Below are 124,036 nucleotides of genomic sequence, written 5' to 3'. Positions count from 1 at the left end.
CTTTACTGAAAGAGTCAGTGTGAAACTGATACATACAAGCTTACGTATGTTGATGTCTGGTAGAACGCATGGAGTGTCTTTTATTAGCTTGAAATGTCTGTATTTAATCTATTGTGGCGTTTAGCTTAGCGACAACACACCACAGGAATCCCAAATCTAGTAGTCGCGGTTCACCACTGGTTTATATATAGATCCATGTACACTTTCTTTAAAGAACCTTTTTTTTAAGGTACTAGGTATCATACCATCTGACTAAGCAGCTACAGACACGACAGCATCGGACTGTAATCTTTATGTTTAAGCTTAATTACACGTTTGTGGCCAAATTGAAGACGACAGTATATGACAACCATAACATTTACTGAATTAGATAGATAAAACTTTATTGATCCTGAAGGGAAATAGCATAGCATGTTATAGTAGCAAGACATATAATTGCAACTAACATAAATTAGACAGAAATAAAAATAGGAATAAAAATAGACATAGAATTATTTAATTATTTAATTATCATTGTGCTAGTATGTTCTTTTATTTCACAAAACTAAGAGAGTCCTCTTCAGTGTTAGGGACAGTCTCAAAATTTCTGGAAGAAAAGTTATTGAAAGTCTTATTAGTATAAAAAGTAGTAATAGTGCAAGTATCTTTGTAGGTACATCTGCTGATGCTTTTGAATACATCCTCAGTGATGTTGAGTGGAAGCATCAGCAGATGTACTTGCAGAGATATTAATGATGGCAACACTTGTTTTCTTCAGGTCATTTTGAGACGGTGCCTAACTCTGAAGCAACTACAGGAGCAAACATTGATAGCATATGATTTGAAACTTGACCTTTGTTGAATAAAAAGTAAAGCAAAGGGAAAGAACACTCTCTCACACACACACACACACACACACACACACACACACACACACACACACACACACACACACACTCAGAACCTGGTTTACCATGGTTATTTTTTCACACGGTTATCCATATAAGAGGATCCTGTAACTGGTACAGGCCCATTTCAGATGCAGGATTACACACGTCTGCATTTCTCAACAATGACTGGAATGACTATCGTTCATTTATGCTTTAAGCTCAAGTGAAAGATGCACAAAAGTACATTTGTAAGGTTTTACTCTGGCCTGAAACATCTTAAGTATTTATCTTCAGCACTTAAAGGATTTAGATCTTAATTTAAAGCTGTAATTTTAAGTGTCAGAAATGCTGACGCTCACTTAAGCTAGAGAGAAACATTAAGGCCCAAATTCACTTATGGTGTTTCATGCAGGTGATCATAGCCTTATTTTTCATCCAAGAACATCTGTATTCTGTCCATTTTCTCTGTATTAAGGCTTGAACACTGAATGTAGTGAGCTCACGCGGTTTGCATGAGTGCTGTGTTATAGGGCTAAATTTCCTCTAATAAAAGAGAACTCCACCGATTTTTTTAAAATTTCTGTACAATTAAATGCATAAGATGTAAACAGAGTGGTTCAGAGTGGTTTGGTGTGAAACGCTCCATTCCAGAGAAACTTACCGAGTCAGAATTGTTCACAGTTGTGGTGATAGGAACCAGACGTCCACCTCTAAAAGCTCCCTCACAGAAAGTTACTACATGAAATGGTTATGAATTCACTGCCTGATGACTTAAAACAAGCTTTATAAATACCTTCCTGGTGGAGGGATACATGCAGAATGTTATGAGGCAAAATAGTGCCTTATTTTTTCAGATTGTCCACTATTTTTCCATCATTAATATTCCATATACACTCAGAAGACTCGTGTAGGTTCACTGGTGGTTTTGGACAGTAAATAAAATGTCTATATTTATCTTGTAGTCATGGCGACCCCTGGTTCCTATCACCACCACTATAAGGAAATCTGAACCACTTCACACCAAACCACTGTGAATCCCAGGAACGTGCGCTTGGTGGTTTGCCTACATAGAAGAAATAGCTGAGATTAGTAATTTGCTCTTGGTGAGATCACATGGCGGAGCCCGCATTGTTTTTAAAAGCATCATTTCCTTCAGTGACTGTGTTTGTAACTTCAGAGCGGGTTTGTAATTGTGTGTGTTGTGATTATGGGTTAGTTCAGGCCGTCCTGTGTTGAAGTGTGACTTGGCTGCCTGCCAGGCTGTTATCCTGAAGAAGGAAACACCTGTTACACACACAGGTACACATCTCTGTGTGTGTGTGTGTGTGTGGTAAATGATCTGCTGTGGGAGAGGTGTGGACGTGTGGGAAAATAGAAAGAGGAAAAAAAAAAGCTGAGAAATAAAACCCGAGCTCATGGCCTCTGGCCTCTTCTGCTGCTCCTCAGTGGAGAATAAAGCTGAGAACATCTGAGAGAACTCAGACTGTGTTCTCAGATAAACGGGAGCACTGAAACACAAACCTGACACCACTTATTCGCAGCGCATGTTTTCAGCCACGTGAATGAATGAATGTAAATTCAGGAATATAAATGAATGATGCAGAGATTTTAACCTTATCAGGTTTTTGGATAACGACATAGATGTTACAGTGTGGAAAAACACAGACAGATATCAGATATGTCTTTATATGGCCACTAATTTTTCAAAATTTCTGCATAATTAAGTGCTTAAGATGTAAACAGAGTCATTCAGAGCGGTTTGGTGTGAAACTCTCTGTTCTACATAAACTTACCGAGTCAGAACTGTTCACAGTGGTGGTGATAGGAACCAGACGTCCACCTCTAAAAGCTCCCTCACAGAAAGTTACTACATGAAATGGTTATGAATTCACTGCCTGATGACTGAGACACTGTTTCATGATAGTTTTGTAATAATTTAACATATTTTAACACACATGCTGGCGGAGGGATACATGAAGGGCGTTGTGAGGCAAAAATAGTCCGCAAAGAAACTTATCACTTCAGATTTTCCACTATTTTCCATCATCAACATTCCATATAAACTCAGAAGACTTGTGTAGGTTCACTGGTGGTTTTGGATAGTAAATAAAATGTCTATATTTGTGTTGTAGCCATGGCGACCCCTGGTTCCTATCACCACCACTGTAAAGACATCTAAACCATTTCACACCAAACCACTCTGAATCACTCTGCTTACATCTCACTCACTGAATTATGGGGGGAATTTGAAAAATTGGTGGAGTTTCCCTTTAAAGCTGGAATGAGTCAGATGTTTTCTGATACCTTTTATTCCTAAAGAAGAAACATAATCTTGTCAAATCACTGCGAAGTCAGAGATTTATGCCACTAATATTGACGTATGGCTGTGTGTAGTTTGTTTATTTGTTTATTATTTAATTAATTGTTTATTGATTGTGTTTATGCCTGCACTGTTGTGTTTTATCAGGATGTTTAAAGCTCTGTTCTTCTACCTCCTCTTCCAGGTGCTGAAGGCTGATTGGTCGGTTGGTCGGCATGGCGTCCTCAGTGAAGGTGGCGGTGCGTGTGAGGCCTTTTAACAACCGCGAGACGAACCGCGGAGCGAAGTGTGTGATTCAGATGCAGGACAAGTCCACCTGTGAGTTTAAGACACAAGCATGAACATGTCTTGTTGTGGCTGTTAAAAATGATTGAAATCTCCAAATTAGTAACTTTATAAAATGAATAAACTTCTTTCTTAAGAACTTTAATGTGCATTAATGTAGCAAGATGTAATTTTGTAGCGTTTCTGTTGGTCCGTTCATCACAGCTGGTATTTAAAAATGTGTAAAAACGGTACAGTGACCAAAAATAATGGAGGTACATGGTTTCTGTATGACTGCAATGGTGTGTGTGTGCGTGTGTGTATATATATATATATATATATATATATATATATATATATATATCCTTTTTGGCATTCTTTGTGTGTTTTAGCGATGCTCCCTGAAAGGTCTGTAGAGTAACAGGTCTGTAGAGGCTCTGAGGTGACGCTGCCTTTGTAGCGGGACTCACTAATCCTCGCGAACACCGCAGTGCATTATGGGTATCCCCTATCTCCTAGGGTGCATCGGTTTTACACTACTTATAGGCCCTTTTCACAATAAACAGAAGTGCGTAAACGCTGAGTAAAACAAGTTCCGCTCTTGCCTTACGGACAGTTACTAACCTCAGACATACAGGCGTTCATATCACTTCAGCCACCGTAGGTGTGTCACTGTATCTTTGTCGTAGTTGCCAAGATTGATATTCGAGGATGAGCCCAGAACTGTCGGAGAACCAAACACACAGCAATAAAGGGCTAAATACAGGACTTAATGAAGGATATAAATGATTTGTGGAAAACTCCTTTAGAGCTATCGGAGCACAGCAACATCACCTAACGTCTATAGAGTGATGAGTCAGTGGAGATGAAAATAACTATATCTGAAATGTTAGATTAGCCATGTTAGCTGGAGATGCTGAAACAGCTCGCTAACAATAAACTAGTTAAAGCAGCAAAAAGCTAAACGCACACACATCCCTGCAGGGGGGCCCGCCAGGTCGTCAGGGTCTGCAGCGCCACTGGAGACGGTTTATTATTTGCATTTATATTCACTCCAGCTGGTTTCCTGATATGTTTAATCTGTAAAAAGAAACTGTCAAACACTAAAAAGTCTCAAGGCTGAGTTCGGCTTCGTGTCCAAATTTTTCCGTTCGACCTTAAATGGTGCAGCAGTTACATTCTGGTGGCTCAGGCACCATTTAAGGTGGAACCACCGGCACCAGTGAACGAACATCTGCTCCCTGCTGAGTGGTCACTCTCTCAGATACTGTCAGCTTTAGAGGGAGAAAATGAAAACCGTTCCTCTGAAAGCGGCTGAAGCAGTGAGTTGTATGTGCTCTACTTTTTAAATACATTCCTGGTGGAGGGATACATGCAGGATGTTGTGAGGCAAAATAGTGCCTTATTTTTTCAGATTTTCCACTATTTTCCATCATCAACATTCCATATAAACTCAGAAGACTCGTGTAGGTTCACTGGTGGTTTTGATAGTAAATAAAATGTCTATATTTGTGTTGTAGTCGTGGCGACCCCTGGTTCCTATCACCACCACTGTAAAGAAATCTGAACCACTTCACACCAAACCACTATGAATCCCAGGAACGTGCGCTTGGTGGTTTGCCTACATAGAAGAAATAGCTGAGATTAGTCATTTGCTCTTGGTGAGATCACATGGCGGAGCACGCATTGTTTTTAAAAGCATCATTTCCTTCAGTGACTGTGTTTGTACTCATCATTATTGCTATTGTAATTGCTTTAGCTGAAGCAGCGTCACCCTATAATGACTACTTCCTGCAGAAAAAATGCGGGAATGTGAAAAGGGCCTGTTGCAGTGCATTGTAGGATGTAGTGCACTGGATCTTGCGCACTGTTTTCATACACCACTAAAAAACAGTGGAACCCCAAAATAGTGCACTATGTAGTGAATAGGGTGCACGTTCTGACATAGCGTGGGAGTGCTCCTGCACCCTCAGCACCCCCACTTCCCGCATCCCTGCTGTGCAGCATGCTGTTTTGTTTTTTTTGCTCTTTAATGGCAAAATAGTGGGCCAGTGCAGTAAAGCAGAAACATAAGCCAGGCCTGCTTCTCTGATCAGACCCAGTTAAACGCTGTTGGCAGCTGTACTGATTTCACAGCGCTGTACCAGCTGTGCTCTGTTGCTGATGAAGTGCTACGTTAGCTGCTCTATGCTAGCTGCTCTCCATTAGCTTTGGTAAAGAATCCCAGCTATCGTCTGTGTTAGCTTTGTGTGCGGAGTTAGCTTTGTGTGCTGAGTTGCTGTATTAGCCTCTGCACTGTGCTGGTAATGGAAATGCTACGCTAGCTGGTTTGTGTTAGCGTTGACCACACGTTCTCCTACATTCTCCTCCTCTTACACAACATTTCCACCGTTCTTCCAGAGGTGTGGAACCGTTATACTCCTCACTTCTCAACCCGTCCCCCCCTCCTTCTGTGTTTAAACATTAAAGCAGAATTCCTACTCCTCTTTTCCTCTCACTCTTCATTCCTTCCTCTTTTCCCCTCTCCCACCCTTCCTCCCCTCCCTCTCTCTCTCTCTCTCTCTCTCTCTCTCTCTCTCTCTCTCTCTCTCTCTCTCTCTCTCTCTCTCTGTTTCTATGTAAAGAATCTGAGGGGCTGGCCGTGTGTTTGGTTTGACCTCTCTCCAGTACAAACAGAACACAGACGTGTGTGTGTGTGTGTGTGTGTGTGTGTGGTTCTCCTCCGCCCTGACTTTCCTTCAAACACTTCACCTTTCACACTGATCCAGGACCAGCTTTCTAATGTAAAACCCAGACTGTTTGCTGTGTGGAGGAATCATCAGAAACTAAAACGGTTCAGTGTTGAAATGATTCAGCCTGATGATGATTCTTTTTTGAATGGATTCAGTCTTGTGACTCTTCAGACTCAATACGATGCCAGTCTCAAACCAAATTCAGTTTGAAACAGTTCAATCTCAAAATGATTCAGTTGCTGGATGGTTCAGTCTCACAACAAATAATCTCAAAAATTTGGTCTCAGAAGTGTTCAGTCACAGAATGATTTGATCTCAAAAGTGTTCGATCTCAGAACGATTTGATCTGGAAAAAGTTTTCAGTCTCAAAATGATTCAGTCTCGAGATGATTGTCTCATATATGTTCAGTCTCAGAATGATTCAGTCTGAAATGTTCAGTCTCAGAACAATTCAGTCTGAAAAATGTTCAGTCTCAGAACGATTCAGTCTGAAAAATGTTCAGTCTCAGAACGATTCAGTTTCAAAAGTGTTCAGTCTCAGAATGATTCAGTCTCAAAATGTTTGTTTAAAAATGAATCAGTCTCAAAATGATTCAGTCTTAGAATGATTGTCTCAAAAGGGTTCAGTCTCAGAACGATTCAGCCTCAAAAGTGTTCAGTCTTAAAACGATTCAGTCTCAAAAGTGTTCAGTCTTAAAACGATTCATTCTCAAAATTGTTCACTCTCAGTGATTCAGTCTTAGAACAGTTCAGTCTCGAAGTAGTTCAGTCTCACAACAATTAAATATCAAAACAGTTTATTCTCAATATGGTTCGGTCTTGAAACATGCAAGTCTCAGACACGATTCAGAAATCTCAGATTTCAACACAGTTTGATTAGATTTGATTCATTTTGTTTGCTTTGGATTTTTTTTTTAAATAAAAATATACACAGCTGAATACACAACTATACCTAACGATGGAGCTATTTATACACTAGTGAAGTATAAACTATAAAAAAAATACAGCAAGATTTATGTATTTATTTTATTGGAAAATAGTCTTTTTTGTAAGTTGTGGCCAAAAAAAAATGAGCTCACACTTGAGTCGAATATTGACTATTACGATCAGTTCTCTAACATTCCACAATCAATGCTTTTTCACAGCCTTACAAAGAGGCCACTGTCTCTAAAGCCTCAATACCACAGACAGACAGAGAGAGAGAGAGAGAGAGAGAGAAAGGCCCACTCAGAGGTTCTATAGGCTGTGAATGGAGTCTCTATGGAGAGGAAATCTTGCTCTGCTGGAGTGTGTGCAGTGTTAAGATCGTTGGCCTGTGTGTGTGTGTGTGTGTGTGTGTGTGTGTGTGTGTGTGTGTGTGTGTGTGTGTGTGTGTGGATGGGTATTGACTCTGTCAACACTGCAAGGTGTGTTTGCAGCCATGCTATTGTTAAACTGACAGATGAGAGCATATTTTAAAAAGAAGCACAAAAATAAGAAGGAAATGGTGGTTAATTAAGGCTTACAGCATCATTAATTAATTTACAATGACTTGTTGCTCTTATCACTGTGCCTTTAAGACACATATATATGTAAATGAGCTCTGTTCTGATTGGCTGTCCTGTATTGAGCCTTGTTCAGAAAGCAGTCCGGGCTGAAACACTCCTTATAACTTCAGTGTAAATGGACAGAGCTAAACTGCAGATATGTAAATATGATGTGTGTGTGTGACCTCACAAAAACAGTGATTTCAAAATAGATTTACGAGGTTTACAAATGACAGAGATGAAAGGAAAATGTGTCTAAAGTTTGCATTGTCAGTTTTGTTATAAAAAATACAGGGAAGAAACTCTTGATTGCAGTTTTTGTCTGATATTTAATGTTTGATTTGTTTGTGTTTCAGGCATCATCAATCCTAAACAGCCCAAAGATGCACCAAAAAGCTTCACCTTCGATTATTCCTATTGGTCACACAGCACGGTAAGCTGCTTCCATTGGTTAACGAACTTCGCCACTGATGGATAAAACTTGAAAAACGTTCAGTTTGAAACACTTCAGTCTCAAAAGTGTTCAGTCACAAAACGATTCAGTCTCAGATGTGTTCAGTCACAAAACAATTCAGTCTCAAAAGTGTCAATCACAAAAAACAATTCAGTCTCAAAACTGTTCAATCACAAAAAAGATTCAGTCTCAAAACCGTTTAATCACAAAACGGTTCAGTCTGAAACTGTTCAGTCACAAAATGATTCAATCTCTGAGTGGTTAAGTCTCAAAGCAGATCACCCACACAACTCAGATCAGTCTTAAAAGTGTTCCAGCTCAAAGACTTGTTGAAGTGTTGATTCTCGGACACGATTCAGTCTCAGAGCAATTTAATGAAAAATGAAATCTCAGATTTCACCACAGTTTGATTACAATAGATTTTCCTAAACAGCCCAAAGATGCACCTAAAAGCTTCACCTTTGATTATTCCTATTGGTCACACAGCACGGCAAATCGCTCTCATTGGCTAACGAACTTCACCACTGATGGATAAAACTTGAAAAACAGCTTGTGGTTTGCTGTCGTGTCATTTACTGAAACATTTCATACGTGAGGATTCGTTGTTCACAGCGAACGATACGCTGCCTGTCGCAGTTTTGGAGATACCAAGCGTTTTAAAATGTTTTTAAGTGATCAGGTTTTCTTCGTTGATCTCCAATAACTTATCGTATTAACCCTCAGAACCCGAAGTCTGCACTTTGCAGGCAGAAATACAGGTCACTTCTAGCCTTCATAACTTCAGAACGGCTTCAGACATGATCCACATATCAGCCAGACCAGCAGACCCGTCTCAAACTGGCTAGCATGATGTTGTCGAGCCAGAAAATCACCCAAAAGCCTGACATTATTGCTCTGCTTTTAGCCCTCAAATTCCAACAAAGGGTTAAAACAGCGATGTGATTCACATCAGATCATCATCAGACTCTGCCTCACCATCCAGAGTGATTTCACCCCCCTGTGACCATCTATCAGCCAGCAATCCAGCTCACCCAGAACCCACTCACTACTATATTACATCTCTGCTTTTACTTTTCATATTGTAAACAAAGACTTAAAAATAGCGACATGATTCACAAATCTGAAGTCAGCAGAGTGACGTCACTAGCCAGAGTGAGAGAAACCAGCTTTAACATCCCACAACCCAGACATACAGCACAAACACACAGCTGGATCACTGTAAAACCTGCTATTAGCTCTCTGATTTAGCTTTCATACGGCAGCAAAAGGGTTCAACGGGAAGCCTTTTAGATCTTAACATTTCTTTTCATGTAAAGCTGACAAAACTGCAGGAACAGCTGCTAAAAGACCCCTATTTTGGAAATAAAGCCTAAGGTTTTGCATTTTCTCCCCTTATTGTGATGTCAGCACTCATCAGCACTCAGACCTTTCAGGTGTATTAAGTACTTTTGGGCCAGAAGAGTTTTAATATTAATTTTTAAAGTAGTCTAGAAAAGAAAACTGTCAGATCATCACTTTCTCTTCATACCAAGAAGAGGCTGTGATGAACACGAAGCTGAGATAAATGTACACAAAGCACAGAGCTGCTTATGATGAACTAAACCTTCACATTTTGTTCTTATTTAAAGGGGAACTCCACCAATTTTTCAAAATGTCTGCATAATTCAGTGTGTGAGATGTAAACAGAGAGATTCAGAGTGGTTTGGTGTGAAATGGTTCAGATGTCTTTACAGTGGTGGTGATAGGAACCAGGGGTCGCCATGACTACAACACAAAAGTTATGACACAGTTTATACTGAAATATTTTATATGTAAGCAAATAAATATAAATTGTGCAGTGAAACGTGCAGAAAAATGCCCATATTTAAATGCGTTCAATGTAGAGGACGTGTTAACTTATTTATATCTATAAAATCAACAAAACATGTAATATGTAAGTTTAAACTTTTGTGTACGACTCTGTAGCACAACGATAAGTTATAGGTCTATTAAAGTGAGCTCCCTCGCTGTGCCGCAGGACGAGGACCCGGCGTTCGCGTCTCAGAGGCAGGTGTATCTGGACATTGGAGAGGAAATGCTGCTGCACGCCTTCGAGGGATACAACGTGTGCATCTTCGCTTACGGCCAGACCGGAGCCGGGAAGTCCTACACCATGATGGGCAAACAGGAGCCCGACCAGCAGGGCATCATACCACAGGTAACCATGACGACCAGAGAGAGAGTTAAAGTGATAGTTTGGTGAAAAGTGAATAGAAATATTTCCTAATAATATGATTAACAGTGAATTTAAGCTAATAGTGAAGGTGAGAGGAATAAATGCTAAATAGCCTGGATTAGCTTTCGTTTATTGTTAGCCATCTTAAGGATTTTGGCTCTACTTACTCTTATTATTATTATTATTATTAGTAGTAGTAGTAGTAGTAGTAGTATTAATCCCCCATTGAGCTTGTTGGGTGGTTGTAGTTCTTGCCTAATGATCCAGTAATCAGTTTAGCAGGTTTTCATATTTTCAGCAGTATTTTTTATTTTTTGTGTTGTGCTCTCTTTTAGCTCTGTGAGGACTTGTTCAAGCGGACGGTGGAGAACACTGACCCTGACCTCTCCTTCTCTGTGGAGGTAAGTGCGTGTGCCCTCAGTCTGACCTCACACTGTCATCGTTGTCATAACACGCGTACAGTTTGTACCGGGTCATCTTGTGCTGCTGCGTCACGTGATATTTTCAGACCATAACAGTGGAGCACGGCTCAGACAGACAGCTTTTAAAGTGTTCTTACAGACACGGGCCACAGTCTGTTCCTCTTTACTGGTCCCTCAGGGGTCCAGATATTTCATTCTATTTTTGTTATACATTTTTAAGAGTACTTAATTTTTAAAAGGGTGACTCCATGATTCAGGTGCCGATGAGCCCTCTTTAGCTCTCCCTCTCTCTCTCTCTCTCTCTCTCTCTCTCTCGCCCTCTCTCGCCTGCAGGTGTCCTATATGGAGATTTACTGTGAGCGTGTGAGGGACTTGCTGAACCCGAAGAGCAGGGGGCCGCTGCGGGTCCGAGAGCACCCCATCATGGGCCCGTACGTAGAGGACCTGTCCAAGATGGCTGTCACCAACTACAGCGACATCGCTGACCTGATGGACTGTGGCAACAAGGCCAGGTATGACCAGTTAAACCCATATCCTACAGTTTTCTGTTCTTTTTTTTGTATTTTGATTTGTCACCAAGTTTACGCTGTTGGCCCCGTCCTAATAGGATGATTGACAGGTTGGAAAGTCTATGACAATGAAAATGCGGTCAGGTCAAATGAATTTCCGAAGGAATTTTGCCACTGAATGAGCGCAGAAGGAGAGAGTGTATAACTGCACACAGGAGAGGCTCTGTTTCCTTCACCGCGTCTGAATTTTTCCCTCTTTCTAGCTTGTTCTCGTCAATAATGCAAACTCAAATGCATTATTAAGGAGTACAAGTGCATAAAAGGTGAATTACATTTTAATGATCATTTTTACACCATTACAGCATAATAACATGATGCATATAAATGCGGTTCTGGAAATACATTTTAATCTAAATAAAGTTACTCATAACGCTTTTAAACCGTTCTGTAAATAAAATGTCAACACTAGTGTACCAAATAAAATTGTGCAATTGAATTTGAATTTTCATTTTTGAGTCCAAAATTGCGTCTATGAGTGGAAAATATGAATGCAGACATAAAAACATGCCTTTTTACATATTACATTTTTTTTTTTATTTTCCTACTGATATGCTTCAATATCTGAGGTCCACTTATAACCTTTGTGTGGTTTTATTGACCAAAAACAGTTATAATTCATTTCTATATATTTCTTTGAGTGCTTGTTTGACAGCCTAAGGCAGATCCTTATTTACTGAACCTGTTGATAAAGTTGATAACTTTACATAACAAACACACAGAGAGAGACACTGTTTATTCTGTCTGTATTTCAGAATGTTTATTTTCACCTAAAGCAGTATTCATATCCTCTCTCTCTCTTTCTCTCTCTTTCTCTCTCTCTCTCTCTCTCTCTCTCTCTCTCTCTCTCTCTCTCTCTCTCTAGAACGGTAGCCGCCACCAATATGAATGAGACAAGCAGTCGTTCTCACGCCGTTTTCACCATCCTGTTCACGCAGCGTCGCCACGACCAGATGACCAACCTCGACACCGAGAAGGTGTGTGAGTCTGTACACAAACACGTCCAGGCTCGTGTGTGTATATCGACACTGTCCATATAAAAACAAGCGACTCCTCAGTGGTAGCTTTACAGGACGGGCAGAAACATTCTAAACATTTTAATGTAAAACATCAAAAACATTTTGATCTGAGTCAATTAATTTTGCTCATGATTTTATGAATTATGATGATGAGTTTATGGTTTTATTCCAAGCCATTTTGAAGCAGCTCTGTTGGTCCATTCATCAATAATGTTTCCCACATTATAAAGTGCAGCTGCTGAGCTCACGATATGCAAATACAAAAAAAAAGGTTTTAAATTATTAATCCTGTTTAATTATTAGAGTTGCCCGATTCTATGTATGCTTATTGCACGTGTGTATATAAAATTCTCAAAGGTCTCCTTAGATCAATAACCAATAATCAATTCCCTTAAATCAGCAAACTGTGTGTGTATTTTGTTTTGCGTCAGGCTACCCAGCTAATATGTCTGTCTACCTCATTTACGTATCAAGCTAACTGGTAATGGGATCTGATTGGTTAGCATTACTGCTACTGAGCGCTGATTGGTTAGCGTCACTGCTACTGAGTGCTGATTGGTTAGCATTACTACTTCTGAGTGCTGATTGGTTAGCATCACTGCTTCTGAGTGCTGCTTGGTTAGCATTACTGCTACTGAGAGCTGATTGGTTGGCATTACTGCTACTGAGAGCTGATTGGTTGGCATTACTGCTACTGAGAGCTGATTGGTTGGCATTACTGCGACTGAGCGCTGATTGGTTAGTATTACTGCTTCTGAGTGCTGATTGGTTGGCATCACTGCTTCTGAGTGCCGCTTGGTTAGCATTACTGCTACTGAGAGCTGATTGGTTGGCATTACTGCTACTGAGCGCTGATTGGTTGGCATTACTGCTACTGAGTGCTGATTGGTTGGCATTACTGCTACTGAGCGCTGATTGGTTGGCATTACTGCTGCTGAGCGCTGATTGGTTAACATTACTGGTACTGAGTGCTGATTGGTTGGTGAGGTTTGTGATATATAAGACACTGTTATAAAACCCTATATATCCTGTAAAATCGTTGATGCACAGTGAAGAAAGCCAGGATGTTATTTTGGCTCCGGGGCCCCATAAACAAGGTAAAAATAATTCAGATTATTGTAACTAACGATCATATATGTTAGGCACAGTGTATGATTGAAGACCCTGGGTTTATAACTGTGTTTATTAGCTTGTATAATGTTTTGCTCTCTGTGTTTCTCAGGTGAGCAAGATCAGCCTGGTGGATCTGGCTGGAAGCGAAAGAGCAGATTCCTCTGGAGCGAAGGGCATGAGGTTAAAGGTGAGAACCGGTGATGAAACCTTCCTTTGTGATACTGAAATTTTCTGTGAAGCCCTGTTGGTCTGTGATTTAGACAGATGTTACAGTGAGTGAAGAATGTAGAGATGATTCTCTGTGGTCTCAGTTCAGAATATACACAGTTTCTAAATAAATTAATCGGCCTTTTTAAATTAAGACTGAGCTCGATACGTTCTTTCCACACAGTAACCGTTTCCTCTCCAGACTGTCTAAATCAAACGTGTCTGCTCTGCTGTACAGGCCGGCGTCGACTTTCATGCAAACTTAGTCATGTGTACGTTAAGCTGAATGCGTTTTGGCGTTCACAGCTGTTTTCATTACGTTAGTTGTAATCTGAGTTTAGGGTGGGTGATTTTGGTGCAAAATATAAGATCACAATACTTCAAGACGTTTTCTTGATACACAGTATGAGCCATGAGGTTCCATTTCCATAAATAATAAAATTATTATAATAAACTGTCAACATTTTTTATTATTATTATTATTGTTGTTGTTGTTGTTGTTGTTGTTGTTGTTGTTGTTGTTGTTATCATTAGTAGTAGTAGTTTATTTATTTATTTATAACAAAATAAGTGATGTGATGCTCAATTTTCGGAGGTTTGGTGTAGACACTGATGTAGACATTATTCTGTGATAACAGCTGAAAAATTGATGTTTTATAAGCCATTGGTCAGTAACAATAATAATAATAATAATAATAATAATAATAGTGGTAGTAGTAATGGTAATATTTTTATTTATAGAGCACTTTTCATACCAGTGGCAGTTCAAAGTGCTTTACAGACAGCTGATAAAGCGTAACAGTAATAAAAACTATGAATATTAATCATATAGACAGTATCACAGATAACATTAAACAGATAAACAGAGACTTAGAGTTTTACTGAAGCTCTGAGTTAAAGAGCTGCGTTTTCAGATGTTTATTAAAAGTGAACTCTGAGCTTGACTGTCTAATAAAAGCTGAACTGAGCTCCACAGTTTAGAAGCAGAATAACTGAAAGAGTCTCTCCACGTTTTCTGTGTTTTACTGAAGGTGTTTGTAGAAGGTCAGTATCTGCAGATCTAAACAGACAGACATTCAGGATCTTTATGGTCATTTAGAGCTTTAAAAACCAGCAGCAGAGCTTTAAACTCTCTCTAAAAGATCCAGGCGGTTGGTGCAGTGTGTACACGGGGGCGGGGTGTTATGAGCTCTCTGTTGGTGCTGTGAGGATCCGTGCTGCTGTGTTCTGTACAAGCTGTAGAGGATGGACTGTTTTCTCCAGTACGAAGATCATTACAGTGATCAACTCTGCTGAAAAAAGGCAGCAACAAGTCTCTCTGCGTCGCTCTGAGAGAGAAAAGGCCGAACTGCAGTGATTTTCTCACATCATGAAAAGCTACTTTAGTGACCGTGTTTACATGCAGATAAAACAGAGCTCAGAGTCAGAGATCACACCCAGGTTTCTACTGCAGGTCTGGTATATGAAGCTAAAGAGACGAGCTGTTGTGTTAGCTGTTTTAGTGATTTAGTTGTAGGAAATTTTGTGACGTCCCCTGAGAAATATCTGACACAGAGCTGGTCAGCCTGTCCAGAGTCTTGATCATCAGAAGGAATGGAAATGTAGAATTGTGTTCTAGGAAAATTTATATTGTTTCCTAGTGACATCACTGAGAGGCAACATGTCCAAGAGAAAAGCAAAGGCCCTAAAACTGACTGACCTACATTCACTGATATTCTGCGGTTTTGTTATTAGAGTGTTTTGTTTTGATTTGCAGGAAGGTGCGAATATAAACAAGTCTCTAACTACACTGGGCAAAGTCATCTCGGCACTGGCAGACATGGTGAGAAAAACACACACTTTTTGTGGCTGACAGTGAATGACAGGCCATTTAGCCGAACAGCAGTGGAATAATAATGTTGGCATTGATAAGTAGCAGAATTTTTATTTTTCCCATAATTATTTTTGTTATTATTGTTCTTGTCCTGAGAGATTGACTGACCGTTTGTCCTCTGTTCTCTTGTTTGTTTTGACTCCAGCAAAACACCAAAAAGAGGAAGTCTGACTTCATCCCTTACAGGGACTCAGTACTGACCTGGCTACTGAGAGAGAACCTGGGTGAGAGAGAGAACGAGAGGGGCAATTAAATTAAAATGCTTTTTTTTTTTTTATTTTAAACCTATAATTGCCGTTTCCATCCACGTTTCACTACATAAAATATTGTGTAGTTAACCTTTTCCAGATCTCTGTGCTGGTATCGGCAGACTTCTGTCAAAGCGTTCACATCTGTTTTTTTAAAACGTAATTTTTATGCATCAAATCGTCCAGCAGTGCAGTGATGCAACACACTGTTAGAAAGCTTGAAATCTCACGATTCAGTTTCCCTAAACTGTTTACAGCATCAGCACCGAATGAGCAAACGCTAACAGATCTGTGTGCCCTCACCTTCAGAGCCTCGCCTCCTCCACAGAGGCACCATAATCCAAAACATGAGGTCTGATAACACGGCAAGAGTCAGAGATCAGTTTAGAGATCTGTGAGTCAGGAGGAAATAAACTCCTCCGTTCCAGACTCTGTTACTCTGTGTCACTAATTCATACAGTTATTCATAATAAAACACGAGTGTTTCCTTTCAAATGAGATGGAGATCATGTCTGTAGCCCAGAGTATCTGTGAACAGCGCCCCCTTTACTCTGGGTATGACGTTTCTGGCTAAAATAGGGCCACAGTTAACAGGTTAAAATCCTTTGGGTCTACTTTAGCGTTAAAGTCTGGAATCACAGTTTAAAAGTTTGGGATCACTGTTTTGAATAAAATAAAAACAAAATTGCTGCTGATGCATCTATTAAATTATTCGATTATGATGCTAATACAACTTTTACAGATTTCATAGTTAGCATTATGGGTAAGAGAATTAATAGTCAGAAAGTGGTGAACAAATCTCAGGCGAATATCTTATCAAGAAATTTCTAGAGATTAGCAATTACAGTATGATATTTAGCATTTAATACATTTTAGTGTTCCCAAAAATGCACATCGCTACATCGTCACGTCCAAGTTAGTAACTTTAAAGGAGACGGCTGAAGGTTCTTAACTTTTAATGTAAGTGTAAATGTAAAAAGATTTCATTCCAAGTGATTTTGGAGCATTTTTTTTATTCTTCTATCAGGAGTGAAAAGCCTAAAAGTCAGTTGCTGGGATCAGATGAGGGAGAAAAAAGAAAAAGATGAAGATGCATGTTTACACAGTGATGATAAAGAATGAAAAACCTTAAAACACCTTCTGGTGTCGATCTCATGTTCAAGTTTTTGGATAAAATGACAGCAGTTATTAATGACAAGTGATTTCAAACTTTTAAACACTAGTCTAAGTAAATGTTTACGTATTTAACATAAAGATTTTGTCTATATTTATAGAACCTGCCACATAATTGCCTGTAATGGTATTGTATTGTAATTTGAAAGTGTTTAAAATAAAATAGGTTGGATGTGAGTGGGTGTAGAGAGAGAGAGAGAGAGAGAGAGGGTGTGTGGGTGTGTGTGTGTGTGTGTGTGTTTTTGCATTTGGCTTCATCTGATTTGTATATTTGTTGTTTTTTTTAAAGGGGGTAACTCTCGCACGGCCATGATCGCTGCCCTGAGTCCAGCAGACATCAACTATGAGGAAACCCTCAGTACACTCAGGTATACATACAGACTACATACTCTACTGAGCTACTGGATTAGTTTGCTGATATTGATCCAGTATGAATCTGCACTGTGTAGAATTTAGTCTCAACATAATCATTACAGAGTGCTTTGATCCAGTATGAATCTGCAACATATGTAGATTTTATAGTCTTAACAGTAATAAATGTGGAGTGAGTTTAATCCAGTATGAATCTGCAGGGTGTGTAGTTTTTACAGTCTGACAGTAATAATTGTGGAGTGATTTTAATCCAGTATGAATCAGTCTGACAGTAATAATTGCAGAGTGGTTTTAATCCAGTATGAATCAGTCTGGCAGCAATAATTGCAGAGTGGTTTTAATCCAGTATAAATCAGCCTGGCAGTAATAATTGCAGAGTGGTTTTAATCCAGTATGAATCAGCTCTAACAGCTCCCTGTTCCCTAAATAGTGCACTATGTAAATGATTCATCAATTCATACTGGATTAAAGCACTCTGAAATTATTACTGTCGTATTATAAAAACTATGCACATTTGTTTTTAAAAGATTTGCACACTGGCAGTAATAATTGCGGAGTGATTTTAATCCAGTATGTATCAATCTGACAGTAATAATTTCAGAGTGCTTTAATCCAGAATGAATTGATGAATCATTTATATAGTGCACTATTTAGGGAACAGAGAGCCGTTAGAGCTTCATCCTAAATCCTTCACTCGTTTTCTCCGGGCAGGTATGCGGATCGTGCGAAACAGATCCGCTGTAACGCAGTCATTAACGAAGACCCGAACGCCCGGCTGGTCCGAGAGCTTAAAGAGGAAGTGAACCGCCTCAAGGAGCTGCTATTGGCCCAGGGCCTCAGTGACCTCATCACCGCTACAGGTAACACACACGCACAGAATACACATACTTCAAACATTAAGGGAGTGCACTCTTTACATCTCACAAATGATTCGATTGCAGTTCTTTATGAAATGATTCAGTGATTCAGTTATGATTCTTTAGGAATGAAATCAGTGGTTTGTTAATTGTTTAGGAAATGTTTCAGATTTTAAAATTTCATCTTGTTCAATTTATTACGGTATGATTTTGAAAATTATTTTGCATACACAAACCTGACTAGATGAAAACGTTTATGCAGTAGTGGCCCTGTAACGCTAGTGGTGAACGTGCAAAACGAAGGGGTAGGGCTGAGTGGTAGGGGCGAGGGGTGAAATGGGATTGGGCCGGTTTCTTCTAGTCAGATTTGTGCATGCAAAATAATTTTCAGTCATACCGTCATAAATTGAACGAGATGAAATTTTAAAATCTGATCCATTTCCTAAAGAATCGTTATCAAAACTCATAGAATCATAATTGAATCACTGAATCATTTCATAAAGGTTTGTGATGTCACACCGCATGGGTGTTTGGTTGCTTCTAATTGGTTTAACTCGTCTTCAGGCAGTTTCCGGCTCGGTGTTATGAGGTTAAACTTGCCTGATTAAAGCGTATTGATAATGTATGCTATAATAAAGTTAAAAAGATTTGAAAACTGCACTCTTTAATTTGCAGTTTCGATTTTAAAACGATTCTTTCAGCACCCCCCACCCCCCAGTAGCTTGATTTGTTATTTTTATGTCTGAAATGTTTATTTTAAGCAAGAAATGAGCTCATTGTATACAAATTATTCATTTGAATTGATTATAATTGATTATAACAGAGCTTGAAATTCACCTATAGATACAGTTCAATCAGAAATAGTTCGATGTTATTGGCTTAAGTGATTTCAGTTGTGAGAATATTTACGGTTAAGAGGTTTTAATTACATACGTCGTGTTCAGCATTAATGATGATATTGTTAATGTTGTCTCCGTGCCTCTCCCAGGACCTGCTATGGCTGGGGGTCCAGGCGTGTCCCAGCAGGCCCCTCTCCCTGGAGTCCAGACTACCAGTGATGCACCAGTGGAGGACATGAGCCCCATCAGTAAAGAGGAGGCTGCGGAGAGGCTGAAGGTAAAACTGTGCGGCTGGTGGCCTTCAGAGTGTCTCTCATTTACCGTCTGATATGGAAACCATGGTCAGTGGTCAGAACTACCCATGTGGGTGGGGCCTATCAGACTAAAGTGGGCGGGGCTTGGAGTATGGACATGCCTGCAACCAAATAAGTGGGCTTTTTTCTGAAGAGCTTCTGAATTGTAGCTGTTGTGATGTTTGGGGTTTATTGTGCGAGAGTGCTGCGCTGCAGGAGCCGAAAACGTTCTAACGTTCTGTTGGAGAACCTTTATTAATCAAACTAATCTGTGTAGAAGAGAGTTACAGCACTGTAGAGTCGCTTTAACACACAATCATATTAAACCTGAAAATATGTGCATCTCTCTTTCTCTCCATCTCTTTTTTTTTTGTTCTTTCATTCTTTCTCTCCTTCTCTCTTTCTCCTCCTTTCTTTCTTTCTCTTTTTCCTCTTCCTCTCTCACACTTTCTTTTTGTTTTTATCTGTTTCCTTCTCTCTCGCCCTTTCTCTCATCTATCTTTCTCTTTCTCTTCCCCTTTTTTCTCTCTGCCTCTTTCTCACTTTCTCTCTTTCTCTCCATCTCGCTCTTTCTCTGCATCTCTTTTTTGTTTTTTATTTCTCCTCCTCTCTCCTTTTTTGTCCTACTTCCTTTCTTTCTCTCTTTCTCTTTTCTTGTTCTTTCTTTCTTTCTTTCTTTCTCTCTCTTTCTCTCTTCCACTTCATTTTTCTTGCTTTCTCTTTTCCTTTTTCTTCCTGCTTCCTTTCTTTCGTTCTTTGTTACCTTCTCTCTCGCTCTCTCTCCTCTGTCTCTCTCTATTTCTCTCTTCCTTTCTTTTTCTCTCTGCCTCTTTCTCAATCTCTTTCTCTCCATCTCGCTCTTTCTCTGCCTCACTTTTTTGTTCTTTATTTCTCCTCCTCTCTCCTTTTTCTTCCTTCTTTCTTTCTTGCTTTCTTTCTTTCTCTCTCGCTCTCTCTCTTTTCCTACTTCCTTTCTTTCTCTTTCTTTTTTCTCTTTCTCTCTCTCACTTTCTTTTTGTTTCTTTCTTTGTTTCGTTCTCTCTCGCCCTCTCTCTACTCTATCTTTCTCTATTTCTCTCTCTTCCTTTCCTTTTTCACTGCCTCTTCCTCACTCCATCTCTCTTGCTCTCCATCTCTTTTTTGTTCTTTTTTTCTCCTCTTCTCTTGTTCTTCCTACTTCCTTTCTTTCTCTCTCTCTCTTTTCTTGTTCTTTCTTTCTTCCTTTCTGTCTCTCTTTCTGTCTCTCTCTCAGGAAACTGAGAAGATCATTGCGGAGCTAAATGAGACGTGGGAGGACAAACTGCGTAAAACAGAAGCCATCCGGCACGAGAGGTGAGAGAATCTCTAATTTCTAAAATCGTACTGAACACACTGATATAACTGTTATGGCAGATAATGTAACCAAAAGTCTGAAGGAAATAGATATTTACAGCATATGATTTGTTATTTAATGAATACACTGAATTCTTGAAATATTGAATAAAACACCTAAAAACAACTTTTGATGACTAGTTTGTAATATTTAATAGTTAATATTATATATTAAAATAACAAAATAGTGTTATTTATTTGAGACGACAAACAGCAGTAAAAGTGCTCATGGCAGAATCTGTAACGGCAGGTTTTGGTGTTAATAATGCGGCAACGGAGCTGCTAACCTGAACAACTGAGCTGCTTCTCTTAGTAATCACTCGTCTGCCGCTGTGTGGTCACTCACAGTCTGAGTTAATGTTACTGAGGAAGCCGAAGGAACCGCCGGACTCTCGGCGTAGTGATGCCTTTAACTTATAAATGAGTTAGGTTAGAGTTAGTGTCGGTATCTGTACTCAGTATCGGCTGATACTAAAGGAAGGTATCGGTTTCAAAAGGGAAAAAGTGATATCGGTGCATCTCTAGTTAATATGCAAACTTTTGAACGTGAGCGTAATTCTGAAATTGATCGGTCGACACCTTCAGAGTGACGTGTGACAGAACTCTGGATCATTTGTCCGCCCCTTAAATACATTCAGTAACATACAACACATCATAAACACTGTCATAATTTTGTGTAAATGTGTCTGTGATCAGGGAGGCTCTGCTGGCGGAGATGGGTGTGGCTATCAGAGAGGACGGCGGAACCGTCGGCGTTTTCTCTCCAAAGAAAGTCAGTCTTCACTTTTGTCTTATTACATAAATAACTCAGTACATAATGCCTTGTAATATATTTTATAGCTATTTTTATAAAACGGTTTATTTTACTGCGTTGTGTGTTTCAGACGCCTCACCTGGTCAACTTGAATGAGGATCCTCTGATGTCTGAGTGCCTGCTGTACTACATTAAAGACGGAGTGACCAGGTACTCAGATTTTCCAGCATTTGTGAATAATCCCACAGTTCAAACCTGCAGTGAGAACGGCAGCAGCAGTAAATTAGTGAGAATTATGGTGGTAAGGAGTTTCTAAAGCAGTATTGGAGCTGGATTAGTTTTGTCTGGGGAGGTGCTCTAATTGTGATTACTGCCGAGATCTGTACGTTTAATCCAGTGTGAATCTGCAGTGTCTGTAGTTTTTAGTCTGCTAAGCAATTATTCCAGAGTGAATTACCTTCTAATAAGGATGTTCTAAGGCAAAATAGTCATTTTTATTTCAGATTTTCCACTATTTTCCATCATCAACATTCCATATAAACTCAGAAGACTCGTGTAGGTTCACTGGTGGTTCTGGATAGTAAATAAAATGTCTATATTTGTGTTGTAGCCATGGCGACCCCTGGTTCCTATCACCACCACTGTAAAGACATCTGAATCACTCTGATTACGTCTCACACACTGACAGGTTTTGAAAAATAATAAAATAAACCAGTGAAATGTCTGTGTTGCAGGGTTGGACAGGAGGACGTGGACATCCGTCTCAGCGGTCAGTTCATAAAGGAGCTGCACTGTGTGTTCTGCAGTGACGTGGAAGACAACGGAGAAGGTGAGAACACAAAGTCGGTAATCAAGCAGCGCATTAACACAGTTATTGGTGATTTTATACAGAGAGTATTTCCTCTGTTTCTCCACTGAATTAGCCTAAAAACCTCCATCAGCCACGATGAGTTCGATTCTGTAGGTTTAGCTCTGGAGCTGCGAGGCTGATGTAGCTAATAAAGTAATGGAAACTTACACCCCACCTGTTAGCATGATGCTAACTGCACACCGAGCATCACTCACTCTCCTCACACAGTGGAGATACTCAGTAACTTAACAGACTGGATTATGTGCTTACTGACCATCTCTCTCTCTCTCTCGCTCTCTCTCTCTCTGTTTTTCTTTTTTCTCTTTTTCTCTCTATTTATTTAATTCTTTCTTTTTGTTTCTCTTTTTCTCTTTCCGTCTCTCCTTTTCTTTCTTTCTTTCTTTCTTTCTTTCTTTCTTTCCCTTCTTCTTGTTCTCTTTTCTTCTTTTTTTCTTTTTTCATTCTCTCTCTCACTTTCCCTCATCTCTCTGTTTCTGTCCCCCCCCTCTGTTTTTCTTTTTCTTCTTTTTCTTCTTTTAATTTCTTTAATCCTGTGTTTCTCATTCTGTTTCTTTCTTCTCTTTCCATCTTTCTTCTTTTTTCCTTCCTACTTTTTCAAATTTTTCATCTCTCTCCTTTTTCTTTCATTCTTTTTTTTCTTTTTTGTTCTAATTTCACTAATTCTTTTCTTTTTGTTCCTCTTTTTCTCTGTTCATCTCTCAATTTCGATTTTTATTCTTTTATTCTCTTTCTTGCTTTCTTTTCTTTCTGTTCTCTAATTCTTTAATTCTGCCTTTCTTTGCTTCTCTTTTTCGTCTATCTTTTTCTTCTCGTTCTTTATTCTTTTTCATTCTTTCTTTTTCTCTTCATCTTTCTGTCTTTCTTTTTCCTCTTTCTTCCTCTTTTTACCCTTTATATTCTGTTTCCTTAATTCTGTCTTTCTTTGTTTCTCTTTTTCGTCTTTCTTCTTGTTTTTTTTCTTATCATCCTTCTGTCTTTTTTCTTTCTTACCCCTTCTTCTTGTTCTCTTTTCCCCTTTTTTTCGTTCTCTCTCTCTCTCTCTCTCTCTCTCTCTCTCTCTGCAGTGGTTGTAACTCTGGAGCCTCTGGTTGGAGCTGAGACGTATGTAAATGGGAAGCAGATCACGGAGGGCGTGGTCCTGAAGCAGGGTACAGTCCAGCACTCTGTTTATGGAGATGCTCCGTCTGACTCCGCCTACTGTTCGTTTACGCGTAGAAACCATGACAAATACGTCTCTTTATTCAGGAAAATATCCTCAAAACTGTTGAGCTCTTGTGTACGTGGGTGTGAAGGAGTTATGAGGATGTTTGTGTTGAAGGAGTTATGAGGATGTTTGCATGAAGTATATATGTTTATGAACAGCAGTGTTTGCTGGTTTAGTCTCCTCCCTCCACTCAGACACCCTGTACTGAGGTCACAGACGTGTTTTCTCCTGTAATGTAGAGCCTGACTGAACAGTGTTCTCACTGATATCAAGATGATAAAAATAACCAGTAATTTTATGTAGTTTTAAGGTATTAAATAGACTCTAGAAATTTTATTCAGTTCACAATTGTCAGATTTCTTAAATTTGAACAGCAGAAATTATGCGAATATTGTGGCGCCAGGAGGCAGAGCTTCCCAGAATTCCTTGTGTATGAGTAAATGTGTATTTGTTAGTTTTTTTTTTTGTTGGTTTTTTTTTTATTTTGTTTTTTATCAACACTCTGTGGTGTGTGTGTGTCTGTGTGTCTCTGTGTCTGTGTGTCTCTGTGTCTGTGTGTCTGTGTGTCTGTGTGTCTGTGTGTCTCTGTGTCTGTGTGTCTATGTGTGTGTGTGTGTGTGTGTGTGTGTGTGTGTGTTTCGTGGTCTCCTAGGTGACCGTATCGTGATGGGGAAGAACCATGTGTTCCGCTTTAACCACCCCGAGCAGGCTCGGCTGGAGAGAGAGCGCAGCGCCACTCAGGAACAGCAGGGGGAGCCAGTGGACTGGAGCTACGCCCAGAAAGAACTACTGGAGAAACAGGGCATAGACATCAAACAGGAGATGGAGAGGAGGTGAGAGAGATAGAGAAATGGGTGGAGAGAGAATGATGAAAAAGAAGGAAAGAGTGAGAGAGAGGGGTGGAGAGAGAACGATGAAAAAAAGGAAAGAGTGAGTGAGAGAGAGAGAGAGAGAGAGAATGACGAAAAAGAAGGAAACAGCCGGGTGGAGAGAGAACGATGACATAGAAGGAAAGAGTGAGACAGAAGAGAGAGAGTGAGTGAGAGAGAGAGAGATGAAAAAGAGAGGAAGAGAGAGATGAAAAAGAAGGAAAGTGTGAGAGAGAGAGAGAGAGAGAGAGAGAGAGAGAGAGAGAGAGAGAGGAAAAAGAAGGAGAGAGGAAAAAGAAGGAAAGAGTGAGAGAGAGAGAGAGATGAAAAAGAGAGAGAGGGAGGGAATGATGAAAAAGAAGGAAGGAGAGAGAGAGGGAATGATGAAAAAGAAGGAAAGAGAGAGGGAATGATGAAAAAGAAGGAAAGAGTGAGGGAGCGAAATGGGAGAGATATTGAGAAAGTATACTCTTAAAAATGGTACTTCAAGGGTTCTTTAGCAAAGGGAATGGTTGTTCTTAGAACCATGAGTTATATATAGAATCGTTTGCTTATGTGGTTCTTGGCATGGTAAAATGGTTCTTCAGGATGATGGAGAATGTGTTGTATATGGTTCTAAATAGCACCAAAAAGGGTTCTTTTATTGTGACAATGTCAAGCTTGTGTACAATAGAAGAACCCTTTTGGTCCTATATAGAACCATTTTCAGAAAGGCTCTATATAGAACCATATACAGCACATTCTCAATCAGTCTGAAGAACCATTTTACCATGCAAAGAACGCTGTAGTCATGTCAAGGGTTCTTTGAATGTACCTGGAACCATTTTCTTTACTAAGGAACCCTTAAGTGTGTGTATATCTATTGTATATCTGTATCAGAGTGAGGTTATCATGGCATGTGTGCAATATGGCTCAAATCCAGTTTCCGGTCCTGGTTCTCCTAATTACCTCCTCCTAATGAACTGAACTGTTCATATAAACTGGTGTCATACCTACTGGTAATTACAAAATCCAGGACTGGACTCTGGATTCAGGGTGTGGATGCGAGTCCTCTGGTTTACAGTCTATTCTTCAGGTCTTTAGAGCAGATTTACAGTAGAATAAACAGGACTGATGATTCTGAACACTCTGTGTCTGTTCAGGCTGCAGGATTTAGAGAATCAGTACCGAAAGGAGAAGGAGGAGGCTGACCAGCTCCTGGAACAGCAGAGACTGGTGAGACACACACACACACACACACACACACACACACACACACACACACACACACTGTCGACTGCTCACTCGTCTCTCAGTGTCCTCCAGAGCAGAGTGACTCACTCCATCTGAAAACTCAAGACTGTGGGAATGAACTTAACCTTTATCTTACATGCAGTATCTCTCTCTCTCTCTCTCTCTCTCTCTCTCTCTCTCTCTCTCTCAGTATGCAGACTCTGATAGTGGTGATGATTCAGATAAGCGTTCCTGTGAGGAGAGCTGGAGGCTCATCTCCTCACTCAGAGAGAAGCTACCAGCCAACAAGGTCACTCAGGCACACATTTCACACACACCACATACACAATATAGATGTATTATATATATATCTCGGGTGCTGTCTGACCAAAACCTTGTATCTCCATTTTTTGTCAGATTCCAGTTTTTGACATAATCTAAAAATGCCTGTTGTCCTTTTCATTACGTATAACTTTCATGATGAAGGAAACAAAACAAACAGTCCAAAATGACTTGTAAGAAATTCTGGTTCCATTGACTTGCATTAAGAGTAAAGTATGTTTTTTCCTTCTCCTGTAAAGTTGCCGTTTTAGAGATACAGGGTTTTGTTTTGTTATATATGGTTTTGTCCTATTTTATATTGTTTGTATTTTTATAATATTTTGTTAAATTTTATATTGTTAATATATTTTATATTGTTGTATTTAATGCTTCTACGTCTCCTGCTAAATGAGGAGTCAGTAGTGAAGGTGTGGACCTAAAACGGTGCACTTTAAAATATACCGGATGAACACATACATGTTGAGCTCCAGTCTGATGGTTCGTCTGAATATCTCTTCTGGTTGTTTGCTCTGTTGCAGTATATCTACCTCTGTTCGTGTCTAAATATGCTGTAAAATTCATTTTGGCCGCGTTGTCCGCGTGCTAGCGCGAGCACGCTAACTCTCTGTCTGTTCCCCTTGAGCATTGTGCCCTGCACTCACTGATGCAGAGTCTGACTCAGGCTGTGGGTGCGTGTCTTTGTCCTGCTTGAAGGGCAGACGGTCAGCAACCAGCTTTTATAATAACTTCATAATAACTGCAGCTTCACACTGATATGTGGCTTTTGAGCCGATGCTGATATCCAGTATTTTTCGTGTTGCCAGTACATATTATAGGATGTAAAAATTTAAATTAGCATTACAGAGAAATATGACACATATGTAGAGGGTCACAAGTGCAATACAGTGAATAAAACCAGCAGTAATGCCAGCCAATCAGCACTCAGTATTAGTAATGCTAACCTATGAGCACTCAGTATTAGTAATGCTAACCTATCAGCACTCAGTAGCAGTAACATTAACCAGTCAGCACTCAGTAGCAGTGATGTAAGCGTCCCACTGCACAAAACCTGTTTTCTGTGAAAACACACACCCTGTTTACACCTGCTCATTTAACGTATCTGGTATCTGGATTGTGTCCTGATTAGATTTTAGCCACATGCATTTACACTTGGTAGTCTAATGTGTCTCCGGTTAGTCGGACTGAAATCCGATTGCTCTGTGGGACGGAATATGCAAATCAGCTCGTTATGTGGCAACCAATTACCAACTGTTTGTCTGTCCAGCCTCTTCGTCTGCAGTGCGTTCTGTACAGTCGTGTTTGTTCATGTTGCTGTTAAACGTTTAGTTTCGTCCCAAAACATGTGAGTCCTGCATGATTATCTACCTCACTGACACGGGTCACGAACCCAGTGACGCACTGCATGGGGAGGGGTTTCGGTTGTACTGGAGGGGTTTCGGTTGTACTGGAGGGGTTTTTGTTGTTCTTGGAGGGGTTTTAGTCGTACTTGGAGGGGTTGTAGTTGTACTGGGAGGAGTTTAGGTTGTACTAGGAAGGGTTTCGGTTGTACTGGGAGGGGTTTCGGTTGTACTGGGAGGGGTTTTTGTTGTTCTTGGAGGGGTTTTAGTCGTACTTGGAGGGGTTGTAGTTGTACTGGGAGGAGTTTAGGTTGTACTAGGAAGGGTTTCGGTTGTACTGGGAGGGGTTTCGGTTGTACTGGGAGGGGTTTTAGTCGTACTTGGAGGGGTTTTAGTCGTACTTGGAGGGGTTGTAGTTGTACTGGGAGGAGTTTAGGTTGTACTAGGAAGGGTTTCGGTTGTACTGGGAGGGGTTTCGGTTGTACTGGGAGGGGTTTTTGTTGTCGAACGTATCTTGGAGAGACAGATGTGTTTACACTGCTATAATGTGGCTCAAATGCGTCCACCTCAGTCCACCTCCTGAAGTGGTTTGATTGATCAGATTTGTATCTGTTTAAATGCGTCTTGGCTGCGTTTATACTTGCGTCTGTGTGGTTTGGCCTCATCCAGACATAATCCTGATACTCAAGATGCACCAAGCGACTGTGTGTAAACAGGATCAGAGATACTCCTGGGTACAAAGCTTTTGCTGCTTTCCAACATTAAAAGAAGTTCCTTTAGCTGTTTAGCAACATTCTCCCCATTCATGAGGACTTGCTCTCAGGCGCCCTCTGGTGATTTGGAGTCAGTTTTTTGGTATAATGGAGATATATATGGATCATTTGCAGTATAAATGAATGGGTTTGTCTTTTCTGCTGTGAGTTCTGTGAGGGATAAATAGCTCCTCAGGCCTGTAACTGTATTACACTCACTGAGCTGAATATAAACACTGCTCACTGAAGGGTCTCAGAGCTGGATGACTAATCACATCTCTCATTGACTGACTCACTGTCTCTCTCTCTCTCTCTCTCTCTCTCTCTCTGGCACTCTCTTCCCCTCTCCTTCTCTCTCTCTGGCACTCTGAACAATTCAGTTTGTCAGTTTGTTTCTGATCCTTTAGGAAACAGTTCATGAAATCTCAGATTTTACCACAGTTGAATGAAATTATTTTAGAACGATGCAGAATTATGTTTAAAATTACGCTGAACACACAAATGCAGCTGGACAAACTCTTTCCACAGAGATGTAACACAGACAATAAAAACAGTACAACTGTATTTATTTGTACATTTACTTTTGAAAAATAGCCCATTTTTAATTTACTTAATGCAAAAAATAACTATTTATAATGAATCATAATTAAACGAAAAAAATTCAGTTGAACCATCATGATTACCACACCTAATATGTGATGATGATCTGTGCTGATGTGTCTGTCTGTCTGTCCAGGTGCAGTCTATAGTGAAGAAGTGTGGTCTGCCGAGCAGCGGGAAGCGTCGGGAGCCTCGGCGCGTGTATCAGATTCCTCAGCGGCGCCGTTTACCCGCCAGTGCAGAGTCCAAAACTCACCCCAGCCTGGACGAGCTCCGCACTCAGGCTGTAAAAGAGATCTGCTACGAGGTGTGTATCAGTACAGTCAGTGTAAAATTTGACATATGAATATTTGCTGGATTTGAATAAAAAAGTGTCTATTTGAATGTTTAAAGCTTCTGCTGCTGGGGCGTGTGTGTGTGTGTGTGTGTGTGTGTGTGTGTGTGTGTGTGTGTGTGTGTGTGTGTATATATATCACACACACACACACTCACACACACACAAACACATATATATATATATATATATATATATGTATGTTTGAACTGTTGAATTGGCCTCATAGAAAGAAAGCACTAAATTTGACCAATCACTTTAAATATTTCTAGTAACAGAAAATAATCGTTGAGAGCTGTGATAGCAAGTCTTCCTTTTTGTCTCCTTGCCCTTCTTTTCCCTTCTTCTTCTCTATTTCCTCCTGCAGGTGGCTTTGGGAGATTTCCGGCACTCGAGGCAGGAGATCGAGGCTTTGGCCATCGTGCGGATGAAGGAACTTTGCCGGACGTACGGTCAGAGGGACCCTCAAGAGAAAGAGAGCTGGAGGATGGTAGCCAGAGAAGTGTGCAACACTGTGGGCATTGGAGAGGAGGAGGGAGAGAGGGGAGGAGGAGGAGGAGGAGGAGGAGTGACGGAGGAGAGAGCAACCTCGGCCGCTGGAGCAGGGAGAGAGCAAAGCATGCAGAGAGGAAAGACTGATATGGGCGAGTTAAAGGCTCATATAGACAAACTGACCGATATCCTGCAGGAGGTGAAGCTCCAGAACAACATGAAGGATGAAGAGATCAGAGCACTCAGGGACCGCATGGTGAAGATGGAGAGCATATTTCCAGTAGGACTGCAGGTAAACACACTCACATACAGTACGGTACAGAAGTCAGAGACCACCTTTCGTTCATTTATTTACTTAATTTCTGGTTCAGAGTGCTGGTTCATCAGGAGATATTTCTGAGATCAAATGCAAGAAAAAACACTTGCATGAGGAAGTTTCTAAAAACCTTACAAAAAGATTAAAAGCTCCAGAGAAAATGTGGCTCCTAACAACCACCTGGAAGAGCTGGTCGACCCCAAAACTGCCCCCATCAGATAAACAGCACTTAAAGCTTTCATCTCTGAGAGAGAGGAGAAAATCAAGCTGCTTCAGATCTGAAAACATCCACAGGTGTTTCTGTCCATCCTTCCACTGTGAGAAGACGACTCAGCGCGGTCTGAAAGGATGTGTAGCTGATCAAGAAGAACCTCACTGAGAAAAGGAGACGGACACATCAAACAAAGAAGCTGAACGATGGACTGACCACCTCAGAGTCCAGACCTCAACACCACTGAATGTGTTTGATTACTTCAGAAAAGTTTATTTTACACTGCAAAACATTCTATCTTAAACATTATCATTATCTAAAACATTATATGTGAAATTACTATATTTCATATGTTTTTTCTGAGATTGTTATAAGAGTGTAAAAAGATTATTCAGCGTATTTCTGGACATTTTTACTGAAAACGTATTTCATGTAGTGATAATATCTGCCAATGAAATAATTTCTTATTTTAAGCATTATTTCTTCACAGATTGCACTAGATAAAATGACTTTACACAAGTAAAAATACCTAGACAAGGGCTTAATAATCACGTTTTTACAATCTCATAATGAGAAATATTAGATATATAGTAAATATATTTAAATATCGCTTGCCAAGGTGTCATTTTTTGTCATGTACAATTAATTGAGTTTGCCAACAACCAACACAGTAGAGGTCTGCACTCTCACGGTGCACAATTCCTGCTTTGTGTTTACTGGGAATAAATGCTGTTTGGTGAAGTTACTCTGAACTGCACGGGCGGGTGCGGGTCAACTGATTCCAATTTTCTGCGGGAGTGGGATGAAATCTTGCAGGAGTGGGCGGGAGCGGGACTGAAAAAACAGTCCCAAGCAAATCTCTGCAACACAGTATGTTTACTGCTGTCTAATTTAGTGTCAGAAAGACAAAAACCCACATTTCTGATGTAACACACCTCATTGAGTGATGCTGTTGTTCACATCTAGGAACAAACCCACTTGTTCTGGGTTGTAAACGCATTAAAAATATATATTTTTTCATGTTTGGAAATAACCAGTAACATTTTAGATATTACATTATGAGCTGTATTGTAAGTGTAATACGTTTTCATGGTGATATTGCCTCTTTCAGGAAGATGATGACTCCATGATCGATGAGGGCGGCGCTAGAGGTGAAGGTGGGTCGGGGCAAGGGGGCCGGCACGGAGACGAGGATTCCGGGTATCGTCGGGGTCGTCACAGGTGGCAGTATCCGGACAAATACCACGACCCCAAGCGTCGCAGGGGCATGAACTCCCAGTCCAACAGCATGGGCCCCCAGACCTACAGCCCTCCACAAGGACGCCCCCAAAACAACCCGTTCAGCACTGGATCAGGGCGCTTCTCGAACTCTTCAGCCCAACAAACCCCTCGCAGCCCCAACGGGCCATTCTTACCCGGCACTGGCCGCTTTCTGCCGCCTCTGGAGAGGAAGTTGCAGTTCCCCTTTAAAGGAAACCCCCAACACAGGGGCTTCCACTGGGGTCCATCGGCCAGCCAGAACCAAAGCCAGGGAGGTGCGGACGGCCAGGACGAACAGGATTCCACTACCTCTGTGCACACTTTCCAGTCCCCGCCTTCTCCGGATAAGAACCAGTGGCCGAACAGCCACCACCAGCAAAGGCGCAACCATGGAAACCGAGGAAACCGCGGAAACCGACAGAGGTCAAGGAACCGTGGCCGAAACCCATTCGACGGGTTTGTGCAGCGCGAGCACTTCGCGAACGCTGACCATACAGACGGCCAAGCGCAGCAGGGCCACGCGAGGGCGCGGTACACTTGGTACAATCCAAACTCAAGCTCAGGGCAAGCGGAGGACGGATCGCAACAGAACCAGAACCAGCAGGCCAGGCAAGCCTTCAACAAACACCAGAACCAACAGTCAGGCTACTATCTGCCCCCTCATCGTCAGACTAGCCCACCTGAGAAGAACCAAAATAATTCTGGAGAAGGCGCTAACGCCCGGCAAACCCAAGAACACACCACACCTATGGAGACCTGACTGGCTCGTTTGGCGAGGAAAGTAGAACGTAGGGATCAGTGATGTCATGGTAGACTGGGTGAACGGATAGCATTGAGTTACATGAAATGTTTAGTGATGTCGCGATGGACATGAACAGCTGGAGCACACTGGCCGAACAAACACCAGCACACAAACAGAAACGCTTTACCTTTGTGTGTTTGTTGGGAGAATCTAGAACGTTCTCGCTCTAGTTCCTTTGGATCGTTGGTTCTTTTTCTTGACATTCTTAAGACAACTGCAAATATTAGAACGTTGGTGTTTGTTGCAGAATGTTGTTCGGTGGACTCTGGCTTTTACGGAGTTCAGTGGAGCGTTCCTGATGAACGCTTCCTTAGCGTAGAGGTAAATGGAATGTTCTGTGATGTCATAGGGCTGGGCAATATGACAATATATATCGTTATCATGATAAACTAAGGCTTTTCTGAACATATCGTGTATATCGTCAGTACTTGTAGAAACACTGACCAACTGCATGATTCATTATAACGCGACCAGTATTAGTCAGTTTAACTGGATTTAGTGCAACAAAGTCTGCAAAATAGTGAATAAAAATCATTAGTTTTTAGTTAAAATTTAGCACAACTGGTTCTTTTTTTTCCTCTCTGTTTCAGCTGATCAGATGTCGCAAAAAATCAATGACATTGTGTATCATGAAAATGTCTCGAAGTATCGCGATATTATATTTTTGCCATATCGCCCACCTCTATGATGTCATAAAGGACAAGACGAGTGGATTTTTGCATAGGTTTCCGTGGTGTCCTAATGAACATGACGTATTCATTTTAGCATTAAATGTTCCATGATGTCATAGAGCTGGGCAATATGACAATTTATATCATTATCATGATAAATTGTCACAATATAATATGCTTGTCTGAACATATCTTGAATATCGTATGTAGAACACTGACCAACTGCATGTTTCATTATGAAGAGAGCAAAATTAGACCTGTTTAACTGGATTTAGTGCAACACAATTTGCAAAATATTGAATAAAATAAAAAAATTGAATAAAATTGAGTTTTTTGATAGTATTTTTAAAAATTTAACACAACTGGTTCTTTTTGCTCTGTTCCAACTGATCAGATGTCTGAAAAAATAGATAGTACGACAGTTCGTTTATCATGAAAATTTCCTGAAGTATCGCGATATTATATTTTTGCCATATCGCCCACCTCTATGATGTCATAAAGGACAAGATGAGTGGATTTTAGCATTGAGTTCTGTGATGTCATAATGGACAGGACAGATGGTTCCTTTGCGTTGAGTCAAGTGAAATGTTTCGTGATGTCATAGGGCTGGGCAATACGACAATATATATATCATTATCGTGATAAATTGTCTCAATACAATCTGCTTTTCTGAATCTTGAATATCGTATGTAGAACAATGATCATTTGCATGTTTATTATAAAGAGAGCAAAATTAGTCCCGTTTAACTGGATTTAGTGCAACACAATATGCTGAATATTGATTAAAAATCATTGTGTTCACAGATTTTGATAGTACTTTTTAAAATGTGGCCCTGCTGGCTCTTATTTCTCTGTTCCCACTGATCAGATGTCTGAAAAAATACATATCATGACATATGGTGTATCGTGAAAATTTCCTGAAGTATCGCGATATTATATTTTTGCCATATCGCCCACCTCTATGATGTCATAATGGACAAGATGAGTGGATTTTAGCACAGATTTCCGGGATGTGAAAATGGACAAGACGAATTAATTTTAGCATTGAGGTAAATGAGATGTTTTGTGATGTCATAACGCTGTCTTATCCGCAGGGGGCTGGCTTGTCTGCAGCTTTTCACTCCTGTTTAAGACTAAGACCACCTGATTAAACGAGAGGAATCAGGTGAGCTCCTCCTTGTTTTGACTGAAAACCTGCAGCCATGCTGGCTCCGTGTGCACAAGACTGGACAGCCCTATCATCACGGACTGGTTGAATGGCCGGGTCCTTCTATAGGATTAAATGAAATGTTCCCTTTTAGTTATTATTATTATTATTATTGTTTTGTGCAGTGAATTAAATAAGGAAACTGGGAGGTTCTCCTGTCTTGGGTTGGTCAAAGAAGGCCAGTGGGAGCTACTTTCTCCATCCTATGCATTCGAGGATCTTTCCAAAAAGTATGCTGGAAGCTATTATTGATCATTTTAATGTGCCTCATATTACTCTGGGGGAAGGAAACACACATAAATATACACACGCTCACACGGTATGTGTGCTTTTCACACCATTGCACTCTCTTAGCAGCACCAAGGTGCTAAGGATGCAGTGAGCTTGAAGCTGTTTGCACTCTGCGTCTCTCCAGAGGACTATTTACACAGAAACTCTTTTAGTGCAATGACTCGGCCTGTGGGTTTCCTTTACGAGCCGAGGGCTCTGCTGCGTCGTCTGGCTGTTTTAGAAACACTTAAGAATCACGCTTCGGGCTGCAGACTCGGGAGTTTTGCTGCGGACCCGGCTGCACGCTCTTCAGTGCCTTAGCACGACCTACACAACTACAATCCTAATGAACTTTTTATACACTTTCTAATCTTTGTGTCCTGTTGTATATTGATTGTGTACAGATGCTAAGGTTACTGTGTATAATTGGGGGCGTTTGTACATGGGAGAAAGGATGGGATCGGAATTGGGATGCGGACCTGTGTGCCTTGTAAGTGCAGTTGTTTTAGAATATTGTGGGTTTTCTTTGATTTTTGTATATTTGGAAACATCTGCTGCATATCGTCGAGAAATCTACCTTGTGCCTGCTGAGAAAAACCAGAAACAAACAAAAAAAAAAACACCAAAGAGTTTTGAGGTCAAAAGCCCCTCGTCTCCCCAGGGTGCTGCCTTCTCCACAAGGATGCGAGACCCAAAGGAGGACACTTTAAATGTTTTTTCCCCTCATTTTGCTTAGTTACTTTTCTGTCCATGCAGTTCTACTCTAATACTCTCTAATCCGTTTTGCATGGAGTTTATACTGTATGTGTCCACTGAGCAGGTGGATCTAATGTTTGATTAGATTTATAACTGAAGTCTGACAGACAGACCCCATTATTTACAATGTTTATTTTAAACCTATTTTAAAGTTTTTGTCACCTGTGGTTGTTTCAGCCACATGCACAAGTCCTCTCATGCTAATAATATGCAAATGAAAAAACGTGGCTATTAAAAGACTATTACCTCAAAGTTGTTCATGTTGTCTGTTGTATTTGGTGCTTGCCTGAATATAAAACATAACTTATATTTACAGTTTCCCATATATATATATATATATATATATATCGCTGTTGTCAGAAGAAAACCTCGCATCTCCCAATTGACAACTTTTCAGGAGAAGGAAAAACTTGCTTTACTTACAATGTAAGTCAATGGAACCAGAGTTTTTTCCAAGTAATTCTGGGCCGTTTCTTTTGGTCTATTTATCATGAAATTTATGTACAACATAAAGGGTAACAGGTATTTTTAAAATTGTCAAAAACTGAAAAATGTCAAAAATGGAGATACAAGGTTTTCTTCCGACAACATCCATTTTATATATATATACCAGGCATAACATTCTGACCACCTCCTTGTTTCTACGCTCATTGTCCATTTTATCAGCTCCACTTACTATATAGGTGCACTTTGTAGTTCTACAGTTACAGACTGTAGTCCATCTGTTTCTCTGATACTTTGTTAGCCCCTTTTACCCTGTTCTTCAGTGGTCAGGACCCCCATGGACCCTCACAGAGCAGGTACTATTTGGGTGGTGGATCATTCTCAGCACTGCAGTAACACTGACATGGTGGTGGTGTGTTAGTGTGTGTTGTGCTGATGCGAGTGGATCAGACACAGCAGTGCTGCTGGAGGTGGTCATAATGTCATGCCTGATCGGTGTGTGTGTGTATATATATATATATATATATATATATATATATATATAAATGTGTGTGTGTGTGTGTAAATGTATATAGTCTATCAAGACTTGTTTGGTGTCTGAATTTTGCTTTAGTTTTGCTCTGAGCTACAAGGCCATTGTAACTACAAATTAATGGAAATGTGCACCAATTTTTACTGAAGTGTCAGAAAACACGTAATCGGGTCTATTAAAGACAACCGAACAACTCTACACGGTTTAAGACAAGCATGGTGATTCAGGTATGCTTTTAGCGCTGTGCTAATCGGTGATGTGAGCTTCTATTACTTTTTCTTTAAAGTGATGGGTTGAACCAAGTATATGTAGGGAAAACATTAAAGTGCAGCATGTAAGATTCAGTGGCATCTAGTGGTGATTTTACAGATTGCAACTAACAGTCCTCCTTCCTCACCCCTCCCTCTCCAAGTGTGTAGCAGAACCTATGGTGGCCGACAGGTTTTCTGCCGTCGTCTGTCCCAGTTTCGTTTTGCTTCGTTTTTCTCCTCTTTGATGGCGAAAATTCACACCTCTCTCACTTTTTCTTGTGCTAAATAATAAGTTTGATCCTTCGTTTGACAAAATTTGGGTTCTCAAAATTCTCACAACACAAAATGGTCAGCAGCACCAGCAGTAAGCACTGTTTCTTTTTCTACGTCTTCCAATCAGAGCTACAGCACCACTGCATTCAAGCTGCTGCTTCAGCGTAAAAATGTGAAAAAAGCGCCCTCTAGAGGCAGTGTTTGGTTTGTCCATTCTGGGCTGCAGTAGAATCATAGTGGTGCAAACGGCGGCCTCTGGTTGAAGAGGTGCCGCTCCCTATATAGATATGAAGGGCTCATTTTAAGCTAACGGGAAGACAACGATGCATAATTCCAGGTGATTATACATGTTCCAGTTCTGATAATAGATCCCCCTACATTTTACACACTGCACCTTTAAGACCTCTATCTTTTGTTTTCAGAGTGAAAAACGAAGAATACTGCACATTGGTCCAAGACAATTCTTTTATTCAATGACAAAAAGAAACAACTGTTTATTTAATGCAATGGTTCCCAGCCCCGCCCAGTGCCTGCTCACACACAAACTCAACCTGTAAGCCATTTTCCAGACTCAATCAGGGAAACATGCGAAAATGAGCAGAGCCTGAAGTCCTCAGGACTGGAAACCAGCAATTTAGTGTGAGACGGTAACGGACACGTGCTTTTCTGTTTCGGTGGAATACTGATCTAACAAAAGAGGTATGTATTACAAGTCAAAAATGAATGTTGCCAAAGATCTAAGCACTAAAAAATGTGGGCAGCTGGTTCCCCAGAATTACACTGCGCTCAAGCCCCGCCTCCGTGATAGCTGCCAGTCTGACCACGCCCCCTGAAGAGCCATCTCGTTCCATAGCCAGGGCCAAAGCTGAAGAGATGGAGAGAAGTAAGAAGAACAGGTGAGTATTTATGGAATTCAGGGTGGGGTGGAAAAATGCACCAGTGAGTGTTGCATGCATTAATCTGATTCAACTGCACTGATCTGGGAAAGTCAGAAAGGACAATACTAGTACACCACTTTTACCCAAAATAAAAATCAATTTTAAATAAAATCATTTTAAATAAGAAAAGTTAAAAATATGCTATGCAAGTTTTGGGGATTTGGAGACCCCTCTGGTGGAAATGTGTAATTGCAATTGCATGCAACGTGTGAAAAAAAACATTGTGCAACATGGGTTGTCCTTCAGATCCCTCCCACCAGGCGGATGAATCTGATTATTGAAAGAGAATTCAAACAGAAATCAGTGAAAACCTGGTGAAAGACACGTATCCGAGGATGCGAGGGAATCATCTAGTACTGTCATAATCGTCAGTTTAATGTTGATTTTGAGATCATTTTAGGACTGAACATTGAGCCGGACCTTCTTTTTGAGTCTGTGTGTGACGCTAATACATAAAAAACGTAAGTCGTGGTGTGAAAAACTCCCGACCCGACGCCTCTGACTTTTAAATTACTATTTCAGGCTTTACAGGCCGACTCACAGCAGCGCACACTCACCATGTTTTAGCCTGTTTTTATCCTCCTTACTCAGTAATGACACTTCTTACACATTAAACTGAATCAGCTTACACAGTATATATCTTTAATATTGCTTTCAATTACTTCTCACTATTTTATAAATAGTTCCTCCAGTCACATTTGTGTATGGAGTGCATTTTAAATAATAATTCTGGGGGCTAAAATCTGAGATTTGAAGAAGTACCAAAGTGTTTCCTACCTGAACTGTGGAGATTTACACCCTGATTCTCTATGATAGTAACAGTTGCTGTATACATCATATTAGGAGGGGGGTACATTAATTAAAGGTAAACTTCACCAAAGCCGCTTTTCCACTGCATTGTACCAGCTCGACTCGCTTTTGGTACCAGCTATTTTGTTTTCCACTGCAGATATAGCGCCCCCTCAGTGTAGCTGGTAGTCATAGCAGCGTCAAATGAAACTGCCGAGACGTGAAGGAGATAAATTTTGCTTAGAAGAGGCTGATGTAAGCAAGAGAAAATAGAGTTTGGGAAAAACTACATCAGAGTTCAGACGACAAGATGATTCTGGTTGTTCAAAAAAGGCGACGCAAGAGGCTACGCTAACCTGGCAGCTAACATTAGCATATGTGTTTAGCGATTCTCTCCAACCAATCAGTAGCCTGCAGCATTTTTACACCACCTTATGGTGTCAGCTCAGCTCGCTTGGAACCTCGACGGACGTGCTACCAAAAAGGTACCAGATTTACCTAGCGGAAAACCAAAAAAGTGTAGAGGTAAGTAGAGGCGAGCCGAGACGAGCCGGTATCATGCAGCAGAAAAGCGGCTTAATTAGGAATGCTAAAATTAATTTAATCTCCATCAGTTGATGTTTAGTTGACATTTCGAGGTGATGTCACTGAGCCGTGCCTCGCCCCATTCCCAAACTCCTTACTCACCATCAGCAGTGAAGCGCAGACACTCCTCCTTGGTCATCCCCGACTTGTATTTGGAGTCGATGAAGCCGTAGATGTAGGAGCTTCCAGATCCTCCCACTGAGACGGGCTGCCTCACCAACATCCCGCCCATAGGCACAGTGTACACCTGCAAACAAGGAAGAGTGTGAAGAACCAAAGCAGGTGGAGATGATAGACAAGAAGATATTCTGGTTTAAAAGAACAAAACCGAGAGGTGGCCGATATGGCAGAAATGTAAAATCACAATCATTAAACACGTTTTGACAATACATGATACGTCCTGATATGATACAATGATTTATACTGAACATTTCACACACTGTGCTGCACTAAACCTAATTAAACACCTCTAATTTTACACAAACATGCAGTTGGGAAGTACTGATTATATCCACAGTACACTCAGAGAAGAGTATTTTGACATACTGTGACGTAATTTAATCACAATAACGATAAATACCATCTTACTGCCCAGCCTTAGTTTGTATTGCCTTGACTGACAGCGGTGTGGGCAACATGGCAGAAATATATCACCACAAAAATTTTAAGACAACATGTATTACAATATTCTGCTTTTCTGAAATTTGATAAGTGGGAACAGACAAAAAAAAATGTGGCACCACATTTAAAAAATAAATATGGTCAAAAACTATGAACATAATGGTTTTGTGAAACTGGAGATCTGTGGCATCCCTACCAGAAATTCATATTAATTCCCTAATTAATAAGCACTGGTTTGGGGAGATAATTAGTAAAACAACAGTTTTATGGTTTTAACACACCTGTCCGCCCCTCCGTTTATCCCACCCTGCTACGATGATCCCAGCCATCAGCTCCTCTCGGTATCTGTAGCACATCTGCTTAAACAGATTAGCGGCTGTCTGCACCAGCGGAGGCTCGTCCAGCTCAATACTAGAGGAGAGAGAGAAGGAGCTGTTCAAACACAAGCACTGCAAATAGAAACCACACATTTTCAGCTCTATCCACACTGATTTTTGATAGTCTGGACAGCAAAACACCCATGAAATCCGATTTCTGGAAATCGGATCCAAGTCACATTTGGAGGTGGTCTGAAATCGGATTCCAATCAGATTTTTACTGCTGTGCCTCAGTCTGAACACTCTGGCCGCTCAAATCGGATTTTCAAACCGCGACGATATCAAATCCAGAGCGACAGAAGTGCTGGGATTCAGGAAGAGCTGAAAGTAGTGATGCAGTATGGGAGATGTAGTCTCACCTGTGAAAGCCAAGCTGGTAGCTGACCGCGTCAGCGATGGCCTGAGTGTCGGCTGCAGATCCGGAGCGACAACAGAAGATGCGCTCGTGAATAGGAGTGAGCTTATCCGTTACTCTGTTGGCGATGTAAGCTCTGGAGGAAACACATCAATAAAGAGAAACAGTATGAACTACACTGTGTAGTGCTTTTAAACAGTTTACAGCAACAACGCCTATTTCTGAAGAACCCTTCATAAACACAGCCTGTGCTGTGAAATACTTAAATCACACAGTGTGAATAATAACGAACCGTCAAAAAATATTTATAATAATTATTTATATTTATAAAAATAAACAAATATATAACCTTTAAACATAAGAACAGATACAGTAGTACTTAAGAAACTATATGATTTATGTTTGGCTGTGTAGTGCTTCTATAGTAATGCATGAAACTTTACTATCACATCCAGATAACTGTCCTGTAGTATCCTGTAGTAAACTACAGTATTTGTCCAAATGTACCATAAGTCTCTTATAGGAGTCGCTGTAGTAATAAGAAAAAATACAGAAAATGTAATCAATTAAAAATTAGAAAATTAAAATTATTATTATTTTTTTTACTTTTGTGTTCGGTATCCTGCCTGTTTGTCATTAACATTTTATGCTGGCTTGTCTTGCTTTTCACTTTATTTGTTTGCTTTATGTACTGTTTGTCTGTTGTCATGATTTCTGTCTGGCTTGTCCTGCTTTATATCATATTTGTGTGCCTTGTGTACTACAACTCTGTTGTCATAAATAAAAAAATAAATAAAATTTAAAAATAGAAAATAAAAGTACATAATTTTATTTGCCTTACTGTTTTTTAAATAAAAAGGTTGGAAAAAAAAGAAAAATAGTAACGAGGAAAAAAGGAATAATAATGAAAATTAAAATGATTTTATCTGCACTATAGCTGTTAAAATTAAAGCTAACTGAAAACAAATTAATCATCATCCAAGTGAACAGACTGTTCTTCATACCCTGTTGTTGTACGTGAGTCTGCACCGATCACCACGCCTCCTTCAAACTCCACCGCCATGATGGTCGTCTGCAAGGACAGTTTAATTCATCACTGTTGGTTAATGTTCAGTTTGTGTGAGGAAAAGAACTCAAAAGGGCCCATTTTATATATTTTTATATTTTTTTTCCCTCTGAAGATCCACTTATGTACAAAAAATAAAATAAATAATATAAATAATAATAATAATAATAATAATAATAACTTACTGTTACATTACACTTTTCCAACCTCTCTTTTTGCCTGATAATTAAACAGGCTGTTTTCATTACTGTCTCTTTAAAAGACTGATATATTTAAATAGCCCCTGTTCTCACTGGCTGCTCATTTAAAGAAAAAGAGCTGCAACACTCCTCATAACTTCAGCATGAGTGGGTGGGGCTAAACTGCTGTCACCTGACTAGGTGGATATATTTCAATGAGCTGGTTTTCGTGACATCACAAAAAGAATAAACTCAAAACGAGCTGTTTTTGCAGCTCAGATTCCTGTATGGACACCTAAATATACATCCATCCTATTCTGCCTACAGCAGTTTAGCCCCGCCCCCTCGTACTGAAGTTATAAGGAGTGTTTCAGCCTTTTTTTTTTTTAATGAGACAGCCAATCAGAATGGAGCTCATTTACATAAATCACAAGGCATAAGTATCAAAAACAGCCTGTTTAATTCTAAGGGGATAAAGAGAGCTTAGAAAACTGTCATGTGAAAATGAATTTTGATGGTATTGGTATTTAAACATGCACACATGATGTAAGTGGAAAAATAAAATAAGAAAAATGCAGAATACTGGCCCTTTAACGGTGTGATACCCACTATATCAAATGTGTTGGGCACAGAGTAAAATCACTATAATGTACGGCCGCTAGTAGATTACTGCTTTTATAAAATATGAAAAAACATACGACAAAGTTTAATCTCTCATTTCTCCCACCAAGCAATGTAGTTTGCCGTTTGAAGGTTATGGTTGCCAAGCAACACACCTGTCAAATATGATTTCATTAAATGGTAAACACTAACCTCCTCATATACAGCCACGTGAACAGACAAAAGCTTATTTCTTGAGCTTTTTCTCAATTATTTCACTTTATTATTATTTATATCACAGTATTTCTGGTTTGAACAGAGAAGCAGGCAAGCAAACATGCTTGAGCAGAGGATCAAACTGAGGGTCAAACAATTTGAGACAACACTGCAAACATATCCCAGATCTTTAGCCTATTACTAGGGTTACTATTACTGGTGTTATTACTAATTAAAATGTTTTTATTACTATTTTTATTATTTATTTATTATCCGTTTTCCTTTCCTCTGCATATCCCCCTTTTGATCCATTAGTTATTCCTACTCTTCATCTTGTATACTAGTTTTTCATCATCATTTTACAGCCTTATTTGTTCTGTTAAACAGCACAAATAAGCAACATAGCAAACGTGTTAGAACTCAATTTTTCAAAATTCCTGCATAATTAGATGGTTAAGATGTAAACAGAGCGGTTCAGAGTGGTTTGGCGTGAAACTCTCTGTTCTAGAGAAACTTACCGAGTCAGAACTGTTCACAGTGGTGGTGATAGGAACCAGACGTCCACCTCTAAAAGCTCCCTCACAGAAAGTTACTACATGAAACGGTTATGAATTCACTGCCTGATGACTGAGACACTGTTTTACGATAGTTTTGTGAGATTTTTTTGGTCTAAAATATGTATTTTAATACATGTAACACAGACACAAACACACAGGACGTTGTAAGAGTGTTTTTTTTTTATTTTAACACTATTTTACTCATCAACATCACATATAAAGCTCGTGTAGGTTCAGCGGTCGTTTTGTACAGTAAATAAAAAGTTTACATTCACACTGTAAACACTGCAACTCCTGGTTCCCATCACCACCGCCGCCTCTGTGAGAAAGCCAAGTCTCTATAAGGCACCATTTCACACCGAAAACACTCTGAATGACTTCGTTTACATCGTAAAGATGAACTTTTGCGTGAAATTTGGGAAGTCGGTGGAATTGCCCTTCATGTTCTACACACTACTTCAATACAAAACTATAGAAGAGACCGGGTTAGCATGACTAGCGTTAGCTAATGACTAAGTAATCTGAGCGGCCTTCCCATCACATTTTCTCATATAATTATAATAATAAGAAACAAATAATGACCCTAAATGAAGATAAAACACCCCAAACATCTGATAAAGAGCGTTTATCGGCTCCCTCGCGCTGTAAAAGTGAAGTTATTCTTTTATTCCCGCTCTGGCTAGCATCGAAGGCTAACGTCGCTAGCACGACACCGCTCTCTCCTTCATTAACCCGGAGCGGCCGGGCCGACCCGACTCTCCTTCATGCTGCAGACAGACTCCGCTGTCCGGACTCACCCCGGTGCTGACTTCTTGCCTCTCCCAGCTCGGTACCGCATCGCTGGGGCGAGAAAACTGCTCGACCCGGGTCTCCAGCATGTACGCCGCCATCCTGCTTCACTAACAGCGGCTTCAGTGTGGAGCTGTGGGTGAAAATCCGCAGAGCCCTCTTTACCGCCCCCTACGGATCCGGCGAGAAGTAACAGTTCTGTTTTTCTATCTAAAGGGCAACTCCACCGATTTTTCAAAATGTCTGCACAATTCAATAACGGATCAGAAATCATAGCGACCGGCATCAGAAACTCGGACCTGAACATTTTTTGGGACCTTAAATCTATACCTGCATATATAGATTGACACCTTGTATATCTTCTATCTATATCTTGTACATTATATGATATGTAACCCCTGTGTACCCTGAGATACCTCAGACTCACTAATTGCATGTATGGAAATGTGTACTCAGTTTCGCACCAGTGTAAATGAGGTGTGACAATAAATGTGATTTGTATGGAGCCCCGCTGGTGACATCCTGTATAAATAAAAATAATGCGTGGCCACAACTTGGTAAGGCATGGGAATGAGATGATTAAGTCGTGGTCATGACTTAGTAAAGCTTGGGAACAAGATCCTAATGCGTGGCCACAACTTAGTAAGCCGTGATCTCGTTCCCACGCCTTACTGAGTCATGGCCACGCATTAGGATCTCGTTCCCATGCGTTAATAAGGAGTGGCCACGCATTTTTTTTTTATTTATACAGGATGTCGTCATCAGGGCTCCGTAGATCAGAGATCATAGCGACCGGCATCAGAAACTGGGACCTGAACATTTTGGGACCTTAAATCTATACCTGCACATATAGATTGACATCTTGTAAATCTTCTATGTATATATCTTGTATATTATATGATATATAACCCCTGTGTACCCTGCATCTCATTTGTCTACCTCAGACTCACTAATTGCATATATGGAAATGTGTACAACTGTACATATCATAGCTATTATTTCATAAACTATATTACTGTTACAAAACTATACATTGGAAATGGTGCATTACTGGTGTATATTATTGTGTATATGTAGAGTCTAATGTGTACATATTTGTATATACTTTTTATTTATTTTTGTATTTAAGTACTACAAGGGGTCTATGCACCTAAGATTTCACTCAGTTTCGCACCAGTGTAAATGAGATGTGACAATAAATGTGATTTGTGTGGAGCCCCGCTGGTGACATCCTGTATAAATAAAAATAATGCGTAGCCACGACTTAGTAAGGCGTGGGAATGAGATGATTAAGTCATGGCCACGCATTAGGATCTCGTTCCCACACGTTAATAAAAGCCACATATTATTTTTATTTATGCAGGACGTCACCAGCGGGGCTCCGTAGATTTGATTTGATTTGAAGTTAAATTATTTTATCCGCTGATTTTAGTTAAAGGGGAATGAGATGTTGAGATGTAAACAGAACGATTAAGAGCGGTTTGGGTCAGGATTCTTTACAGTGGACTAAGAAATCAGACTGCTGTTTACACGACCATTTGAATAAACAGATAGCTGCAGAAATCCGATTTTAATCAGATTGTTGGGTGCAGTTTTGTAGTTTTTCCAGATGCCAATGTCATTTAACCTCAGTCCCGTTTCAGGAAAGCATGCAAAAAAATAAATTCATCTCTGCCTCTATGACTAGTATATGTAAATAAGCTCCGTTGCGATTGGCTGCCGTGTACTGCGCCTCATTCAAAAAGCAGTCCAGGCTGTAACACTTCTTATAACTTCAGTGTGTGTGGGCGGAGCTAAGCTGCTGTAGGCTGACATACACTCTAAACACCTCAGTGCCTCAGCTGCTGGACTGAGAACCACAAACATCCAGCCAGCAGCGTCCTGTGGGCAGCGTCCTGTGACCACTGATGAAGGACTAGAGGATGACCAACACAAACTGTGCAGCAGCAGATGAGCTATCGTCTCTGACTTTACATCTACAAGGTGGACCGACAAGGTAGGAGTGTCTAATAGAGTGGACAGTGAGTGGACACAGTGTTTAAAAACTCCAGCAGCACTGCTGTGTCTGATCCACTCGCACCAGCGTAACACACACTAACACACCACCACCACATCAGTGTCACCGCAGTGCTGAGAATGACCCACCATCCAAATAGTACCTGCTCTGTGAGGGTCCATGGGGGTCCTGACCATTGAAGAACAGGGTAACAAAGTATGCAGAGAAACAGATGGACTACAGTCTGTAACTGTAGAAGCTGTGGAGCTGATAAAATGGACAGAGAGTGTAGATACAAGCGGGTGGAGCTGATAAAGTGTCAGTTTTTGTGACGTCACAAACATGAATAAATTCAGAATGGGCTATTTTGGTAGCTTAATTTCCATCTATGGACTGTATGGAGTGTTTTTGAACTCAGTATATCCCACTCTTACTTCCAAAAGTCCCAGTTTTCCATGACATGGGCCCTTTAATGTTAAAAGTGAGTAATGTAACTTCAGTCCCAGCAGAGAGAACCTTTGATAAACTGAAGGAGAGTTCTGTGTAGCCCACTCTCCGCTCTGTGGTTGGGGATGCAATTACACGAGCAGAAACAAAGTGGTGCCGTCTTACAGGACTGGGCTGTATTGATTGTGAAATGTTTCAAACACAGAGCGGCTGTGATTCGCAGGGGGTTTGCTAAGAAAGAGCCGGAAACTGCACACTTTGGTGGCGATGCCGCTGTATTGATCCGCCTACAGGCCGAGGATGGATCACCTTTCGCAGTGGGCCTCGGGGACGGCGCTATAAAGGCTTGGACTGTCAGTCCGGACTGTAAGTCTTCGCCCATTAGTGAGTTTTAGTCTGTTGTCTCTGAAATATTTCAAATTCCTGTCCAGACCAATCAGCTGCAGCAGCAGGTCCCTTGTGTGTCGTTGATTTAATAGCAGATCTGAACTGAAGTGCTGCATTAAGTTTACTTTGAGCGCCTGTGTTACTTCCACTTAAATAAAATCTAACACATAAAAGCAATTATTGCCAAAAGATGCAATTTAACAAATTCAAAGTAAACTAATGTTAAAGCTGCACCGTTTCGAGAGATGTTACAATGATTTAAATGTTTCAAACATAAAACTATGCTAAACTACTTCATGTTTACCTTTTTTAATAGTTCACCTAATCTGCATATATGATTGGACGGTCGTGCCACTTGACATTTTTAGACTTTTGGATGCATAAATGCCAGAAATTTGTTGTATTTTGTTGCACTGAAAATGTGTTCACATAAAGAAAGTGTTGTAGAATATCATGATATTTGTCATGTATTTATTAGATTATTGTAAATGAAAATAATGAGCTTTGAAACAAAAAATGCACTCATTCTTTCAGAAAGACAAAAATTTTTTTAAAGTAAAATAAATGTAAAGATGCATTCATGAATGTCCAAGAATCTTTTTAATGTGTCGAAGTTTGTCTCATAGCTTTTATAATCATATCCGTTCCTTTATAAAACAGGATCATCAGTTTTACCACCCAGAGACTGTCGCTGTCGTGCAACCACAGATTCTTTAAAAAATATATTGTAAAGTCATTTACCGCTATTGAAAATTGGTACAAACTAGCCTTTGTACTTGAACCTTTGTACATATTTTCTTTTAAATAAATGATCATTATAATAAAAATTATAATTACATGTTTTGATAGCTTTCTTTGGGTCACACCACATGACCGAACCAGCCTAATCATGATGCAAAAGTGACCATTTTTTCAATATTTGTGAAAGGGCTGCTGACCTCGGCATTGCGCCAAGGCTGTCACTTGGGATGTCCTTTATGATGCAATAACCTGCCCACTCATTGTTAAAAGCATGTCAGAATAAAAGTACTTTGTTGTAATAATATACATTTATAGACAAAAATGTTGCAATGCGTCAAATATATTTAAAGCTGCCCTATTTTGCAAAATGTTATGATGATTTAAAGGACACATAAAACGATGCCAAACTACTTTATATTTTATACTTTTACCTTTATTTTTAGTTTACCTAATCTGAATATATGACTGGACGGTTGCACCACTTGACATTTTTAGACTTTTGGATGCATAAATGCCTAAAATGAACTATTTTGTTGCACAGAAATGTGTTCACATAAAGGAGGTGTTGTGGAATATTGTCATATATGTTGTGTATTTATTAAATTATTTTATATGAAAATAATGAATTTGTAAATAAAAAATGCACGTCATGTCAGTTATTTGAATGAAGTATATTTATTGTATCACTGTTTTCAGTATAGAGTTTTTTTTTTACATTAGTGTCCATAGGTGTAAAGTTGCTATAGAGCTATAAAACACTGCATGGCCACATTATTAGAAACCCCTACTCCTCAAAAAAAAAACCTGGTCAATGGTGGCCCTGTGGTGGTCTTTTTTCTATTGCTGAAAGGGATAAAGAGGGGCTGATGAACAGTGCAGTAACAGATGGGCTTCAGTCTGTACCTGCACACTTATAGAGCAGGTGTTTCTGATAAAGTGGCCAGTGAAGCTTCACTGTGTGGGGGGCCGCTTCTACACTCTTTAATGAAACACAGCTGTAGATGGTGTGTAAGCTGTTGTAAGCCTCAGAGCTGAAGCGTGTAACTCCTCAGGATCGGGTCTCCTGCTGATCCCTGAGGAGGTGGGCTTTAGACGGGCTGATGGATAACGAGCCCCGGCCTAATGAGCTTTAATTAATAGCATGCTTCTGATGTGCTTTGAGTGGTTCAATACATGCCTACATCAGCAACATCTTTTGCATAGCCAACAGCTACGACAGCAATAACAAAAGAACACAAGCATCACTGAAAGCATTAAAGCTTAACAAATGATAGAAATTAATTTATTTGATTTAAAAGGCCCATAAAATACAAAACTGAATATTTCTCTTCTCCTATGCAATAAAAGTGAGTTTGATGTACAACGTACTGTTTGCTCCCCAGTTCATACAGTCCACATATGGAAACTAAGCTGTGAAACAGCCTGATTTGAATTCACTGTTTTTATGATGTTTTATGATGAAAACCTCACACTGCTTTTTGAATGAGGCACAATGTAGGATAGTCAATCAGAAAAGAGGTAATTTGCATATATCAGTCTTGAAGGTGCAGCTTGTATTCTGAGGGATAAAGAGAGGCTGGAAAATTGTCACGTAAAAATTAATTATGATCATCTTTGGAGTAGTGGATGTGTGCCCTTTAAAACAATAGATTAGTACAAAAAAATTTCCCTCATATGAAGTCACTTCATGCCTACAAAGCAGGGGAAGCCTATGAAATAATATCAAAGCGCTTCCAGTTTGCAGTTGCCACTGTCAGAAAAGTCAATAAGAAATGATGGTTTCTGGAGGACCAAGAAAACTCTCAGATAGAACTGCTTGTTTGGCATCTAGAAAGGCAAAGCAAAACCCCCACATGACAGCAAAAGACATGCAGGAAGGTTTAGCTGACACAGGAGTGGTGGTGCACATGGAAAAGTTATCACAAGCAAATGTTACCTGCCACCTCAACACAAACGTGAACATCTAAAGTATGCAAAACAACATTTAGAGGCACTTTGGAAACAAGTGCTGTGGACTGATGAAAAAAGAAGCAGCATTTGATGAAAGGAACACCGTGCAAAGTGTTAAGCACAGTGGTGGATCTATTAAACTTTTCGGTTGTGTGGCAGCCAGTGGCACAGAAAACACTGCACAGGTAGCTGTAAATGGGTTCCACTAAATATCAGCAGATTCTGGAAACAAATGTGACTCAGTCACAAGAGACTGAAGCTGAAAAGAGTCTGGCGTCTACAACAGGACAGTGATCCAAAATCCACCATGAACTTCAAGAAACTCAAGCTAAAGCTTTTGGAACGGCCCTCACAGTCTCTGTTATTGGAATGAAAATGGTTGTTATTGTTACTGAAAATCTGTGGGTAGATATTAAACATGACATGCATGCAAGGTGGCCAAGAATGATCCAGAAGCTGAGCGTTCTTTAAGGAAGAGCAAGTGGAAATTACTAAAATAAGTACTGAAATCTTCATAGCTGGATACATGAAGCATTTGCAGACAGCGATATCTGCCAACTAATTTATCCCCGTAAATGGTCAGGGTCCACCGGCAGGTCCAAAGCTTTATTACACACTTCTATAATCTTAGAATAGCTCAGTTAGTTTGCACTGAAGTTCCTGTTGTTACTGAATAATAAGCCTTAGTATGTATTAAGCATGAGAAGGGGTTAATAGGTTGTCCAGACTTTTGCACATGGCAAAATACTATTGTATTTTTTCTATTTTTATAATTCAATCAAATATAAACTAGCCGTGCATCAACATTTGCAGGAATAATCATATTAGTCAAAATAATTTGCTGCCCCAGTTATGTTTAAAAAAACCAACGAAATATGCAATTTGGCCAGGGGTGCCCAAAATTTTGCATACAACTGTACATAGTCATTCATATGAAGACGCAGCTGCTTTCATACAGTCTCAGAGATGCACTTTCATTCCGTATTCATCCTGTCGCTCTCGCTCAGCGCCGAGTAGAGAGCAGTAATGTGGTGTGACAGGTCGGGGCCGGTGGGCTGCAAGGGGGAATCTGGCTGGAAAAGTGCTAACCAACACACATCTGTCAGAACGACGTGAGGACACGCACACACACACACACACACACACACACACACACACACTAGTGATGCACCGAAATGAAAAGTCTAGACTGAAACTGAAATTCAGGACACATTCAGCCAGAAAATGACAGAAAGGCTTCTTTTATTTATAGATTATTCTACTGAACTGCTCTTTTAGACTTTTAACTGACTTGGGCTTTGGACTAAATCCTTTTGCTTGGAGTGACCCTGTACCTTAAAGCAGAGGGGCACGGGTGAGAGTTGAGATAGAAAATTGCAAAAAATAAATATTTAAACGACTCATAAAACTGCTTCTTATGAAGCTTTTTATTTCATTTTATTTTATTTTCTTAGCCGGCTAATAATAGATAAAACAAGTTCTGGACAAATGGGATGATCTGACCTGATTTCCTTTATACATACGCTGAAGTGGTTTGCATATTGGCAAGATAGTTTCAGGTGAGGGGACCTCAAGTTCTCAAAAAACTGGCAAGGGGTCCTCGAGAGGAAAACGTTTGGATACCTCTGATTTAAAGGACCAACATGTAATACTGACAGCAAGCGTTTAAAATTGGTACTGCAGTTCAAATGTAAAATGTTGGAGAGAATTATCAGCCCGCTCTTCCCAGAGTCGAGGCTCACATGGGTTGCCAGTTTGAGACACTGAACCTACACAAACGAGCACAAAATGAGTGCAACATTAAACTTTGACAACGTTAAACTTTGACAACGGCGAGCGACGACATGTCCTACACTGTAAGTTGATCAGCTAATGTATTTCATTGTTTCCAAATTATAAACCTGTCACGCATCCCTCTGACCCTGCTTCCCCCATGGACTCCAAATCCCAGAACTCCCTGGGAGATCACATGACTGTGGCACCATCACCACCAACCAATCGTCCCTCAGCTTCACCTGAATACTGATATGCCTCACCTGTTTCTTGTTTTCCACCTGAAACGGTGGAAAAGCAGCTCATCTCACCTTTTTCTCCTTCGTCTCGCTCTAATAATGAAGCTGAGAGCTGATCAGAGTTAATTATCTTCTCAGCGAAGCTCGTTCTGCTCGTTAGTTTGTGCTGATGATGCACGTGATTCATTCACGTGACGTTACTGATTACGATGTGCTCATGAGGGTCATTTCAGGACGCCGGTTCGTCACATTAATGACAGATTTGAGTCACTTACCTAAACGAGCGTGAACCATCCTGTCAGAGAGATCGGATTTGAGCAAAAAATTGGATTTGAGCAACGAGGCTTGCAATGTGAATGTCGCTTTTGTGTATCCGATCTGTCCTGGTTCTGTTCTATGCCTGTTTTTTGACCATGTCTTTGGAAAGTCCTCTGAACAGTAAAGCCTCTTTTGATTATTTTTACCTCGATCGTCTGATTGATTCTGTCCCATTACAAACCAGCTCATGTGGATTCTTTTATAACTCTGTCATTGAGTGTATTTACATGCACTTAATAATCTGATAATAATCAGATTTCTGCAGTTATCTGATTATTCAAATGGTCATGTGAACACATACTCCGATCTAGAAATATGACTGAGAAATCCAATAAAGAGGCTGGATTTTAACTCAATAATCAGATTTTTCAATGCATGTAAACTCTTACTCTGATTTCTTTCAGATTTCTCAGTCTGAGCATGTGCGAAAACAAACAGCTGTACTGGAAATAAGCGAGCAGCGTCGCCGTGAGACGCAGCAAAACCAAATACATGCTTGAAGAAATGAAGGATTTAGGTATTCTTCATCTTCTAGATGATGTATGTTCATTTTTCAGGTAAAGTGGCTTGAAGTTTGAGTTTTACGTTACATTTATGTCTCGTCTTCTTCTGTGAGTTTATTGACCGGTTGCAAAGCAGAAATCTGATTACTGTCTGACTCATCTAGACCCGGAGTTTCCCCATTATCTCATTACCCCAGTGCATGTAAAGGCATTGATCAGATAACTGACAAAATCTGATTTTCTGCAGTTATCGGATTATTAAGTGCATGTTAACGCTCTCAGTGTTAACTAGACGCGTGGCTGGCTGTGTGGTAGCCAACGCTAAGCCTGTTATCCTGAAAATAAAAGCCCACCGCTCTGAAGATGCACATGGATTACAGAGTATGAATGTGAGTACATGACTTTTGAAATGACTTGTCTGTCCCTACTAACTGATAAATTAGTTAAGGTCAGCTAAACCTTAGCTGAAGTTCAGTGCTTACCTGTTTAGGAGAAAATTAGCCAACTTGGCATCCGTCTTAAAGTGCTTTGGGTTCTAAGCATCTCCATTTCTCAAATGCATGGCCCAAAACTGACTCGTGCTCTACTGCATCTCTGGTCGTGGAGATTTTTAGATGGATGCTGAAGCTTTTTAGGTTGGGATCCAGTTTGTTTGCTTGCTGCCATAGATGCAGGATGTTGTGTTTGCCTGCTGATATTTTTCATATCTGGCAACCCCAGGTGTGGAAATGGTACTGAGAAATGGGCAGTGGGTGGGATAATTTTATGATTTAGTACAGTAAATATATTCCATATTGCACCTTTATTATGTTTATTTTATTAAGCTTTGTAAAAAATCTATTTTCTTCTTTCTCTTTTCTTTTCTCCTCTCTTTCTGACTCGCTCTATATTTTCAATCTCTCATTCCTCCCTCTCTCTCCTTACTTTCTCTCCCTTGTCTTTCCTCTATCTTTCTCTCTTTTGCCCATCTCTCTCCTTCTCTCTCTCTCTCTCCTCTCTTTCCCTTTCTCTCTCTGCATCTTTTAATCTCTCCTTCTCTAACCTTCACCTCTCTCTCTCTGACTCACTTCTGTCTCATCTCTTTGTTTTTCACTCTTCTGTATCTCTCTCTTTCTTTTTCCTCTCTCTCTCTCTCTCTCTCTCTCTCTCTCTCTCTCTCTCTCTCTCTCTCTCTCTCTCTCTCTCTCTCTCTGGTGCTCCCTCTTCTCTCTCTCTTTCTCTCTGTTCCACATACTGTCATTCTCTCCATGACCAGAAGGATCATATTCTCATGCAGAATGGATGGATAAAGAAGAACTGAGAGAAAAAATAAAACAGAAAGGGGGGAGGGGAAAGAGCGATGGAAGGAAGGAAAAGAGTAGGACGAGTGAGAGAATGAGAGAGAGTGAGATAGGGGGACAGAGAGAGGAACATCTGGACAGCAGATGTGAGTGAGTTCCTTCAGTTCAGTTTAATCTGTTAATCTGAACTCCTTCAATCTGCAGCAGCCGACAGGCACAGAGGGAGAGAGAGAGAGGGAGAGAGAGAGAGGGAGAGAGAGAGGGAGAGGGAAAGAGAGAGAGAGAGAGAGAGAGAGGGAGAGATAGAGGAAGAGAGAATTGAATGACTCTTGCTGACTGTTGCTGATTGTTGCGTCTCCAATCTCCGTCACTAACTGTCCAATAGAATCACACACACACGCACACACACGCACACACACACACGCACACACACAGATCCCTCAGACTCTCACTGCACTGAGCTAAATATAGCACAGCTGGGCAGCTACATTACACTCTGCAGAAATAAACGCAATTATTAATGATCTGTGCATCCAGTCTGCTGTGCTTTATCACCTGCAACATATCTGTACTACACCACTATACATCACTGTACTACAGCACTATACATTACTATACTACACCACTACGCTCCAGTACTATACTACAGCACCCTTTTACAGTACTGTACTACAGTACTATATCACTATTCTACAGTACTATACTACATCATTATACTACACCTCTATACTACAGTACTATATCAATAAACTACACCACCATACTAGACCACTATACTACAGCACCATACTCCATCACTATACTACAGTACTATATCACTATACTACACCATAATACTACACCACCATACTAGACCACTATACTACATCACTATACTACACCATAATACTACACCATAATACTACACCACCATACTAGACCACTATACTACATCACTATACTACAATACAACACCACTATACTACTTCACTATACTACAGTACTATACTACATAACTATACTACAGTACTACATTGATATACTGGAATACACTGTAGTACAGTACTATACTACACCACTATACTACATCACCATACTACAGTACTATGCTACATCACTATACTTCAGTACTATACTTCATTTGTTAAATTATACTTTAGCAGTACACTACTGTATTACTCAGTAATACCTGTACAGTACTACGCCATAGTACTATTTACATTATCTACATTATACCACAGTACTAATCCATTATGACCCTACAGTACTATTCTACATTTACATTATTCTATAGTACTACAGTAAAGAACTGTATTACAGTACTACTCAATTATAACACTACAACACTACACTGCAGTACTATACTACATTTGCTACACTACTCTACAGTACTATAATATACTATATTATACTACAGTACTATAATGCATTAATATATTATATTAGTGTATTAGAAAACTATATTATATTGCTATACTACAGTGAAAAATCTTCCTCCAGTACTATTTTATGTTTCTTACATTATTCTACAGTATTATACTGCAAGATTGTACTAACCTACACTATTATGCTACATTACTATATTACATGTCCATGCTACATTACTATACTGCATCACTGTACTCCTATACTATGCTACATTAATGTACAACAGCATTATACCGTACTCTACATCACTATGTTACTACACTACAGCATTATATGTTATCAAATAGTGACAGATTGTAATATAGAGACTGTGTGGATTCCTGTGCCCCTGTGCTCTGAAAGATATAGTCCACATACAGGAGTGGAGTTTAACTACAGAGTGAAGCACCAGAGTCTTCCAAGAACACACTGATCTACTCTACCCTCACTTTTTCATTCTCTCTCTCTCTGTCTCTCTCTCTCTCTGTCTCTCACACACACACACATATGTTTTTGTCACTGCCCCACTTCCTTTGCCAGACTGCAGTGCCAGAGGGCGGGGCTGTAAGAGGCTTTCACTTCTTCCCAGGAGGAAGGAGGGGGAGGTGGTGCCATCCATCCAATAAAATCATAATGCATGAATGAACACCTGTGAAAAGCACACACACACACACACACACACACACAGAGATACATATATATGTTATGTTTTGTGTGGGGTTATGTATATATAATAATATAATAAATAATATGCCCCATTTCTCTCTCTCTCTCTCTCTCTCTGTCTATATATATATATTTATATATATATATATATATATATATATATATATATATATATATATATATATATATATATAATGATAACTTTACAGGACAAGGAAAAAACGCACTTTACTTTTAATGTAAATCAGTGTAACCAGATGTTTTCCAAGCAATTTTGGGCCATTTTTTGATTTATTCATCATGAAATTTACACACAATGTAAAGAGCAATGTAAACAGGCATTTTCACATTAAAAACTGAAAAACAACAGAAATTTGTTCCGACAGCAGCGACACGTCAGTAACTGTGTGAGTATATATGTAAGTGCTGCTTGCTCTCTCCATCTCTTTCTCTCCATTCTCTCTCTCCCCATTTCTCTCTCTCTCTCACTCTCGTTCTCTCTATTCTCTCTCCTCATTTCTCTCTCTCTCTCTCTCGTTCTCTCTATTCTCTCTCCTCATTTCTCTCTCTCTCTCTCGTTCTCTCTATTCTCTCTCCTCATTTCTCTCTCTCTTTCACTCTCTCATTCTCTCTATTCTCTCTTTCCCCATTTCTCTCTCTCTCCCCACTTCTCTCTCTCTCTCTTTCACTCTCTCGTTCTCTCTATTCTCTTTCCCCATTTCTCTCTCTCCCCACTTCTCTCTCTCTCTTTCACTCTCCATCCTCTCTCTCCCCATTTCTCTCTCTGTCGTTCTCTCCATTCTCTCTCTCTCTTTCATTCTCTCAATTCTCTCTCTCTCTTTCATTCTCTCCATTCTCTCTTTCTCCCACTTCTCTCTCTCTTTCATTCTCTCCATTATCTCTCCCCACTTCTCTCTCTCTCTCTTTCTCTCTCTTTATCATCCCTTCATTATTTATTCAGAAAGTTTTAAATTGTAAAACTTATTCTACATCTCAGTGAAGAATGTTCTGAGAGTAAAATGATAATGATGGTGATAATGGCTAGTTATGCTAATTATATAAAATAAATATTTCACGTTGATCCCGTCACAGTGAGTGATGGTGATCATACAGCGCAGTAAAACACACTCAGACTCTCTCTGTTATAAACGACTGAACAGTCTCTCTCCTCACCCTAGAACCTCATCCCAAACAGTGCTCAGACACTCAGTACTCACTCCCTCTGTTCTATTCTATTCTATTCTATTCTATTCTATTCTATTCTATTCTATTCTGATGATGTTTCCCATGTAAACTGTTTGAGCTTGATCATCTTTTGTGATCAGGCCTTCTTTCTTATTCATTTCCTTTGATCTAAATGTTCCGGTAATCTGGTTACTGTTGATTTACTGAAGTGGATTATTGTTTCATTTTTCATAATCTCGTCTTCCTGCTGTTATTTCTCTCACGTTGAGCGGAGCGTTTCGGCTGCGATCTGATTGTATTTGTCATTTGAAACGTTTGAGAGCGATGATGAAAAATTGTTTTTTGTTTTTTCTCTGTTTTCTGTCTGACCTAAAAGTACCGGTAATCTGATTACTGTTGATTTTTCCTGGCTGTAATGGATTATTATTTTGCTCATATTCTTATATAAACTCATATTCTGTTATTTTTGAACAGGTACACCTGACAGGAGTGCAAATCTCTGAACTCACAACAGTTCATTAGAAAAAAAGATAAACTATGATTATTTAGGAATTGATTCAAATTTGGTTTGATTCTTCAGGAACTAATTCAAAATCATTACGATCCTTTAGGTAATGATTCAAATTCATTATGATTCTTTAGGAATTGATTCAAATCCATTATGATCCTTTAGGTAATGATTCAAATTTATTATGATTCTTTAGAAAATAATTAAATCCATTATGATTCTTTAGGAATTGATTCAAATCCACTATGATTCTTTAGGTAATGATTCAAATTTATTATGATTCTTTAGAAAGTTATGTCAAATCCATTATGATTCTTTAGGAATTGATTCAAATCCATTATGATTCTTTAGGAATTGATTCAAATCTATTATGATTCTTTAAGAATTTATTCAAATCCATTGTGATTCGTTAGGAAATTATTCAAATCTATTATGATTCTTTAGGTAATGATTCAAATCTATTATGATTCTTTAAGAATTGATTCAAATCCATTGTGATTCGTTAGGAAATTATTCAAATCTATTATGATTCTTTAGGTAATGATTCAAATTCATTATGATTCTTTAGAAAATTATTTAAATCCATTATGATTCTTTAGGAAATTATTCAAATCCATTACAAGTCTTTAGGATATGATTCAAATCCAACACAGTTCTTTAGGAAATGATCCCAATCCATTATGATTTTTTTTAGGAACAGGTTTGAATTCATTATGATTCTTTAGAAAATTATTCCAAATTATTATTCTTTAGGAAATTATTCAAGTTGGTTACGACTCTTTAAGACAGTATTAAACCCAATTATGATTCTTAAGAAAATGATTCATATAGACCAAAATTCTGTAGGAAATTATTCAAATCCTTAACTATTGTTCAGGAAATTATGCAACCAATTATTTATGACATTATGTAAATCAGTTCAATTCAAAACAATTATTATTCTTTACAGAATTATTGAAAATAGATTATGATTTTTTAGAAATGATTCAAGCTGATTACAATTCTTTAGAAAAGTATTTAATTCAGTCACAGTTCTAACTGAAGAACATAACTGGACCTGGAGAAAGTGGTGAAGTATAATGAAAACAACTCACCAAGCTTTTTTATTTTTAAGTTTTTAATTAGCCTGAGAATTATATTTAGGCTGAAGTTTATCCTTTCCAACATTTAAAAATCAATGCAGTTTCAGGTGCATTTTTTTGCCCCAAACACACTGTGACACACTTTTTCCATGAGCTCACACAGGGTTCATGCAGCGCTCTCGTGTCTCAGGTGTGCGCTCTGGTGAGGCCCGTGTGTGTGTTTGTGTGTGTGAGTGTGTTTTGAAAGGTGTAGAATGGAGGGAATCTGACGGAGGGATGAAACAGAAACGCTACTCCATCTTTTATCCTCTCAATCCGGCATCTCTGCTTAATCTGACCCACAGTGGGCCGCTGCCAGAGAATTAGTGTGTGTTTTATCCAAAGGGCATCAACACAAATCCCACACTGTCCCTTAATTCAGAGAGAGAGAGAGAGAGAGAGAGAATAAAAGGAAAGCAATCTTATCAGTCTGGACTTGGGCCGGCTGCCCTGAATGATGCCGTCACACAGCTTTCGTTTGGGTCAGATTTACGGCGAACAGAGCTGTGTTTGGTTTTTTGACGTTTGCAGATGTTTTTTAGCTCCTCTTTCGTTTGCAGATGTTTGTCCTGCTTTTCTACACTTCCTGATAAGTGAAGGCCTCAGACGGCTCAGCCTGGAGTTGTGGATGTCTCTCTCTCTCTCTCTCTCTCTCTCTCATCACTGCTCCTCCACCTGCTGACAGACTGTGTTTGGAGCTTGTTCTTCTCAGAGCTTCTTCTTTTAGAAACACTCTTTGAACTTTCCTGTTTTTGGAACGTTTGTCATCTTTAACTCCTCTTTTAGAGCGAGAACCGCAGGAGTGAGCGCTCTCCCAGACTGAAGCTGGAGCCGGACAGCTGCGCACCGGCTCGTCTCGACCGTTTCCTGATCCTCTGACCGTCCGTTTGTCTGTTTGTCCATTGGTGTGACCAACTCTCTCATTGTCCATTTGTCTGTCCTTTCGTGTGACCAATTGCGTATTTATTTGTCTGGCATTTGTTCATGTGTCTGTCCAAATCATCTCACCAATTGTTTATTTATTAATTTGCCTGAGACCACTTGCGTGTCCATTTGTGTGACCAACTGCCTCTCGGTCCGTTTGTTAATCCCTCTGTGTGACCATGTTTGCGGGTCGTGGAGCAAGCGGCGGAGGTAAAGGTGGGAAGTTCTCCGTGGAGGACCTGTACGGCATCAGTAAGAAGCCGAAAGTGTCGTCTGGAGGGGGGGGTCAGGTGGCGGCCAGTTCAGGAACCAAAGGCCAGCGGAGTCGTGCTCAGGGTCAGAAGAATGAGTCTGAGGCGCTGGCCAATCAGATCCTGGTGGCCGCCCACCGGCTGGTGGAGCGCAGGAGGCTGGAGCTTTACCTGAGGGAGTGCGGACTGACCCTCAGCGACTGCCAATCAGAGAGAGAGGCCATGCTGTACAGGTGTGTATGTGGAGAACAGCTGCACTCATTTCCTGCTGTCCATATATAAACAATGTGTCTGATATGATAATAATAATAAATAGTAATAAATTATTAATGTTTATTTTTGTAGTATATTTATGTGCATAAGTCTATATATTATGCACTGTTTACACGAGTCAGTGACTCAGATTCAACTTAGACTCTCGTTCTCTCTGAACTGACATGTGACTCTGACACATGCTTAACTGACTCATGACTCGATTCAGACTCATGCTTAACTGACTCACGACTCAGATGCATGCTTAACTGACTCATGACTCGATTCAGACTCATACTTAACTGACTCATCACTCGATTCAGACTCACGCTTAACTGACTCACGACTCAGATGCATGCTTAACTGACTCAGAACTTGACTCAGACACGCGCCTAACTAACTCATGACTCGACTTGGACTCATGCTTTACTGACTTGCGACTCAAATGTGTGCTTAACTGACTCACGTTTAACTGACTTGCAACTTGGATGCATGCTTAACTGACTCACAGATTGACTCGACTTGGACTCACACTCTCACCTCAGAGACTGGAGACTTGACTCAGACTCACACCTCAGAGACTCAAGACTCAACTGGACTTGCCCCCCAGCGACTTGCGACTTGACTTTCACTCTCACCTTAGAGACTCGAGACTCGACTTGGACACGCCCCCCAGTGACTCGCGATGCAACTTGAACTGTCACCTCAGAGACTCGAGACTCAACTTGGAATCATCCCCCCATTGTCTCGTGACTCGACTCACACTCTCACCTCAGAGACTTGAGACTTAACTTGGACTCACCTCCAGCGATTCACGACTTGACTCACTCTCTCACCTCAGAGACTCAAGACTCGGCTTGGACTCGCCCCCCAGTGACTCATGACTCGACTTACACCTCTCACTTCGGAGACTTGAGACTCAACTTGCATTCTCACCTCAGAGACTCGAGAGATTCACACATTAGAGACTCAAGACTTGATTCGAACCCTCACCACTAGGACTCAATACTCGACTTGGACTCACCGAGACTCAAGTCGGACTCTCTCCTCAGAGACTCGAGGCTCGATTTGGACATGTGCGCTGTGACTGTATATGCGTTTTATAGACAACTGTAACCCGCTTTGTGACCTGAATGTGTTCAGATCTAGATTTACACTTTGTATCATCTTGTATTTTTGGTGATCAGCTCTGGTTCACATGTCCCTGCATTGTGTGTAAACTCTGTGCGGCCAGCTTGGCTACATTCACGATCATATGTGCTTCACTTACTTTCAGCTTTCATTGTTGTTCCTGCCTCCTGTGTTAAACAAGTTATTTTAGGTCCCTGCATGTGTATTCAAACATAAACTTACAGACGTAAGAGCTGAAAAGCAGTTTGTTGCCTGTAAAGAACAGTACACAGCTCTCTCACCACTTCTGGTGGTGACCATGCTTCAACTGCTAAGCAAAACATTCACAATTCACTGTTTTTCTGTCTCTGTTGCTTAAAAAGTCTGGAACACAACTACAAAGTCTGTAGTGTATTACAGTCTGTCAGAGTGACTTTGTGGATCATATCAACATTATAGAGGCTTTTTAAATGAAACAGTAGAAGCCATATCGCCCCCTACACTTCCTGTAGTGTATTACAGTCTGTCAGAGTGACTGTGTGGATCATATGAACATTATAGAGGCTTTTTAAATGAAACAGTAGAAGCCATATCGCCCCCTACACTTCCTGTAGTGTATTACGGTCTGTCAGAGTGACTGTGTGGATCATATCAACATTATAGAGCTTTTTAAATGAAACAGTAGAAGCCATATCGCCCCCTACACTTCCTGTAGTGTATTACGGTCTGTCAGAGTGACTGTGTGGATCATATGAACATTATAGAGGCTTTTTAAATGAAACAGTAGAAGCCATATCGCCCCCTACACTTCCTGTAGTGTATTACGGTCTGTCAGAGTGACTGTGTGGATCATATGAACATTATAGAGCTTTTTAAATGAAACAATAGAAGTCATATCGCCCCCTACACTTCCTGTAGTGTATTACGGTCTGTCAGAATGACTTTGTGGATCATATGAACATTATAGAGGCTTTTTAAATGAAACAGTAGAAGCCATATCGCCCCCTACACTTCCTGTAGTGTATTACCGTCTGTCAGAGTGACTGTGTGGATCATATCAACATTATAGAGCTTTTTAAATGAAACAGTAGAAGCCATATCGCCCCCTACACTTCCTGTAGTGTATTACAGTCTGTCAGAGTGACTGTGTGGATCACATGAATATTTTAGAGCATTATAGAGCGCTTTTTAAACAACTCATAGAAGCCATATTGCCGTTTACATCACACTTCTCTCAAATCGTGTGGAGTTGTTCCATAATCTATAATAGACTTGATTATGTGGTTTCTGACACTGTATAACTCACTGTTATCTATAAACAAGAGTAGTTCTTTATTGCTGTCGATGAAGTGAGCTGGAATTGTTAATGGGACATCATCTGTGAAGTCCCTGTAATCACTGAATAATGAGCCTTAGTATGTAATACGCCTGGGATTTTAAGGGGTTAAGAGCACATGTACATTTTTGTGTCAAAAAACATTTTTGAACAGGGAGGTGTCCCCAAACTTTTGACAGACAGAAGCCTGTGGATTTTTCTGTAGCTCCTAAAATGCTGTAGATGAACTGATCACAGCACTACATGTCCCATGAGGCTTAGCGCTCTCTGCAGGTGATGCAGTCTACCCCAGTTGCCATGGGAACTGCAGGCTCTGCTCAGGCTGAGCTGACATGAGCTCGTAGTGCCCTCACATCGCCTGAGAGAAGGGTGTGTATGTGTGCAGGTCCTGCATGACTTAGCTTCTTTCAGGTTGAGGAGAGATAGAAACGAAGCGCTAGCACTTCAGAACAGGAGCTCAAGGCCACAACGCACCACGTTATTGAGCCCACAGTCTATACGCATCACAATATAGAGCCCACAGTCTATACGCACCACATTATAGAGCCCACAGTCTATAAACACCACATTATAGAGCCCACAGTCTATAAACACCACATTATAGAGCCCACAGTCTATACGCATCACAATATAGAGCCCACAGTCTATACGCACCACATTATAGAGCCCACAGTCTATAGACACCACATTATAGAGCCCACAGTCTATAAACACCACATTGTAGAGCCCACAGTCTATAGACACCACATTATGGAGCCCACAGTCTATAGACACCACATTATGGAGCCCACAGTCTATACGCACCACATTATAGAGCCCACAGTCTATACGCATCACATTATAGAGCCCACAGTCTATAGACACCACATTATAGAGCCCACAGTCTATACGCATCACATTATAGAGCCCACAGTCTATAGACACCACATTATAGAGCCCACAGTCTATAGACACCACATTATAGAGCCCACAGTCTATAGACACCACATTATAGAGCCCACAGTCTATACGCATCACATTATAGAGCCCACAGTCTATACGCATCACATTATAGAGCCCACAGTCTATAGACACCACATTATAGAGCCCACAGTCTATAGACACCACATTATAGAGCCCACAGTCTATAGACACCACATTATAGAGCCCACAGTCTATACGCATCACATTATAGAGCCCACAGTCTATAGACACCACATTATAGAGCCCACAGTCTATACGCATCACATTATAGAGCTCACAGTCTATACACATCACATTATAGAGCCCACAGTCTATATGCATCACATTATAGAGCCCACAGCCTATACACACCACATTATAGAGCCCACGGTCTATACACATCACATTATAGAGCGCACAGCCTATATACACCACATTATAGAGCCCACAGCCTATATGCATCACAATACAGAGCTAACAGTCTATACGCATCACGTTATAGAGCCCACAGTCTATATACACCACATTATAGAGCCCACAGTCTATATGCACCACATTATAGAGCCCACAGCCTATAGACACTACATTATAGAGCCCACAGTCTATACGCACCACATTACAGAGCCCACGGTCTATACACATCACATTATAGAGCGCACAGTCTATATACACCACATTATAGAGCCCACAGTCTATACGTATCACAATATAGAGCTAACAGTCTATTCGCATCACACTATAGAGCCCACAGACAATACACATCACATTATAGAGCCCACAGTCTATATGCATCACATTATAGAGCCCATAGCCTATACACACCACATTATAGAGCCCACAGTCTATACATACCACAATATGGAGCCCACAGTCTTTACACAGCACATTATGGAGCCCACAGTCTATACACACCACATTATGGAACCCACAGTCTATAGACACCGTATTATGTCTACACACCGTGTCCATAGTCTACATGTACCACATTATAAAGCCTACAGTCTATACGCACCACATTATAAAGTCTGCAGTCTACACACACCACATTATAGAGCCCACAGTCTATGTCCATCACATTATATAGCCCATAGTCTATACGCACCGCATTATAGAGCTAACAGTGTATACACACCACATTGTAAAGTTAACAGTCTATACACACCACATTGTAGAGCCCACAGTCTATACACACCACACTGTGGGGCAAACAGTGTATAGACACCATGTTATAGAGCCTACAGTCTATACACACCACGTTATTGAGCCCATAGTCTATAAACACCACATTGTAGAGCCCACAGTCTATAGACACCACATTATAGAGCCCACAGACTATACACACCACATTATAGAGCCCACAGACTATACACACCACATTATAGAGCCCACAGTCTATACGCATCACAATATAGAGCCCACAGTCTATACGCACCACATTATAGAGCCCACAGTCTATACGCATCACATTATAGAGCCCACAGACTACACACACCACATTGTTCAGCCCACAGTCTATAGACACCACATTATAGAGCCCACAGTCTATACACACCACATTATAGAGCCCACAGACTACACACACCACATTGTAGAGCCCACAGTCTATACACACCACATTATCGAGCCAACAGTCTATACACACCACATTGTAGACCCCACAGTCTATACACACCACATTGTAGAGCCCACAGTCTATAGACACCACATAATAAAGCCCACAGTCTATGTGCACCACAATATAGAGTTTACAGTATATAGACACGGCATTATGGGGCCCACAGTCTTTACACACAACATTATAGAGCCCACAGACTATACACACCACATTATAGAGCCTACAATCTATACACACCACACTGTAGCGTTAACAGTCTATAGATACCACATTTTAGAGCCCACAGTCTATAGACACCACATTATGGCGTCCATAGTCTGTACACATCACATTATAGAGCTAACAGTCTATAAACACCATATTATAGTGTGCATAGTCTATGTATACCACTTTATGAAGTCCACAGTCTATACGCACACATACAGCCATATTATAATTTGTCACTGTGCAAATACAGTATGCATAACAACACCCCATTATGCGTAGTAAAATCACTGTAGCATATGGCCTATAGTGGATTACTGCTTTATTTACCATTGTTTACTATTCAGTAACTACTATACATTATTTAGTATCTACTTTGAATTACTAAAATTAACACATAATTATTCACTAATTACAATGAATTACAGGAATGGAAATATTGCCATGGTGACAGTGATACTGATGAAAATGCATTATTATTAATATTATGATTGGGGGTATGGAATTTTCTGTCTATATTGAAAACAATTGACTATGCAGTCTGCTGTCGTCCTTCTACCAGCTACACGTAAACCAAGCATTAGAGTTTAGAGGGGTTAATTTAATCACTAAAACGCTTGTTTATGATATCACTAGTGTAGATTTAGCGCTAGACCCAGCCCAGTCTTCATCCAGTACACACTAATTCTCTTAGTTTCTTTGAGGTACTTTAAGACCTTTTTGGGATTTTTACTCAATTTGGCCCTAATTTAGTTTTTGCCAGTTCCCACCTACTAACTGGGTCTTCCTCTATCACATGATGCTGCAAGGCTGGGAAGTTGTAAGCTAGCATGAGCTTCCACTGAGATGCATGAAGCTCCACCACATCTTTTTAAACTGCTGCTAACACAACATCATTGGAGCTCAATACGCTTGGAGGAGGATGCTAATTGCTAGCTCTGGTATGTCAGCTAACAGGCACCCTCGTTGGCTAGAATCATGCTGAGTGATGAGGGGAGAGGGAGATACAGGGCCTCCTTGATACAGCTGGCTGTGGCATCGCCAGGGATCGAACTCTACTAGATCAGAAAAGAGATTTAAGAAAGAAAATGTTTTTTCTGAACTTCATCCATCCATCCATCATCTAAACCGCTTATCCTTCTGGGTCGCTGGAGCCTATCCCAGCTGTCATTGGGCGGAAGGCAGGATTCACCCTGGACAGGTCGCCAGTCCATCGCAGGGCAGACATACACATTCACACCTAGGGGCAATTTAGCATGTCCAAATGGCCTGACTGCATGTTTATGGACTGTGGGAGGAAACCCACACAGACACGGGGAGAACAAGCAAACTCCATACAGAAATGACCCTGGTCACCCGGCCGGGAATCGAACCCAGGCCCTTCTTGCTGAGAGGCGACAGCGCTACCCACTGCGCCACCGCGCCGCCCTGATCTTCATTCTTAGGAAAAAATTGGTTATTCTTCGAGCCTCACACTCGGCTCAGGCTGTAAGAGTCGACGAGGTGAGCATCTAAATTGATCACGGACGCTGCCTCTGCTGCTCCTGACCGTCCTCGTCTCTTAATTGTCACAAATATCTGAGAAGGATCTTTTTCCTGTTGGCTGTTTCTTCCAGCGTCTCCTCCTTTTTTTAAACGCTCGCTTTGATGTTTTTCTTCCATTTTGCCGCTCCGAGCGGATTAAACTAAATGGAAGTAACGGTTAATACGAATTCAAAATGTATCTCGTGTCATTAATGAGAAGCTGTAAAGTGCAACAGAGCCTTCACAAGAAAACAATCAATAATAATGATAACAACAATTAAGATTATCTTAAGAGAATACTTGAGAACTTCTTAAGTTGTTTTCAAGAATTGCAAAATGTGGCCATTGCAACAGTTACGGAACATTGAATATTTTCCAATATATGATCCACTCAGCAAATAAATATAAATTGTGTCTAAAAATGTATAGAAAAGATGTGATATTTTCCCGTCGTTACCAAACCTGTTTAACCTATTTAAACATTCAAATGGTTCTTTGAGTTTGGTAAGGGCCTTTGCCTTCACTAAAGAACCCTTAAAGAACCCTTTTATGGATGTATATAGAGGCAAAAAAGCAGCACAACATTCAGAACTCAGCACTGAGTGTGTTTATGGACGTAAACATGGTGATTAAGGGAGTTTTGTGTTCTCTCTGTGGAGAGCGGCTGATATTTTCAGCTTTTACTCAGCAGCAGAAACAGAGCAGAGTGTGTGTGTGTGTGTGTGTGTGAGTGAGTGATGTTCTGATGGATGAGTGCGGTGTGGGACGATGACGTGATGAGTTTAATTCTCCAGAGATGAATTTCAGACACATTACATGGGATGAACAGATGAGAGAGAGAGAGAGAGAGAGAGAGAGAGAGAGAGAGAGAGTGGTGTTATCATAGATCCGTATATGTAAAAAAGCTTAAGGGGTTGCACAAATCAGCAGAGAGAGCAAAAGGGAGGAAAGAGGAAAAGAACGAGAGGCTTAGAGAGGGGGGGAGAGATGGGGAGAGAGAGCTGGAGGAAGACAGAATGACAGCAGAAGGTGAAGAGTAAAGATGAGAGATTTAGAGATGAAAGTAGGAGGGAGAGACTGAGAAGCAGTAAGGAGAAATGAGGAGAGAGAGAGAAGTAAATAGACAGAGAGAGCGAGAGAGGGAAAGGGAGAGAGAGAGAGAGAGAGCGAGAGAGAGAGAGAGAGAGAGAAAGCAAGATAAATAGACAAAGAGATGAGGAGAAGGAAATGAGGAGATGAGAGAGATAGACAGGAGAGAAATGGATAGAGAAAGAGAAAAAGGAGAACGAGAACGAGAGAGAAAGCAAGTGAAAGCAAGAGAGGTAAAGAAAGGGGAAGAGAGATGTGAGAAAGGGGAAGAAGGAAAGATGAAAGAGATACATAGAGAAAAAGAGGCAGAGATAAATAGGAAAAGAAGAAGAGGGTGCGTGAGAGAAAAAGAGAAGGAAGGGAAAGATGGAGAGAGAGAGAGAGACAGAGAGAGGGAAATGAATAGCAAAGGATAAGAAAAAAGAAAGTGAGAGAGAGCAAGGGGAGGGGAGAGAGGTAGAAAAAGGGGGAAGAAAAAAAAGGAAAATAGATACACAGAGAAAAAAGAGAGAGAAAAAAATACAAAGGGAAAGATGGAGTGAGAGAGAAAGAGAGATGAACATGGAGAGAGAACAAGAAAGTGACAAGAGAGGTAGAGAAAGGGGTGGAGAGATGTGAGAAAAGGGAAAGAAAAATTGATACATAGAAAAAAGGGGAGAAAGAAAGAGACAAAGGGAAAGAGGAGGGAAAGAGGAAGAGAGCAAGAGAGAGAAAAAGAGAAAGAAAGGAAAGATAGAGAGAGAGATAGAGAGAGAAGCGAGAGAGAGAGAGAGAGAGAGAGAGAGAAAGATGAAAAGAGAGAGAGAGAGTAGGAAGGGGATAAGGAAAGAGAGAGAAGAGAGAAAGAGCGACAAGAGAGAGAGAGAGAGAGAAAGAGAGAGAGAAGAGAGATATATGAAAAAGAAGAGAGAGAGAAGGAAGGAGAAAGGGAAAGAGAGAGAGAAGAGAGAAAAGAGAGAAGAAAGAGAGAGAAGAGAGAGAGATAGAGAGAAAAGAGAGAGAGATGAAAAAGGAGAGAGAGTAGGAAGGAGATAAGGAAAGTGAGAGAAGAGAGAAGAGAGAGAGAGAGAGAAAAGAGAGAGAGAAGAGAGAGAGATATGAAAAAGGGGAGAGAGAGTAGGAAGGAGAAAGGGAAAGAGAGAGAGAAGAGAGAGAGAAAAGAGAGAGATATGAAAAAGGGGAGAGAGAGTAGGAAGGAGAAAGGGAAAGAGAGAGAGAAGAGAGAGAGAAAAGAGAGAGAGAGATGAAAAAGGAGAGAGAGAGTAGGAAGGAGATAAGGAAAGTGAGAGAAGAGAGAGAGAAGAGAGAGAGAGAGAAAAGAGAGAGAGAAGAGAGAGAGGGATATGAAAAAGGAGAGAGAGTAGGAAGAAGATAGAGAAAGAGAGAAGAGAGAGAGCGAGAGAAGAGAGAGAGATAGAGAGAAAAGAGAAAGAGAGATATGAAAAAGAAGGGAGAGAGAGTCGGAAGGAGATAGAGAAAGAGAGAATAGTAGGAAGTACAGACTGTCCTGGTTTTGAGTGCCATCTGTAGATAATCCAAGCAAACCTCTTCCACTCTACACTAATGAGTTTACTGCTGACACTTCAAACGACCCGCCAAGCGTGTGTGTGCGTGTGTGTGTGTGTGTGCGTGTGTGTGTGTGTGTGTGTGTGTGTGTGTGTGCGTGTGTGCGTGTGTGTGTGTGTGTGTGTGTGCGCTGTCTCACGCTGTGTGTTTTTGTTTTCAGGTAGAAGCACTTAAAAGCCTCTTTCTCCCGCGAGAGAGATCTGTTTCCTGCGTTTTTGCTGCCAAAGTGAGATTCATTTTTTCATGAATAATTGAGCTGCAGTTGAAATGTATGGCCACTAGAGGGCCGGACAGCTGTTCATGTAGAAAACACTGTCTCAGCACATGTGAAAGAAAACATTCTATCTCCACTCAAACCTCTCAAACATGTGCACTGAGCTCTAAATTAGAGCGGAGGGAGAACTTTTTGTCCTTCAGTAGATCCTATTTTTCCAATATCTGCGCCGACCTACTTTTATCGTTTCCTGCCAATTAGTTTGTAATGATTGCTTAATTATGGTTTTAGTAGGACATTCCTCACAGGCAAGTATATGAGGTCACTTCCAGACTCCTCAGGTTGGTTACACCTCACGTGGCACCTTTTCTGCCTCAGATGTTTGACGTTCTCTCCATAATTCTTCTTAAGCCGATATATGAGCATCTGTACATTAAGAACATGCCTCATCCGTCCAGCCAATCCGCTTATGCTTTTAATGCAGATTTCTGCTGTTTCTGAGCTTTCTAGGAGAAGGAGATGACAGAGGTGCACACATAACATTTATAACAACAGTTCCACTGCTCACAATCTGTCCTTTTTACTGTAAACCAGATAGAGGTTCTGATTTGTATTTACTGTGTTCTTGTTTTCTTTAAGGCTGTGGTTCTCGAGTTCAGCACCATGGACAGCTACACATTCCTAAGGCCACTTTATCTTAAACCCCTCTCTTCTAATCTTGCTACTGTATTAGAGACTCTAGCCATTGCTGAGAGTGGTCCACCATCTATATCATACCTGGTCAACAGCAGCCCTGTGGTCAGAAACTGACCAACAATGAATAGGGTACAGAGGGGGTTTATAAATTGCAACAACAAATAGGAAAATACTGTCTCTAACAGTACATCCATAGAGTAGACTTATAAGGTGGGTGTTTCTAATAAAGTGGCCAGTGAGTGGAAGTACACGGTAGGTGTTTCTAATAAAGTGGCCAGTGAGTGGAAGCACAAGGTAGGTGTTTCTAATAAAGTGGCCAGTTAGTGGAAATACAAGGTAGTTGTTTCTAATAAAGTGGCAAGTTTGTGGTAGTACAATGCAGTTGTTTCTGATAAAATGGCCAATTAATGGAAGCACAAGGTAGGTGTTTCTAATAAAGTGGCCAGTTTGTGGTAGTACAATGTAGTTGTTTCCAATAAAATGGCCAATTAATGGAAGCACAAGGTAGGTGTTTCTAATAAAGTGGCCAGTTTGTGGTAGTACAAGGTAGTTGTTTCCAATAAAATGGCCAATTAATGGAAGTACAAGGTAGGTGTTTCTAAAAAAGTGGCCAGTGAGTGGAAGCACAAGGTTGGTGTTTCTAATAAAGTGGCCAGTGAGTGGAAGCACAAGGTAGGTGTTTCTAAAAAAGTGGCCAGTGAGTGGAAGCACAAGGTTGGTGTTTCTAATAAAGTGGCCAGTGAGTGGAAGCACAAGGTAGGTGTTTCTAATAAAGTGGCCAGTGAGTGGAAGCACAAGGTAGTTGTTTCTAATAAAGTGGCCAGTTAGTGGAAGCACAAGGTCAGTGTTTCTAATAAAGTGGCCAGTGAGTGGAAGCACAAGGTAGTTGTTTCTAATAAAGTGGCCAGTTAGTGGAAGCACAAGGTCAGTGTTTCTAATAAAGTGGCCAGTTGGTGGAAGTACAAGGTAGGTGTTTCTAATAAAGTGGCCAGTGAGTGGAAGCACAAGGTAGGTGTTTCTAATAAAGTGGCCAGTTGGTGGAAGCACATGGTAGTTGGTTCTAATAAAGTGGCCAGTGAGTGGAAGTAGAAGGTATGTTGGCCATGTAAGGGTTTAATGATGTACATAAACAAAGCATATTAAACCCACTGGATTAAATAGATAGTAATGATATGAATAGAGGTAGACATATAGAAATATAATATATAATATGAAGTATATACACTGCAGCAACATATAAAAACGAATAATAAGTAAGCATTTAGTACAGTTACAGCTGCTCTTACATTAACAATGAAATTTGATTAAACAAACACAGAGACAATGCCGAGTTGGAGTGTTAGTGTACAGTGGAGCTTTTGTAGTTCATATTGATGTGCTGAAGATGAGTTATTGATTGTTTATTGGATTTTCCTGAATGATTTAGTGGGAGTGAACAGTTGGAGCTGTTAACTGCTCTTAGTGGCTTGAATGGCTGTAATGGTTGTGTACTGTGTGTGTGTGTGTGTGTGTGTGTGTGTGTGTGTGTGTGTACTGTGTGTTTCTGTGTGTATTGTGTGTCTGTGTGTGTGTGTGTACTGTGTGTGTGGATGGAAGTGTGTATGTGCATAGCTGTCTTAACAAAATCTCCAAAATTGTGCCTTAATATTAGAAGGAAAGACTTTAATGTAAGTTATTTAAAAATTTTATTTTTATTTTTTTTATTTTTGGCTTCTGTTGGCTTATTCATCATAAAATAACCACACAATGTAAAGAACAGCTGACATTTTTAGATGGTGGGGAAAAAAGAAAAATGTCCTGGAACCAGGTTTCAATACAACAATATAATAATATTATAATACCTGTTTTATAATGTAACTAAATATGCATTTCATGAGGAAAATGCAGACAGATTGTGCAGCTTAAGCAATTCCCTGGTGGTGCTAGGACGGTGCTAGATGGTTGCTATGGTGTTCCAGGTGGTTGCCAAGGGAAGTTGCCAAGGGGTTGCTATGGTGTTCCAGGAGGTTGTAAGCATGTTGCTAGTTGGGTTCTATGGTATTCTGGGTGGTTGCTAGGTCCCTATGGTCTTCCAGCTGGTCATCTCTCATATCCAAGGTGGTTGCTATGGTGTTCCAGGTGGATGCTAGGGTAATGTTTTAATGTTTGCTACACAGAAACTGTATGTCCAGTCAACAAGCTGTACACAAGCACCCCGTCCTCCATCAGACCAAACCTACCGGAGTTGGTTCAGTGCTGATATCTTGAACACTGAATGATGAGTTTGTGGACGAACATTTATCAGAAAAGGTAGTGTTGAAAATTGCACTTTTGCTAATAATTAGTTACTGTGTGCAGGCATAAATGGTGGGACAAATAAGCCAAAAGTTTGTGCACCCTTCTTATGTCACCACGAGACGAGTACACTAACAATGCTCAGGCAAAAATGTGGGATACTACATTAGAAGCCACCTAGCAACACCCTAGCAACCACCTGGGATACCATAGCAACCACCTGGCAAGACCCTAGCAACCACCTGGGAGACCGTAGCAACCACTTGGTAAGACCCTGGCAATACCCTAGCAACCACCTGGGATATCGTAGCAACCACCTGGCAAGACCCTAGCAGCACCCTAGCAACCACCTGGGATACCATAGCAACCCCTTGGCAAGACCCTAGCAACACCCTAGCAACCACCTTGGATACCTTAGCAACCATAATTAAATGAGGTGTGCTGTGTTGAACAAATCCATGCGATTGCTGGAGTGCACATTTTTTTCACTATGTGGGTGTGTGTATGTGTGTGACTGAGAGAGTGCATTGCTGACTGTGCGTGTGTTTATGTGTGTGACTGAGAGAGTGCATTACTGAGTGTGTGTGTGTGTTTGTGTGTGTGTGTGTGTGTGTGTGTGTGTGTGTGTGTATGTGTATTGAGCAGTAGGCTGGACTGTATTGGTGTTATGGGTCAATAGGAGGACTTCATATGTAATTTTAATAGCCAATAGCCATAGGACACACACTTTAAAGAGAGCTATTATTGCTCATTATGCTTTATGCTTTTATATATATAAATGTATGTATGTATGTAAATATATAGGTATATAAATATATATATATATATATATATATATATATATATATATATATATTTTATATATATAAACTAAATATGTCACTCACTTTCAGTTCCTCAAAGAATCTGCAGACACACCTCCAAAGTTCAGTCTGAGAAACTGGTTGATCAACTCGCTTTTAATGGGTTTCTTTACTTGTATTAATTCCAATAATGTTTTCCGCCCGTATTATAGCCCAAGACTTCTACACAGTACTGTATGTGCGCGCGCGAGTCTCTATCATCCGTCATTAATCGGCCGCCCCCCTCCACCTCGCGATTGATGACGTCACCGCGCTGTATCTGCGGGAGTCTCGCGCTGTAGCGGCGCTGATGGGACACGCGCCGGAGAGCCGCAGCGGCAGCAGTAGCAGCAGCAGCAGCAGCGCGCGACTACAAAGACGACAGCAGCAGCGCGAGCGATTCGAGCGCTAACGCCGCGCGCTCGGGATTTCAGTGCGTGAGTGTGTGTGTGTGTGTGTGTGTGTGAGTGTTTGAATGACGCGTTCGGTTCGTGAACGTTTTGGCTCGCACGAGACGGCGGAGAGGAGGACGCGGTGCTAGTGTGTGCCCGCGCGCGCGTGTGTGTATGTGTGTGTGCGCGCGTGTGTGTATGCGTGTGTGTTTGTTGCGGTGTGTCTGCACGCGCCCTGCACGCGGGCTTCTCTATCTGCAGTCTGCGCGCGCTGACGGACCGAAGCGGACGGACAGCACCCGCTTGCGCTCTGCGCGCGCTTTAAACGGAGCGAGGGGGGAAAAAAGAGGATGAATAAAAAAAAATAGGATGAAACACCGGGACTCACGCGGAGGGAACATGACACGCACACCGGGAGATACGGAGGTGCAGCTGCAGAGCGGCGCGCGAGGCTGCTGCTGAAGGCACCGGAAACAGCGCGCGCTACCGTGTGGTTTTGGGGTCCCTTTTTTAAATTGGGCTCGCGGAACCTTTCCAAGCAGCCGCGAGCACGTGAAGATCCTGAAGAGGAGACGCAGAGTGGACACACACAGGCGCGCGCTGTGTGTGTGAGACGCAGCCGGAGCGTTCCTCCCCGTGTGTGTGTGTGTTTGAGTGTGCGTGTGTGTGTGAGCGGTGGTCAGGATGCAGGTGTCGTTTGCCTGCACGGAACACAACTTGAAGAGCCGCAGTGAGGACCGGCTCTGCGGCCTCAGGACCGCCCCGCCACCAGGGGGCAGTGGAGGTGGCGGCGGAGGGGCTGGTGGGGGTGGAGGGGGGTCAGGAAGCGGGGGCGGAGGGGTAGTCATTGAACGGGGCAGCGTGCAGTCGGGCAATGGAAACTACCCCCACCAAAGCACGGTCAAACCCCGGGAGGGCGCGGGGTCACGACCTGCGGGCCAGAGCCACGCCCACATGAAGGAAGCCATCGGCCGCCATAGCAACATGAAGTACAGGTGAGCAGGAAGGGAGGGGCTTAACTGGGGAAGGGGCCAGGTTGGGGTGGGGCATAAATGGACTGGAGGTGAAGTAGAGCAAGAAAATATATATATATATATATATATATATATATATATATATATATATATATATATATATAGATATGTGTGTGTGTGTGTGTGTGTGTGTGTGTGTGTATATAACAGACATTATCATTATCATATATATGCATCATCATACATGTTTGTATCAGTTTTACAGTGAGTCTTTCAGTAAAGCGTTCTGCCATAGAGCTGCCGCTGCTGTTTTCCATTCCTAACAACTACCCGGAACACTGTTTAGACTCCGGCTCGTATACACAGTCAGTTATCTAGAACTTCCAGAAGATGTTTTCCTCACTAAACTGGTCATTTTGTACATCAAAGCGTGATTGGTTGATTCCTCTGTCACTTCCTAATTATGTCAGTAGTTAATCTAACGTGTAAGGCCTTCAGTCCAGCTCCTGAAGTCCTAACCAATGGGAGAGCAGCTTGGCCTCTATCTACCCAGAGACCACAGAGAAAGCAGTCCTGATTGGACAGTTTTCCGTTGGGCGTTTCAACATTCTATTGGGCAGTTTCCAACCAACGCTTAACAATGAGATTATTACTACACGACCGGCAGAGTTTAAATACAACTAGCGTGAATATTATATTGAATAAAAAATGAACTGAAAATTACAGACGTTTATTTTTAGTTGTTTCACAGAAATCATTAGGCCTTCTCTGAAGGCCGTGAAGGCTCTGAGGGTTCTCCTCTGCTGTATATGTGTGTAGGGCTATTGGGATTTATTTTAAACGGAGAAATGGAGTGACGTAAACAGTGTTGCTCTGTCATTCTTACGGATCGCATTCTTTACAGCAGTAAAAAAAAATGAAATGAGCCACAGAAATAATCCCAGGTTATATTAATCTCGCTTTTAAAATGAACCATAGAAATAAAACTGAGTTATATTATTCTATGAAACAAGCTGTCAGACGGAACTTCAGGGGTTCTTCAGGGGTGCCAGGAACACTTAAATGGTTCTTTGCATCGTCTGAAATAGTTCTTCCGGTTGATGGAGAATGTGTTGTATATGGTTCTATATAGAACCTTTTTGAAAATGCTTCTATACAGCACCAAAAGGCGTTCTCCTATTTTTACAAACTTGACATCTTCACAATAGAAGAACCCTTTTTGGTGCTATATAGAACCATTGTCTTTACAACAGAACACTTGAAGAGCCATCTTTTTAAGAGTGAGAAATAACCCCAGGTTATATAAATACCTGTGCTATAGAAATAACCCTGGGTTATATTAATCCTGTGCTATAAAACAGTCTGTAGAAATAATTCCAGGTTATATGAATCCTGTGCTAAATAATGAACTATGAAAATAATCCCAGATTATATTAATCCTGTGTATAAAATGAACTATAAAAGTAATCCCAGGTTATATTTATCCTGTGCTATAAAGTGAACCACAGAAATAAAATCAGTTTATACTAATCATGTAGTATATAAAACAATCTGTAGAAATAATCCCAGGTTATATTAATTCTGTGCTATAAAATAAATCATAGAAATAATCCCGGGTTATATTAATCCTGTGCTATGAAATAAATCATAGAAATAATCCCAGGTTATGTTATTCCTGTGCTACAGAACAGTCTATAGAAATAATCCCAGGTTATATTAATCCTGTGTAAAACAATCTGTAGAAATAATCCCAGGTTATATTAATCCTGTGCTATAAAATGAACCATATACATAATCCCAGGTTATATTAATTAATTCATTAATTCTTCTACTAAACCACTGATCCTCCTGGGTCGTGGGGGGTCCTGGAGTCTATCACAGTGATCATTGGGCAGAAGGCAGGAAACACCCTGGACAGGCCACCAATCCATCACAGGAGGTTATGTTAATCCTTTGCTGTCAAGCTTTCTAAATAATCCCAGGTTATGTTAATCCTGTGTGAACGTTCATGTCTTTATATATTCAGTTATATTCTGAACCTGTCCCTGCAGTACTTTACTGTACTTCATGTACAGGTGCGTGCGATAGTTTGTGCACCCCCAGTCAGATTTCATGTTTGGTTGATTATTTTCCACAACAGAGAACACTCTGCACATTTTAGTGCACAATTGCTGTTTATTTGCTGAGTTTTACATATTATTTTTGCATTTGACTGCAGTGTGTGTGTGTGTGTGTGTGTGTGTGTGTGTGTGTGTGTGTGTATGTGTGTGTGTGTGTGTGTGTGTGTGTGTGTGTGTGTGTGTGTATTGCTTGCTGTGTGTATGTGTGTGTGTGTGTGTGTGTGTGTGTGTGTACTTGTCTTGCTCCTCCTGTGTGGACCAATTGTCCTCACAATGACAGAGACTTTTGCAAAATTGAGGACCTTTTGGCTGGTTTTCAATTGAAAACATCCTGTGTTCACTTACATTCAGGGTTAGACACTCCTCCTTTTACTCCTCCTTCCTCTTCTGATCCTCCTTTTACTCCTCCTTCCTCTTCTGATCCTCCTTTTACTCCTTCTTCCTCTTCTGATCCTCCTTTCTCTCCTTCTGTTCTGATCCTCCTTTCACTCGTTCTCTGTTCTGATCTTCCTTTCACATCTTCTCTCTGTTCTGTTCCTCCTTTCACTCCTTTTCTCTGTTCTGATCCTCCTTTCTCTCCTTCTCTCTGTTCTGATCCTCCTTTCACTCCTTTTCTCTGTTCTGATCCTCCTTTCTCTCCTTCTCTCTGTTCTGATCCTCCTTTCACTCCTTCTCTCTGTTCTGATCCTCCTTTTACTCCTTCTTCCTTTTCTGATCCTCATTTTGTTCCTTCTCTCTGCTGTACTCTTCCTTTTGCTCCTTCTCTCTGTTCTGCTCCTCCTTTCGCTTCTTATCTCTGTTCTACTCCTCCTTCCACTCATTCTCTCTGTTCTGCTCCTCCTTTCACTCTTTCTCTGTTTTAATCCTCCTTTCACTCCTTCTCTCTGTACTGATCCTCCTTTCACCACTTCTCTCTGTTCTGGTCCTCCTTTCACTCCTTCTCTCTGTTTTGATCCTCCTTTCATTTCTTCTGTTCTGATCCTCCTTTCACTCATTTGTTCTGTTCCTCCTTTTCCTCCTTCTCTCTGTTCTGATCCTCCTTTCACGCCATCTCTCATTTCTGATCCTCCTTTCGCTCCTTTTCTCTTTTCTGTTCCTCCTTTCAGTCCTTCCTGATGTTCTGATCCTCCCTTCACTTCTTCTGTTCTGATTCTCCTTTCGCTCCTTCTCTGTTCTGATCCTTCTTTTACTCCTTCTTCCTCTTCTGATCCTCCTTTCACTCCTTCTCTCTGTTCTGATCCTTCTTTTACTCCTCCATATTCCTGTTTTGTTCCTCCTTGCACTCCTCTTTCCTCTTCTGTTTCTCCTTTTAGTCCGTCTTCCTCTTCTGATCCTCCTTTTGCTCCTTCTCTCTGTTCTGATCCTTCCTTCTCTCCTTCTCCCTGTTCTGTTCCTCTGTTTACTCCTCCTTCCTCTTCTGATCCTCCTTTCTCTGATTTTCTGTTTTGATTTTTCTTTTCGATCCTTCCAGTGTGTGAAATGCCCCCTGGTATTCCGGGGGTCCCATGTTGGTTGGCTACTCCAGTGTTCAATAACTGCTAACTTGCCTCAGCAGTGCTGGTGCTTTAATAGAGCCAGAATGTTTGGTTTAACAGTTCTTCTCCTGGAAATATAGTTACAGTCCATAGTTACAGTTGCTAAGAAAGGAAGGACCACCTAGGTGAACCAGTCTGCTACAGCGCCACCCTGAGGCAGAGCAGTGCTGCAGCTCTAGTTAGTTAAGAACACCAGAGACAGAAGCTGATTGTGGGTGAAGCAGAGAAACAGCTTCACTGAATCTGGATTTGAGTGTCTGTTTTACCCTTGATGGACAGCATAACATCATGATACGTTTATTTTCAGGGTCCCTCCAGTATTTTGATCTTGAGCTATCCATGGGGTCCAAGAGATTACTTGGGACATTCTGGGCCCCCCAGGACCCCCATTTATTTCACACTTTGGTTCTGTCTCTTTGTTCTGATTCTCCTTTAACACTGTCAGCTTCTTCCTGTTTTACTGATGCTTTCTTTTTAATTTTACACACAAGTATGTGAAATTATTCATTTGAGCCAAAAAAAAAAAATACATGCCAGTCCTGTGATTTATCAGATCAGTGAAGTCCCATTTATTAGAAAATCACATCCATGTTTTTGGTGTACTCGATTAAGATAACAGTTGCTAACATAACTAATGCCTTTGATTCAGTGATCTGATGTGCAGTGTTGGGAGGATAAGAAGTGGTCAGCCTTAAGATGACCGACAGCATTACCCAGGCTGCTCTGTGGACTTAAAAACAGATATTCATATGTTTCTAATATCTACGTCGTTAATGTCCCTGCATGTCCATCCACTCTGAGTTAGAGTACAGCCTGAATTCATGGACATTGAAAGCGATCAAAGAAAATATGCTGGGGCATTGTGGGAAATGTAGTAACTATAGTGAATTTGCATGATCATTCTGTTTACAGTTTAGCGCAACAGTCAAAGTTAAAACACTGGGTGTAGTGACGTCCCTGGGTTTAGGCTTAGGATTAGGTTTAGTACTACTCAACTACAGTAATACAATGTAAGTCAATGTGAAGTTAATGTAAGTTCTCACACGTATAGTGAAACCAACATGTGTGTGTGTGTGTGTGTTACACCTGTTGAAAACTCCCTTTACTGCTGTGTGTGTGTGTGTGTGTGTGTGTGTGTGTGTGTAATTCTACACGGTGATGTTTTATGACGTATTTAAAGATTAACGAGGGTCTGCAGACAGCCACTTTAACTCTGAGTGTGTGTGATGAGCAATGAGATACTGTGTGTGTGTATGTGTGTGTGTGTGTGTGTGTGTGTGTGTGTGTGTGTGTGTTTAGGATTTTGTAGTGCGGCTGATACAGTGAGTGATCAATTTTAATGTGTTTTAGGATCAGCAGCAATGAAGTCCTGTATATGTGTGTGTGAGTGCGTTATGGATGTATTTTATATTATATTTAAAAACCTTTATACACTGTAAACTCACACTATTTACACACATATATATATATATAAGATAAACAAGGTTTTGCTCTGACAGCAGCAATATATATATATACATATATATATATATATATATATATATATATATATATATATATATATATACACACACACACTGTAAACATACACTGTTAACTCGCACTTTTTTGGTTCATAGGTATATATGTACACACACACATATATTTTATACTGTGTGGTCAATGTGTGTGTGTGTATATGTGGTCATATGTGGCCACTTTACAGGAGAAGGAAAAAGCTTCTTCATTTTGAATAGAAGTAAATGGAACCAGATAATTTTCTATACATGTAATTTTGGGTCAGTTCTACTAATCTGTTCATCATGAAATTCTAACACAATGTAGAAGGCAGCTGCCACATTGTTTAAAACCATTTGGCATCTAGATCATTAGAATAAACACAAACTATTGTATTAAAATAAATAAATATAAATACAGTGAAAGCAACAAGAATTTCTTTAGATGTCTTGTGAGCTAGTTTGAAAAACAAAGTTTGGTCCCAGATTTCTCCTGGATGCCTCGAGCGAAATCACATGGATTTATTAATTTCCTTCAGCAGCACCTGATCTAACAAAATGAAGCACTGATTAGATAAAACGTGTTTGATGAAAACCACAATAATACTGGGTTTCCTCGAGGAGAGAGCAGAAGATGGTTAAACACACACACTGACATAAACACATAACATCACAGAAACACTTTACTGTAGGGTTCTGCTCATAAGGCTACGACACCTACGTAAACTCGTCATGACGACTGACATAGACCTATGTTTATAAATGCTTATTCCAGTAGGCGTCATCTGTCATAAATGCAACTTTGATCAAAATGTCACCGTTAATGACCGTGAATGACGGAAAAACCATTTATAAACATTTATGTAGGGTTATGTCAGCTGGCGTGATGATCTTATGTAGGTGTCAAAGAGCCTTACGAACAGCACCTTACAGCAAAGTGTTGCTAAAATCACTACTGATTTTTTTGTGGTTATTCTAATATTAGTGTTTTGATGAGTCAGTAAAATCTTACTGACCAGATAAACAGCTTTTAAATATAATTTCAAGTGTCAAAAACTTTTAGATGGTACTGCATAAACACACACACACACAGACACTCACACACACACACACACACGTATCCCCAGTACAGTAACGTTACGGATGAGGTCAAAAACCTTTACTGTCAAAGGCCGTATTTATCAAGCATTTCAGAGTAAGAGCACTGATCTAAGATCAAGGCACATCCGTCCGTGTCATCATATTCAGTGCTACGTAAAAGGCATAAACTGAGCCCAGATCAGCATTTTACTCTGAGAGGTGTGATAAATAAGGGACATTGTAAGCAATATTTAAGCGTTTCTATTTCTATATCTTCAGCATGAATTTTTCACTCACTGTGAATTTGAGCTGCTGCGCTCAGATGATGTGGAAAAGTAAAAATTGGAAAAAAAAGGAGAAATTTTTTTTGGGGCAGCGATGAAATACATCTAATACAGCTATAGCTAAACTACATTATAATAGCTCACCTGCTGTCTATACTAGAGAGTGTGTGTGTGTGTGTGTGTGTGCGTGTGTGTGTGTGTGTGTGTATGTGTGCGTGTGTGTGTGTGTGTGTGTGTGTGTGTGTGTGTGTGTGTGTGTATGTGTGTGTGTGTGTGTGTGTGTGTGTGTGTGTGCACCTCTTGAGGTGTTACATAACACACATCCTGCCAGCAAACAAACTCATTTAATTGGCTGAGTGTGTTTTATTTCACCCCTTTAGCTGTAGACAAAACACACACACACACACACACACACACACACCTACACACGCACACACACTGTGTTATGGTCTGTGACAGGCCTCACGCAACAGCACAGCCATAACTCCTGCCATGTCTAACATTTGACCTTTATGTGTTTGTAGTTGTACTGGACACACACACACACACACACACACACACACACACACTGTCAGTGTTCTGATGGTAACTGAAGGCTATTCTTAGCACACACTGGCTTTACAGAGTTATGTGTGTGTGTGTGTGTGTGTGTGTGTGTGTGTGTGTGTGTGTGTGTGTGTGTGTGTGCGTGCAATGATTACGCTCCCTTTTCATACCATTATTGCAGACAGCAGCTTATCCACGTCACCCCACAATGCACCTGTGCTAGTGCAATTGGGCTGATGGAAAAGAAAAGAGAGAGAGTGAGCGAGAGAATAAATGAAAAACAGCGAATGAGAGACAGGGATGAAAGAGAGAGAGAGATGGAGAGTCAATCAAGTCCTTAATTTTATTTGACACTATATACTGCAGTTACTTATGTATGTTCTATAAACTGTACATTTAATTTACATTATGTACATTTACATTTAATGTGCCTTAATATATACTAAATGTTTTACTACAAATATTGTATATACTCAGTATTTATCTATGTATACTGTGTATACTATATATTTAACTATGTACGTAACACAGTGGTATGCAAAAGCTTGGGCACCCCTGGTCAAATGACCTGTCTTTGTTGTAAATAAGTGAACACGTCCCCTACTGAGACACACTTCTGCTCATTTTAATACACAATTACTGTTTATTTACTGAATTTAACATGTTGGAAAACATATAAAACACTATTATGACTATTAAATAGAGCTACACACTTAAAAAAGATGGTCCCTTAAGGGTTCCTCAGTAAAGAAAATAGTTCAACATAGAACTATGAACTAAAAAAACCCTGTGCATGATTTAATTGTTCTTTGCACGGTGAAAGAGTTCTTCAGACTGATGGAGAATGTGCCGCAGATGGTTCTATATAGAACCTTTTTGAAAAGGGTTCTATATAGCACCAAAAAGGGTTCTTCTATTGTTACGATGTCAGGCTTTTTACAGTACAAGAACCCTTTTTGGTGCTATAAAGAACCATCTACATTAATCTGCAGAACTGACCTAAATATATATATATATATATATACGTGTGTGTGTGTGTGTGTGTGTGTATCACTGCTGTCTGATCAAATCCTTGTATCTCCAAAATGGTAATTTTACAGCAGAAGGAAAAAACATACTTTACTTTTAATGTAAGTCAATGGAACCAGAATTTTTCCACATCATTTTTAGTTATTTCTTTTGGTCCATTCAGCGTGAAATTTACATACAATCTAAAGGACAGCAGGCATTTTCAGATTATGTCAAAAACTGAAAAACGACAAAAATGGAGATATGAGGTTTTGTCCTGACAACAGCGATACATTATTTATGTACATAGAGAATAACAGAATGTACAACTGTGTTCTGTAGATTAAACTGCAAACCAGTGACCATCAATATCCTCATCTCTCTCTCTCTCTCTCTCTCTCTCTCTCTTTCTCTCTGTGTACATCTCTCCCTCCATCACTGCTGCAGTCTCCCCCCATTTCTCTGTTTCCGTCTCTCTCTCTCTCTCTTTCTCTCTCTCTCTCTGATCAATGGAATGATGGGGGATGAAAGAGAGCGAGAGAGAGAGAGCAGGTGTGATCTGAAAGCAGTAGAAGGTGGCACTACTGAAAGGTGTATTTGTGTGAGCGTGTGTGTGTGTGCGGAGGAGCATTGCTGGAGCTGGTTGCCCACGGTAACGGCCCGTCCAGGGTTGGTTGCCGGCGGAAACGGCACAGTGTGTGCAGCGCGGCAGTGTGTGTCTCACATATTTACAGATCGGCAGATCACACACACACACACACACACACACACACACACGATTATATGCGTAACACCCCCCCCACACACACACCTCACACCCTCTCCCACCCACACAATCACACACACACCTTGAGGAGCCGCAGACAAACATATTTCCAGTCCGGCTCCAGAACACCATCACTGCAGGAGCATCAGACACAGACGGGAAAGCGTGTTGCCATTTAAAAATATAATAAAATGCGTGTTTGCTGTTTGTTCATGATTATATGACTGAAACTTTAACCGTCCATTAATTTACTGGAATATGCTGTGTTTTAACTGCTAATTTGTGAAGCAAAAAATGGTCTTTTAAGTGCTTCATATCGTCACTGTCCAAAGAAAAACAAGTATCTCCAAAATAGTAGGTTTACAGTAGAGGGCAAAAACACTCTTACCTTTCAATGTAAATTATTGCAAATGGGTTTTATTCCAAGTGATTTTGGAGCATTTGTATTGGTTCAATCATCATAAAATGTTCACACACTATAAAGGACAGCTGGCATGTTGAAATCAACAAAAATGGAGGTGGTTTTCTTTGGACGGCGACGATATATGACGTAATAGTACACTGCAAAAAATTACATCTTAGCATGTGAAAACATCTTAAATGTAGTCAGTACATCTAATGTTTCTCAGTATAAGACTGAAAGAATATTATAAGATTATTTAACTTGTTTCTATTAATTTTTACTTTAAATAAGTGATTTTATCTTATGAAAGTGTCTTATTCCATTTGCAGATCAAGTTGCTTGTTTTAAGCTTTATTTCTCGAAAGAAGCAAAATTATCCGAAACAAGTAAAATGATCTGCCAAAGGAATAAGACAGGTTTTTTGTGTTTTACTGAGAAAAACACTACAAACTGTTTATGAGGTTTTTGTCAGATTTTATCAGCGATCTCAAATATGTTTTTGAAATGGTAATATGATCTTCAGTTTCGAGTATTTTGGTCTCTCCCAGTTCAAAGAGGGAGGAGCCTGGTCTTGTACGGTTGGAAATAACTGCCCGGCGGCGTTGCAAAGGTGGCTGCCGAGTGAACAGACTTTCCTATAAGGACTTTGTTGAGATTTAGTTGCTTAGTTGTGTTTGGTTTAGTTCTCTATGGGTCTCTGTGAGTCTCTGTGAGCTGTGCTTATGAACCGTGAACTATAAACACGCACGTTTGCCTACAAATCAGCATTAAGCCTGCTTGCTAGCTAAGGTTGCTTTCCACTGACTGTAGTAACAATGGTGAAGCATGACTATTAGATAGAGCTACTTACTTAAAATGATGGTTCTTCAAGGGTTCTTTAGTGAAGAAAAGGGTTGGATGAAGAACCATGAACACTCAAAGAAGGCTTTGCATGATTAAAGGGTTCTTTGCATGGTGAAATGTTTTTCAGATTGATTGAGAATGTGCTACAGATGGTTCTATATAGAACCCTTTTGAAAGGGGTTCTATATAGCACCAAAAGGGTTCTTCTATTGTTAGGATGTCTGATTTGTTACAGTGGAAGAACCTTTTTTGGTGTTATATAGAACTCTTTTCAAAAAGGTTCTATATAGAACCATCTACATCAATCTGAAGGCAGTTTCATTGTGAGTCTTTCAGTAAAGTGGCCTGGCTGTTTTCAGAGCTGCCGCTGTTTTCCATTTCTAACCACCTGCTGATTAGATTACCACTCATATTTACAGTCTGTGATGTATCTAGACCTTTCAGAAGAAATAGAGTGATGTTGTTCCTCTCCACCCACTGGAAATCAAAGCGCCGTTGTTTGATTCCTCTGTCACTCCTAGTTATGCTGATGGTTAATCTAATGTGTTAGGACTTCTCTTCGGCTCCTGAAGTCCTAACCAATAGGAGAGCTTGCTTAGCTATATCTACATAGACACAATGGTGAAAATAATTCCTGATTGGCTCAGCATTTTAAGAATTTAAGTCTTTTGTTTTCATCCAGAAATTGAATGATGAAACATGAGTAGTGCAGAGTTTAACCTGTTAAACTCCTTCGTCATATTCTTCATAACTTTCATATTTCATAAGCTACATTCTAAAGGTGGGGGTTGTATGAGAGCTGTAACTGTCTTCTTTCCAGTCAAATAGATGGGTGATGTAATTTTAAACTTTATAATAAAAGAAGCTGAATTGTCTACTGAAAGTCGACCCATTTTTCCACAAATCTGAGCTATAAACTATAAACAGATGGCGTCTCTTCAGTGATCTGCTCTGTAAAAACTATTTTTATAAAAAAATACAAAGAGCATCTACGATTTTTGGTTTTCAGCAGTAAATTGTAAGCATACAGCAATATGTGTAAGATGGAAAAACCAAAATATACCCACGAGCATAAGAGTTTAAATACAAGCACGATTCTCTGGAATAAAAGATGAAATAAATATTACAGATAGATTTTTAGTTCTCAGAAATCATTAGGCCTTCTCTGAAGACCTAGATCATCCTGAGGGTTGCCCACTGATCAGCAGAGGTCCAGTATCCTAATGATAAAGGATGCTAAGTGCCGCACAATACACCAATAGCAGAGATCACGTGAATATTCCAAGGTTAATCAGATGGACGTATAAGTGCTATGTTCTACATACCCACAAAGTGATATGCATGCTACAGCAGTGGTGTAAAGAGCTAAGCTGTCTAAATGCCTTTTTCCCAAAGCTAAAATCAAACTGAGCGGTTAGTTAAAGTTGACAGCCATCCAGGATTTTCTTGGATCATCCTGGATTTTGATTGAAGAAGTGAATTCCATTCCTGCACTCGAAATGACACGGAATCCAAGCATTTTCATATGTTAGCCGTTCTCCTGAAGTTGAAACTGTTTCTTTTTACCCAGTCCAAACATTTGTATACGAAAAACGGGTTTGATTGGTTCAGATTAGCCTCAATGTTGTTTGGGAAAAGTGCGCCGTTTAGGCTGTTGGCAGCACTGCAGTGCAATGACTGAGAAGAGTAGGTTCTGTAGCTGAACTGACATTTATCTTCCTTATGCTGCATTTATATGAAAACTCATTCTGTGCCTCAGCACAGGACATGACCAGTGGGGCCATGCAGTCACACAAATGTTGCCATGGTGACAGCATCATTGGGGAAAATAGACAAGCTTATATCCTGTTTCGTCCAAAAACTGCTGTCCGAAGGCAAAACTTGGGAAAATTGACGTAACGCTACACTGACTACTGCTGTATGCTGCCATCGCCACTTTTGACAGCAGAAATTTTCGATGGAATGTCCTGTTTGCCTACCAGCATAATGTGAGAGCGGTATCTGAGAGCATTGTGAGCTTTACATCCACTAAATTAAGTAAAAAATAAAGTGACTGAGTTTCTAGGAATTGTACAGGGCTGAGGTGACAACCCTAGTGCATGCATTTGCACCCCATAGTACCGGGCCTGCATATTTCTATACACAAAGACGCCCCCACACAAAGCATTTAATGGGATAAAATGATTCCTGTATGGCGCATAGCAGTTATACGGTGTTATTCTGCAAAGTAAAAGAGCGTTTTTTCTGCTCTAGCTGGAGCGACACTGTTCACAGCTGACAGTAACAACAATAACGTTAATGACAGTCAGTCTAATTGCGCTTACAGGGGATGATTATGTTGCGCTCGGCCCCATTTGCATGCATTACGAGGCCGGGGTCATGCCGAGACTCAGTCGGCCTGTTTCAGTTCAGTGCTGTCGATGTTTCAAAGAACACACAGGGAGATACTTTTAAAGCGACAGTCCGCTGAAAAATCAGTTTTAAATGTGCTTAAATATGGTTGATTAGCCAAGTTTCCGTTAGTAGGTAAATACAGTGTTTGACCAGGAAAAACTCAGGAAGAGTGGAAATTAAAACCCCGCCAGCCATCATGTCACCCAGTGTCTATATAACACCCCATTTGGACTCTAAGACAGGCAGAGTTGGAAATAATGTCATGGTTTTAAATGTAAGTGTTCACAAATATAGCCAACAGCTATGTGCAGCTAATAAATATCGCAGCAAATTAGCTTTATTTTGTCTTTCAAACAGTTAATAGTGCCCTGCATATGTTGCCTACATAAATCTCATTTTTATTTTTTGTACATAATTAATTGGTTAAGATGTAAACAGAGTCATTCAGAGCGGTTTGGTGTGAAACGCTCCGTTCTAGAGAAACTTACCAAGTCAGAATTGTTCACAGTGGTGGTGATAGGAACCAGACGTCCACCTCTAAAAGCTCCCTCACAGAAAGTTACTACATGAAATGGTTATGAACACACTTTGAAGCGTACATGTAAAGCAATATAGTCCCCAAAGAAAACTTATTTTTCCAGATTGTCCTCTATTTTCCCATCATCAACATCCCATATAAAACTCAGAAGACACTGGTGGTTTTGGATAGTAAATAAAATGACTATATTTGTGAGTCTCTACAATGAACCATTTCACAACAACCCACTCTGAATGACTGCTCACCACTGAATTATGCAGATGTTTTTAAAAATCTGGGCTGTAAATGCTTTGAAACATATATATGTTTTGTTTCCGATGTTTAGTGTCAGTGCTGTAGGTGTAGCAATAGACAAAGGACACACAGGGGTCTATTTTTAAGTCGCTGTAAAGTGGACGTCTGTTTTCAGTGCTATGTGTGGGATGCCATTCTTTGTGCAGCATGTCAGGATAGAAGGATTTCATCTTCTTGGTCTTCTGTTTGTTTATTCTTGTTGCTGTGTTGTTTGTTTATTGCTTATTGTTGCTGGTCGTGGTTCTGCTACTGTTAATGTTAATATTGTCGGGGAGAGTAGTGTGTAAAAACACAGCCGGATTCCACACATGGTCCACTTTCACCTCCACCACCTGCTGAGTGGGATTAAGCTGCTTTCGCTATGTCCGCTATTCTGAGAACAGCTTTAAAGGAATAGTTCGTTGGAAATCTTCCCCTTTTGGTGTCTGAAGTCTAGTTTTAGCATTGAAGCTACAAGGCTAACGTACACACTTAGAAAAGCTGGTTCTTTAGTAAAGGCGGTGGTTCTATTTAGAACCATGTGTTCTACACAGAACCACTTAATGCTTAAATGGTTCTTTGCATGGTGACATCGTTCTTCAGATTGATGGAGAATGTGTACAGTTCTATATAGCACCAAAAGGGTTCTTCTATTGTTATAAGCTTGACATCATAACAATAGCAGAACTCTTTTTTACGGTGCTATATAGAACCATTTTAAAAAACGTTTTATATAGAAACACATAGAACACACTCTGCATCAATCTGATCATTTAAACATGAAATGGTTCTATATACAACCCATTGCTATAAATATAATCATTGCCTTTACTAAAGAACCCTTAAAGAACCATCTTTTTAAAGTATGGTAATAAGTCAGGGGTGGGGAACTGAGGGCCAGAGTCCAGCACAGTTGAGCAATTTTCCTGCTGTAGCACATCAATAAAACCTGGTAATTAACAGAAAATCACCAAACTGTGTGGTAATTTAGCCTCCCACTTATTAGCAATGCTAGCTTCACCAATTAGCATGGTGCTAACTGCTTGTCTAAACCAATTTGCACTTGCCTCAACTGTGTGGAGCTGTTAAGTAATCTCTAATAGACTTGTTTATGTGCTTATGATAAAATAAAATTATAAAATACACATTTTTTAAATATACAATAAGATAACTAAAATGGTTATTCTTCCACCAGGAAAAGTAGTTTGTGTAGGTTATTGTTATTAGTTAGCCATAGGCTGCTGAAGAAGGACGAGAACTTTCAGTTGCCCATCACTGTATATTGTAGTCATTTCATGAACATTTATTTTTCATACAGCTAATAATGAAAATATCATGATATTACAGTGTTTAATGCAGAATCGTTTGCCTTACAGGTATTCTTTGCTCACTAAATTACCAGTCATAATGCTAATTTCACCTAGCATGCGTAATAGCATTCACCTAGCATTTCCTGTATTGTGTTAGCATCAAGCTAACAAAGCCACACACCAAAAACACATGTGAAGCATGTAAGACATTCATGTAACATATTCTTTACTTCTTGTTTTGCATTTTCAGAGACTATTTCAGTAAATACTTGCCTGTTATCTTTTGCCTGTTTAGCCTGTTCAAATTCAAAGCCTAACACAGAGGACCACTTTAGCCTCTTAGCTAAGCTTTAGCCCACTTAGCCTGCTATATTTTTGCCTGTTTGGCTTGTTAGCTGCTTTTTGGCCTGTTCAGGCAGCTTTATTTTAGCCTGTTATCTATCTTTTAGCCTTTTAGGCTGCTATATTTTAGCATGTTTAGCATGTTCGCTCTCTTTTAGCCTGTTCAGGCTGCTATAATTTAGCCTGTTTAGTGTGTGCGTTCTCTTTTAGCCTTTTAGGCTGCTTTAGCCTGTTTAGCGTGTTAGCTCTCTTTTAGCCTTTAGGCTGCTTTAGCCTGTTTAGCATGTTAGCTCTGTTTTAGCCTTTTAGGCTGCTATAATTTGGCCTGTTTAGCATGTGTGTTCTCTTTTAGCCTTTTAGGCTGCTTTAGCCTGTTTAGCATGTTAGCTCTCTTTTAGCCTGTTCAGACTGCTATATTTTAGCCTGTTTAGCCTGTTAGCTCTCTTTTAGCCTTTTAGGCTGCAATAATTTAGCCTGTTTAGCTTGTTAGCTCTGCTTTGTAAGGAAAATAAGTTTTCAGCTGATCATCTATCCGTTCACTCTGTGGTTCATATGAGCAGCATAGCAGTCCATTCACAACACAACACAGTAGGTTTTGGTGAGTTAGCGCAGTAATGTAGAATTCAGCGTTTGAACGCAGCTCAGATTTTAAAAATGGACTATTTAACGTCCTGAACTGTATAAAGTTTTATAAAAAGATGTTTTATTCACCCTTTCAATGAATGAGTACAGTAATTTCTTGTCAAGTTATGTACCCCGAAGATTTGATCTCCACTTTGAAATATGCTGAATTCTGGATGTTAACTTTATTAAAACTACATTCTTGATCTTCTACAGCTCTGTTTATCTTTCCGAACAAAGACATTACTATTACTATTATTACTTATTATTTACTACTGATTATTTGAGGCTTTTAAAATCACTTTATACATTTATTTCCAACCAAATTGACTTTATACTGTTTAAACTGTAGCAGCCATCCTGAATTTTGCCTGTACTTTAGTCTATGTTTATAACAGTGTGTCATACAGTGGCAGGAACCATATAAGCAACTCTATAGAGATTACTGAACAACCCTATGTTAAACTATGCCTTTAATGTCCTGCTCATAACCAGTAAGCTCAGAGAAGACCTCTTAAATCCCGATCTTAGAACTGTTATTTCAAGCAACATCATAAACCTCCGTGCTCTCCGGCTGCCAGCAGCGCTCAGAGTAACGAAGCAGAGATGACCTTGAGAATGTCACGAAGTTAAAAGCATGTCGCTGTGAGAGGAAATATCAAAACTGAACCAGCTGAAACGACGACGCCGTCACTGCTGTTTCGCTTTAGATTAGGACGATAGAGATCAGGCCCAAAGCACGGCTCAGTCTGTCCTTTCTTTTTTCGTGCTGAAGGATAAACACAGAGAAGCTGATCCTGTGAAAATGTTTAAAGGGCCCATATCCTGCATTTCTCTTCTATTTTATTTTTATTTGTCAATAAAGACCATGTTGAACATTTGTGTTGTTTTATGTGCCAAAAACGGTCATAATTCTTTTTCACCTGATCATTTTTGAACCTCACTTTGTCCCTTTTGCTCTTTCATGGTACTGTGCCTTTAAGATATATGCAGATGAGCTCTATTCTGATTGGCTCATTTAAAAAGCCGTCCAGACTGAGACACTCCTTATTACTTCAGCGTGAATGGGCTGTATGGTGAATAACCTGGTATATTTAAATGTGTTGGCTTTTGTGACATCACAAAAACAATGAATTAAACCCAGGCTCTTTTACGCAGCTTTGTTTTAAAATATGAACTGTATGGTGTTTGGCAGTGAATATATACATATACATGATATGGGCCCTTTAATACAAAGTGACTTCTTCAGCTAAACAAGCTCAGCACACAAACTGTGACCTAGAGCTGTGATATAATGCGAAACATACTGTTATTGTATCCTAGATACTCACTTCTCCACAGCCTATTAAAAAATGTAATTATTTTTACATTTATAAAGTTGCTGATGCCCACTAAGTTTAAATGAGCCATTAAATTGACTTTTAAAATTAGCCTATAGTGTCTTGGATAATAATTTACTGCTTTTTGTTTGTTTTTTAAAGTTGCTGATACCCACAAAGTTCAAATGAGGCATTAAATTGGCCTTCAAAATCAGCACATTGCATTACTTTACTAGTTTTTGTTGTGCTTTTTAAGTAGACTATATCAGAGATTGTGATATAGGACTTTAGGATAGAAAGACTGACCACAAAAGAGCTGCTCACATGGACCACCGAGTATATTGATGAAGTAAGAACCTGTTTTTGGCAACTTATGTTATGGTCAGCTAGCTAACAGGCTAAAAGATAGCAAACAGCCTGAACAGCTCTATCATTAATATCGCAGGCTTGGATTAAAGCACTTACAGTGTGATTAACTGTAAAATGACAGTATAAAAGTCTAAGAATGTCACTTGAATGTCTTACACACTTCAAATGTCCATGTTTCAGTCAGAAGTTGCATCAAACCCAGACTGAATCCCAAACGGCTCCGTACTCCCTAAATAGTGTTCTAGCTATGACAGTTTAGAAGTTCTAGCCTCTACAGCCAAACAGTGCATCATGTATCGAGTGTGGATGTGTCTGAGTCCCAAATGACTGTTTCTTAGCTGTATTTTGCTCTGTTGGGCTGCAGGATCCAGTATTTAAATTACTACGTAGTGCACTATGTAGGGAGCAGGGAGCCGTTTGAGATTCAGCCCCAGTGTGAGAAGAGGGCGCCGCTGGATTGGTGCTAAATAAGATTCACGGTGGTAATTTGGTCTTGTGGCTTATTGCTTTAATATATGTATATTTTTCTTGTTTAATACTGAGGTTGGCCAATGAGAAATCAGCCATTAGTAACGCTGAAGCTTCAACCAGTCATGAATCACCAGTATCCTCTTTTAACGGTAGCTTTCTGCTGAGCCCTGAGAGATGAGTCTTAACCCAAACAGGACAGTAATAAAGGCAGGAGGAGAGCAGCGTTAGGCCGAGCGGAGCTCTAACACGCTCTGATATTTCCCTTTATGAAGTTACTGTGCTGGAAGGCCAGCGGGGGAGATGACCTAGCAGGCTAAACTAGCTCATTTCTCACAGTGGAACCTGTGAGTGATGTTGAGTGAAAATGGAATATGTAGCATTTTAGATATGTGATATCAGAACACCTCAAATGTCTGCAGCTACACTCATTGTTCATTTTATATTCGTATATATACACACAGATATATACTCTCATTTTAATTAGGTACACATACATTGTTTCTACACTCACTGTCCACTTTATCAGCTCCACTGACTATATAGGTGCACTTTGTAGGTCTACAGTTACAGACTGTAGTCCATCTGTTTCTCTGCATACTTTCTCATCCTGTTCTTCGATGGTCAGGACCCTCACAGATCAGGTACTATTTGGGTGGTGGGTCATTCTCAGCACTGCAGTAACACTGACGTGGTGGTGGTGTGTTAGTGTGTGTTGTGCTGGTACGAGTGGATCAGACACAGCAGTGCTGCTGGAGTTTTTAAACACTGTGTCCACTCACTGTCCACTCTATTAGACACTCCTACCTTGTCGGTCCACCTTGTAGATGCAAAGTCAGAGACGATAGCTCATCTGCTGCTGCGCAGTTTGTGTTGGTCATCCTCTAGTCCTTCATCAGTGGTCACAGGAAGCTGCCCACAGGACGCTGCTGGCTGGATGTTTCTGGTTCTCAGTCCAGCAGCGACACTGAGGTGTTTAAAAACTCTGATCCACTCGCAACAGTGCAACACACACTAGTAGGTGCCTTGTCTGAAAAAATTTTAAAATATTAAAGGATGAGTGTGTATTTAAATGAATTACTGTCTATTGCAGAACTAATGTTCAGTATATTCCATGTTTGTACGGTCGTGTTTGTATGTTTTTGAGTTTGTGTTATGGGTTAACAGCTGCTGGGTGATTACAGTACTGTTTGTGAATAAGCGTTTGCAGACCAGATGAAGCATGAAGCTGAGCGGCTGGCCTCGGGGCAGTATGGCGATGTGCAGTTGACTGTACCTTACATTAACAAGTGACTCCAACTGCCAGCATTCCAAATGGGGCATTAGCATCCTCGCCTGCACATTGCACATAACCTAGATTATGTGTTTTTCCCTCCTGTGATGGTTTGAAGGCTGTATATAGAATACAGAGCCCCAAGAGGCTCATTGCTGAACACAGCACGCTAATGTCTTGTTGCCCCTAATCATTAACGGCATCATGATCATTATTGAGCGGGTTAGCTAATGGTTAGTCATCAGAGTGTCAGCTGTGTTCCAGCTTGGACTGTGTGTGTGTGTGTGAGGGAGTGGGTGTGTGTGGGTGTGTGTGCTATTAGCCAGAGCCACAGTGTTTTGTTAACCTCAGAATATAGCAACTCAGCACTCTGCAGTAAACTCCAACAAACATATGAGGGAGTATTTTCTATTGGTGTTGAATGTTGGTGTTTGGTAGAGAATGATGGCGTGTGGTGGAGAATGGTGGTGTTTGGTGGGGAATTATGGTGTTTGGTGGAGAATGATGGTGTTTGATGGTAACTGATTGTGTTTGATGGAGAATGATGGTGTTTGGTGGGGACTTATGGTGTTTAGTGGAGAATGATGGGTAGTGGAGAATTGTGGGGGATAATGAAGTTTGGTGAAGAATGATGGTGTTTAGTGGGAATTATGGTGTTTGGTGGAGAATGATGTTTGGTGGGGAATTATGGTGTTTAGTGGAGAATAATAGGTAGTGGAGAATGGTGGGGAATTATGAAGTTTGGTGGAGAATGATGGAGTTTGGTGGAGAATGATGGTGTTTAGTGAGAATTATGGTGTTTGGTGGAGAATGGTGAAGTTTGGTGGAGAATGATGGTGTTTAGTGAGAATTATGGTGTTTGGTGGAGAATGATGATGTTTGGTAGAGAATGATGGAGTTTGGTGGAGAATTGTGGTGTTTGGTTGGGAATGATGGGGTCTGGTGGCAGATGGTGAGGTTTGGTGCGGAAAGGTGGGGTTTATTAAAGAACAATAGAGTATATTGTAGAGCATCAGAATTTATTGGTGAACTGTGTTGTTTGATGATGAATGATAGGGTATGTTGGTAAATGATTCTGTTTGTTGGTGACTGGTGGTGTCTGGTGGAGAATGATGGTGTTGGACAATGATGGTGTTGGACAATGATGGTGTTTGATGGTGAATGATAGCGTTTGGTGGAGAATGGTGGTGTTAATTGGAGAATGATGTTTGATGGTGAATGAGGGTGTTAATAGTGACTGGTGGTGTTTGATGGAGAATTATAGTGTTTAGTGGCGAACGATGGTGTTTGATTGTGAATTATTGTGTTTATTGGAGAATGATGTTTGTTGGTGAATGATGGTGTTTTTGGAGAATGATGGTGTTTTTTGGAGAATGATGGTGTTTGGTGGAGAAATGTAGTGTTTATTGGAGAATGATGGTGTTTGGTTGGTATTAGGTTGGTGTGTGTTTGAGTTTTTATTCTTTGGCTCTTTGTTCATTCCTCTGTCCACCAGCACCACCACCCCCCTCAGCTTTTTCCGTAGGACTGATAATGACCACTCTATGTAAGGTAAACCTAGAAGCAAACAGTATCCTCCCACTCATTCATTCCATTCCCTCTCTCTCTCTCTCTCTCTCTCTCTCTCTCTTTCTCTGGATGTTTGGTATTATGGACTTTAGGCTCTGACTGTGTCTGCAGCACAAAGCCTCTCGGCACCCCCCCCTTTCACTGCTGCCCACACACATGCACATACGGGCAGAGCATGATGGTCATTCATTTGGGAGAAGAGATACAGATATTTTCTGTCTTGTACGGGTAAAACAGATATATGTAAATAAACTCTCTGCTGATTGGCTGTCCTGTATTGCGCCTCACTGAGGCACAGTCCAGGCTGAAACACTCCTTATAACTTCAATGTGAGTGGGCGGGACTAAGCTGCTGCAGGCTGAATTGGTGGAGAAATGTAAATGTCCTGGTTGGGGCTGTTGTTGTAGCTTTGACTGCATGGATTTATACATCAAGCTCTTTTATTTAAAAAAGTGAGGAAAAGCTGTTTTTCCCTGATGTCGGCTTTTTAATGTGTGTGCAAAATACGCAGTGATGTGCGACGTATGGGTTATTGTTTATAAGAAAATTCTGTCCTAACATTCTGTGCTTTATTTTTCTCTATCACTCTCTCTCTCTCTCTCTCTCTCTCTCTCTCGCTCTCTCTCCCTCTCTCTCTCTGTCTCTCTGTGTCTCTCTCTCTCAGTATGAGCAGTAATTGTCTGTGCTCGCTCGTTGGGGGGGATATTAATCAGTGCAGAACTCCGGCTGAGCTCACTGCTGCCAAACACACTCACTGTGGAGACCTGAGCATTCATCTGTTCATCTCTCTCTCTCTCGCTCTCTCTCTCTCTCTCTCTCTCGCTCTCTCGCGCTATCCCCCCCCTCTCTCTCTCTTAATTTCTTTCTTTCTCTCCCCTTCACTTTCTCTCTCTCTTACTTTCTCTTTCTCTCTCTCCCCTTCACTCTCTCTCTCTTTCTCGCTCTTTCTTTCTTTCTTTCTTTCTTTCGTTCTTACTTTCTCTGTCTTGTTTTTTCCTTCCCTCAGTTTGTCTTCTTCCCTTTCTTTCTCTCTTTAACTTTTCATGCTCTTCTCTTTTTTCTATTTCTTTCTTTCTCATTCAGACATCTATCTATCTCTTTCTGTTTTTCTTTCCTTTTCTTTCTTCTCTAGCTCTGTCTTTCTTTCTCTTTCTCTCTCCCCTTCACTCTCTCTCTCTCACCCTCTTCTCTGTTTTCTTTTTGCTTTCTTTCCTTTTTTCTTTCTTTCTTCTCTAGCTCTGTCTTTCTTTCTCTTTCTTTCACTCTATTTAGCTTTCCTTGCTGTTCTCTCTTTCTCTCTCTCCTTCTCTTATTCCTTTAATGTACTTTTTTCTCTCTCTTTTTCTCTCTATTGCTTTTTCACTATTGCATTTGTCTCTTGGCTGCATCTCTCTCTCTGTCTCGCTCTCTCTCTCTCTCTCTCTCTCTCTCTCTCTCTCTCATTCGCACTGTCTTCTCTTATCACTCTCCTTTATTTCATTTTCCTTCTTATCTCATTTTCTTCACATTTTTACTCATCTTCTTTTTCTTTCTCGCTCAATATCCTCTGTCCGTCTCTCTCTCTCTCTCTCTCTCTCTCTCTCTCTCTCTATCTCTCTCTCTCTCTCTCTCTCTCTCACCATGTTGCGGTGCATTGCAGTATTCTGAAAGCTGTGTGTGTGTTTGTGTGTGTGTGGCCAGAAGGCTGTTGTGTGTAAAAGTAAATGTGTGTGTGTGTGTGTGTGTGTGTGTGTGTGAAACTATTTGCTAAGTGTGTGTGTGGGTGTGGGGGTGAGGAAATGGGGGGTCTTTATTTGAGTTGAGACTGAGTGCTGTATAGAAAATGCCTCTGGAAAATTCTGAGTGCTTTCTTTAATGACCTGTGTGTACATGTGCGTGTGTATGTGAGTGGGTGAGGGCGGGGGGGTTGCAGAGGGGCCGGGGGTCCGTATAGAGGGTTTGTGTGTGTGTTTAACATAATAATCTCTGTGGTCAGAAATGTGGGTCACTGCAAATTCCAGACCTGATGCCAGAAGTTGCTGCGTGTCTGAGCTGCTAAATAAAGCTGGATGTGTCCACAGAGCGGCTCATTAATTCCGCGGCCTTCTGCAGCTCCGCTCCGCTTACTCAGCATCCATTTATCTCCCGTAGCCCTTTACCTCGTCAAAATAACTCCTCGGCTCCCCGCGCAGCCTGCGATGTGTTCAGACAGTCTGCCTCCGCCATGCACTGCGCTATACTGCTGTTTTTTTCCATTTTTTCTCTCTCTCTCTCTCGCTCTCTCACTCCTTGCAGCGCTGCTGTTCAGCTCCTCCCTGCAGCTACACTCAGGCATCTGCCAAGCAGCTCTTGTTTACACCACGTTTATGCTGTTTTCCAACAAGCTTTTCAAAATTACACCTTTTAGATGAATCATTTGCTGAGTACAGCTTCATTTCCTGAGTGCCCATTGTGTTCCATCAACAGAATAGCACAAGTTAGCAACCGCTGTTTGTGAATCATTGAAAAAAATGAAGAATATTTTGAGGCTAATAACTTTGTTATGTTGCTGCTTGCTGGGATCTTCACTTTTTCATCTGTTTCATTGCTTAAAACAGTTGGTCAGGGTCATTTATCTAATTGGAATATTTAGAGGTTGGTCATCATAGAACATATCAGCTCAACGTTCTCCAACACCAAGAAGCTAAACATTCAACCAACAAACACCAACAAACCCAACATTCCACCAAACACCAGCAAACTCAAAATTATCCACTAAACACCATCAACCTCAACATTCTCCACCACATAGAATCAAACTCAATATTCTCCAACAAACACCATCACACCAAAAATTCTCCAATAAGCCCAATATTCCATCTTGGAACATATCAGCTCAACATTCTTCAAGAAACACCAACAGACCCAACATTCCACCAAAGACCAACAAACCCAACATGCTGCAAAACCAATAAACCCAACATTCCACCACATACCAACAGACCCAACATTCCACCAAAGACCAACAAACCCAACATGCTGCAAAACCAACAAACCCAACATTCCACCGAAGACCAACAAACCCAACATTCTGCAACATCAGCAAACCCAACATTCTGCAACATCAGCAAAACCAACATTCTGCAACACCAACAAACCCAACATTCCACCAAAGACCAACAAACCCAACATTCCATCAAATACCAACAAACCCAACATTCCATCAAATACCAACAAAACCAACATTCCATCAAATACCAACAAAACCAACATTCCATCAAATACCAACAAAACCAACATTCTGCAACACCAACAAAACCAACATTCTGCAAAACCAACAAACGCAACATTCCATCAAATACCAACAAACCTAAAATTCCACCAAACACCAACAAACCCATCATTTCACCAAATACCAACAGACCCGGCATTCTCCAACGCCAAGAAGCTCAACATTCCACCAACAAACCCATCTTTCCAACAAACACCATCAAACCCAACATTCCCCACCAAAACCATCAAACTCAACAATCTCCAACAAACCCAACATTCCACAGAAGACCAATATTATTCACACTGTTCTTCGCTGCCCATATTCGCACTGTTTTAGAATGTTCTCCCCATTCAAACTATTCTACAATGTCCCTATTCACTCTGTTCTAGAATGTTCTGCCCATTCACACTGTTCTGCAGCATCCCTATTCATGCTGAGCTAGAACGTTCCTCCCCCCATCACCCTGGTTCACTGGGTATGTCAGTTGTTATTCCGGAATGTTCTAAAGCAGAGCCCTAACAATGAGAGGCCTGTGTTTGTCGGGTCAGCGTGTTTTTGGCTTCAAGGATGCAATCAGCAGAATTTTCAGCTAAAAATATAATGAAAAGTGAGTTTAACGGAGCAGGAGCTGGAGTGGAACAGTGCTGGGAAATGTGCTTGTGGCAGTGTGTGTGTGTGTGTGTGTTACAGAAAGAGAGAGGGAGAGAGAGAGAGAGAGAGAGAGAGAGAGAGGTTACATGCACTCCAAGATCTTCATGCTCTTCCATGTGTGTTTGATAGGAGGGGTTGTGATCCAATGCACTTTTTAATACTATAAAAACATTTATGATATCAGACGTACACGCTCAGAAATAAAGGTAGTAAACTGTCACTGGGTCAGTCCCCCTCTTGTCACTGGGGTGGGACCCTCAAGGGTCCATCTCAGTACCTTTAGTCAGGGAACATAACTGAACCATAATCCACTGAAATGATATGTTCTAAGCTGTACTGACTCCACACACCCCGTCTCGTCTCCAGGCTTTTATTTTACTGTTCTGTTTAAAACATTCGGTTATGAAAAGGTACAAATACGAACTTTTCACCTGGAAACACTTATTTAAGGTTCACAATCAGACCTTGAAACCACTGTAGTACTGTTGTTTATTAAGTGGCGATGATGTGAAGATGATGAAAGGTCTTCATTGTATAAGAAATTTATTACAAAGTAAAACAGTATCATATCAAGCACTATAAAGTACCTGAGAGAGGATCCGTGCCAATTGTGTCCCCTCTAGAACAGAATATCCAGCTGTTTATATAGGGTGCTTGTTTTCGAAAAAGGGAACAGAACATATGATCCTTTTTAAATTGATCTCATCTATTTGGAACTAAGAGAGAGACCTTTGGACCAGGGGGCCCCCTTAACGTAACATTCCCAACCCTACAAAAACAGATAACAGAGAGGACTTCAGACCTCAACTTATACTAGAAGTTAAGAGTGTTTTTGCCTTGTTTTTAAATATACTTCAGTACCTCCTTTGAGGGAACATTTATATTGTTTGTACCTTGATGGACAGAAAATGTACCTGAATAGAACCTTTATTACTAACAGCGTACATAAACTGGAACGGTTGTCACGGTTCTATTAAAGGGCCCATATATTGGATTTTTGATGTAGTATGTAAACACTGTTAAAGCAGCACTATGTAATATTTTAGTTAGAACTGAAAGAAGTGTCATTACCGAGGGAGGAGAATAAAAACAGGCTAAAATATGGTGAGTGTGCGCTGCTGCGAGTCGCCCTGTAAAGCCTGAAATAATCATTTAAAAGTCAGAGGCGTCGGGTCGGGAGTTTTTCACACCGCGTCGTACGTCTTTACGTATTAACGTTACACACACAGGCTCAAAAAGAAGGTCTGGCTCGATGTTTCAGCCTCAAATGGTCTCAAAATCAACACTATACCGATGAAGAGGTGATGACAATAGTAGATAATTCACTCACATCCTCAAACATGTACAAACAGTCCTTCACCAAGTTCAGACTGAGCTCTCTTTGAATTCTCTTTCAGTCATCAGATTCATCCGCTCTGGGATTCACTCTCTTCTCTTTCACTCTTTTCTTCTCGTTCTTTTTCACACCACACCTTTCTGTCTGTCCGCTCTCCTCATTCTTAATTCCACTTCTCCGACTCCCTCCATCCCTCTCTCTGTTCCTCTCTCTGCAGTGCTGCACTGACTTGTACATTTCCAGAAACGTTCTATTTAGAACCATATTCAGCACATTCTCCATCAACCAGAAGAACCATTTAAGCATGCAAATGGTTCTTTGAGTGTTCATGGTTCTATATAGAACCCTTGAAGAACCATCTTTTAAAGAATGTATGGCTTTTTTTTTCCTTCATCATTAAACTTTAGATGAATATTGAAGGTGTTTGTGTGATCAGTCAGTGATGAAACGGTGTTTGGAGGTGTGAATACTAAAAGTAGAAGTACTCAGTTTCAGTAAACACTGAAAACACTAATCTTCCAAAATAATACTTAAGTACAGTAACAGAGTACTCAAATACTTTTACACACACAGTGCACACACACATCAGTGCAGCACTGCAGAGAGAGAGAGGGAGAGAGAGAGAGGGAGACAAAGGGGGGAACACAGAGAGGGATGGAGGGAGTTGGAGAAGTGGAATTAAGAATGAGGAGAGCCGACCGACAGAAAGGTGTGGTGTGAAAAGAAAGAGAAGAAAAGAGTGAAAGAAGAGAGAGAATAAGTGAGAGAGCTATAGAGAAAGAAGGAGAGAGAGGAATATTTGAAGCAGATGATGGAGAAAATGTTTGTGTCAGAGAGAATCAGCATTACTGTTTCTCTCTCTCTCTCTCTCTCTCTCTCTCTCTCTCTCTCTCTCCATCTCTCTCCCTCTCTCTCTCTCTTTCCCCATCTCTCTCTCTCTCCATCTCTCTCTCTCTCCCTCTCTCTCTCTCTCTCTCCATCCCTCTTCCCCCCTCTCTCTCCACTCCCCTCTCTCTCTGTCTCTGTCTCTCTCCCCCCCTCTCTCTCTCCATCCCTCTCTCCCTCTCTCCTTTTTCTCTCCTTCTCTCCTTATCTTTCTTCTGTCTCCCTTTTTCTAATCTTTGTTCTCTCTTTTTCTTCTCTCCTACTCTTCTTTTATCTTCACCCCATTTCCCCCTTTCACTTCTTCTCTCCCTCTCTTTTTACTCTCTCAGCTCTCACACTTTTCTGTCTCTTTCTCTCTTCATCTTTCTTCTCTCTCAAGTTCAAGTTTGCTTTTTTCTCTCTCTTTCTCTTTCTCTTTTTCTCATCTTTTCTCTCTTTCTCTTTCTCCTCACTCCTCCTCTACTTTCTCTTGCCCCATCTTTCTCTCTCTCTCTCTTTATCATTTTTTCCCATTTCTCTCTCCCTCTCCCTTTCTCTTTCTTTCTCTTTTTCTCTCTCTCTCTTTCACACTCTTTCTCTCTTTCTCTCCTCTTTTTCTTCTCTCCTTCTCCTCCTTTTCTCTTTTCTCTCCTCTATATTTCTTCTCTGTCTCTTTTTCTTATTTTTTCCTATCTCCCTGTATTTGTCCCTCTCTTTCTTTCTCTTTTTCTCATTTTTCCTCCCTCTCTCTCTCTCTCTCTCTCTCTTTCTCTTTCTCTCTGTCTATGATGAATAGATCTGGTTCAGTTTTGTTTTTTTTATATGGTGTAAATGATTCATGGCTCTAATTTTAAAAAAATTCCCAAAACTGCCCATACACACTCTCTCTCTCTCTCTCTCTCTCACACACACACACACACACACACACACACACACACATGCACACACACACACACACACACACACACACACAGATGGAACAATTGCTCTCATATTTTGCAGCGTTTCTAAAAATAATCTGTGCAGGAGGATATAAATAGCCAAGGAGAACGTTTGTGGTTCAGTTGCTCTATTTTTATTTTTAATTATTTATTTATTTGTCGTGTGGACAGTCCAGATTAAACACTCGTCGCTCTGTCCTCTCGACCCACACTGTTCCATCCAGCTGGCACAGAAACTCCTTCCAAGCAGGTTAATTACAGTCCGTTTGGATCCTGATTTCAGCACTCCAGCGCAACACTAACCTACAGCTCTGGGTTGCCAGATTAGGGTCAGCGTTGGCAGCTTGCTTATAGGACTGGATTTAAGGTTGCCAGATTGGATTCTGACATGAATTCAGGGTTGCTGCCTGGGTTCACGTTTGTCAGATTGCATTCCGGATTGGAATCATGGTTGCCAAACTGGATTCAAGGTTGGATTCAGGTTTGTTGATTGGATTCAGGGTTGTCAGGTTGCATTCAAGGTAGCTAGACTGCATTTAAATCTGCCAGATTGGATTGAGGGGCGAACTCAGGGTTGCAGATTGGATTCAAGGTTGCCAGGTTGTGCTCAAGTTTACCAGATTGCATTCACAGATGTTAAATTGATTTAAGGTTGCCAGATTGTATTCAGTTGAATGCATAAGGACTGCCAAATTAGATTTAGTGCTTCTAGATTGAGTTGTTTCGAAACTGGATTAAGAGTTGTCAAGTTGAATTCAGGGTTTGGTTGCCAGATTCATCTTTGCCAGACTGCATTCAGGGTTGGAATCATGGTTGCCAGGTTGGGGTTGCATTCAGGTTTGCTAGAGTGAACGCAGGGTTGCCTGATTGACTGCTTTCCCCTACAAATGCTCTACATTCCACCCTTCTTACCTTTATTACTGAATAAAGTGATTTAACAAATTTAAGAATTTCAGTTAATACAAAATAAATCAGGGGGTTTGGTATCAACAAAACAGCCTAAATTACATCCACCAGCCTGAGGCTATTTTTATTCAGCCCAGTGTGATTAAAATAGTCCTTTCGGGAGGGAAACCGCCCAATCTGGCAACGCTGGCTAGCGGGCAGCAGCGAGGCGTGACAGAATTGGAGTTTGGGGGGGTGGAGGTGCGCCGGCTCTCGGGACATTATGGCTGTAATTGCAGTGCAGAGCTGCAGGAACGAAAAGAACGACAGTTAAGACCAAGGTCATTTACCCACAATCCTCCAGGTCGACGAACGAACAGCGCACACACTGTGGATTACTGTCACTGACATCAATGTTTAAAATAGAGGCTGTTTTATTTAACTCTCTCTCTCTCTCTCTCTCTCTCTGTCTCTCTGTTTCAGAAACCTGGGGAAATCAGGCCTGCGTGTGTCCTGTTTGGGCCTCGGTGAGTAAATTATGACCTCTGACCTTTGTTGCCACAGTTGAATCACTGTAGCATCAGTACGCCAGCTGTGTTTTCTCTCTGTATTGTAAAGTAGTGGTTCTCAAATGATGGGTGCACTAAGGAGGCTGCAGAAACATTTTAGAAGTTGTAGTAAATTTGCTCATTTATTAAGGCCCAATCCCATTTCTTATTTTTACCCCTACCCGTTGTTTTCGAGTGTCTCCTTCCACTTTACATCTCAGTTACAAGCAGTAGTGGTTGAAATCTTCCCTCTGAAATGGGACCCTCAAATAAAAGAGCATTATTCATTAACAGCTACTAGCGCTGCTCTGTAGGTGACCCTGCCGGTCTGCAGTGACAGCAGAGGAGGGTAAAGTTCAGCTCCTCACTGCTGGGCTTTAGTTACATTTAGGGAATCATACGCCTTCAAAGAGGGGGCAATTATTTATTATCACCCTCCACTAATTCTTCAGTGATATGAAGCTGAAGTCAGATATTCACCAGATTCTTGCTCGAATTTTCCCCTTCCACCTTAAATGGTGCGGCGGTTGTGTGTGATTGTTATAGTGTATTGGGTAACATCTCTGCCTTCTACACTGTAGACTGGGGTTCAACCCCCACCTGGGTAAGCACCCTACACTATACCAATAAGAGTCCTTGGGCAAGACTACCTAAAATGATCAAATTGTAAATTGCTCTGCATAAGAACGTCTGCCAAATGCTTTAAATGTAACGCCTGAGGCAGCAGAATGTAACTGCTGCACCGTTTAAGGCTACCGAGACATCAGCACTATTAGCGATTTTTTTTATGCTTGTTATGAAGAAAAGGACAGAAATGACATTAAATTTATATAATACGATTTTTAACGGAGAAAATTCTCACATTTTTGGGTTTCTTTGGTCTCTTGTGCAGCCATCTTGCTGTTTTTTCTTTTTTTCTCATATCACTCCGTTTGGAGGGTCATGTAGCCCTAACACTGAGTGGTAGGGGCGAGGGGTGAAATGGGCCTTAATCTGCTTCAGGTATCTAAAAGAAATGCCACAGTATAGAACAGCGCCACGCCAGGTCCAGTGTTGCCAGATTGAGTGTATTCCCACCAAATTTGGCAGATTTTTGTCCAATCAGTGATCAAAACTTCAGCATACCCTATAAAACTCAGAAGACTCGTGTAGAAGACTCGGTTCGCTGGTGGTTTAGGATAGTAAATAAAATGTCTATATTTGTGTTGTAGTCATGGCGACCCCTGGTTCCTATCACCACCACTGTAAAGACATCTGAACCATTTCACACCAAACCACTCTGAATCACTCTGTTTACATCTCACACACTGAAATTATGCAGAAACATATATAGAAAAATAAGTGTGAATCCCTTTTAAGCACACTGGGCCATAACTGGACATAAAAATAACAGTGGTTTTTGGGAGTCGTATTATCAGTCACTCCTGCTGAGAGGAGGCTGTTGCCCTGCCCATCTGTATCACTGACACTTAACATTGTCTATCTCTCTCTCTCTCTGTTTTTCTCTCTCTCAGGGACGTGGGTGACCTTTGGCTCACAGATTTCAGATGAGGTGAGTGCTATTGTAGTTTATACACTCTTTATGCACTCCCTGGCCACTTTATGAGAAACCGCTCCCTTGTCGCCTTGCTAATAATAAACTGCCCAGTGAAAGGAAGCACAATGTAGGTGTTTCTAATAAAGTGGCCAGTGAGTGTAAGCAAAAGGTCAGTTTTTCTAATAAAGTGGCCAGTGAGTATAAGCACAAGGTAGGTGTTTCTAATAAAGTGGACGGTGAGTATAAGCACAAGGTACGTGTTTCTAATAAAGTGGCCAGTTAGTGGAAGTACAAGGTAGCTGTTTCCAATAAAGTGGCCAGTGAGTATAAGCACAAGGTAGGTGTTTCTAATAAAGTGGACGGTGAGTGGAAGCACAAGGTAGGTGTTTCTATTAAAGTGGCCAGTGAGTGGAAGTACAAGGTAGCTGTTTCCAATAAAGTGGCCAGTGAGTGGAAGTACAAGGTAGCTGTTTCCAATAAAGTGGCCAGTGAGTGGAAGTGTGTAAATGTGGGTGTTTGTATCCTCAGATGGCGGAGAACTTGATGACTGTAGCATATGAGAACGGCGTAAACCTGTTCGACACTGCGGAGGTCTACGCCTCGGGCAGGTAAGACACTCACCTCATCTGACCACTTAGCTCTGTGTGTGCATGTGTGGCCCTTTATTTTCCCTCTACATTATGAGATTTAGAAAGCCTGTGAGTCACTAAATCAGAGGCAGAAGCTGAGACATCACTTTTAAAGCCTGCGGTAATTAAATATCCTCCGACTGCAGTGCCGTCTCTTCTCCGTAAGGATCTCTGTGAGATGCTGTCAGTACGCTGATGTGGAGGGGGGGTGTATGGATAGATTGATGGGTTTAAAGGTGTGGTTTTGTTTCAGATGTAGGAGGGACACTATGGAGTAACAGCACTTTTACCTGATTATAGTTTATCCATCTTTAAGTTAATGCCAGCTAATATTAGCTAACTTAGCCACTCATTTCCCTGTTTATCATTTCGTACAAAGTTTTAAAACTCGAATGTTATTGGAGTTAACGCTGAATGGGCGTGTCTTCCCACGGTTTGTTACTTCTAATACAACAATTTAAAAAAGTGTAGACCCAGCATAACCATAGCAATGGGTGTACAGCAGGTGTGGAAAAAGTTTGTAGCATAACCATGGAAATAGATGTGGCATAGTCATGGAAATGGATGTAGTGTAACCATGGAAATGGGTGTAGAGTAACCATGGAAATGGGTGTAGAGTAACCATGGAAATGGATATAGAGTAACAATGGAAATGGGTGAAGAGTAACCATGGAAATGGGTGTAGTGTAACCATGGAAACGGGTGTAGAGTTACCATGGAAATGGATGTAGAGTAACGATGGAAATGGGAGTACAGTAACCATGAAAATGGGTGTAGAGTAACCATGGAAATGGGTGTAGTGTAACCATGAAAATGGGTGTAGAGTAACCATGGAAATAAATATAGAGTAACGATGGAAATGGGTGAAGAGTAACCATGGAAATGGGTGTAGTGTAACCATGGAAACGGGTGTAGAGTTACCATGGAAATGGATTAGAGTAACGATGGAAATGGGAGTACAGTAACCATGGAAATGGGTGTAGAGTAACCATGAAAATGGGTGTAGAGTAACCATGGAAATGGATATAGAGTAATGATGGAAATGGGTGAAGAGTAACCATGGAAATGGGTGTAGTGTAACCATGGAAACGGGTGTAGTTACCATGGAAATGGATTAGAGTAACGATGGAAATGGGAGTACAGTAACCATGGAAATGGGTGTAGAGTAACCATGGAAATGGGTGTAGTGTAACGATGGAAACAGTTGTAGTGTAACCATCAAAATGGGTTTAGTGTAACCATGGAAATGGGTGTAGTGTAACCATGGAAATGGGTGTAGTGTAACCATGGAAATGGATGTATTGTAACCATGGAAATGCATGCAGTGTAACCATGGAAATGGGTGTGGTAAGATTATGGAAATGGGTGTAGTTTAACCAAAGAAATGGGTGTAGTGTAACCATGGAAATGGGTGTAGTGTAACCATGGAAATGGGTGTAGAGTAACCATGGAAATAGGTGTAGTGCAACAATGGAAATGGGTGTAGTATAAGCATGGAAACAAGTGTAGTGTAACCATTGAAATGTATTGACAATAATCATGGAAATTGATGTGACGTAACTATGGAAACCTATCATCTGGATTATGACCGCAGGGCAGTATAAGTAGACCTGCACTATTTAGGGATTTCCCCATAAACTCTAAGTCACTTTGAGAGTGGACATCACAAAAACGGGATTATACAAAGTTCCCCAGTGCTAGCTATGCCAGTGGATGGATGGATGGATGAATAGATAGATAGACGAATGAATAAATGGATGCATGGATAGATGGATGGTCTCCAGAGAGCACATTCTGTCCTGGCGTTCCTCCATGCTGCCTCTCTTCTCTTTTTGCATAAACCTGACAAATGTGAGGCCATTCTGCTTTATTGCTCAACCGCCGCCTGTTATTTACAGTGTTCACTTTCTTCTCTCTCTCTCTCTCTACCCGCCCCCCCCCTCTGCAGGGCTGAAATCACTCTGGGTAATATTATTAAGAAGAAAGGCTGGAGGTGAGCCCTTATTCAGCAGCCATTACTGCATTACTCACATTTCCAGTGCCATTCATATGCATACGAATAACCCGCCGGACCGATTACTTCTCCATCTATTATTCACACTGACACTCCAAAACACAAAAGAGCGTTTCCATCCATCTGCTGTGTTCTGAAGTTTATACAGTGTTCATTTATTTTCCTCTTCGTCGACCACTTCAGAGCAGAACTGCAGCAAATGCTGTGCTGCCTTTTTACTGTAATAGGGTTTTAAAAGGTAACTAACTCTCCTCATCTGAATGACTTCTTCTTTCGCAGGAGATCCAGTTTTGTAGTAACGACAAAGATCTACTGGGGAGGACAGTAAGTGTTTATTATTTAATCATTTTTACTATTTGAAGGACTACATGACAAAAAACTTCACTATTTTCCTTGGGTAACACTTCCGTTGTCCACCTGCAGGGCGGAGACAGAGAGAGGCCTGTCCAGAAAACACATTATCGAAGGTACAGTGCTGTTCATGATGACTTGATTGGATTCGGATGAATCACAGCGTCGGTTCAATTTGATTAGCAGAATTCAGGTTTATTTTCATATACTGCAGCAGATATTAAAAGAATACAATATTTATACAAAATTGTTTTACATTTGAAAATAAGGAGAGAATTTTATCTTGGCAAAACAGATTGAATTGAATCAGATATTATTATATCCACTAATAATTCATTTTAGTATAAAACACTCTAAAATCAGTGCAGTTGAATGGCCACCTTCAGACTGATGCATATACACCCTTAATGATGATCATTCGTTAATGACGATGACGGTCATATTGGAGATAATGAAGTACTGAGGATAGTGACATCACTCTCGGCAGGTCTTCGAGGTTCTCTCTCCAGACTCCAGTTGGATTACGTGGACATCGTCTTTGCCAATCGAAACGACGTCAACAGTCCAATGGAAGGTGAGTCATAGACAGTTTTCACTGCAGTAATCAATAATAATGCAGTAAATATCTACCTGTCTATTGGTGTGGATTGTCAGGAGTTCAGTCCCCAGTGATGCCACAGCCATCCGTAACCAGCAGTCTAAGAGATCTCTCTCTGGGTGGGTAGGGTGGTCCTCGCTGGAGCACTTCTGGGCTGGCGCTGATATTCAATATTTTTCACGTACATACAGTCATATGCAAAAATTTCATGTTTTGTTGATTTTCTAAGTGATAGTAAGTTAACACATCCTGCCGTGCCGTATTCAAAGCAGCACTGTGTAGTATTTTTGTTAAAGCTGAAAGCAGTATCATTACTGAGTGAGGAGAATAAAAAACACACTAAAATATGGTGGTCGTGCGCTGCTGTGAGTTGCCCTGTACTATAGTAGAAAATTCACTCACGTCCTCTGAAGACATGATCTGCGTCAAGTTCTCTTTGAATTCTCTCTCAACGCACTCTCAAAAGTCAGATTCGTCTGCTTGTTGGGGTCTGAAGCAACACCGACGTTACAAGTGTTCTAACGTTACGTAGTTACATATTTCCACCAGAGAGGGCTCCAAATCACCAAATCCTACATAGTGTTGCTTTAAGTCCCTGTACTGCAGGGGTGCCAAACTCAACCACTAAAAGGGACATATTAAAAAATCTCAGCAAATCCGTGGGCCAGCTTTTTTTATTTTATTTTTACTTAACATTTTGCCAGGATCCTAATGAGCCATTGTTTATTCAAAATATGCCAGAACTGCAACAGCAAAATAGGCACTGAATACTTACTCAAAATTATTCTAAATAAAACTAAATCGTTTTAGGTCGTTTTTTCAAAACTGCCTATTTGCTTGAACTGGACACCAGGCATCTTTTCTCTTTGTGTAACTGCTGGCCCAGAGATTGTTGTTGAAGAAAGGTGGTCAGAATGCACACTATGTGGCAGTGCATGCTGGGGACTGTAGTGAATCTCAGGGTAAAACAGGTTAATAAGAATAGAAAATTAAAATAATTTTGTGGGCCGAATAGGACTGTGTCAGGGGTCTGACTTGTGTTTGACACATGGGCTGTAGAGGATGTGTTAGATTATTTTCACTTAGAAAATCAACAAAACAAGCTAAAACTATGACTGTATGTAAAATGGAAAAATTTGGGATATTAGCATCGGCCCAGAATTGTCCTAACTTTTGTATGTAATTGTATCTGCTGACAGAAACCGAGCTTTAATCCTCTTGGATTAGCATCACTGAGAAATATGGCATTTCTGAAAGGTTACAAAAACAGTAAAATGAATGCAGATATTTTAGCGCAGTAACCAGGCGACACCTATATGCTCTGCTCTCCCGGGAAACGTTAATTCATCATTAATCATTATAATCGTTTTGAATTTTCAGTCCAATTTAACCACCAATGCTGATCATTTTTTATCTCCAACAATCTGATGAGGCTAATTTGATTCTGATATCACTGTTCATCCCTATTAATTACTACACTTATATTACAACATATAAGTGTGTCTCCAACACATATATTGAACCAACAAACTGCCGTTATCAAACAATTTACCATAAGAAAATAATAAAGTTATATTCTGATATTTTGCTTCACTCATTTGAGTGAAAGGGGCCTGAGGTTTAAGGGTTAATATTAAATGGTGTGTGTGTGTGTTTTGCAGAGGTGGTCCGTGCGATGACGTTTGTGATAAACCAAGGCATGGCCATGTACTGGGGGACGTCTCGCTGGAGCGCTATGGAGATCATGGTACGATCAATCAAGCAGAACAATCAGTTAATCAATAAATAGGGCAGGTGTCACACAGTGAAGTGTACTGATAAACTTCTCAGACATTCCAAACCGTCTGTGAGTTTCTGTAATTTTCAAAGTGGTGTTTGATGGCGTATTTCTGTCCTCCCCCCACCAGGAGGCGTACTCAGTGGCACGGCAGTTTAACCTGATTCCCCCAGTGTGTGAGCAAGCTGAGTACCATTACTTCCAGAGAGATAAAGTGGAGGTGCAGCTCCCGGAACTTTACCACAAAATTGGTTAGTATCAGCGTAAAGTATTATTACAAACAGTGAACTTTACAGAAAATCAATCAATATCAGTGTAACTTACTTTACTAACAGTGACTTTTACAAAAATAATGTAAATGCACAGAATGTTCACAATATACATAACATACACAAAACATAGACACACACAAAAATGTACACACACACACACACACACACATAATGCATAAATACAAAACAACATTCTCTCACAGTACGTTCGCCACACGCTCTTTCATTTAAATCTCACACCAGAGATTACGAGCGTCACACACTGAGAGTCTGATATAGAAAGGAAAATGAATTCTTTTCTCCCTCCAAGCTAAATTAATTTTAGATCAATTAGTTTCTTTGTTTGGAAAGTTTTAATTGTTTTGAATGAGGTCTGTTTAAAATCAGAGCTTCAGTGCTTTTCATATCAGCTCCTTCAGCAGCAGCTCTGAATTCACCGCTTTACTGCCTGGATTTAAACAGTCAGTCACTCTCATTTCACTCTGAGTGCTTCTGTCAACTCTCTCTGTCTCTCTCTCTCTCTCTGTGTGTCTCTCTCTCTCTCTGTGTCTCTCTCTCTCTCTCTCTCTCTCTCTCTCTCCCTCTTGCTCTCTCTTTTTTCTCTCTCTCTCTGTATTTCTCTTTCTCTCTCTTTCTTCTCTCTCTCTCTCTCTTCCTCTCTGTATCTCTCTCTCCCTCTTTCTTTCTCTCTGTATTTCTCTCTCTCTCCCTCTCTCTTTTTCTTTTGTCATCTTCTCTTTTATCTCTCATCTCTCTCTCCTCTCTCTCTCTGTATTTCTTTGTCTCTCTCTCTTTCCTTCTCTCTTTCTTATCTCTGTCTTTCTTGTTTCTCTATCTGTTCCTTTTGTCATCATCTCTCTTTCTTTTCAACCTGTCATCCCATCTCTCTCTCTCTCTCTCAGGTGTTGGAGCGATGACCTGGTCTCCGTTGGCGTGTGGGCTGATCACAGGAAAATACAGCGATGGCGTTCCTGAATGTTCTAGAGCTGCAATGAAAGTGAGTCATGTTTGCTGTTTCTTTTTCCTCCCTCCTTCTCTCTCTCTCTCTTTCTCTCTCTCTCGCTCTCTCTCGCTCTCCCCCTCTCTCCATATGCACTCCTCAGCGCTCCGTATTTGCCGGTGCGAGGGCAGCTGTCCTGTGTGAGTGAGTGTTTATTCCTCAGGCTAATGGCTGTGCGGCGTAAGCAGCTTAAAGCTAATGCACAGCTCTGATTAGTGCACTGCAGCTCCGTCTCCGTCGCTCCTCCATTAGAGTTTAAGACTGTCAGGCAAATCTATAAGATCTCCTAACACTTCAGGATTTACAGTAAGAGTTTAAACCTGCTTCAGGATGTGCATGTGCGCATGCTTGTGTATGTATGTTTACACTGTACCTTTCTGATTTGTATATTATTACATACACACACACACACACACATTTTTATATACATGTCGGAAGAAAACTTCGTATCTTCTTTTTATTGTCATTTTTCAGTTTTTGAACTGAAGTGAAAATGCCTGTTGTTCTTTACATTGGGTGTAAATTTCATGATGAATGAACCAAAAGAAACGGCCCAAAATGACATGGGAAAATGTCTGGTTCCATTGACTTACATTAGAAGTAAAGTAGGTTTTTTTGTTCTCCTGTAAAGTTACCATTCTGGAGATACAAGGTTTTCTTCTGACAACAGCAATATACAAAATCAATCAATGTCAATAATCAATATCAAATATAATCAATATCAAACCAAATATATACAAAAAACATAGGGTACTTTCTGTTGGGAGGTGTCTGTCCCAAACCCTAACCCCTAAATTTTAATTCAGAAAATAATACTTACATTTTTTGTACTTTTTCACTTCTTTTAAAGATCTTTGTGATTTCTTTTAAATCTGAAAGATTTTGTTTTAACATGAGTTTGATTTTTAAAATAAAAAAAACAGTTATTTTCATGTCACTGCTGAAACACAGAGTTTTCATCTGTGGGCGGAGCCTTATTTTAGCCACACTCCTGCATTTTAGAGCAGGAAGTGAGGCTGCATCCCTGTCCCTCTTGGCCACATGGTGAGCAGTTAGATCCCATTGTTTTGAAGTAAATGTGTCCCAAAGTCTGAAAATCAGTGTGGAACAATAAGAATTGTCATATTTTCTGCAATTAAGTATTTTTTGGTGTTTTAATTAAAATATGATGATTTTATGTGTGTACAGCTGTCCAAAGCTGTGTTTTCTGGTCATGTACTGACTGCGTTTTTGAGTTCTGATCAAAATTAGCTAAAATTGTCACTACGGAAACAATCACTGTATCAGCTCCCCCATAAAGACCAAATGGACACATATGAACATATATGAACATATATGTATGTGTGTGTTTGTGTGTGTGTGTATCTATCAGGGTTATCAGTGGTTAAAGGAGCGAGTGTACAGTGAAGAGGGCCGCAGACAGCTGGCCAAAATCAAAGAGCTCCACCTGCTGGCCGACCGGCTGGGCTGCACCGCTGCACAACTTGCCATCGGTGAGTGTGTGTCCAGTGTTTTACCTAAAATGACTTCTGTGGAATATTTAAAGGTGTCAAATGTAATTGAGGCCGTCTGTTTATACAGTACAAAGCAAAAGTCACACTTTATTTACTTTATTTCCAGGCATAAAAGCCAGAAAATAATTAATAAAAGTTATTAATTTTTCAGCATCAGGAAAAAACAGAAACATATTTAGCTGAAATTTACACAAGAACTAAGTAATAAATATGAAATAACACTCAGTATTCAGTGTGTCCCCACTTTGCCTTATTGCCTCTCTCTCTCTCTCTCTCTCTCTCTCTCTCTCTCTCTCTCTCTCTCTGTCTGTCTCTCTCTCTCTCTCTGCTTCAGCGTGGTGTTTGCGCAGTGAAGGTGTTAGTTCTGTTTTGTTGGGCGTCTCAAACACAGATCAGCTTCTGGAGAACTTGGGCGCGCTACGGGTAACACACGCACACGCACACACACGCACACAAACACACACACACACACACTCGAGCAAAGAGTCTGATGTGTGATGTAAACAAAACATACCATTCACTATCCAGTCATAAAATCAGTTCATTTTGGTGTAATTGTTTTTGTGATGTCACAGAAACAAACCAACCAATTTACATACTATTCAGCCTACAGAAGTTTAGCCCCGCCCACTCACGCTGAAGTTATAAGTAGTGTTCCAGCCTGGACTGCTTTTTGAATGATGCACAATACAGGACAGTCAATCAGAACAAAGCTCGTTCACACAGAGCTCATTCACACGCATACATATAAAAATATATGCAAATGAGTTCTGTTCTGATTGGCTGTCTTGTATTGCATACTAACAAAAATAGTTCAATTAGTCTCCTTCACTCTCAAAAACAAAGGTTCCTGATTTTTTCTTGGTTTGCTCATGTGGTTCCATGAAAACAAAAACATTGGAATAGAACCTCTACAATGGAAGGTCTTTAAACTTTAAAAAGGTTCTTCACCTTCACTTCTCACTTACAGAAATGGTTCTCTGTTCTGTCCCTCTGCAGGTGCTCTCTCAGATGACCCCTCAGACGGTCAGTGAGATGGACGCTCTGCTGGGAAACAAGCCGCACTCCAAGAAAGAGTCGCGCGCGTGAGGAGAGCATGAGAATGAGGGGAAAAAAACGAGTGAGAAAACGAGTGTGGGCTGGAAGAAAAGATGCAGAAAAGAAGGATGGATGAGAAAAGGAGTGCTTTCGCGTCCTTCCCTGTGTACTCCATCTCCCTGCATGGCTCCTGCAAAAATATCGGGCTTCCAGAAACAGATCCAGCGCCAGACCCATTCCAACCCAGACCAGAACCAAACCCATTTAACCCCCACCGACCCAGAACTGGACCCTTTTAACCCAATCCAGAACCAAAACCTTATCCTGGACCAGAACCAAATCCATTCCAAGCCTAACTAGAACCAAACCCATTTCTCCTGGATTTCATCCAGACCAGTACTGCACCGTAGCAAGACTGGACCTATTTAACCCATGCCAGAACTGGAACTATTTAAATGGACCCATTTAGCCCAGATGAGAACCGAACCACATCTGGACCTATTTAACCTGGACAATGACTGGACCTTTAAACCTAGACCAGGGTAAGACCTATTTATTCTAGACCAGAACTGGAACTATTTAACTTGGACCAGAAATGGTCTATTTTACCCAGACTATGAAAAAAAAAAACAGTTTAACCTGGACTGAGCTAGAACTAGACCCATTGAACCTTGACAAGAACCAAAACAACACTGGATCCATTTAACCCAGACCACAACTGGACCCATTTAATTCAAACCTGTTTACCCCATGTCAGAACCAAAAAGGTACTAGATTCCACCAAGAGCTATTTATCCTGGATTAGAACTAGACCCATTCAACCCAGACCAGTACTGGACTCATTTGGTTCAAAGCAGAAGCGAATCTATTTACCCTCATGTCTAAACTGAATCGGTATTGGACCCAGACAAATATTGGACCCATTTATCCTGGACTAGAACTGAATCCTTTTGACTTAGGCCAAAGCTAGTCCCACTCATCCCTGACAAGAACCAAAACAATACTGGATTTATTTAACCCAGACCAGAACTATACCCATTTAACCCAGACCACAAATGGACCCATTTAATCCAAACCTGTTTACCCCATGTTAGAACCAAAACAGTACTAGACTCTGCCAAGACTCATTTATCCCGGATTAGAACTGGATTCATTTAACCCAGACCAAAACTCGACAAATTTAACTCAGACCAGAACTAGACCCTTTCAACCCAGGCCAGTGCTGGACCAATTCAGTTCAAACCAGAACCAAATCTATTTACCCTCACGTCAGAACCGAATCAGTACTGGACCCGGATGAGTAATGGAAACATTTATCCCAGACTAGATCTGAATCCATACTGGATCCATTTTACCCAGCCCACAACTGGACCTATTTAATCCAAAACAGAACCAAGCCTGTTTACCCCATGTCAGAACCGAAACAATACTAGACTCGTCAAGACACATTTCCCCCTGATTTGAACTGGACTCATTTAACCCAGACCAAAACTTGACTCATTTAACTCGGACCAGAACTAGACCCATTCAACCCAGGCCAGTACTGGACCCTTTCAGTTCAAACAAGAACCAAATCTATTTACCCTCACCTGAGAACCGAATCACGACTGGACCTGGACGAGTACTGGACCCATTTATCCTGGAGTAGAACTGAACCCATACTGGATCCATATAACCCAGACCAGAACCCGTTCTGCATCACTAGCCCTGCTTTTTTATGAATATATAACCATTAACTAAAAATACCAGATTTTACTCTAAATGCAACAAGAACACAGAGACAGTGAGAACTAAGGCTGTTCTATTATATATCACTCATCCGGAGAAAGAGAGACGGAGAAAAGAAGTAAATCAGAGCATCAGGTTTCTGTCTTCCAGGAGAAACACTTACCGGAGGAAGATGGAGGGAGATGAAAAAAAAAAAACCTCTCCCAGAATGCAGCAGGCTTTAGGCACATGTATGAATGTGTTTGGACTGCTGGGTCACTGCTGTTCACTGCCAACGAAGCAAACAGACACAAAAGCAGCAAAACACAACTGAAGATGTGTGTGTGTGTGTGTGTGTGTGTGTCTTCCTCCATCTTCCTCCCTCTCGTCTCGCCCTGTACGACTCAAACTGTGCGCATGTCCCTTTAAGTGAGTCCCCACTGCCCAGTTAGAGGGATAAGCTGATCCGCATCCTCGGCCTCGTCTTTTGCACACAAGCCGACTGGGTCAGAAGGTCAACCGTTAACGTGACCGGAGGACTGTGCTCGCATCGCTGTGTGTGACGGACATTTCCTGCGTCAATGACAATGAAACCGTGAAGAGGACTTCCACAGCGTGTGTGTGTGTGTGCGCGTGTGTGTGTGTGTATGTATGAATAGGGAAAATTTATGCTTCAAATGGACACAAACAGCTTAATCTCCAGAGCTTTAGATAGAACCAGCCTCATGTTAGCTTTGGCTTTAGCGTTTCATTAAAGCAATAGTTTGGTGAAAAATTAACCCCCCAGTTTCCATCTTTACCCCCAAATGTAGTCGATCAGCCAGCAAGTCTGAAGTCTGATGTTTGCTGCTTTAGTTTTAGCACTAGAGCTACTAATGTAGCTAATATAGACATCTGATACCAAAATATGGAGTTTCGGGACGGGTTCTAGACAACTTTTTATGTGCAGCTTTGTGTTTTTCAGCTGTACCAGTCGGGCTTGGCCGAGTCAGATTTCAAAGTCACAGGTTCTAGTTGAGTTTTGGTTTCAAATGGTTTATTGGTAGCAGTCGGGTTGAGTTACGTCGGGTTTCTAAGTTGCGGGTCCAGGCTTAGTTTAGCAGCGGGTTGAGTTGGATCGGGTCTTTAAGTTGTGGGTCCAAGTTGGGTTTAGCAGTTGGGTCGGGTTTTTAAGTTGTGGGTCCGAGTTGGGTTTAGCAGTTGGGTCGGGTTTTTAAGTTGTGGGTCCGAGTTGGGTTTAGCAGTTGCGTCAGGTCTTTAAGTTGTGGGTCCGAGTTGAGTTTAGCAGTTGGGTCGGGTTTTTAAGTTGCAGGTCCACGTTGGGTTTAGCAGTTGGGTTGGGTATTTAAGTTGCAGGTCCATGCTGGGTTTAGCAGTTGGGTCGGGTTTTTAAGTTGTAGGTCCAGGTTGAGGTAAGCAGATGGGTTGAGTCAGGTCGGGTTTCTAAGTCATTGGTCCAGCTTGGGTTTACCAGTCGGGTCAAGTTGGGTTGGGTTTCTAAGTTATGGGTCGAGGTTGGGTTTAGCAGTTGGGTTGAGTCAGGCTGAGTTGTTAAGTTGCGGGTCCGGGATGAGTTTAGCAGCCGAGTTGAGTTGGGTTGGGTTTTTACGTCACGGGTCCGGGTTGGGTTTAGCAGTCTGATTGAGTTGGGCTGGGTCTTTAAGTTGTGGCTCTGGGTTGGGTTTAGCAGTTGGGTTGAGTTGGATCAGGTTTCTAAGTTGTGGGTCCAGGTTGGGTTTAGCAGTCTGGTTGAGTTGGGTCGGGTTTTTAAGTTGTGGGTCCGGGTTGAGGTAAGCAGATGGGTTGAGTCGGGTCAGGTTTCTAAGTTGTTGGTCCAGGTTGGGTTTAGCAGTCGGGTCAAGTTGGGTCAGATCTTTAAGTTGTGGGGGTTGGGTTGGTTTTGGGTTCTGAATTCAGCGGTAGCATCCGGGACAGTCTGGGCCAGGTCTTTAAGTTTGCGGGTCTGGGTTGGGTTTAGCAGTTGGGTCGGGTCTTTAAGTTGCAGGTTCAGGTCAGGTTTCAGACCTCTAAGCCAAGATAGCTAACATGCACCACTGTTCAAACATTTGGAATCATTTTATCAATAATATGAAACTTATTAGATGTTAGATGTGTCCAGAATGATGAAGAGAGCTGTAGAAGATTCTGAAACGACTAAGAAAGCTGTCTCGGGTTACAGCAGTGTTGCTGTGATTGTTAATAGGTGGAGGACACTTTTGCACTACTTGTTAGCTACATTAGTATCGTAGCTCCAGTATAAAACTATACATGCAATCTTCAAACATGTCTTGGCTGATTATAAATTAGATTTTTCTCCAAACTATTCCTTTTAATACAAAAACTCACCTCAGTGATATTCTACAGCGTGGCTGTCCCCAAACACAGGTAGCAAGCGCACAAAACACCACCAATATCACATTCTCATCAGTATGTACTGCATAACAGAGGCCTGGTGTCGCAGAGATGAAAGCTAACTGTATATCACCTCATCATATGCAGATGAGTGCAGCCTCAGTGCTGCTAGGCTAGCGGATAAGAGCGTCAGCATTGGTGACTGTTACATTGTACGTTTTAAAGGAACAGAACGCTGGAGACTCAAATTTTCCCACTTTTCCCTCTTTTCCTAGAACTGGATGTGCTGCGTCTGAGCTTTGCTTCTTCAGGAGCTGAGGCTAATGTAGCTAACAAGGAATGGAAACTTATACTCTGCCTATTAGCATGGTGCTAACTGCTTAGACTGCCTATATGACGTACTGTTATGTATAAAAAATGAATGTTGCATATCTAAAAGCATTACATAGGTGAGGAAAAAGAAGTTGCAGTCATCTTGAAGGCTGAATTTTATCCATACTTAGGTCCATTTTTATAGAAAACAGTCACACTGTGTCGGAAACCAGTTAGCATTGCACTGTGCTGTTTGCTAGCAATGCTGATAAGCTTTCTTCACTTGTTACCTACATTAGCCTCGTAGCTCCAGCGCTAAACTAAAGAAGAACATGTCTTGGCTGATTAAATACAGCTAATATACAAGGAGGGAAAACTGTGCAAATCTGATTTTTTTGCTAAACTATTCCTTTGAATCTGCAGGACAGGAGGGAGTGTCTGTTATTGGAGTATTCCTGTTTGTTAGCCGAGTGAGAAAGGCCTTATGCGAGGACTCTGAATCAGCTGTCGGAGATCAGGGAGGACTGTGGAAGTTTATTTTTGCACACAGCGTGGTCTGAAGTGAGGGGTTTCGATGGATTTCCATTCTCAAGCTGTTGGGGCTTAATTTGCTGAGTCACTACGCCCGTTTGTTACGTCTTCAGACGAACCTGCCAGGATGCGGAAGACAACCGAGGCAACCCAGGAGTGGATCTGCCCATCAAGTCCAGACGGCAGCGTCTGTCTTTTCCCTTCTGTTTACGTTTGTGTCCATTGCCAATCCTCTGCTGCTGGTACCTACCAAGCTTTACTGAGTGGAAGAGCCAAGGGTGTGAGAATTAGGGCTGCACGATATGGACGGAATACTAGTACTGAGATTATATTGCTGCTTATTATGATATATTGAAAAAAAACAATGGTAAATCAGTAATGTGGCATGGTCAAAGATTAGCCTGAATTCTCTTTTATTGGATTATGTGAATATCTTAATAACTCAAAGCACTCACAGAAACCCACCTGGAACTGGGTTTGGTCAAAATTGTGAAAATATTGTTAATAGAAGCTCATTTACATATTGCAGCCTTCTGCGAGATCATTGTTTCAAAGGTCAGTATTGCAATAATGATTAGCAGACGATACATTGTGCAGCCCTAAGAAGATTGCAAATCTTTCTTATCAGTTTATGACCAGTTATTAATAATCTATTTAGAAAAATCCTGGGGTCCAGTTAAGGTCCCCACAGATTTAGATCAGACAGCTGTTTCCAGCTCCAATGGACTGGACTGTGTTGTCTGATTTAGATGGCTTGCCCTTTAATGCTATTCTCAGACCAGCTAATTTGTTTGTGTTATAACAGACCTATCCAGGCTCCACCCACAAATGCATTCTTTCTTAGCTACGGTTGGACAAGCTTTATACAACGCTGGTAAAAATCCCAGCTGACGTAACGAAAACATAAGTGATCTGTGTTTAGAGACGCTACATAACATTGAGGTTCCAGTTTAAACTGCTATGCTACGGAGCTGGACTGTGTAGTTAATTGAAACTAGCTTGGAAATGGCCCATACGGAGGGCAAATATATATATATATATTTTTTTTTCTCATATTAAAAATAGATGTGCAATATATGCAATGTTTTAAAATGTATGTGCTAGTATATTTACATTTTTAAATATATACTAATACATGCGCATGTCAATATATTGAAATATATGAACATATGTAGATTCAATTTATGTAATAACATCATTTTTTAATTATTACATATGTCAAATATTTAAGTAAATATATTACCAGATTGACACATATTTTGAAAAATGTATGTAAATATATACCCTTTGCATATGGGCCAACAACGAATGCTACACTACCGAGCTGGACTGTGCTGTTGTAGCTATTTAAAACTAAACAGGTTGAAAATGACCACAAGAATTAGCCATCATGCTAACATTAGTTTCAGCTGACCATAACCTACAGATAATTTATTCTAAGAGTAATTTATTTTTGTAGTCGCTACATAATGTTGGGTTTCCAGTTTAAAATGCTATGATACCAAGCTGGCCTGCTTTGTTGTAGCTAATTGAAACTAGGCAGATTGGAAATGACAACAAGAATTAGCCATCATGCTAATGTTAGCTTCAGAGAACCACAACTTACATATAATTTATCCTAAGAGTGATTTCTTTTTGTAGTCGCTACATAATGATGGGTTTCCAGTTTAAAATGCTATGCTACCAAACTGGGCTGTGTTGTTGCAGCTAATTTGAACTAGTTAGGTTGGAAAGGACAGTGGTTAGCTATCGTAATTAGCATTAGCTGCATTAGGCAACCAAAAACTACATGATTTATCCGAATATAGATCTTTCTTTACAGTTCTTATATAAGATTAAGTTTCTAGTTTAAAATGCTAACCTACCAATCTGGACTGGTTTGTTTTAGCCAACTGAAAAATAGCCACACAAACGACAAAACAAATTAGCCACTATGCTAATGTTAGCCTGCTGATAAAAAGCAGCACAGACCATAATGAAGCCAGTGCTGGTCTAAGCTGGTTTATGCTGTTCTGGTGCTGGTCTGGTGCTGCTTTAGCTGGTCACCCAGCACGGTCTTGCTGGTTGACCGGCGTACCAACATCCAAAACACAACATACGCTGGTTTTGCTGGTGATCAGTGCTGGTCTATGCTGTTTAATCTAGCAGGGTGGTTCTATTGGGTGACAAAAAAATAAATCTTACAGAGTTTAAAATGCTACACCACCATGCTGGACTGTGTTGTTGTAGCAAATTCAAACCAGCCAGGTTGAAAACAAAGACGAATTAGCCACCAAGCTAACATTAGCTCAGTTACATGACAATGAACAGCACCTCTATCCTACCAATGTGACCTCAGAGATACTTACAAAACATCATTTGACATGAATAACTGGGTATTGTGTTGCTGAGCTGATCTGAGTTCAGTATTTCAGGGCAAGGGATGCAAAAAAAAAACAGGTTCTAACGTTCATAACAGTCAACAACTTACAGAAATGCCATATAACTTGAGTTGGTTATGGGAATATGTTTTTTGACTCATGTTGAAATGAGAAGATGGGAATGTTTTAAGATTTTAAATGGCTTTTTTATGCGGATGTATGTGTTGTTAGCAGGATATTAGCTGAGAGGAAGATGAACTAAAGCAGTGTACATACACATTTAGAGCACAGAACTCCTCAGTAACTCTGCCTGTATCTGTTCTATTTTATTGTCTTGCACCAAGAAAAAGAAAGAGAAAAAAAAAAAACAATCAAGCCCTGTACTGAATGTATCTTGCTTGCCTTTAAAATGTCTGAAGAAACTCGCCGTCACTGCAGTGTTTTTCTAGCTGCTGTGTGAGTGTGAACCACCATCAGCATCATCAAACACACATTTACACACATTTAGAGACATTTAGACTCATTTAGAGACATTTAGAGACATTTAGACTCATTTAGAGACATTTAGAGACATTTAGAGACATTGCCATTAAAAAACAAATAAATAAATAAATGTATAGCCACAAAGCACAGGACAAGTAATGCAAGCCTGACAAAGGCGAAGGTAGGACTGTGTCTTTCTTTGTTTCTCTCTCTCTCTCTCTCTCTCCTGTTCCTCTTCTTTCTCTATCCATTTCTCTTTCTCTTCTTAATCTGTTTCCCTGTTTACCTCTATTTCTCCTCCTATATCTGCTTCTTACTCTCCTTTTTCTCGTTTCTCATTCTCTTTTTCTCTCATTCTCTTCTCTCTGCTTGTATTTCTCTTTTTTATTATCTTGCTCTTTCATTCTCTCTTCTCTCTTTACTTTTATTCTGTTTCTTTTTTCCTCTTTCTCTCTATCCATTTCTCTTTCTCTTGTTTATCTCCCTCTGTGCTTCTCTTATTTATTTCTATTCTTATTCTCTGCCCGTTTTTCTCATTTCTCATTCTCTGTCTCCTCTGCTTCATTGTGTTTTTCTCTCATTTTCTCTTTCTCTTGTTTTTGTGTCATTCTGTTTCTGTGTCTTTTTTCTTCCATTCTCTCTTTCTCTTTCATTTTCTCTCATCTCTCCATTTCTCTCTCCCCTTTAGTGTCTTTCTCTTTTTGTTTCTGTTTCTTCTCTCTCTCTTTCATTTCTCCCTGTATTTCTCTTTTTTCTCTCTAATCTAAAAATACCCCCCCCCCAAAAAAAATCTCTCCCTCTTCTCACTCTACCTCTCCTCTCTTGTCTCTCTCTTCCCTCTGTCTCTAATCGTCTCACAGTGAGAGGCATAAGTGTTGATGGAGAGCAATAGTGTGTGTGTGCCTGTGTGTGTATTTATGTGTTTGTGGGGTCTGAATCCCCCCAGTCTGATGAACACATGATGGTTCAGTGTTTGTGGGGTCGTTAGTCTGCAGCTTTTATCAGAAACAGTAAAAGAGGCCAAAGCTGATCTTCTGGCTGCTGAGGTTAAAGGTCACCGCAGTGTTTCTTCATCCTGATCTCCATCTGCTTCATCTGTATCGTTACGCTCGATTAGCTCAGACCATCATCTCAACACGCCTCCCTGAACTTAGAGGAGATCACAGACTCACCCACTCTGAGCTCACTTAGAGTAGAAGTCAATGGGGAAAGGTTTTAAAGGTAAGTGTTGGTGGTTGCAGTGAGCAGCTGTGTGTTTCACACACTGCTGATTTCAGTGTTACTGAATACTGATGAAACGCTCGTCACACACATGCTAATGATCTGACTACACTCTCTGCTACAAATGAAAACATACAACAAACAGCTACTACCGTTTATAACAAATCCGCCAACAGAGTTTTTCCCCTTAACATGAGCATCTTAGGACACCTTTACATGGTGAAACTTTCATGCAACTAGTTGCATGTTGTGAGTTGCGAGCAACCTAATAAACAAACGAGTTGGACGAAACTTGTTCCATGGAGTCGAGATTCCTGCAACTGTCACGTCTGAGTTTCAAATGTGTTGCAGGGCACTTTACGTCCCATGTGTCAAACACCAGACCCACAGGCCAAGTCAGGCCCCTGACACCGTCCTATTTGGCCTGCGAAATTATTTAAATTTTCTATTCTTATTAGCTCGCTTCACCCTGAAATGCACTACATTTCCCAGCGTGCACTGCAACAAAGTGTGCGCTCTGACCCCCTTCCCCCAACAACAATCTCTGGGCCAGCGGTTACACAAACAGAAAAGATGTCTGGTGTCTAGGTCAAGTAAATAGACAGTTTTAAAAAAAATACCTAAAACTATTTATTTTTATTTAAGTTAAGTTTTTAATGCCTATTTTGCTGTTAAAGTTTTGGCATATTTCTTTGAATAAACAGTGGCCTGTTGGGGTCATGGCAAAATGTTAAGTAAAAATGAAATAAAAACACAGCTGGCCCACGGATTTGCTATTTTTTTTTTTTTATTTTGGACCTTTTAGTGGTTGAGTTTGACACCCCAGCTTTACGTTATGCAGTTCGAGTGCAATTTAGTATCACGTAGGTTTCAAGCAACTAAAACTGTGGAAGTTCCAGCATGTACAGCCAGCCTTAGACAATGTAACTGTACAGTAACAACACAGAAGTTGTTATAGGGCCCCCTGGTCGCCGCGGGGCCCTAAGCAGCTGCTTATGTTGCTTATTAGGTAGAGCAGGCTCTGGTGTTGTGCATCCTTATGAACGCGGCTCTACA

At 40.7% G+C, this 124,036-nt stretch overlaps 3 protein-coding genes across 5 annotated transcripts in view; 2 read left to right on the top strand and 1 right to left on the bottom strand.

Annotated features, from left to right (window-relative positions):
• The window catches only part of kif1c (kinesin family member 1C), a 48,311-nt gene extending 13,066 nt beyond the window's left edge, over positions 1-35,245 (top strand). Inside the window, exons 2-24 of the mRNA XM_036580749.1 lie at positions 3,374-3,507; positions 8,068-8,144; positions 10,183-10,362; positions 10,716-10,781; positions 11,136-11,314; positions 12,234-12,345; positions 13,610-13,687; positions 15,464-15,529; positions 15,726-15,804; positions 17,291-17,369; positions 18,085-18,233; positions 19,219-19,346; positions 20,615-20,694; positions 21,430-21,505; positions 21,618-21,697; positions 22,222-22,316; positions 23,423-23,506; positions 24,215-24,395; positions 25,574-25,646; positions 25,855-25,953; positions 28,811-28,981; positions 29,376-29,792; positions 31,139-35,245. Coding sequence (XP_036436642.1) covers positions 3,405-3,507; positions 8,068-8,144; positions 10,183-10,362; positions 10,716-10,781; positions 11,136-11,314; positions 12,234-12,345; positions 13,610-13,687; positions 15,464-15,529; positions 15,726-15,804; positions 17,291-17,369; positions 18,085-18,233; positions 19,219-19,346; positions 20,615-20,694; positions 21,430-21,505; positions 21,618-21,697; positions 22,222-22,316; positions 23,423-23,506; positions 24,215-24,395; positions 25,574-25,646; positions 25,855-25,953; positions 28,811-28,981; positions 29,376-29,792; positions 31,139-32,047 — 3,561 coding nt within the window. The 5' untranslated portion in view covers positions 3,374-3,404 and the 3' untranslated portion in view covers positions 32,048-35,245. The remainder of the gene's footprint in view (positions 1-3,373; positions 3,508-8,067; positions 8,145-10,182; positions 10,363-10,715; positions 10,782-11,135; positions 11,315-12,233; positions 12,346-13,609; positions 13,688-15,463; positions 15,530-15,725; positions 15,805-17,290; positions 17,370-18,084; positions 18,234-19,218; positions 19,347-20,614; positions 20,695-21,429; positions 21,506-21,617; positions 21,698-22,221; positions 22,317-23,422; positions 23,507-24,214; positions 24,396-25,573; positions 25,647-25,854; positions 25,954-28,810; positions 28,982-29,375; positions 29,793-31,138) is intronic.
• On the bottom strand, positions 20,215-43,735 carry psmb6 (proteasome 20S subunit beta 6). 2 transcript variants are annotated; one of them, XR_005007766.1, is made up of 7 exons: positions 43,574-43,735; positions 41,163-41,230; positions 40,163-40,294; positions 39,708-39,837; positions 38,908-39,052; positions 37,034-37,358; positions 20,215-20,231 (listed from the first exon to the last, which is right to left on the bottom strand). XR_005007766.1 is itself a non-coding variant. In XM_036580750.1 (6 exons), exons 1-6 carry the CDS (start codon positions 43,664-43,666, stop codon positions 37,231-37,233), a joined length of 696 nt encoding a protein of 231 aa, XP_036436643.1. In that variant the 5' UTR covers positions 43,667-43,735; the 3' UTR covers positions 36,945-37,230. The 2 variants fall into 2 exon arrangements, 1 of the variants encoding a protein (XP_036436643.1); XM_036580750.1 differs by lacking the exon at positions 20,215-20,231 and having other exon boundaries at positions 36,945-37,358.
• Positions 43,736-73,691: 29,956 nt separating this feature from the next.
• Positions 73,692-114,632, top strand: LOC118814889 (voltage-gated potassium channel subunit beta-3). 2 transcript variants are annotated; one of them, XM_036580747.1, is made up of 14 exons: positions 73,692-74,291; positions 103,220-103,263; positions 104,799-104,836; positions 105,350-105,429; positions 107,399-107,443; positions 107,744-107,788; positions 107,888-107,931; positions 108,303-108,389; positions 110,075-110,160; positions 110,321-110,441; positions 111,365-111,459; positions 112,835-112,955; positions 113,311-113,399; positions 113,976-114,632. In XM_036580747.1, exons 1-14 carry the CDS (start codon positions 73,981-73,983, stop codon positions 114,063-114,065), a joined length of 1,296 nt encoding a protein of 431 aa, XP_036436640.1. In that variant the 5' UTR covers positions 73,692-73,980; the 3' UTR covers positions 114,066-114,632. The 2 variants fall into 2 exon arrangements, with proteins under 2 accessions (XP_036436640.1, XP_036436641.1); XM_036580748.1 differs by lacking the exon at positions 73,692-74,291 and adding an exon at positions 103,001-103,100.
• Positions 114,633-124,036: the final 9,404 nt, after the last annotated feature.

Source organism: Colossoma macropomum, unplaced genomic scaffold, assembly GCF_904425465.1.
Source record: "Colossoma macropomum unplaced genomic scaffold, Colossoma_macropomum, whole genome shotgun sequence".
Classification (NCBI taxonomy): domain Eukaryota; kingdom Metazoa; phylum Chordata; class Actinopteri; order Characiformes; family Serrasalmidae; genus Colossoma; species Colossoma macropomum.
Note: the sequence above shows the minus strand (reverse complement) of the source record. Positions and strands in the feature narration are given on the sequence as shown.

Excerpts from the sequence above, each read along its gene's own strand:
- LOC118814889 (XM_036580747.1), top strand. The coding sequence starts at position 73,981 with ATGCAGGTGTCGTTTGCCTGCACGGAACACAACTTGAAGAGCCGCAGT. Across the intron at positions 105,430-107,398 it reads GAGGTCTACGCCTCGGGCAG|GGCTGAAATCACTCTGGGTA; the intron begins GTAAGACACTCA and ends CCCCCTCTGCAG. Across the intron at positions 107,789-107,887 it reads AAGATCTACTGGGGAGGACA|GGCGGAGACAGAGAGAGGCC; the intron begins GTAAGTGTTTAT and ends GTCCACCTGCAG.
- psmb6 (XM_036580750.1), bottom strand. The coding sequence starts at position 43,666 with ATGGCGGCGTACATGCTGGAGACCCGGGTCGAGCAGTTTTCTCGCCCC. Across the intron at positions 40,295-41,162 it reads GACTCACGTACAACAACAGG|AGCTTACATCGCCAACAGAG; the intron begins GTATGAAGAACA and ends TGTTTCCTCCAG. Across the intron at positions 37,359-38,907 it reads TCTGCGCTTCACTGCTGATG|CTTTGGCCCTGGCTATGGAA; the intron begins GTGAGTAAGGAG and ends CCATCTCTTCAG.